A 144,179-nucleotide genomic window follows, 5' to 3' on the forward strand; every position below is an offset into this window, starting at 1 on the left:
TGAGGAGTAGCGGCCCCGGTGCCGGGGGCTGAAGCCCTGCTGCTGCTGCTGCTGCCCGGGAGACGGGCTGTTGTAACGGTGCTGGAAAGGCCCCGAGCCCGGACCTGGCTGTTGCTGCTGCTGCTGTTGCTGGGGGGATTTGCTGTAACGCCGGTGCCGGCCTCCGTAAGGCGGGGTGGCCGAGCTGCCCCAGGGGTACATGCCGCCGGCCTGCCCCACCCCGGGGAACGGGCCTGGGCCTGGGGGCGGCGGCGGGCTCCGGAACCCCGGCTGCGACGGACGGAAATTCGGGCGGAACATTTAAACCTCCACTGGAACTGTTATTAAAAACAAAGGGCCGGAGAGCGGGCTCCGCATCCAGCGCCTCCTTCGCTCTGGCGGTTCACTCCTCAAATCTCCGCGCCTCTATCCTGCGGCCTACTCCAGTCGAAGCTTCTCGAATCGTGCGCCACTGGCTATTCCTTCCCTCCCCCCCGATTTCCGGCCCTCCCTCATTTCCGCTCAGGCCGCAGCCCGTTTCTATGGCAGCGGCCTCTCCCGCCTCCATCACTTCCGCTCGCCGGCCGGTACGCCCCGTCGGAGCGGCCGTCACTTCCGCTCCCTTTTCCCGTGGTAACGGCGGCTTTTCTTGCGTCACATCCGCTGATGCGTCCCGGCTGGCAGCACAGTTATTGCCATGGTAACGGTTCCACTTGGTTTCCAGGGCCTCGGCTCCTTTTATTCTCTCGCTTTGCAAAACCTAGATTGGGAAACAAAACACAATGACCTTCCTGTCTACCTCACCGCCATCGTTTATGTTTTATTTCCAGGATCATCATCATTGAGTGGAAACAAATCTATGCACGAGCTGAACAGGCAAGTAAGGTTTCCTGTTACTCTGTGGGCATTGACTCCTGCATTTATATCCATCCAAGTTTACTACATCTTTACTCTGCGTCTAAACCAGGCCATACAACACCCCCAGGGATGAAATGTGATTTCCTAAAGCCTGGACATTCTTCACCAAATGTTAGTATTCGTGAACAAATACTTAACGGTCCTTGCAGGCTCTTCATGAATATCTCTTGTGGTATGCTGATATTATTCCAGCCACAGCCTGAAAAGAGGCACCTGGTATCGGTGGGATTTTCAGTAACTGGTAACCAGCAGTAAATTGAGATTGGTAATAGGGAAAACTACAACATTTAAGATCTGAAATGGCAGTAGAAAATTATGACGCATCTGATCTCAGCATCAGAAGGAGAATGATGGCTTTAGCATGAGAATGAGCTTTATTCATGACTAAGGTATTTAATTTCACACTGCTCACAGTGAGTCAGATAAATTCTATAATGGCAGGAGCTTCACATTATACAGAACAATATATTCGTACAATCAACATTACGTATGAAGTCTTACATCTTGTACTTTTGGTAGACAAAACTTTTCTTCCTGTTATCAGTCATTGTCACACTTCTGAGTCACCTTTTTCCATGCAAATTCCTCTATCATGAAGTGCTCCCATGTAAATCACTCACCTCCATTAATTGGCGCAATGAGCTTCTGTGCCTTTTAATTAACATTGAGACCATCCATTCAGCTGCACTCCTCTTCTCCCTCCCTGCCCTAGCCTTCAATCCACATCATTAATTTCTCTCCCATCTGCTCTAATGCCCTCTCAGAACTCATCTTGTCCATGAGGGTGACCTCTTGCTCCCTTGATCCAATTCACAATAGGTTGTATTTAGTGACACTAGCATTGTCAATAGCAGTCTCTAACCCTAATGCTAACCATTAACCCCTAACTGCTACTGTTAACCCAAACCCAAACCTAAATCCTAACCTTAATCCCTAAAGCACATGGAGCCAATAGCACAATGCAGCACTGGCTCAACCTTACTGTCCTTGCAGGTTACTCCCATGTCTTCAAGTTTCTTTTCCTCTTCAAACTATTGCTGCCTTGCCCATTTTTCCTGTAACTCCATGTTTGATCTCTCCCATCAAGTTCTGGCCCACCAAGTGGCTCTGATCCATTTCACAAATGATGTTGTATCTCAGACCATGGTGTACCATCCCTTCTTGCCCTCCTTGACCCCTCTGCTGTCTTTGACATGGTCAACCATACTAGCCTTCTTCAATGCCTTTCCTCTATTTACCAACTCAATGGGACTGCCTTAGTTCCACTTAGCTGTCTTATTTTGTCCAGAGCATCTCCAGCAATGGTTTCTCTTCCTGCTCTCACAACATTATCTCTAGCGTCCCTGTCAATACTTGGCCCCTTCGTTTACATGCTGAACCTTGGCAACTTCATTGCTTCCAAATGCATGCTGACAACAGCCAGTTCTACCTCTCCTCCAATCCTCTCAACCCCTCTGCCACCTCTGTGTTGCTAGGCATCTTATACAATAGCATCCTTGAATGAGTATCAAGTTCCTCCAATTAAACATTGGGAAAAGCAAAGCTTTCCTCTTTGGTTTCACTACAGGCTCCGAACCCTTGCCAAAGATTTCATGAACTCCCAAAACTACAACTAAGCACTCACCCTAATTCTTGTTTGGTTCCTGGGAATTTGACTTATGGCTTTTTGTTGTCGATGGTCACCACAGGCAAAACCATTTATAATTGCTCTCTCCTCTATTTCCTGTCTATCTCCATCTCCACTCCCTTGCCTCCCAGACCGTATGTGCTTACATAGAAGATGAACTAGCCAGACCTTGATCTTTTCTTGTCTAACAATTCCTATACACATGTATTAGCAGCTATCCTGTGGCATTGCCAATGCCAACTTAGTCAGATGATATATTGTTGTATGTAGACAGCATACTATACATTATGCATTACATAGTATTATTTGGCCAAACAGAGCTAACAGTGTATCTGTATATATTTGGTTTTGAAAATATTTGAATCTTTGATGGATGTGGTGCAGCCTCGTGATTTACATCATCCTATTCTGTATGATTGCAAACAAAAATGCTTACTGCTTTTGAAGGGGCATTCTCCTTTAAAAGTTGAGTAAATGATAGTAACTGCATGTGAAGCAACGTCACTAAATAGTAAATAGGATGTCTTATTTAATATTTAATGACTTTGCTTTAACTTGAATGTGCTAAGGCATTAACTGCAAGCTTCACTTCGTTCAACAGATAAATAATCTGGTGAAAACCATACTTGGAAAATGAAAGTCCAGGAGGGAGACATGGTTGGCTGTGAAAGAACATTTTCCAATACCCCCGAAAGTGACAATAAAGTGGCGATGAGTCCCACCCCTTTTATCCATTCCTGGGAATCAGAAAGAAAACTCATAGATGTTCTTATCAGAGTCAGTGAGGAAATCTATGAGGACGACCAAAAGCAAATGGATCAGTTCATCCTCTGTAATGGATGGGATGACGCAGTAAGTAGTTCAGCCTTTTCCCTTCAGAATTTTCTGTTAAATTTGACTAATTAGATTACATTTTAATTGTGAAGAAAGTATCTAAAATGGTGTTGACGTTTCGAGTCCTCATGACCCTTCAACAGAACTAGTCTGTTGAAGGGTCATGAGGACTCGAAACGTCAACTCTTTTCTCCTCCGCCGAGGCTGCCAGACCTGCTGAGTTTTTCCAGGTAATTCTGTTTTTGTTTTGGATTTCCAGCATCTGCAGTTTTTTTGTTTTTATCTAACATGGTTCCTGACTTCCCTTTGTTTGCCTTACTTATAAATGTTTATGGGACATTTTAAATGGAGATAAAGTAAAATGGGCCTATATTCTCCAGAGTTTAGAAGAATGAGGGGTGATTTCATTGAAATGCATAACATTCTTTTGATAGGATAGATGCGGAGTGGCTGATTCCCCTTGCTGGAGAGTCTAGCGCCAGGGGAGCATAGTCTCAAGATAATGGACCAATCATTTAGAACTGAGCTGAGGAGAAATTCCTTCATTCAGAGGGTTGTGAATCTCTGGAGTTCTCTACCACAGAGGGCTGTGCATGCTCAGTCATTGTGTACATTCACGGACGAGGTTGATAGATTTTTGGGCACTAAGGGAATTAAAGAATAGGGTGGGAAAGTGGAGTTGACGTAGAAGTTCAGCTGTGAGCTTATTAAATGGCAGAGCAGACCTGAGCCTACTTCTGTCCTTATTTCTTATTACTTTCTCCTTCCCATATTAACTGATGTTGGGCTGGAGTTCCATTGGCATTGGCACTCTCCAGACCCTCTATTAACTGGCCATGCTCCATATCTAATGGCAGGAAAAGACCAGCTGATCTATAAAGCCTGCCTCAGACCATCATGTTGCATTGACCGCCATGTTGTTTGTGAATTGTAGTACATTTGAACTTTGATTAGCTTGTGATAAACTCTGATATCCAATGGTTCAACATTAATCCACGTTGGTGGCAGCAATCAAATTTTATTTGGCACGAGCGAGACTTGATCTGAGCAGTTTCTGTCACACAACTTGTCAAATTTCTTTACTCTGGCTTGCTGAACCTCTGTCAAGATTGTCATTCTCAGTATTCTATTACTAACACCACTGAGATTGTAGGGTCTGACACCCCTAAAGCTTCCCTTGATCCCTATCTGTCCTTTCCTTCACTGGCTACATCATGTTAACCACACCAGTCCCAAGACTTCATTTTCACTAAATAATTAAAAACAAAAGGAATCAACTGCCCATCAATGTCCCACCTGAGTCGCCAAAATGTTAGCTGTTGATAAACCCTCACATCCAATGATTCAGTGTGACCCATAATGGTGGCAGTGATTAAACTTTATTCAGCTCAAGCAAGACTTGGTACATTAAAATATCTGAGCAAAAGTTTACGGTATAACAGAGTTATATTACTCTGTGTATACCTTGGGTAAAAATCTCAATTATACGTGTCTATACCCTCTGAATCAACGCCTGGTTCGTCCTTGGAGTTTCTCCTGAACTCCTTTACACCTCTTATCCAAGCAGGGCACCACCTCCCCCCCCACCCACCACATTTTTACATCCTTTAATATAATTGATAATCACTGACTTTTGCAAGACTAATCATGCTATAGTCACATCTGTAAAATAATCATCATAAAGTCATTACAGCACAGAGGGAGGCCATCTGGCCCTTTGGTTCCATACAGGTTTTCTGTCAAGTGCCCAGTTAGTCCCAGTCCCCCTGCTCAGGTTTCAATCTTCTGACCCACCAACAACCCCCCCACCCCAGTGCCTCAACATCACTTATTTTGTCAGTTTGGGGCTGTTACCAGGGACTCTGGCAGCACGAAAGGAGTATGTTTTCAAGCTGGTGACATTTGGCTTCTTTTTGGTTGATGTTCCCTATGAAACACCCATTATTCCAGCCAACAGCTGAGAAACTGGTCTTCACTTTCTTTGACAGCAATCCAGTGACGTTGTGACTGACCTTGTTTCCCATACCCAGCTCAGTCTAACCTGTAATGGACTGAAGTATAAAATTACAAAAAAAAATCTTCTGAGCTCAATGGTCCTCATCAGCCAGGTTAGCTCCAGGTAGCGGCAAAAAAAAAGACTTCTTTAAAGAAAAAAACTTCTAAAAAAAAACCAAAAAGCCCAAATCAAGTCATGGTTAAAAGAGAAACAAATGTGGGAAATTCCTACCTGGTAACCAAAACAAATTTCAGGAGACTGGTGCCCCAGAAGTTGATCAAACAGTATCCCACCTACCTTTTTATACAGTGATATCAGCCATCGCCTGGAATACATCCAGATCCCATTTAGATACCTGCAGTGAATCTGCAATCTTCTTCCAAAGACTGCTGACCCTTTGCAAAAAGAACACTCCATGACATCTAAATTAATATAACTGACATATATACCCCTGGATTCTCCCGAACCTATCTGAATCAAATAGTCTACACGTGTGGGACATGACTTTAGTCCCCGCATGACTTTAAATACTTCAATCAGATCTCCAGAAACTGTACAGTTTTCTGTAGCTAACAGACCCAACTCTTTGAAACCAACAGGAGGAGGCCATTCAGCCCCTCAAGCCTGTTCTGCCGTTCAATTAGATCATGGCTGATTTACACCTCATCTCTGTCTACCCACCTTTTTCTACTGTATCCCTTATGAATCAAAACACTATTGATCTCAGTCTTGAAAATCTCTCTTGATCCAGAATTCACAGCCTCTTGGGAGAAAGTTTCAGATTTTCACTATCCTTCTTAAAAAAAAAGTTTCCTGTTTGCCCTCCCAAATGGCCCAGTTCTAACTTTGAGTCCCCTCGGCCTGGATTCCCCCACTAGAGGAATTACTTTGTAACAATCATTTCAAACACCTCAATGTAATCACTCCTCAGCCTTCTAAACTCAAGGGAATATGAACCACGTTTATGCAATCTGTCCTAATTTAACCTTGTAGTTCCTGATATCATTTTGGTGAAGCAGCAGCTGTGGAGGTGATCTTTCATTAAACATCATCAACCTGAAACATTAACTCTGTTTCTGTCGCTACAGATGCTGCCTGACTTGCTGAGTATTTCCAGCATTTTCTGTTTTTATTTCAGATTTCCAGCGTCTGCAGCATTTTGTTGTTGTATCATTCTGGTGAAACTGTGCTGCACCCCTTCCAAGGCCAGCATATCATTCCAAGGGTTGTGTGTTGAAAACAGAGCCCTGTACCCCAGGTGGGATCTCACTAAGGCCCTGTCTAACTGAAGCACAACCCCCCCGCCGTGAACCCGATTGTCCAGGTGCACAAACTTTTAGTGCGATTCGTGAACACGGTCAGCCAAATCCAGAATGGGAGCCATGCCAGGATGGGAGAGATTAGGAGGGATGACTGAGTATAAGATATGTGTCTGTGTGGCCTCAAACACTTGAAACTAAAGTGTAATAGTTGAAGTAAACTGAGGCTGGAGTCTCAGTTTAATGGCTGTTTGATCAGGGAATTGCAAAATTAGAATCTGCTCATCACTTTCAAGATGCAGTTTAGGAGCAAACAGCATTTTAAGTTTGTTTTGCATTCATAATAGAGTGATGTCTGCACACAAACACACAGATGTAGCGTTTTAAACATACTACTTACATTTCCCCCTTGGTGTTGCTCACAGCAAGATGAGCATTATACAGTGTTAATGTGAAACGTATTAATTGGTGCTAAAGTTGATAACCATAAAGTGGAAGTGTATGTCGAATTTTAAATAAAAATATCTTCAGGTCATTCAGTTGTTTGGTCAGAAAACTTTGGAGATTCAAAAATACTGATCAAAGCTTTTTGAAATGGTTTTGTAACAAGTGTAATGGCTTCATGTGCCCACACTGCTTTTCACAAAAATACTTTTAGGGAGGGCTTTAGTTTGCAAGTGGCCTATATGGGAATATGGTGTGTATTTTTAAAACAATGCTGGTTTGGACTAAGAATCATAGCATGGTTACAGCACAGACCACTCAGCCCATTGTGTCTATGCTGGCTGTCTGCAAGAACAACTCTGCTAGTCCCACTCCCCCACCCTTTCCCCGTAGCTCAGCACTTTTTTCTCTTTAGGTGTTTATCTAATTCCCTTTAGAAAGCCATAATTTCAGCTGTTGCCTGCTAACCGCTGCTTGAGTTATATTCATTCTTTGCTTTTATGTTTGTAGCAATGATATAAAAAGACACTTGATAAATTGCCCGTGCTGCACCTGGCCAGTCAAAAGAATCAATCTCTAATGAGAAATGTAAATCTCATTGCTGTGACTCCTTCTCCCAAATCGCTCGTTGTTATTCAACTGGTGGTAAAGCAGAACATAGGGACAAGAGTAGGCCGTTCAGTCCGTCAAGCATGTTCTCCTTATCTAGGAAAAGTCTACCAAAAGGAAATTACTTTTGCCATTACATTTAATGTTTTATCTTGGATAATATATGCTGTGTAGTAACAAAATCAACTATTTGATTTTTTAAAGGTCTGTTTTATTATCAAACAAATTTATTTCATCTTATAAATGTACAGCGACATGTTTTTGATAGACTAAGGGGGGAAAATTCTACCCTCTGTTTCAGTTTCACAAACAGTGCAGTGTAACTCTGACTCAGAGCAAACTTAAGCTTTAAAAATGTACCGAAAGTGAAATATCGCTGAGTGATATTAAAATTAAACCAATTGCAGCTTTGCATGTGCACATAGAATTCCTTTGTTGCTCAGCAGAGTGCAATGGATAGAAGGTATACCACATGCGTGCTTTGTACAGATCTGGTCTGAGATCTGCAGTGGAAGTGTATAGTCTATAATTTTTCTAATTCATTGTTTCATGGGAAGGCCAGCATTTGTGGTCCCAGAATTGCCCTTGAATTGAGTAATTTGCTAGGCTATTTCAGAGGGCAGTTAAGAGTCACCTACATTGCTGTGGATCCAGAGTCACATGTAGACCAGACTGGGTAAGGATGGCAGATTTTCTTCCCAAAAGGACATTAGTGAACCAGATGGGTTTTTATGACAATCAATGATGGATTCATAGTTACCATTACCGAGACTAGCTTTCAATTCCAGATTTTTATTAATTGAATTTGAACTCCATGTTTTCAGAGCATTAGCCTGGGCCACTGGATTACAAGCCCAATGAGATTATTATTATGCCACTGTCTCCCCCTATACTATAAATTTCTAACTGTTTAATAAATATTGAAAAAAGGGCTGTATTAGATATGAAGCAGTTTAAGTTAAAGTACTGGCGTTTATAGCTTGGTGTCAAAACATTTCTATTTTACATAATTTTGAGTGCATTGACATATTTGGCTGTGTGGCGCAGTTATTGTAGAATATTCATATAATGGAAGGGAATAAATTATTTTTCACTAATAATTACAGGGAAGTTAAGAGCCAATAATTGTGGGAAAACTCAGATAGAAATCTAAATTGCATAGTAGGATTAATTTTTTTTTAAAGTGCCTAATTTTATAGGATGTATAAATGACTAAGGAAGAGTAATTGTTTTAATGTCTTAGGGCTATTTTCAAATGGACTTTATATTGAAGCTTGCTTCTGCTGTGTTTAAGGTAATTGGCAAAAGAACCAGAGGGGAGAGAAGTTTTTTCACATATTTAGTTCTGACTTGAAATGCAGAACCTGAAAGGAAAATGGAAGCAGATTCAATAGTAACTTTCAAAAGGGAATAGGGAAAGAGCAGGGCAGTAGGGCCAATTACATAATTCTTTCATAAGCACGTTGGCTGAATGGTCTCCTTTCATGTTGTATGATTCCATGCTGCTACCAATGCCAAGAAAGCTTGTGGCGATCTGGGAACTAAGCTGAAAATCAAGTGTTTTTTTTAAACTCAATTTCACATTCATAAACAGCTGACTCAGGCTAAGGGGGTGCTTTCCCGGCCTGTGTGCGATATGTGACATTATTCTGCAGAGATTCACTAACTTTGTCCATGTAATTGGAAAAGGCATTAAACACTTTGTGATATTAAAATAGAAAGAATTGAGATCCACAATTCATCACAAATTGGTTCTAAATGGAAGAAGTTGGTCTTTAAATTCCATTATATAGCAGCTTGGAATAATGGTTACACATGATTAGACACTGATCAATATAGAAATGTTTAAAATTTCTCATTACTTGTTTACACATGTGAAAAATGAAATAAGGAATATTTCCATGTCGTAGGCTCTTTAGGCTATAGTCATTTATCACCTTGGAAAATGTACTTTTTAAAGGTTTTCTTTTTTATAGGTGCATGGCTGGAGAAAGGACAACTCCTACTCCTCCCTCTATACTCTGAAGAAGTCAAAGAAATCAAGAAAAGAGGAGAAGAATGGGAGCCACTGTGTGTTCTGTGCAGAAATGGTGCCCGTGTCAGAAAGGAAAACTGTCCAAGATGTTGACCAATCTGGCCCTTTGTCCAAATCATCCAACAGTACAACGATGCCTAATTTCACAGGGAAGAATACTAACCCCTCTGCAGAGAGAACAACTCCTACTGTTCCACAAACTAAGTTGCAGCCATACAATTCCACAGCTTCACAGAGGCAAACAAGCAAAGTGACTCAAGAAATCCACGTCCAAGACAACAAGACAGAGACTGAAATCAACCCATCTCAGGGAACAGAGTGCAAGATTATCATTGGCCCCGATCAACAGACCCCAGTAAAAAAACACTTCTCGGTGCTACCGCCTGTAAAAATGGCCAATTGCGATGAAATGTTTGTCTCAGGTTTCAAAACAAGGAGAACGTTTTGTTTGGGTATACAAAGTGGCAACCGAGATCTGCAAACTGTGAGTGTAGTGTCGAAGCACAATAACAACAAAGACAATATGTGCATTAGAGCCCGTGCTTGTAACATGGCCATATTACAGGTCAGCAAGATCCAAAAGGTTGGAACTTCTGCTCCTGTTAGATTGACAAGGATTCCCCTCCTGAACACCATGAATCATTGGTGCTGGCAATATTCTTTGCTGGAAGGCCACGAGAACCTGGTCATCAATGGTGCCCCAGCCTCCAAAGTAGTGGAGTGCCACAGCGTAAGGGTGCAGCCCTCGAAAATAACAAAACAGCACACAAAGAACTTTAAGCAAGACGACTTCAGTAAATCTACTTTCAGTCACAGTGCCCCAAGCAATAAACATTCAAGCAGAATAAGACAAAGGAATGTCGCAGGGAGAGATATTCTCCCTGTGATCCCACAGCCAGGGCCACCACTGTTATCAGGAACCAGTATACCAATCTCTGTATTGCCACATAAATTTCTATAGACTTATCAAGTTTTCTCCTCTTTGCCCTCCCTGCTCCCAGAGTATTGGCTGTCAAGACCGATTATTTTGCCCGTCCTGCCACCCTGGCTGAGATCAGCTAGGTACAGACCACCGATTGAACCCATGGCCACATGGAAGATTTATTGTGGTGTCACAGGGAAGGGGAAGTAGCAATCTAGAAATAATGACACGCATGATTTATTAGATGATGATTATTAGAGAACAGCAAAGGTGTATTTGGATAGCTATATTCATACCTCATACAGTGATGAATGATTCTGTAATGTAAAAAATGAATCTAATATCGCAGGATCGTAAATGTTGTTAAAGCTCAATGCACCTACCAGGTCTTAAAATTATAAAATCCATAATGCGTATTGTCTCGTGTCAATGATTTCATTTCATCTTCGGACGAGAACAAAAAAAAAATCTTAAAAACTTCATTTAATATAAGCCTGATGTAAGACTTATTACAACAAAATAATTGCCCTTTTGGAAAAACGATCGACAATTTGGGATAGAATTTACATCAATTCTCCAGGGTTTCTGCTAAATTACAGCAGGAAATTTCATCTCAACACTGAGATGAAACTATTTATCCTCCTTCTGCCCATGAAGATGCTGAATTATCCTTGAATAGTTTCATAAGCACTACCGTACCCAAATACCACACACCCAAAACAGCCACTATTCTTTTGTGAACCTACATAGTGGGCAGGATTTTATGTGCCAGTCGGGAGTAAAATAGTGTATGATGACGTCGGGCAAGTGTCCCAATGTCATCACGCACTCGTACAATATTTCGGTTGGCAGGTACACGTGGAATCAGCAGCATGCCCGCTGACAATTAAGAGGCCTATTTAAGGCCATTAATCAATTAATTTAAACCCATTTTTCACTACCTGTCCAACCTTACGGTTGGTGGGAGAGTGAATCGGCCAGGCAGCCTTTGGATTTTTTAGGAAACATCCACAAGCGGAATGAGGTTTCCAACAGTAATTATAAAAAAAACATTTTTTGACAATGTTTTATAACATTTATGTTCAGTGAGTCCTATGTGGGGACATGTTTTGCACATTTTCATAATCTTTATTTTTGATTTTAGTATTCTTCATCTTCCTGAGGCAGCTCCCTAGGAATATCTGTGCATGATGTTAATATGCATAGATATTTTAACTCAGAAATTATACAGTCACTGGTAGCCTCCCGGACTTTCATCTGTAAGTGTTACTGAGAAAGGAGACTATGCTTTTTTTAAATGTGTAAAGGAAATTTTAAGGGAACAATCCAATTTTGGAGTTCAACACAAACTGCTTGAGATCATCTGAATGGCACAATTGAGTGACTGGTTTTTGGCTTGAGGACTTCCACTATCCTGTTTTTATGACTAAAGTTGAGATAATCTGGAGTCAACACACACCAATGGAATATGGATTGTATTACATACAAAACATCTAAAATGTATGACAGAAGAAAACATTGAAGTCCAAAGCACATAGTGGTACATTTCACAAGTGTTGATATAAACAATAACCACAATTGTTCTCTTCTAGAAGAATCATACACCTTTGGATAAACAATACAGAACACAGAACCATGGAACATTCAAAATGATATCTTGGACTAAATTGAAGGAGACAAAAGCAAGAAACTTACCCCTGCATGTGCTCTACATTTTTATTTTTCTTAGCTACAAAAATGTTATTTATTATTCTTTTCCACTTTGTTAAGTGCCTCATCATACCCACTGATCAGTTCTTGAGCATCAGTTAATTGTAAAATCAGAATATAGGGACTCCCTAAGAATAGGCACCTCTCCATATTAATAAGGCTGGAATTTGAGAGGTAGCCACAGAAGATCATAGGCACGAACTTGCACTCTATCACATTGGATTCTGTGCATTGCACCGTACTGAAATGGAGCTACAACTTGAAGGTTTTTCTTCTAAGACATTTCAGGAGAACATGAAAGCTTGATGAAACACCAAAAAATTGCAAGGATGAAATTGGTTCTGCATATCGGGGCTGGTCGGGGGGGTGCAGGGGAGAGAATAGTCTGGGTAGGCAACCCTGGAAAATTTAGAAGTTTTGCATTTAAAAAAATCTGGTTAATTTTAAGCATTTTTAATATATCAATTTATTTCAACAGTGCAAACATATCATTTGCCTCAAAATTCTCTTGACAGTCATTCTCCCACGTACAACTTTCCTATTCACCACATAGGCATTGAGCACCCCCAGACCAGGCATTGCACCCCATTTAACACTCCACCCCTTCAGAGATACATTCGGTATTGATCCAGCCTTTTCCTCAAGGGGGCTGGAGTCCATAGGAAATAGAGGCAAGAGTAGGCCATTCAGCCCATCGACCCTGTTCCACCAATCAAACAGATCTATCTCAATGCCATTTTTCCCACTATCCCCATGTTCCTTGATGTTATTAGTATTCAAAAATCTATCAATTTCTGTCTTGAACATGCTCAATGATTGAGCTTCCACAGCCTTCTAGGGTAGGGAATTCCAAAGATTCACCACCCGCTGCGTAAAGAAATTCCTCCTCCTCTCAGCCCTAAAAGACCTGCCTCTTATTCTGAAACGATATCCCCATGTTCTAGCCTCACCAGCCAGGGGAGATATCCTATCCACATCCACCCTATCAGAATTTTGTAAGCTTCAATGAGATCACCTCTCATTCTTCAAAACTCTAGAGAATACAGGCCTGGTATCCTCCATCTCTCCTCATAAAACAATCCTGCCATCCCAGGGATTAGCCTGGTGAATCTCTGTTACACTCCCTCTATAAGGATAAGGAGACCAAAACTGTATACAATACTCCAGGTGCAATCTCATCAAGGCTCTATACAATTGCAGCCAGACATTTTTACTCCTGTACTCAAATCCTCTTGCAATAAAGGCCAACATGCCATTTGCCTTCCCAACTGCTTGCTGCACCTGCCTGCTAGTTTTTAGTGACTCATAAGCAAGGACACCCAGGTCCCTTTGGACACTAACACTTCCCAATCTCTCACCATTTAAGAAACACTCTGGCTTTCTTTTTTTTTCTACCAAAGTGGATAACCTCATCGTATTCCATCTGCCATGTTTTTGCCCATTCACTTAGCCTGTCTAAATCCCCTTGAAGCCTCTTTGCAGCCTCCTCACAACTCACATTCCCACCTAGTTTTGTTTCATCAGCAAATATCAACATCCTGGGGTCACCACTGACCAGAAATTGAACTGGACCAGTCACATAAATACGTTGGCTACAAGGGCAGGTCAGACACTGGAAATCTTGCAGTGAGTAACTCACGTCCTGACTTCCCAAAGCCTGTCCATCTATAAAGCACAAGTCAGGTGTGATGGAATATTCTCCACTTGCCTGGATGACCCTTAAGCAGCTCAAAACCATCTAGGACAACACAGCCCCTTTGGCACCCCATCCACCACCGATGCACAGTGGGACAGCAGTGTGAGCCATCTCCAAGGTGCATTGCAGCAACTCACCAAGGCTTCTTCGGCAGCACCTTCCAAACCCGTGAGCTCTACCACCTAGAAGGACAAAGGCAGCAGATGTATGGGAACAGCAGCACCTGCAAGTTCCTCTCCGAGGCTCTCACCATCCTGACTTGGAACTATATCGACGTTCCTTCACTGTCGCTGGGTCAAAGTCCTGGAACTCCCTCCCTAACAGCATGGTGGGTCTAACTACGCCACATGGACTGCAACAGGTCAAGAAGGCAGCTCACTGCCACCTTCCCAAGGGCAATTAGGGTCGGGCAATAAATGCTGGCCTTGCCAGTGATGCCTACAGCCCATAAATGAATAAAAAACTTGTTACTCCCTTGGCTCCTCACTATTTCTGATATACTTTTTATGTCTTATGTGAAAACAGATACAAATTATTTGTTTACCATCTCTGCCACTTCCTTATTCCCCAATATAATTTCTCCTGTCTCACCTTCTATTGGAGGGATGCTTACTTTTGCTACTTTTTAAAAAATACATACTTGTAAAAGCTTACAATTTTAAAAATATTTCTTGCTCCTTTATGTTCATTCTATATTTTACCTTTTCATCAATTTCTTCGCTCATTCCCAAGTTTTACAAGCCCAAGTCCGTACAACCTAACCTCATAATTCAAGCCTTTTAGCCCAGGATGTTGATAGTGGGGGATTCAGCAATGGCAATAGTTAGACTGTCTCTTGTTGGAGATGGTCATTGGCACTTGTGTGGTACGAATGTTACTTGCCACTTGCCAGCCCAAGTCTGGATATTGTCCAGGTCTTGCTGCATTTGGAAATGGACTGCTTCAGTATCTGAGGAGTTGCGAATGGTGAACATTGCGCAATGACCATCCCCACTTCCGACCTCAAGATTGAAGGAAGGTCATTGATAGAACATACGAATTAGGAACAGGAATAGGCCACTCGGCCTCTCGAGCCCTGCTCCGCCATTCAATAAGATCATAGCTGATCTGAATTTAACCTCAACCCCATGTTCCTGCCTACCCTGATAGCCCGTCATCCCCCTTGTTAATCAAGAATCTATCTAGATCTGCCTTAAAAATATTCAAAGGTTCTGCTTCCACAGCCTTTTGAGGAAGTGTTCCAAAAGCTCACAACCCTCAGAAAAAAATTCTCCTCATCTGTCTTAAAGGAGCGACTAATTTTTAAACACTGACCCCTAGTTCTAGATTCCCCCACAAAAGGAAGCAGCCTCTCCACATCCACCCTGTCAGGACTCCTCAGGGTCTGAAAGGTTTCAATTAAGTCGCCTCTTACTCTTCTAAATTCCAGTGGTTACAAGCCTAACCTGTCCAGCCTTTCCTCATAAGACAACCCACCCATTCCTGGTATTGTTCCTCTCCGCAGATGCTGTCAGATCTGAGTTTTTCCATTTTTATTTTTGTTTTGGATTTCCAACATCTGCAGTTTTTTACTTTTATATTCCTGGTATTAGTCTAGTAAACCTTCTCTGAACTGCTTCTAACACATTTACATCTTTTTTTAAATAAGGAAACTAGTACTGTACACAATACTCCAGATGTGGTCTCACCAATGCCCTGTACGCTGAAGCTACTTCTGTAATCAATTCCCTTCACAATAAATGATAACATTCGATTAGCTTTCTATTTGGTAAATCTCTCTCGAGGACAGACTATTTCATTCACTCTAGAGTCTCTAGCACATGACTGCTGATGCCGTTACATCACAATACCCATCACTAACTCATTACCATAAATATTACCCCATTATATTACAAACAGTAGGTGAAAATACAGAAGAATACAATCCTGACCCAAGGACCCTGACTATCATTAATGCCATATGTAATGTATTACATTTTCTACTTATACCCCACACGCAATTTGTGCATCATAAATTTAAGGTGATTGGTAGGATGAGGGGACATGAGGAAAATTTTTTTCACCCAGAGGATGGTGGGTGTCTGGAATTCACAGCCTAAGTTGATGGCTGAGACTGAAATGCTCAACTCATTTAAAAGGTACCTGGATCTGCACCTGAAGTGCTGTAACCTATGGACTGGGTGCTGGAAAGTGGGATTAAAATGAGCAGCTGGTTCCATTTTTTCTCTGCACAGACATGATGGGCTGAATGGCCTCTTTCTGCACTGTAAATTTTCTTTGGTTCTATCATTGTTCTGAGTTATGTCTGAAGCTGTATTCTTCTACCACTAGATGGAGCCTCAAACTGAAAGTGCACAGAGGAACATAGGAGCAGCAGTAGGCGATGCATCCCTTTCAGTCTGCTCTGCCATTCAATGGCTGATCTGGTTTTGACCCAAACTCCACTTCCTGCCTGCCTCTGCCATCCCCCCTACCCGTCCCATCACATAACACTCAACTCCCTTGTCTGTCAAAAATCTAACGCTGCCTTGACTAAATTCAATGACCCAACCTCCATTGCTCTCTGGAGAGGAGGATTTCACATACGAACAACCCTCAAAGAGAACATTTCATTGCATCTCAATCTTAAAAGCTAGAAGACCTCTTGTTCTGAAACTGTTACCTAATTCTAGTCTTCCCCACAAGAGGAAATGTCCTCCAAATATCCACCCCGTCAAGTCCCCTCAGGATCTTATATGTTTCAATAAGATCACCTCTCATTTTCCTAAACTCCACAAACTTTCTTCATAGGATAAGCCTTTAATTCCAGGAATGAATCGAGAACTTTTTATGTACTGCGTTTAACGCAATTATATTTTTTCCAAATAAGCCAACCAAAACTGTACACAGTAATTCAGATGTGGTCTCACCAATACCCTATACTTTTATATTCCATTCCCCTTGCAATCAACAGCAACATTTGCCTTCTTAATCACTTGCTCTACCTGCATGCTAACTTTTTATGTACCAGGACATCCCTCTATGCTCATGAATGTTGCCATCTCCCTCCATTTAAACACTATAATGCTTTTCCATTCTTCCTGCCAAAGTGAACAAGTTCACATTTTCCCACATTATACTCCATCTGCCAAAATTTTGACCACTCACTTCTATATCCCTTTGCAGATTTGCTACCTCCGCTTGACAATTTACTTTCCTACATCTTGGTGTTATTGGCAAATTTAGCTACCATACTTTTGGTCCCTTCATTCAAATCATTAAACGTAGATTATAAATAGTTGAGGCCTCAGCATTGATCCCTGTGACACTCCACTAGTTACAGCTTGCCAACCTGAAAAAGACTTGTTTATCCCTACTCTCTGCTTCCTAGTAGCTAACCAATCCTTTATTCATGCTAATATGTTACCCTCTACACCATGTGCTCTTACCTTGTGTAGGAACCTTTGATGCCAAAAGCCTTTTGGAAATCCAAGCACACATCTCCATCCATTTATCCATTTTGTTATTTCCTCAAAAATTTCTAATAAAATTAAATACTATTTTCCATTCACAAAGTCATGTTGACTCTGACTGATTACATTATGATTTAAATATCCTGCTATAATATCCTTAATAATGGATTCTAGCAATTTCCCTATGACGGATGTTAGGCTAACTGACCTGTAATTTCCTGCTGTCTCCCTTCTTTCTTGAATAAAGATGTTACATTAGCTATTTTGGATCCACTGTTACCCTTCCAGAATCTTAAGGAATTTTGGAAGATTATAAGCAACGCATCTACTTTCTCTGCAGCCACTGCTTTTAAGACTCCATGATGCAGGCCATCTGCTCCTGGGGCCTTGTCAGCCTTTTCCCTCAGTTCCTCCCTCCTGTTCACCTTTTCACTTTCAGGTATTTTAGGGAAGTTTTTTTTTGTCTTCCAGTGAAGACAGACACAAATTACTTGTTCAAAGCCTCTGTCATTTGCTGGTTTTCCATTATCAATTCCCTAGACTCTCCCTCTCTAGAGAACCAAAACCAGTTTTATATAAAAGCAAAAAATCAACACTAGCTTTACTCTTTTCCTATTTAAATACTTGTAGAAACTCTTACTCTTATATTACTAGTTAGCTTCCTCTCAACTTTCTCCCTTTAAGTCATTCTTTGCAGGTTCTTAAAATTTGACCAATATTCTGCCCTACCACTAATATCTTGCAGATTTGCAGTGTTTCTTTCAATTTGATACAATCATTGACTGCTTTACTCAGAATGATGCATACTTCTCAGAGGGAACCTTTGCTGAGGTATTAAATATACCTACTTTGCTGCTGATGTACTCCGAGGGAAATCTCCTTTGACATGTGTTTTAGGTCCACTACTATTAAGGTAATTGCAGTAGGTTTCGCAAGAATGGTACATGTCTGGTCTTCAGCTGAGACACTGTAGAAGAGTGAATATACATGATGGGAACATCATACAAATCTCAAAGGTTTGCTGTCTCAAATCAGAATGCAACTGGAATCATACTCTTCCAAAGGTTTGAATTTGTCAGTGGAATAGCTGGATAGGCTATCAGGTTTGAACCAACTTAGCTGATGAGTCAGTAAGAGTGCTACAATTGATCTCTCAGTCCCTGGGTTAAGAAAATATGAAATTGGCTAGAGTTTTCACATTTGGAATAGTTTAGAGGCCCCTACTGAAGTATGCACATGATGTTAAACAAGCCCAAGTTTGGGCCCACCTGCAATAAGCCACAGCTATTGGATAGCCTGGCAATGCAACTTCAAGACTTCTGTGAATAATGACTCTGGCAAGATTAACTGAAAGCAATTGTTATCTAATGAAACCATACTCCAGGAAGAGATCAACATCTTCAGGAAGAATATTGCTGAGATGGGGCAGAGGAAGAAACACAACTTGGAATCATACTGCAAAATCTTCAGGCAAAGCTGACATTAAGATTTCACAAACATTCAACCCAACTTCTAACAAACTTGACCTAATCATTTTATACAACTATGGGCCAAGACAAGAGGTCAGGTTCACCATGAACAAAAGATTTTTCCAAGTCAAGCTAGAAAATTGGACTAAAAATCTTAGAATCTAGAAATAATTTATACAGCACTTTTCACAATCACTGGTTATTTCAAAGCCAATTGAACACTTGCTTTTTGAAGTATAGTCACTGTTGTAATGTAGGAAATGTGGCAGGCAATTTGCACATAGCAAACTGCCATGAACAGCAGTATGATCATGACCAGCCAATCTATTTCTTTTTGATATTATGGGATAGATATTGGCCAGGTCTGTTCTACAGTTAAAAGGTTTTGAAAATGTATTTACAGGTCTTTAAAAACATGCATGCCTACCCACACAACTAGATTTCCAAAGCCATTCCAGATAAAGGAATGAAAGTATTATTCTAACTGCAGAATACATTGTAGGAAAATTTATTCAGGTGCCACAATTCAACTTGCCAGTAACCATGGGTAACACACACAAAATTATACTTTTTTTGCGCATTTTAGAAATCACTGAGGCTGTCTTTGTAACGGAATTCAGTTAATGCAACTCAAAACCACGCCACCCAGTAAATTGAGCCTGCAGCAACAAAAATAATCCAGATGTACTTTCATGGGAGGAGGAACTGATCTTTATTGTGTAACTTTGCATAATTTTGACCAGCATCCTAGTGCTTTACACAAAACATTCACTGACACTATACACAGGGAAAATAATTTAACGTACAAGATTCCAGCTAACTGGAGTACAATGAAATAAATCTCATGTTATAGCATCAACTTAAAGAAATGCTTACTCACATGACAAAATATTTTAACAAAAAAACACTTCTGGCACAATAGCTTACATGCATTAAAAAGGGATGCATAATTCGTCGCGTACTGCCAAAGGAGAAATGTTATCACAGAGGTGTGTAAAAGTACACTTGTCAAGGTCACATGGAGCAGTCATTTGTCAGTTAAACATATCTTAGTCACATTGACCCCTTTTTAATTGTGTGCAAATACGGCTGAAAATCATGAACCATGCAGTTTTTTTGGGGGTGTTAAGTGTCAAATTAATGAAGCAGAACAAAAAACAAAATACAACTCAAAACAGGAATTTTAGTAAAATCACGTCAGTAATCAAAAGCAAATTCAAGCTTGGTGGCGTTTTTTGCGCCAATTTTGTCCTTGCCCCTCCAGAAGGCCCCAACTCCCGCTCCACAAACATTAGCTGCCTTCCAAAACTGGAACCAGATGGCCATCCATCCATCCATATAAGAGTTTAAATATTTAGTGTTTCAGCAATGACCACCCGAGCCAGATCCTGTCCTTACCCAACAATGCCATTCCAAATCGAATGCCCGGGCAGCAATCAAGAGCATGAACAGTGGTTGGCTTCTCTCCTTCCTGATCCAAGAATGCTAAAACTAGTGTCACTTTCATACTGAAAGCCAAACCTGACCAGTTTGACAAGGTGGGTAAAAGTACTATGTGACATAATACAAAAGCATTTGAAGAGCAGTGAAGTTCATAAATTGAAGAAAAATTTTAAGTAACTTAAATCACCAACCAACCAAAAATGAAAGTCACAGCGCAACTTATTCCATCTCAAAAGGTTTGTGGACTTTGGTAATCTTCAGCCAAACAACTGACCCCCTAAGCAAACAATACAATAATACATCCCATGTAAGGAAATGGGAGAACACTTCATATGTACTGTATGTACTCACAGTAAAAGAGAAAAAGTGAACTACATCATGAAAATGTTACACAAAAAAACTGCAATTTACTTATCTAGTATAAAGTTTACTTCTGTAAGAGAATGGTGCAAAACATGGAAAATGAAGTATGTCAGCATTGCACTTCTCAAGAGCAATTAGGGATGGACAATAAATGCTGGCCTAGCCAGCGCCACCCACATCCCATGAATGAATAAAAAAAAATTAAGAATAAGGACCACAAGAGTACAAGGCAAATTACCTCGCTTCTTTCATTCATTAATCATCTCTTGGAAACAAGCATTTTAGAAATATGAGTGCACGTGGTGCATTAGTGAGGACAGAAGTCTAGTCTGTAATGCTTAGGTAAAAATGTGCAGGATACTCCTAAGTTATATAGGAGTCCTGAAAGTCTACACTGCAGTAATGAATCCAAAGTCATTCTGTACTGAAATGCTGCCATGTTTGCTGCAGCTGTTAACAAAGGCCAATAACTCTGATCAATGTGCAAAATGTTTATTTTGACTGTGTCAAACTCTATTCAAGGTTTGAAAATAGAGGGATTTAGTTCAGTGTTAATAATTTCAGTGTTAATAATACGAAGTGGGTACAAAATGCTAACAGCTGCACTGTTTGCCACAGTAGGATTTCAATAAATCATTGGTGACTATGATCAATTGAACTGGGGAAAAATTGCTGAGCAGTTTTAAATTTTAAGATGCAACCATGAAGTATAATGCAAAAAATGAATAGCGTCACAAAAGCTGTGTAGTGGAGCATTAAAAGTGTACGGACTGGAGTACTATTTTACCTGAAGCAATGTGGTAGGCTTAGTAACAGCAATATAACCAGAACACTAAAAAGAGTATGTGAAAACAATTAACTTCAGACACAGATATCAGAGCCTGCCATTTACTTTGGAATCAAACTGCTGGCAAGAACAAATTACACGCCAATTCAGCATATGGAAGAATGAAAGACATTTTACTGAAAATATTGCAGCACATCAAATGCAGGGCGAGCCTTGAAACACAAATGCCTACTCAAAAACTATGAGAGGTACGTGCAGGTGTACTTGTCAGTGCTGTGTGATTTCTATTTTTGGATTTTAAAAAATAGAAACTGCAATGTCAGAGACACAAATTTATACTTAACAATGAAAAGCAGCAGTGTAACACTAATAAAGGCAATGCCATTAAGTGTGCAGTTTAGTTTTTGGTCGAAAAAAATTAATGCTATATTTGTGAAATGAATTCAACACATATCAACCAGATACAGCTCTGGAAGCTGGCAAAATGTAGGAAATAAAAACAAAAATTCAGGAATAGTTGCATAACAAGACAGGACTTTGTGCAATAGAGAGTTGCTATATCATCACACCTCATTAATGAAGTAAAGAGTTAAAGAAGTTTCAGAAATTAAGCTGGTGCTCCAAATTGCGACATGCACTTTGAAACAGAGTGTAATCTAAGATACTGCCCTTGGTGATGTTTACAGATTCTTCCAACTGGGAAGACAAGTGCCCAAGTCTAGCAAAGTCATTAGCTTTAGTGCCATGAAAAGGGCTTTTCTTGCCTCATACCCAAAGACTGCACCAGACAGGAGGCAGTTAAAGCTCAAATAACTTTGGCCTTAAAAAGGACTCGTTCTTCCCCCTCTAACAGGTATCTTATGGTTTCCAAGCATCTCTGAAATGCAAGTCATTTTTGAATATTGTTTGCAAAAACAAAGGCTTAATCCCCACATTTCAGATAGGACAATCAAACAGAACAAGAGTGCAGACAGCAGTTTACACTTACAAATGGGGCTTTGACATTATGAGGCATAGTATTTACAAAATTCTTTGCAACTCTCCTCACTAGGTGGAACCAATTCTTGTTTTCCCAGCTTGTGATATACATTTAGTCCTATGGAATATAAAAACAATCAATGATGATTTATTTGCTTCTTAGAATCACCAATTCTGAAAACCTACTCAGACCAGTTCCCAGCAATTTAGCACTTTATCTCCCAATGTGGGCATTGAGGCTGGTTTCCAGATTCAGGTTTCTGGTTTCACTTGAACTCCATCAAACTTATGAGCAGGCCTAAGAAACCTCATCATTCATAAATGCAAGAGACTATAAATAAGAGCATCCACCGGGAGTCTGGGATACACAGAAAAGCCGAGGAACTGGAAGATTAAAATTAAACATTGTTACTGAGATTCAGGCAGAAAGATTCAGCCACTAGACGTAGCAAACAAGAAGGTCTCCCTTTTGTCTGGAGAATTCATTTAGGCTTATCTTCCAACAAGGTCTCAGAAATTATTCACTGATGTAGCAAGAGCATAGCTGGCATATTATTTTGACTAGGTCTGGATGGGACCCCATCACATTCATGGAAATACTCTCATGATATTGGCTACACGTCTGGATTTGAGACCCCAAGTTTCCAACAAACGTGATCTTTATTTCTCCAAACAGGTACTTGGGTGACAGTAGCTTGCATGGAAGGACCATCCTACTCATCAATATTGTAACCTGGTCAAGATAAAATCACAGCCAGTAGGTACAGAGCCCAATTTCAAGACCTGGGCCTGCAATAATGCAGAAACATCAGGAAGAAATAATTCACTGTAAGAACAAAGCATGGATGCTCAGATGAACCAGCACAGTCTTGTTCCAGATACTTATGCTCTGCACTGGGATCGTAGGTGGAGGAAGTGAAGTATTTCTTGACTAATTACAGCCTGCTTTAGCTCAGCTGATGGCAGCATTAAAGGTTGGGCTTTCAGAGCAGAGAATTCTTTGCTCTCGAAGCCCATGAGGATACCCACATATAGCTCAACAACATTCCTGATTGCTTTGTGAGAAGCTGTATTCATTGAGTGAGCTAGATAGTGTGCAAGGTCACAGAAATGGTGAAGCAATTTCTAAACACCCAGGGCACACAGCCCCAGCCAACAAAACAAGAAAATCAAATCAAATTAGTTGTACAAAATATATTTTACATGAAAAACTCAAAATTTATAACCAATGAAGGGGCCAAAAACATGTGCAAATTCAGCAACTAATGAGAGCAGGAAAACCAAGAATGGTCACTTCAGGAAGTTTAATGTTTGAGCCTTGGAAGGTCAGGAAAGCTTTGCACTAATTTGGTCAGGTTAAACAACTATAATCCAATTCATGTCACAAACATTTAGCATGAACTGCATCAAGCAATAAATCTGCTGGAGAAAAGTACACCAATGGGCATTCACTTTTGCTCAATGATTTCTCTCAGCATTGTGTTAAAAATATTCAGCTCTGCGATTGCTCAACATTAAGCAGCCGCGTAGCTGAATCTCACACACACACTAGTACGGGCCCAGTTTCAATCTGCAGTTTCTGCTCTCAGCTTTGGGCCAATGATTGGAGTGCTAAAATTAACCTCAATGCCATTAGGTTAGGTAGGGAGCAATCATCAGCAGCAACTCCTGTGCTCAACATATATCCAGCAAGCCATATTTGAAGTGCACGTGTGAACACTAACGAAGACCAGTTTTGGATTAGACTGTGATAGGGTTGCCAACCAAATTTATCCTGGAGTCGCACATACTCTCAGGGACATTAAAAACAAAGATTTTTAAAAAAATCTTTGAACAACTTCATTTATTGATTCCAGCAATACTGGTGTTGGTGAAAAAAAGTGCCATTAGACTGGACGGGTTGTTTGGAAGTAGAAGGTTGTGATGAAACCTCCAGGAATATGTCCAGAGTTAACAGCCGTAGCATGATGATGCTTTTTACTGAAGAGCCTGTCTACCCAAGCTAGCGAGGGACACATGTAAATAACTGCCCCTTGGACAAAGTACCAGATGAACTCTGGTGTCTAACTTTAACCCATAAAGAATCTGCATCCCTCCATCTTTAGAAGCTGCTGAGAAGAAAGAGAAAAGATCATGATACACCAACATGAAATAGTGGGCAATCAAGGTACATACTGCCTGACTTTTAAAATGTGGCACTGTAAAACTTCTATAGAATAAGCAATGCCAGAAGTGCGTTGGAGGAAGGTGCCACACAGAAAGCAGAAAAGTCAAACGAGAAAAGGGGAGGCGAACAGAGGGAAATTGAACAGCATTAGTAGAAGCCTAAACATATCAAGCTTAGTTGCTTTTTCATCCAAGACAAAAGAATGCAGAGACCCAAAGGGGGAGCCAGCCAAATGGGAAGACCCTTTAGGATAAGGTGAGATGGAGGGTTGGGAGGAAGCTCCTCTGGAGCACAAATAGCAGCATAGACCGGCTGAGCCAAATGGCTTGTTTGTGTGCTGTAAATTCTATGGCCTCAGTAGATCAGTTTAAATCTATGATTCCTTTGCCATTTTTGTCCCAACAAAATTTATACCCCCGCCTTGTACACTATGGCCAAACGAGATGAGCAGCATTGCAACTTGACATTAAATTTTGCCACCTTCCACAATATACCAATGCTGAAATTCATGCTCCTTTTTAGTCTGTGCACTTCAGTCACTGCTTTTACTGGTATTTCGAAATAAGGAAAAGATTTCATCGCATGTTTGTGTCTCAACTGAGCTGAAATGAGATTCCATTGTATTCCATGCCATATCTGCCAAGAGAAAGTCATCCATTACAGTCTGTGTTTCATTACTAGTGAAGAATAAACTGCCAAGGTTTTCAAAGGAGCTGCTGGTTGTCTGTGTTTCAGCGCAGTTTAATCGGACATGGTTTTCAGGGGCATTACTGAAATTATTTCTACAACACACATCATCAGTCTGGGTTTTGGTGCCAGAAGACTCTGCACTTAGAGGAAAACTGGACTGTTTCAAAATACTATCTAGAGGTAGATGTGGACTGCTGTCCATTAAGAAATTGAAGTCTGTTTGAGTCTGTGTGTCAAACATTTCTAGCCCTAAATAACTGGACTGTCCCCTGCCATTGTATGCTTGAACAGGATGGTCTGAAAACAAGAAGTCTGTCTGAGTCTCAATATCCAGAGATTCCAAGGCAGACTCTGTCTGTAAAGCACCAAATTCATTTTCTTCTGTCTGCGTTTGTATGTTGCTTGCAGATAAAAACTCTTCAATATCAAAGTCAATACCCGCACTTTGTGTCTGACTGCTCGTCATACTCTCACCAGAGGCATTGATGGCATCGGATAAAAGACCACGGTTTTCTAATGAATGACCAGCTATGCTTTCAGACAGGATATTTTCCAAGTCATTAAATAGGTTAATTGTCTGAGTTTGATTGTCAGTCGTAGGGTTCTGTTGAAGTAAAGTGGATTGAATGTGAAAATCAACAGCTGACTTAGAATTCTGTAAAAGATCATGTTGTTGGTCCATGTCCATTGCATCCAGGGCAAAAGTAGTTTGAGTCTGTCTACAAACACTGTAAGGGGGAACTAGAGAATGGTCAAAAATTTCTTCATGATTATTTGCATTAATTAGTGCTTGAACTGTAGAGCTTTTATCATGATTAGAATTTAACAAACTTGTTTGTGTTTTCCTGGAAACACCACACAATGGAAAACAAGACTGGCCAAAGGGATCCGTCTGAGCACTTATTGATGTGGTGATTTTAGTGTCTGGTTCAAACGTTTGTGTCTCAACACTTACGGGTAGCAACACTTGAGCACTGAAACTCAGATCAGTCTGCGTGCAAGCTGACACAGTGTTCTCTGTAGAGCAGCACACAGCTAGAGATTCTGGTACTGTGTTCTGTGCAAGGTATGATATGTCTGTCTGAACATTCATGGAGTTAAATTTGTTCTTTTGGCTCGGGTCTCCAAGTGATGGCAATTCTTGATTATTGGCAAAACCTGAATCCATGTTGACTTGAACTGCAGTACTGACTGGTTCGACCATCATGATGCTAGTCACCTTGGAGATGGGCAGATCACCTTTAAAGTTCAACCCTTTTGTCTCCATGGTTGGTGCCAGAGTTCCCAATGATGTCGGCAAAATATGCATTGTGCTCAGAATGGATCCTTGATTGTCAACAGCAACAACAATGGACTTCACAGAATTATCCATGGAGGTGCCTGAAGATAAAAGAACTGGTAAATGTGTGAGATGCATAACAGGAAGTTTAACAAGTGCAACTTTGGGCTTTGGTAACAACAATTTCTGAATTTGTTTTGCAGGAGCTGGAGTCTGATTAATACCGTCATCTCCGCAGGAGCTTTTGATGCAGTTTCTCTTGTTTGTCACTGTTGGATCTTGGGCCACCTGGACTTCATGCTTCTCTTTTGCTACCTGGTTCAAGTGATTTTGATTTAACCACTCACTTTTCCTCTTCTTGCGTGGTGGGTCCCTAAATAGCAGATAGGCAAATTAGGTCATTAGAATCCCAGTCATAGAAACATGAAATAGCTCACCTCTTTTACAAAACCCTTTTTACTTTTGAAAGAAAATTGGGAATGTTTCTATTATCCTCCAAAACTAGTTGGAGAAACTGAAGACTGGCTTAATGCCAAGACCCAATCTTGCATTTTAAAACTTGGAGTGTATGGAGAATAATTAAGCTTGTTAGTTTGACACCTATCATACAATGGTCTATCTCAAACACATTAGGAGCAAATAAAGCCAGTGAGAGCAGAAACCAATGAACAGCTGGAAACAGTGAGCATCACAACAAAACTACAGCAGTTGGCAACTAACAGTTCTTTGGATTTTTGTCAAATATTTTGCCTTACTTCTTACCATGTTACGACTGAAAGGGCAATTGCTTCCTATCCTTCAACCTCTGACTCAAATGCAAAAAATTTTGCTCAGAGTAGGCAGAGGGTGACTGCTCCCCTACCCCTGATTTTTCTGCCTTCCAGTGAGGAAGTGGCTGGCTTTCATACAGCCTCTAGCCACAATTGTATGGCTGAAACTAGGTTTACAGCAGCCCTGGCTGGGTAAACCACAAGTCTATGCCACATGCCTTGATGCTCCAAAATGCAGCATACGATCCTTGAATTTGTCCACTCTGATTTCAAATGATCAATTGTTAAGTTTAATCTATTCCTGCCTCAATGCTTCATAGTTAATTCTATTTTTGTGAACACTGAATATAGTCTAAAAATGTTGAGTATGCTGGTGCCTTGGCACAGCCAACAGTTGCAGCATATAAAGGCAATCAGCACCATACTAGTCCCCAGGACAGAAGGTTTACATATACCACAACACAACTGATATACAGACATTAAAAGCTACAATTTGTCCAAATTTCTTCCAAAACAATGGAGATCGAGCAGGCCACATACAGTTCTCGCAGTTAAGAGATATGTGAGGAGTCAGAGCCATTATGGCACAGGAGGATACCATTTGGCCCATCAAGGCCATATAGAGCTATTCAAATCAATCCCATTCCCTCACTCTATCCTCATTGACATGTAGATTTATTTCCCGCAAATGCCCATTGAATTTCCTTTTGAAATCAGCCCTTGTCTCTGTTTCCACCAACCTGATGGGCAGTGAGTTCAAGGTCATTGCCACTCGCTGCATAAAAAAGTTCTGCCTCACATCACCCATGCAGCTCAAGGAATAAAAAAAAATCAGATTTTAATGGATTTCTTCACCTTATTATATTTCCTGGGCGTTCTGTCAGTTTAAAATGCCAATAATGGTATCAGAGTAGCTCTTTCAAATTTATTACAAGTGTATTTACAGATTCCTTTGGTTAAAAATTATATTGTTAATCAAATTAGGACCATCAAGTTTCAGCAGTTGGCAGGATGCCCCAAGATAATTTTCGTGCTTTAGCAGTTTGGATAAATGCCCAAGCAGAATTACTTAGCAAGTGTCTGTCAGCAAAGCTAACAAACCACAGGATGACAAAGAAGTTGGAAAAAATACAAAACTGTGCAATCCAGTAATCAATGTCATAAAATATTCAGTCCTAAATCATTTTAAAATGGGGAAAAACCTGAAACTTCCAATTTTAAAGTTATAATCAACACCATAAATATTACCTAATAAGGACACAAGTCACTAGACTACAATGCATTATGGACAAGGGCTATCAGTAGACTAAACTATAGACAGAGGCGACAGCAATAGTTTTATTTTATATATCAGGTCTTGGGCTCATTCATATCTTGTACCTGAGATTAAGTAATTCAGCTCAGAAGAAGTAGAGATCATCATATTATCACCAACTACAGGAGGGGCATTTGGTCAGGAATCAGGACTCCCAGTTCCCGTTTAGCTCCCAGGCTATACATTACCTAAATAAAAGGCTTCTCCCAAAAAATATCTAAATCACACAGCGAGGATCGCCACATGTCAGTAATTAAAAATATGTACGTGACAGAGGCAACTGTGATAAGGGCATTCAGATTTCTTGGTTGTTGACCAGAGCAGAGCACGTACATTGTTGAAAGTCAAGGAATTGCCAGACTAGCCTGCGGAAAGAATTGCAAATTGGGATGTCATGTAATAAGTATAGGAGGGAGCTACTCAATCATATGCAATCTATGAATACTATACAAAAGTAAAATTCCCGTGTCAATATTCAAGCTAGCACGTACCGAGAAGGTGAACTTGCATTACTGACATCTTCACGAGAAGCAGACAATACTGAGGTTCAGGGTGATTAGGGTCAATTTGCCTAGCTTTAATTTCAAACATTCAGGGTAGCTATTGGTATTTGTCATTAATTTCGAATCTTTAACATCTTTAGGATTTACTTCTTTGATCTGTTACTACAGCTCCATCCAGGTAGAATCTAAGTCTCCCAATAACAGCTGTCAGTAAACAGTTTTCCCCAATTAAAAAAGGTTTGAAGTTGTTTGGTTCTTTCTGAAGTCTTTCTTACTCCGCTGACGAGCAGACAGCTGTCCAAGGTGATTAAACAGGTTTCTAGATGCGGCAATTTTTGCGCTGCAGTATCCTTGAACTTAGTTTTCCTGCAGCCGGCTGTGTATTCAACATGGCTCTATTTTCGTGCACCATCGTATCGCACAAGAGCACTTTTCCATAAAATATAACTTAATCCAAAAGCACCTAACACATCTTCCAAAATTGTAATTTACTAAGGAAATTGATCCTTTAATCCAGAAACATTAACACAAGGCCCATGGACCCAATGTGTCCCACAGGCCCTTTAATCCAGCACTCACTTTTTATATTAAGCGATTTGAACTATGGCTCAGATACAGCTATTTAAACCTCGCCAGGTCTGAAGGAGTAGAAAAGGTTAATCCCGACTGGTGGTAGCATTTCTTCTGCACATTAATCCAATTTTCAAATTGAGCAAGGAAGGAAAGAATGGGAGTGAGGAGTGCAGGTCAAAAGGATGGGAAGGAGAGGGAGTGAGATCTGAAGAAGGCGAAAGGAGAGTGTGAATTCTTTTTAAATGATTGAAGACTTGGAACTTTTATTATTAGGTTGTCTTATTTTGTGTATGGGACCTTACTGTGTGTATGTTCAAGCATTGTCACCTGTTTTGTGCATGGACTCTCACTTTTTGTGCCCACAAGGTTCAAGTTTTTGTGTATGATACTGTCTGGCTTTACACATAGAAGGAACTGCAACATTTGTTTGGGTGGAGCGGACTATTCTTTGTACAGATAACTTGGCTTTTTTGTCAAAGGAATTTCTCGGTGTGTGTGTCTGTGTTTTCGGGTGGGGGATGGGCTCAGGTTTCCATGTAATCATGCAACACCCTCAGTTAATTTAGCTAGCTTCAGAGGGTCTTTATCCATTTGCCACTTCCTCTCTCCACCCTGTTAGCCAGCTGGACCAGTAAACATACCACAGTCTGTTTATTTTACCAAAGTATTATTTGGAAAAGTACAGGCTGTAGTCTTCTCTGCATTTCTTTTTGGGGGGTGTGGTGGTGTGGCTTGGTGGGGGAAGGATACCAACAGTATGGTTGCACTATGCTGAAGTTGATATCAGAATCATATTAAAGTCACTTAATGATACATGCAAATTTACATTTAAAAATGTTACATTATTAAAGACCACATTGAAGTGCACAATATTATTGTAGGAGATTGCATTCTGCATCAGGAAAGCTCAATACATTTACATGTTTTCAATCGGTGAAGAGTTAATTAAGAGGAAACAAATTTTGAATGATTTCCATGAAGGTTCTCCCAAATATCTATGGTGTAGGGGGTATTGTGAAAGCATATTATTGGCATGTACAGGTGGATTGGAAGCACAGGCCACCTATATACAGTCAAGTGGCATCTAGAAATATTTGAACCAAGCTGCTCAGGAAGTTAATGCATTACATGACTCTCAGCGCACAAAGATGACACTGCAACAATATAAATGCCAGACAAGGCTCAGTAACTTGTTATAGGCAAGTGAAATACTTGCCACGAGATCTGGGTGTTTTTAATATGATGTATATTATTGAAAAATAAGGCTCAAGTAATTTGTCTTGATGTATGATACAGCAGAACAGATGACTTGTCACACAAAAAGCTTTATAAAGAAACACTCCAGCTTGTCTGGAGGGAGTTTAGCAGATCATTTACTCACCGATGCTCAGCAGGGATTTCATGTCCAGTTCTGTAAATGTGAGACAGCAGTGCTGGCCTGCTGGCATAAGGACACCCACAAGTGCACTGAAAGATCCTCCCACAATCCTCAGCATGTCGTTTCAAGTCCCATTCTGTGCCATACGAGTTACTACATTTGTCACACTTATGTTTCTTTTCAGCATGAATTTTCATAAAGTGCTGGGGAAAAAGAAAACGACGAAGAGCAGCTTAAGCCACAACAGTCTTTACTGCGTAAAACTCTCATCCAGACCTTCGTTACATTCAGACTTGACTGTTCTAATGTTCCCCTGGCTGGCCTCCCATTTTCCACCTTCCTCCATAAACCCGAGTTCATCCAAAACTCTGCTGCCATATCCTAACCTGCACCAAGTCCCATTCAGCCATCACCCCTGCGCTTGCTGATCTACATTGGCTTCTGATCCGGTCCAACAACTCAATTTTAAATTCTCATCCTTGTTCCTCAGTCTCTCCATGGCCTCCCCACTCTCAATCTCTAATGTAGCCTCCTTCAATCTTGCAATCCTCCAAGATCTCCAATCTCTTCACATTCTAGCCTCTTGTGCATTCCCCATTTTAATCTCGGCACTATTGGCGACTGTGCTTTCAGCTGCCTATGCCCTGAACTCTGAAATGTCCTCTCTAAACTGCTCTACTACTACACTCTCTCAAAATGCTCCTTAAAAACTCTTTCACCAAGTTTTTAACCATCTGTTTCAAAACATCCTTGTGGCTTATTTAATACCATCTCTCTGAAGTGCCTTGGCATGTTCTGCTACGTTAAAAGTGCTATATGAATGCAAGCTGTACAAGAACATATTCGCAAACAGATTCACAGGAAAGTTGAGTGCTGGTTCCAAGGCTTCAGCTAGCCGATTGATGTTAGAACCCTAACTTTCAAGAATTCTTTTCGGATCACACAGATACATGTTTCCCACCTCCCCACCCCATAATAGTCAAGGCAGCCAATGAGCAATCAAAAGATGGTTAAAGATTATAAACTGAAATAGTCTTTAAAAAAGTTGGTCTGAAGCTGGCAATATTTCTGGATCTCCAGACCAGCATTAAATTATTAACCAGCGTAAAGTTCCATAAGACCAACAGTGAATTTCCCAAAATAACATACAACCCTACCTAAGTTCTTAACACCCACCCGAACCAGAAAATTACAAAACAAGGTTCCAGGGTTATCGGCAGCTGGTACTGTTACATGTGGTACATGAAGTGCAAGTACACAGGAAGGTGGGAGCGATTCAGTAGCTGAAAGTACCTCATGAAATTGCATTCCCCCATTAGGACAAAGGTGACTATAAAACGTCAAAAGCTGGCATGATCCTCTGTGGCCTCAAATACTTCTGCCACGCCAAAGCTAACCTGGCTCATAAGCTTAGCCGTGAGTAGAAAATTGTCCACTGAAACTGCAACTAAGACCATAAAGAATCACTGGCAATTTTACAGCCAATGAAACAATTAATTGAAGTGAAGTCACTGTGGCAACGTAGGAAGGACACAGAGTAGCCAATTTGCATATAGCAGGCTCCCCGAATCAGCAACGTGACAACTACCAGGTAATACATTTTAATAGAGATAAAAGCAAAAAACTGCGGATGCTGGAAATCCAAAACAAAAACAGAAACAGAAATACCTGGAAAAACTCAGCAGGTCTGGGAGCATCGGCGGAGGAGAGCACAGTTGACGTTTCGAGTCCTCATGACCCTTCAGCAGAACTTCTGTTGAAGGGTCACGAGGACTTGAAACGTCAACCGTGCTCTCCTCCGCCGATGCTGCCAGACCTGCTGAGTTTTTCCAGGTATTTCTGTTTCTGTTTTGGTAATACATTTTATTTGTTTGAAGGATAAACATTGGTCAGGAGAGAACAGCTCTGTTCACTATCTAATCAAATGACCTAATTGCATTAAGAGCAATTGCCCATTCATAAATTCAACCCAAACATAACAAATCATGAATTAATTGTACAACGTGCTACATGAACAAGTGGGATTGTAAGTTAGCAGTGCTTACCTGCTTAACGAGGGCAAACTGGGAAAACGGTCTGTTCGGTCCTCTTGGACAACCTTCAATGGGGCAACAAAACAGTTTCTGAACAGACGTCTTCAGATCTTTCCTAACAGTTGGATTAATGCTGCAGTCCTGCAATTAGAATCAAACACTAAATAAATAAAATGCAATTACTGACCGAAATCTCTCTATACATTTTTATTGAGGGTCACAGACCACTGTAACACAAGCTACAATGTTCCTCTTCAGCCCTGTAACAATTATTATACATACATCTCTAATGATGTTAGGCATATGAAAAAGCAGCACTGGTGGAGCAAATTCAAGTACAATGAAGCTTCCAACAGATCACATTGCCCTGAATCAAAATGTATAGAGTTTTAACTTTAATCAATCTAAAAATATCTTATTCATACAAAAATTGTTTTGCATTATTGCATTCAATTATTATTAATTTTGATTGGAAATGCCTAGGGGGGCACTTGTCAAATTAGATCTGTTAGGTTCAGAATCCCACCTAGTCTTAGAGCAGCCAACAGACAAATTCAACCTCATCCAACAGGGCATCTTTAGTCATCCCCAAATCATGTTTCCTAGCGAAGTCAAGTATCCTCCACGACTTCAAAGAAAACCCATCACCTGGAGCTAGGCATCCTCCATGTATAAGGTATTCAAAACATATGTACACCAGACACTGCTCATTTCTTTATCAACAGATTCCATAGGGCAAGATCTAGGCCACCAAGCAACAAAATAATAGCATAAACTTTGGGATCAGACCTTCACAACCTGCGCTCCCCTCCCTCAACCTGCCTTCCCTACATAGGAAAGAGCAGGTTGTTGGAAAATGAAAGCACATCACAATCCTCTCCCATGTACAGCATAATGATCCAATCTAACAGTGATTCCCCTCTGCTCAAGCATATACCCTTTCACAGAACAGCAGCATAATGGTGATGTCACTGGACTAGAAATCCTGAGGCTCAGGCTATAAGCTGGGGACACAGGTTGGTGGAATTTAAATTAATTTAATAAATCTGGAATTGAAAGCTAGTCTCAGTAATGGTGACCATGAACCTATCATCGATTGTCATAAAAAGCCATCTGGTTCATTAATATCCTTTAGGGAAGAAAATCTGCCATCCTTACCTGGTCTGCCCTACATGCGATGTCAGATCCACAGTAATGTGGTTGACTCTTAACTGCCCTCTGAAGTGGCCTAGCAAGCCAATCAGTTCAAGGGCAATTAGGGATAGGCAACAATTGCCGGCCTTGCCAGTGATGCCCCCATCCGATGGAAGAATAATAAAATACAGCTCCCAGAACCCATCTGCACACTATCATAAATGCCATTTCTCACTGTGAAGACTACCATATAATCTAACTCAAGAATTCCCAAATGTGGCTGGTCAACAGTGAAACATTTGATTGCTTCCCTGTTTCAATTTATAGTGCTTTGTTTCACGAAACAAAATTGGACTTTAAACTAAAAACTGAAATAGGATTTTTTAAAACACAAAATAATGGCATAATTGATCAATTTTAATTATAATTACTATCAGATTGCAGCAATTTTAACGGTTTTCAATACTATGATGAGCACATTTAAGATGCCAGCTTTTTAAAAAATTGCTATCAGGCTGCTAAATTGAAGCATCTATAAATCATACACACAGGGAAAGCCTTTAAGGGCTTGAACACTTATCAGCTTTTAACTCGAGATTTTTCATCCTTTCTAGAAGCTATATTTCATTTATTTGACACTCATTCAACAATCTTACACCAAGCTCTCCAAGCTAAAATAAGCTTATAGTCTTTGATGAGGAAATTTCAAGAAATAACTCGGAATATTTAAGTCTCTTAGGAATGCGAGAAATGCCAGACTGTTGAATTGCTGTTGGCTACACATTAGAAATCCTGGAATTGCTGAACATTCCCTTGAAACTATCAGAAAATAAAGTAATATCCACTAAATTAGGTTAGTACACTCACTCAAGAAGCTTTCTTTTTTTAAAAAAGGCTAAGGAACTGATCTTCCTACCCAGTCAGTACAGTCTCCCTTTGAATCAGTTAAAATGGCAACAGCAACTCCATCATTCATTCATTTGCAGCCTTCTGTCTCATGAGACAATGGTTTGTGCCGTGGTGCTCCACTCTGTGTTAACCATCGCCTGGCGTGGTTCAAGAGCCCAACGCTGGCATAGCAATCTCTGCCGTGTTGGCTGTAGAGGAAGACAGCGGGCTGCAAAGGATTCATTGGCCTCTATTTTCTCTGGGCCCTCTTCTCGGCCAACTTCGCTTTTCGTTTCTGCTTGCCTCTTCCAATGCCTATCCAGTCAACCTCCAGAGGTCAAGGCTGTCAGTGACTGTCTCCCAGCTGTGTCAATGTCCGCCATCTTCATATCTCATCATAATCCCATCATATCAGTGTACAAAATAACATGAAATAAATGATTTATCAACTGGTTTATATGCAAAATGTCAGACAATTTGTTGTATGTGGTGAAGCACTTAAGAATTTTTCTGAAAGTAATGATAAGTATTTCCTTTGCCATTCAGCTTGTCAGTACTTTGAAGTTATATAAAACTTTATTACATAGCATTCATGTGTCAATAGCGTGGCAAACCTCTTCAGCCTACACCACAGGAACTCCAATTTAATCAGAAAGTAACAGAGATACAAGGATAAGGTTCCAACTTCAATGTGGAAGCTACAACTTGTATCAATTTCCCTGTATTAGGGTTGAGAAAATCAGCCAGGTCTCCAACCCCACCACTAGCAATGGATGTCTACCAGAAGTATTATTGGAGTCAGTTCAGAATGGTATAAAGTTTTAAGAATCTGCTAATATTCACTGCTTCAGCTCCCAGATAAACAATGACTTACTTGGGTGAAATACCAGATGGTGCTCAGCACCCACAAAGCCTCAACCCAGCAAAGGTTCTGCACCTTCAGCACTGCAGGGGAAGGGGGCTCAGCAGAAGAAAACAAGACTGCATGTATCAAACAGCCACATAGTCTGCTTAAATACAGTCAGAAGGAAACCCCCTTCCATTTTTAACAGTTATTCAACTTCTCCTCATTTTGAGAGGTCCAGTTCCACTGCTGGGAAGAACATTTCAAAAGTTCATGCAAAAGGTCATTCTTCAGTTTCAAACAGTGGGCATCAGCAGCTCCTTCCTTCAAGCAATTCGTGGATGGGGATTGTTCGGGCCTCTGTTCGAGGAAGAAGCTAAGGGCCCTCAGACCATCCTGGTGGGGGATGGAGGTGTAGAGGGATTGGACGTCCATGGTGAAGAGGAAGCGGTTGGGGCCAGGGAACTGGAAATTGTTGATGTGACGTAAGATGTCAGAGGAATCACGGATGTAGGTGGGAAGGGACTGGACAAGGGGAGAGAGAAGGGAGTCAAGATAACGAGAAATGAGTTCTGTGGGGCAGGAGCGAGCTGAGACGATCGGTCTACCGGGGCAGTTCTGTTTGTGGATTTTGGGTAGGAGATAGAAGCGGGCCGTCCGAGGTTGGGCGACTATGTTTCCAGGACTGTCACTGACCTCATCTCCTCTGGGGATCTCCCTCCCACAGCTTCCAACCTGATAGTCGCCCAACCTCGGATGGCCCGCTTCTATCTCCTACCCAAAATCCACAAACAGAACTGCCCCGGTAGACCGATCGTCTCAGCTTGCTCCTGCCCCACAGAACTCATTTCTCGTTATCTTGACTCCCTTTTCTCTCCCCTTGTCCAGTCCCTCCCCACCTTCATCCGTGATTCCTCTGACACCTTACGTCACATCAACAATTTCCAGTTCCCTGGCCCCAACCGCTTCCTCTTCACCATGGACGTCCAATCCCTCTACACCTCCATCCCCCACCAAGATGGTCTGAGGGCCCTTAGCTTCTTCCTCCAACAGAAGCCCGAACAATCCTCATCCACCACTACTCTCCTCCGTCTGGCTGAACTTGTTCTCACGCTGAACAATTTCTCCTTCAACTCCTCTCACTTCCTCCAAATAAAAGGTGTGGCTATGGGTACCCACATGGGCCCCAGCTATGCCTGTCTCTTTATGGGGTACGTGGAACATTCCTTGTTGCAGTCCTACTCCGGCCCCCTTCCACAACTCTTTCTCCGGTACATCGATGATTACATCGGTGCCGCTTCATGCTCTCGTCGGGACTTGGAAAAATTTATTAATTTTGCTTCCAATCTCCACCCCTCCATCATTTTCACATGGTCCATCTCTGACATTTCCCTTCCCTTCCTTGACCTCTCTGTCTCAATCTCTGGTAATAGACTGTCCACCAATATCCATTACAAACCCACCGACTCCCACAGCTATCTCGACTACAGCTCCTCACACCCCGCTTCCTGTAAGGACTCCATCCCATTCTCTCAGTTCCTTCGCCTCCGTCGCATCTGTTCCGATGATGCTACCTTCAAAAACAGTTCCTCTGACATGTCCTCCTTCTTCCTTAACCGAGGTTTTCCACCCACGGTCGTTGACAGGGCCCTCAACCGTGTCCGGCCCATCTCCCGCGCATCCGCCCTCACGCCTTCTCCTCCCTCCCAGAAACATGATAGGCTCCCCCTTGTCCTCACTTATCACCCCACCAGCCTCCGCATTCAAAGGATCATCCTCCGCCATTTCCACCAACTCCAGCATGATGCCATCACCAAACACATCTTCCCTTCACCCCCCTTATCGGCATTCCGTAGGGATCGCTCCCTCCGGGACACCCTGGTCCACTCCTCAACCCCCTCCTATGGCACCACCCCATGCCCACGCAAAAGATGCAACACCTGCCCCTTCACTTCCTCTCTCCTCACCGTCCAAGGACCCAAACAGTCCTTTCAAGTGAAGCAGCATTTCACTTGCATTTCCCCCAACTTAGTCTACTGCATTCGTTGCTCCCAATGTGTTCTTCTCTACACTGGAGAGACCAAATGTAAACTGGGCGACCGCTTTGCAGAACACCTGCGGTCTGTCCGCAAGAATGGCCCAAACCTCCCTGTCGCTTGCCATTTTAACACTCCACCCTGCTCTCTTGCCCAAATGTCTGTCCTTGGCTTGCTGCATTGTTCCAGTGAAGCCCAACGCAAACTGGAGGAACAACACCTCATCTTCCGACTAGGGACTTTACAGCCTTCCGGACTGAATACTGAATTCAACAACTTTAGGTCGTGAGCTCCCTCCCCCATTCCCACCCCCTTTCTGTTTCCCCCTTCCTTTTTTTTCCAATAAATTATAAAGATTTTCCTTTTCCCACCTATTTCCATTATTTAAAATAAATAAAAATATTAAAACCCCACTAGAGCTATACCTTGAGTGCCCTACCATCCATTCTTAATTAGCACATTCGTTTAGATAATATCACCAACTTTAACACCTATGTGTTCTATTGTACTATTGTCGTTGACATCTTTTGATGATCTGCTTCTATCACTGCTTGTTTGTCCCTACAACCACACCCCCCCCTCCACCTCTCTCTCTATCTCTCCGCCCCCCACACACACACACCTGAAACCAGCTTATATTTCAACTCTTTCTTGGACTCGAACTCAAGTTCTGTTGAAGGGTCATGAGGACTCGAAACGTCAACTCTTTTCTTCTCCGCCGATGCTGCCAGACCTGCTGAGTTTTTCCAGGTAATTCTGTTTTTGTTTTGGATTTCCAGCATCCGCAGTTTTTTTGTTTTTATTTTTATGACATCTGGGTTAACTGAAATTATAAGAATTTACAGCAAAGAAAACCGGTCACTCAGCCCAGCTGGTCCTATGCTGGTGTTTAGGTCCACGCCTCTATTTCACTTCACATGCATCCTTCCAATTCTGTCTCCCTCGTGTGGTTATCCAGCTGCTTTTTAAAAATGCATTTCAAAGAATAAAGACGTGTGAGCCGAACTACGGAGCTTGCACAAAAGTGTGACACTAAACCATAGGCGTAACGACAAAAAGGAGATGGAATCTTTCTGAGAAAGGGGTGAAAGAAATCCAGGGGAGGGGGAGGGGAAGGAGGCAGAGGAAAGGAAAGGAGGAGGGGGACGGGAGGACTTATTTGGGAGGGAGGGAGGCAGCGGGTGGTAGTGAGGAGAGGGGAGCGGGAGGAGGGGGTAATTGGGGGTTCTGGGAGGGGGGTTTGGTGTTGTACCTACCTGCACCCTGTGTGATTTGACCAGGTGCATGCCGAGGGCCGGCGGATTGGGCAGGATTTTGCCGCAACCCTTCACTGTGCACAGGATATTGGTCCTCACCTCCCGGCTCAGCTCACTGACCGACGGCCTAATGATCTGGCAGCTCGGGGCTTGGCCGGCGGTGGCTATCTGAGATGGCAGCTCCTGCAGCCTCTGGCCATTGTCCAGAGGCGGCAGCGGCCTCTCGCTCCCTCGCCCTCCCACAGCACCCGCCGCCATCTTGCTGCTCCCGCACAGGCCCCGAAGCTGTCAATCAAGCCTGGACCCGCCTCCCCATTGGCTCTATACAGCCAGCCGCCCTGCCCCACCCCCCCCAACCCAGCGCCCTCAGTAATTGGCTAATTGTCACGTCAATTACGTCTCGCTCATTGACCCACCCCCATCAGGTCCGCTTTATCTCTGACCTTATGTAATAATGTAATCTTTAAACATCATTCTTAGGTTGAACCCACTTTAATTCATAAATGTTTTAAAATGTGGTTGATGTTGACTAAAATACATCCATTCAAAGCCTCATTTGTATATATTTATAAATTGAATTTGAGAGAACCAATTTTTCCCCAAAGTTTATTAGTCCAACAAATTTTGCTTTGAATTTATCACTTGCTGCAAATCGTTTCTCTGTTCCTAGAACCCAACCACTACAGGATGGTGACAATATATCACTGCAGACATGCACAAAGGCTCACAGACATGTCAACTTTTAAAGAAAGAACTTTCATTTATATAGCACCTTTCAAAGCCTCATAATGTCCCAAAGTGCTTTTGGTCTAATGGAGCACTTTTGAAATGTAGTCACTGTTGTAACTGAGGAAATGCAGTCGCCAATTTACACAGAGCACTGTTCCACAAACTGCAAAGGAATAATCTGTTTTAGCTATGCTGGATCAGGGATAAATATTGGCCTGAGGATAACTCTTTTGCAGTTCGTCAAAATAGTGACATGGGATCATTTCAATTCGATTTTGTTTAATTTTTCATCCTAAAGACAGCACTCTAACAGTGCAGCATTCCCATCAGTACTGCACTGGTGTTAGCCTAGATTTTGTGCTCAAGTCTTTGCAGTGACATTTGAATCTACAACTTTCTGACTCAGAGGGGAGTGCTGTCACTGAGCCTAGGCTGATACCTGGTAGTTTATGCATATTTGTTCTGCAAAGTAATTGTACAACATGTTCCATTGGTACTCACCTGTAGACAACTTTTAAATCCCATTCCAGTCTATCTACAGATGAGCTTAATGATGTTTAATCTGTTATTTGTTTTTAAGTCAATGAATCTGGACTGCCTGACTCCAACTCCAGCTCCACTCCAATTACATCTCCCTGAACACCCAAAGCAGTTCAATGGTCATATCACAAAGCACAAGCCGCCCCAACCCAAATCAAGCCTCTGCTCTCTCCCTACATGGACACAAGCAACTCTGAAACATAATCACTTTAAAACATTTTAGAAAACAACTAAATTAGTTAATTTTCTGTGATTTTAGGTGAATCTGTGAGATGAACATCAAATTTGGGACTTACAGAAAATCTGAGTTGACTTGGCTACACAAACAGGAAGACTTTAAAACCTCATATTCAGTATTGCATCCTCCATTTGTCTTTATTTTAAACTTATAAGCTTCTTTAGAAACCCAATTGTAAAGAATATACTTAGCCTTATATTTAGATTCTTCCATTTTAGACCATTAAACACAAAATTCCGTCATTTTTGATAAGCAGGAAGAAAATATAAAGATAACTCACTGCAGAGCAGAGCTGTCAACATTAAGAGGAATGTAAGGGTCAATATTAACGAGACTGCTGGAAGACCCATATAAACATTTGGAACTGTGTTTACTGTTTTAAGAGTGAGCTGCATCATTCTGATAAACCAATATGAATAAATTCAAGTGAGTGAAACTTGACAGTAAAGTTCGTACCTTTTTTCCAAATTCAAAACCAGTCAGGGTAAAGAGCAGGTGAAAGAAACATGGGGTTGAATTTTATGGAGTTCCGTAGTTCCCACCCCCAGCTAGAGTTAGGAGGGAGCCCAACTACAATCCAAAAGGCGGCCCTGTAGCAATTTAACACTGGTACTGGTGGGCATTGCTGGGACTACAAGCAATTCACAATGCTGAGGAGCCCAGACTGACAGGTAAACCCAGGGTTCTCAACAAGAAATGGGGTGGTGACCCGCCAAAGGGCCTGGAAAGTAGGACTTCCCACCTTTTCCAACATCAGCCCACACAGCTAAAGCTGCCGGGCATTCCACATGGTGTGGGTCTCCCGCTGCTGCAGGTAAAATACTGGCAGAGAGTCCTTTAAGTGGCCATTAACTGGCCACTTAAGGGCCTCAGTAGGCCCAAGGATTGTCATCCTGCCCAACATCTCCCTCAGCCTCCATAAAATTTCAGTCAGTCAGGGCAGACAGGTAGGCAGCAGAAAGGCCACCCGCTGGATTTTATTTGCCTTCAAACCCACCAGTAGGGGAAGATAAAATACAGCTCATTGTTTCAGGCGAGCCCAATAGATGCCAACAATACTTTATGTCGACAAATTTGTTTCAGATGAGAATAATAAAAAGATCTATGAATAAATGTTCATTAACTGACAATACACTACAGTCACGTTTCCAAACTCTTTGCAATTTTCTTTTACACCTATTAAATCATTTACAATTATTTTTAAAACAATTCTTCTCCTGTCTCTTCCAAATTTCCACGATCTCAGCCGATGTTAATACTGGACCAGTTAGATTCCACAGTGAAACCTGGCTTGATAGATCATTATTTTTTTTTTAGAAACCGTGGTGGAAAGTTACTGAACAAATTCACAGGAGTCTGCTGAAGTTATAACACAATATAAATATAAAAAAAAGAACTATATCACACCCAGGCAAAAAGGTTTGCAAAACCTCACTACAAACACAAGATGATGATTTAAATATTCACTGTTCCTTTACCCCAGCAATATTTTTACACACATGTACAAATTTAGAAAGATAAAAAAAATGTACAATTTCTATCTTATACTCTAATATTCAGGGTAAATATGAGATACATGTGAATCAACAGACAAACTGTGCTTAGACACACCACACCCCAAAATAAATGACAGATGCGACCAAAGCAGATTCTATGGATTTCTCAACAACCCACCCAGACATTTGTCACATTGTGAGCCAACCAGTGTCACCTTAACTTTGTCTTTCTCACAAGGGTTTCCAATCTCCACATTTGAAGAAAGAGCCTCAAAATTCTCTCAAAACATTTCTCCCATTTGGATAACTGCAACAATGGCCCACCTCACAGGGTTTCAATCTTGACTATCGAGATTCTTTTTCCCTGGATCTCTGAGTAGACTTGAACTTCACCTTCCAAACACAATTTCAGATCCTCAGCCATACCAAGCAGCACACCACTGCTTCAAAAAGTCCTCAGTAAACAGTTACTAGCCTATGGCCTTCTCTTTGGATCTTCATGTCTTCTCTCAAGCCGACTTCACTTCAAGTCTGCTTCGCGCTGCTCTCTTTAACTTGGAGCCTATTGCACTGCCCCTTCCTTTTAACTTCATTTCTGGGTCCTCTTTCTGATCCCTGTCTTAGGCAGGGACTTTCTTCTGGGACCTCTTCCTATCTGCCTCCCATGTCCTATTCTCTGGGATACATTTAGCACAATGGCGTTCCTGCTTTTCACACCGTTCTACTTCTTTTCCTCTGCACAGGCATGCAGGGCTGGTTCCCTGCCTAAAGAATGTAAAAGACTTGAACTGTGCATGCGTGGAAGGCCAAAGTCTCGCCAGGAACTGGAGTCCCAAACCTCTGAAGGTAAGTATATGTTTCATCACAATATGAATTGATTCATACCATTGTATATTCCTCTGCAGAACAGGCATCAGGATATCGTGGAGGAAACAGCTCCTTTGGAATGCTGAGGTGGGGAGGACAGGGAGAAGAAAATGCAATTTAAAAGGAAGACTGCAACAGTTACACAACATGTCAGAGTTTCTGAAGACATATTGAAAACACTGGGGGTCTTTAATGCTATTCACATTTTTCTCAACAAGGCATCTGTTATATTTCAAAACGTTTACATAGATTACATAGAAGGTACAGCACAGAAGCACTCTATTCAGCTCAACTGCCCCATGCTCCACATACACCTCTTCCCACTCCTCATTATCAAATCCTATCAGCAGAATCTTCTATTTCTTTCTTCCTTATGTACTCAGCTTTCATCCCTTCAAATGCATCTGTGCTGTCTGCCTCAACTACACCATGCAGGAGTGAGTACCATATTCGAATCACTAGTTCTATCTTTATCGTACACCAAAAACAAATGATGCAAATTGTTGAAATATGCCAGCAAATTCCGGATATGGTTCCTTAAATCAGCATAAATCATGTATTACATCCAATTTTAACTATCATGTTGGGGTAAAAAATTTTTTAAAATTCATTCACCGGATGTGGGCATCGCTGGCTGGGCCAACATTTGTTGCCCATCCCAGGCTTCCCTTGAGAAAGTGGTGGTAAGCTGCCTTCTTGAACAGCTGCAATCCATGTGGTGTAGGTACACCCACAGGTCTGTTATGGGGGGAGTTCCAGGATTTTGACCCAGCTACAGTATTTCCAAGTCAGAATGGTGAGTGACTTGGAGAGGAACTTCCAGGTGGTGGTGTTCCCATCTATCTGCTGCCCTTGTCCTATAAAATGGTAGTGATCGTGGGTTTGAAAGGTGCTGTCCAAAGAGCCTTGGTGAATTCCTGCAGTGCATCTTGTAGCTGGTACACACTGCTGCCACTGTTTGTCGGTGGCAGAGCAAGTGAATGTTTGTGGATATGGTGCCAATCAAGCAGCTGCTTTGGCCTGGATGGTGTCAAGCTCATGTTGTGGGAGCTGCACTCAATCAGGCAAGTGGGGAGTATTCCATCACACTCCTGACTTGTGCCTTGTAGATGGTGGAGAGGCTTTGGGGAGTCAGGAGGTGAGTTTCATGTCACAGGATTCCTAGACTCTGATCTGCTCTTGTAGCCATAGTATTTATATGGCTAGTCCAGTTCAGTTTCTTGTCAATGGTAACCCCCAGGATGTTGATAGTGGGGATTTCAGTGATGGTAATGCCATTGAAAGTCAACGGGTGATGGTTAGATTCTCTCTTGTTGGAGATGGTCATTGCTTGGCACTTGTGTGATGTGAATGTTACTTGCCACTTGTCAGCCCAAGCCTAGACATTGTTCAGGTCTTGCTGCATTTGGATATGTACTGCAAATGGAGCTGAACATTGTGCAATCATCAGCAAGCATCCTCACTTCTGACCTTACGATGTAAGGAAGGTCATTGATGAAGCAGCTGAAGATGGCTGGGCCATGGACACTACCCTGAGGAACTCCTGCAGTGATGTCCTGGAGCTGAGATGACTGGCCTCCAACAACCACAATCATTTTCTTTTGTGCTAGGTATGACTCCAACCAGTGGAGACCTTTCCCCATTTACTCCAGTTTTGTTAGGGCTTCTTGATGCCACGCTTGAACCAAGGCTGTAATGAGGTCAGGAGCTGAGTGAACCTGGCGTTACCCAAAATAGGAGTCAGTGAGTGGGTTATTGCTAAGCAAATGCCATTTGATAGCACTGTTGAAGACTCCTTTCATCACTTTACTGATGATTGAGAGTAGACTGATGGGGTGGGTTGGATTTTTCGTGCTGTGCACAGGACATATCTGGGCAATTTTCCACATAGTGGCTAGATGCCAATGTTGTAGCTGTACTGGAACATGTTGGCTAGGGGTGCAGCAAGCTCTGGAGCACAAGTCTTAAATACTACTGCCGGAATATTGTCAGGGCCCATAGCCTTTGCACTATCCAGTGCCTTCAGCCGTTTCTTGATATCACGCTCGTGATCAAATTGGCTGAAGACTGGCTGGGGACACCTGGAGGAGGTGGAGATGGATTATCCACTTGGCACTTCTGGCTGAAGATTGTTGCAAATGCTTCAGCCTTATCTTTTGCACATATATGCTAGGCTTCCCCAACTTTGTTGTTTAATTGTCCACCACCATTCACGACTGGATGTGGCAGTACTGCAGAGCTTAGATCTGATCCATTGCCTGTGGGATCACTAAGCTCTAACACTTGCTGCTTGGCACGCAAGTAGTCCTGTGTTGTAGCTTCACCAGGTTGACGCCTCATTTTTAGGTATGCCTGGTGCTGCTCCTGGCACACCCTCCTGCACCCTTCATTGAACCAGGGTTAATCCCCTGGCTTGATGGTAATGTTAGAGTGGGGGATATGCCAGGCCATGAGATTACAGATTGTGGTCAAGTATAATTCTGCTGCTGATGGTCGACAGCGCCTCATGGATACCCAGTCTTGAGTTGCTAGATCTGTTCGAAACCTATCCCATTTAGCATGGTGGTAGTGCCACACAACACAATGGAGACGTGAAGATGGGACTTTGACTCCAGCGGTGGTCACTCCTACTGACACTGTCATGGATTGATGCATCTGCGGCAGGCAGATTGGTGAGGATGAGGTCAAGTATGTTTTTCCCTCTTGTTGGCTCTCTCACCACCTGCCGCAGACCCAGTCTAGCAGATATGTCCTTTAGGATTGGGACAGTAGTGGTGCTACTGGTGATGGACATGGGACTTCCCCATCCAGAGTATATTCTGCACCCTTGCCGCTCTCAGTGCCTCCTCCAAGTGGTGTTCAACAAGGAGGAGCGTAGATTCATCAGCTGAGTAAGTGGTTATCAGCAGGTTTCCTTGCCCACGTTTGACCTAATGAGACTTCATGGGGTCCAGAGTCGATGTTGAGAACTCCCAGGGCTACTCCCTCCCGACAATATACCACTGTGCCACCATTATCTGAGAGATATGATTCAGCGAGGACAACCATCAGGCTGACTATGCTTGACTAGTCTGTGAGACAGTTCTCCAAATTTTGGCACTAGCCCCCGGATGATATTAAGGATGTCTTTGCAGGGTTGACAGGAATGAGTTTGCTATCGTCATTTCCAGTGCTTCAGTCGATGCCAGATGGTCCGTCCGGGTTCATTCCTTTTTTTGAGACTTTGTAGAACTGAGTGGCTTGCTAGAGCACTTAAGAGTCAAACTGTCTGGAGTCACATCTACCATGTAAGGTAAGGCAGATTTCCATCCTTCACATTAGTAAACCAGATGGGTTTTTTTTTTTAAAAAAAAAAACGACAATGGTTTCATGGTTATCATTAGACTTTATGAATCCCATCTGCCAAGATGGGATTTGAATCCAGGTCCTCAGACCGTTACCCTGGTTAACTAGTCCAGTGACAATACCACTACGCCATCACCATCCCTTTGTTTGAATTGGAGGGAATGGTAATCATTTAGTGCAATTTGAGGATCACAAATCCTAGCGAAGGACCATATATCAACACTGTCATCACTGACATGTTCATGTATGCATTAGGGGTGTTTAATTTTTAAAATCCAAAATTGGGTTATGATAATCTTATGTTTCCAAACTTGTTGAATTTGCACAAGCTCTGGATGCCAGCAGTGTCATAGCCAGGAAGTGGCCATATCCAATTAATTGCATTGAATTGAATCTAGACTGCTGTATCTGGAGTTGCCCTGGTTTATTTTATCACCCACTTTGAACATGTGGAGCAAAATAGCCTGGTTCCAATCTATTGTCACCTCCAGTGTCCAATGACTCTTTCATAAGGATTTTGATGCCTCAAGATTTGCCTCTCCGCATTGTCTATAAACTGAGATAAAACATATGTCCCAAGGGATTTTGTTTTTTGAGCCCCATTAATGGGGATGTACAACTTAAATATAAATGAGATTGAAGTAATCAATTTAATTTAATTACGTTTGTTGTTTTCCACTGCAATATTGTTCTGGGTTATGCTAGAAAAATACAGGCCTGATGTCCATAGATAGACTGTACATGTATGTGTACTCTGTGGGTGCACCTACACCATAGTCTGCAGTGGTTCAAGGCAGTGGCTTACCACCATCTTCTCAAGGGCAATTAGGGATGGTCAATAAAGGCTGGCCTTACCAGTGACACACTCAACCCATGAACAAAAAAATGACAAGCACATGATCTTTAAATTTAAACACCAAAGGAAAGCAAGTAAAGATTCAAGTAACCACAAAAATTTATTACATTTACATAAATAAAACTATTAAACAACATTACACTGTGCAAATAAATGTCGATGGTTTTTAACAATACTTTAGAGAACAGTCAGGGCTTGATTCCTAATTTCACAAGCAAGACTGGACTTCAATTCAGCACCGTCGAAATTAGAAGGAAGCTGGAATGTCAGTCCTGCTGACAAATTTCCTTTGGACTATATGTAGAAAAGCCTTAATGAGATGCTGTATCATTTATTCATCTAGTTAAATCTTCATCATTAATGACTAGGTTTATCAAAGATCTGAACAAGCTTACACATCATTGAGACATGCAGACTTTTAAAACCAGGTTCAATTCCCCAGTCTGTGCAGTGTCAGTAACTTCAGTCAGGATAATACAATTAGTTTTCACACCCAGGGATTCAAAAGAAAAATTGGTTAAGAAATTTCATTGCTGATTGCTATCCATGGAAATGAATATATGTGGACTGTATTGAGCTCAGCTGTTGCACTCTTGGTACTGAATAGCCAAACATTCACTGCCGAGTCTCGCAACTATGGCACAGGGATAGCCACAGGATAAAAGTTCACAAACTCAAAGTATATGCTTGGTTCCAGTTTTAAACTGAGGTCAAGAATTGCAAGGCTGTGCAGCAAATAATTTCAGACAGAAAAAAACATCTTCACACAGCAGACTCGAACACCGATCACTGGATGTCAAAATCCAGTAGCTTGTGAAGAGAATTAGTCCTTGTGTGGAAATTCAGTTATTTTAAACTAGACCCAAAAATTAAGCCCAATGTAAGATCTTGGATAACTAATGGAAAGCAATAACCTAAGGGCCAAGTGCAAGTGCATATGAATAGAAAAAAAATCACATGCATGCAGTTTTATCATCACGAAATTCTAATCAAAGCCCAAGCTAATGGATTAAAAACTGAAGTGGAGTTGGACTATTTTAGCACCCCAATCTTCCCTCTCCCCAAAAGGAAATCTCTTATCTATAGGCTTCTCTTAGGTAGAAATGGAGAATAACCTTGTCTGCAGCAGTGTTGATTATGTCCAATGACCCATTAATTGGAGTTACAGTCAAGTTTGGTGGAGCAAGCCTGCTAAATTCTCATTACTTCCCTGCCCAAAACAGGAGTCAGCACTGACAACCCCCAACTTGGCAAATGCAAGTGAAACTTGTCTAAGTGAAATCAAGTCCAAATGTTCAAAGCAGAGGTTTTAACCAAAAGCCTCCCTTGACACATGGTTATGAAGTCATTTCTGAGATTCTGGCTTTCTTACCAAATAAAGAATAAGTGGATCTTGTTTCAAAAGATCTGCCACCGAATATTGAAAAAGTTATTGAAAATGTACCCTCCACTACCCTAAAGATAGCATAATAGGCTTTCTTGGGAGAAAACTATACATACAATCTTCAAAATATACAAGGTCAGCCATCTTCTTAAACCCTATGGCTGTCTGCATTTTCCCCAATTGCGTATTTGAAATAGATATTTATTAAGCATTAGATTACAACTCACTTGTTAAATACAAGTGGACAGTATGCAGATTAGAAATGTGATGATGCACATTAAACCATTTCTTCATCGAACCCACTAACTTGGGCTTACAATCAAAAAGGTAAAGTTCACTGCAATGAAGCTTTGGTTTGATGTCCCAAAATTTAACGCGTGACATTGTCCTATTATCTTGGAATTTTTAAGTTAAAAAACTGGACTGGTTGACACATTGGCAGAATTTGGAATTTCACCATTTTGTAGTATAAAAGGCACATGTTGGGGTAGAAATCAGATCATCATGAGAAACCTATGGGAAAATTAGCCTTTTGGTAATGCTAAAGACAAACAGCAGAAGCAGTAAAATCAGAGACAATTGCAGGAAGAAGAGGGTTAGAAGGAGAGGAAGAGAAGGAGAATATTTTAAAAGCAAAAAAGGGTAAAACCATAGCAGTTTAGAGACAACTTGTTAAATATCTAAAATAAAATCTCATGCATTTCTTTTTAAAAATGTGTGGTGAGCCTACAGACCAGCAAAATGTTTTTTTGAAGCTGGCTTCTGAAAGGGAATATCATGGGTTAAGATCTCACTTTCTTAGTACTTTTTAAAACAACTTGTAATAGCACAACATTTCCATCTTTTGCAAGCCAAGATTGCAGTGGATAGGGGAGTTTTAGTTTTTGCAGGGGGTCTCCCACACAGGAAAATTTTAAAGATTCATTTCAGAGCAGGGTCAAGCACTCAGATATCATGAGCTTGGAAGGGGGACAGGGGATGGCTGGGAAGGAAGAGCTTATAAACAGAGTAATTTAACCAAAGATTAGTGAACTCTTAACACCTTGGTGAGTTATGGTTCCAAGGATGCCAAACACTTTTGAATACCTAGACCGATGCCATTCAGCACATATGGATCTAGATAATTGGTGTCAACAAATTGAACACTGCAAGGGACATTAAGTACAGCTCGATTCACCCATTCTTGCACAAGGGGAACCTAAACGTTAGGAACAAATTACTTTTGTTGTGCAAAACATTGAGTCAGCAGGCATGGGGAAAATCCAAAGCTTCATTACAGAATGAAAGAGGCAAGAGAGTTTTCCACAGGAAACATAAAAGTATTTACAGAACGTCCTTGGACAATGAAGTTAAGGGCCTGGTGTATTTGGCTCAGCAGTCCTTTTGTCTGTTATTTTGAAATAATTCTTTCCCTTTTCTGGAATACTGCTGAACATGGTTGAAATGGGAACATCAGCAATTCCTTAAAAAAAAATTGTCACGGTTATAACAGAATTAATGCTACAAGTCTTCCAACATCAAGCTATGACTGCTTCTCCAGCCACACAGGCTTAAAAAAAAGTGGCTATTGTAACAATGACAGGAAAAAGAAAATAAGTAAACACAGGTGATGGAAATTAGCACAGAATATGCCTACCTAGTGCTGGAAGTGCTCTCAATGATTCAAGGATATTTGGACTGGAAAATTTTGCTACACATCGGAATGGTTTTCTTCTATCTGATAAAATCCCCATGTTGTGTTCATCCTTAAAGACAGTTTGTAACTGAAAGAATACATATAGTATTAGAATTTATGATATAACAACTGGCAAGTGAATGCAGTGGTAAAATGTCATAGGAACATAAGACCTCCCAGTATCTACCCTGTCAAATCCCTTCAGGATCTTATAAATTTCAAGATCACCTTTCATTCTTCTAAACCTATCCAACCTTTATCAGTAAGCCCCTCAAACCAGGAATGAGGGGAGTGAACCTTCTCTGAGCTGCTTCTAATACAATTTTACCTTTTTTCAAATAAGACCAAAACTGTACACAGTATTCCAGATGTGGTCTCACCAAGGCCCTGTACAGCTGCAGTAAAACATCCCTACTTTTATATTTCAACATATCTTATTAGAAAAAGCCTTTTCAGATTGAAATAAGGTGACGTATTTCTTCTTTTATAAAAGGCTTTTCACCAGGCTGAACTAGAGGAGGAAATATCAGTCAGGATTCCTGCTCTGTAATGCTCGTTGTCAAACCTAGCTGGAAATGCAAATGCAGGCAGAATTGTCTGTGATGCTTTGCTAAGGATTACACCTAAGCACTCAACTACACCCCAGGAAGAAGTAATTGTCATTACTGGAACAGGGGAAAGAGAATCATACAATGATACAGCACAAAAGGAGGCACTTCAACTCATCATGTTTATGAGTATGATGACTCTTTGAAAGAGCTATCCAATTAGCCCCATTCCCATGCCCTTGCCAAAAGCCATGCATTTTCCACCTTCAACTATTCATAAAACTCCCTTTTCAAAGTTACTATTGAATCCATTTCCATCAGCCTTAAGCAGTACTTTCTAAATCACAACAGCTTGCAGGGTAAAATGGGAGGCATTGGTAGAGGAATAAATGTCAGCCAAGACATTGGAAGACTTCCCTAGCCCTCTTCAAATTGCGCCACAAAATCCTATGTGCCGTCTGAACAGGTTCTGGTGAAGGGTCACTGAACTGAAAAGTTAATTCTCTCTCTCAACAGCATTTTCTGTTTATATTTCAGATTTCAAGCACCCGCAGCATTTTATTTTTGCTGCATTTAGATGAGAGGTCTCAATGTAATGTCTCGTTTGAAAGACAACATCACAAGCAATTCAGTGGACCCTCAATGTCCTGCATTGAAGCATCAGCCTAGATTATGGGTTTGAGCCCCCCAAGAGTGGGGCTTGAAACAAAAACCTTCAGACCAAATAGCCAGTTTTCGTGTCATAACTACAATGTAAAAGATGAGCTCTATCCCTGAACCAAGCTGACAATCTTTGGAAATTTCAGTCTATATACAGAGTAGATTATACAGCAGAAGGTTACATGGCTTTCCTATTGAGAAAGACAAACAGCCAAGCAACATACACTATATTGAAGATCATGGCATATCAAATCAGATAGATATTCAGTACACACCCTGTAATGAACCTCCTCCAGTTTTGGTAGTGACCCTTCTCCAAATGCTGCTGACGTTAATCTTTTGACATCTTCTTTCTCTCTAAGATTTTCTATGGTGATTCTCTGATCTTGTAATTGTGGGGAGGGAAGGAGAAAGAAAAGGAAATTAGATGAATCTATATAATCAGTGATCATTCTGTCTAGATTAGAGATCAAGTAAATAATTCCCAATATCCAGCAGAACACTATTCAGTTTGAATCAGAGAAGCAAGCAGATTAGCTAAAGGCTTCAGTCCAATCTTGCTCCAAGATATTTGTGAAGTCAACAGGAGAGCACTATGCAGGGCAGCTGCACTTCAAGATATGGGGCCACTGCAAAATTTTAAAAATCACCGCATTCTTGATCGATAACCACTGTGGATGAATATGTGGCATTCTACTGTTGTGTATCCTTGGTCTGCTTTAATCATTGACGTACACAAAACTAGCCCAAAACCCTAGCTCATCAGTTACAGCATTTAGTCATTCTACTACCAGATTAAAACTTATGTCCCACCACTGCCAAGAAACAGAGTCTGAATAAAGAAATCCATTGTTTACATTGTCTAAAGCTCTCTTTCTCCACCAGCACCATCCACAAATAAAGGTTATCCATAATACAATCACAGCACTTACTGCAATCAAGAAGGGTAAGGGCACCTACCGATACAGGAACATAAACACTCCTCCCTCCCTAAAGTAAATATATTTTATGAGCTGCTGCAAGACACTTCTCAAACAGCGAACAAGGGTGTTACCATTCTACTTCTATAAATCATTGGACTCCTGTCACAATATATATGAGATTGCAACTGCATCAAAATAATAAAATGAAACAATACCGGATTCTTGGCTGGTGTTTAGCTGTTGTATGGGTTTCCAGTGGTGCGTAGAACATGCCTGAAATGAAAATAAACAGAACAAAAATAAACTTCAACACTAATTTCATTTATATAGCAACTTTAACAAAGTAAAACTTTGCAAGGTGCTTCACATACAAAAGAAAGGCACATATGTAAACCCTTTGTGGGAGAGGTGACCAAAAGCTTGGGTCGATGAGCTGAGTTTTGAAAAATCTTTTAAGCCCAGAGAGGGCACTCTGGTGAAGAGGGACAGGACAGAGGGTATGTCAGTGATCGAGGGTGGGCGGTGGAGAGTAAAGGGAACTTGGCAGACCAATGTCATTTGGGCTGTTGGCTGGCGTGGAGAGTAAACAATAACACGGGCAGTGTCATGTAGGCAGCAGGTCTGTTGAATAGTGGCCCTAAATGCACCTAACATCCTCCCTAGTTTTGGACACTACTATCACTGTCCAGAGCAGAAATCAGTGAAACCCAGGACTACATTAGCAATCCTTGACTCACGTCTGACAATTGGGAATGGGATGATTAAAAAGCAGAACATTAATTTCAAAGTAATCAATTCAGCTCAGTGTCACAGGAACAATTTAGGTTTGCAATAAAATATTTTTGCTGATAGTCCTTTGTTACCGGATTAAATCTTTTCAGAGCAATGTCTCGGAGGGAGTCCAAACAATGTCCTCGTAGATCCATCTCTTTGAGCATATTATGCTCAGTAGCAACAACCAGTGCCTGGAAAACAAATTCAGTAAAGTTAGGAAAGTGCCGCAATTGGAAACTTCTGTTTTAAACACTGGTTCCGAATAATAAGCACCCAATTCTAAGCAGGGAGTGACAAACTCAAACTGTTTAATGCAGTCCAGCCAAATTCATGCCAAAGTTACCTGTCAAGTAGATGATTGGAGCTCAGTTGCTTGAAAAGATTGATTAAAAAAGCTAGGGTTGCTTCAACTTCAAAAAAGCAAAAATTCATAGCCAAGACAGCTGTGCACAAACCAGTTCAGCAAAAGAAAGGAACATTCACAGTAAGTCATTTGCTACAACTTCAATATGATCCAAGTGTTAGAGTTAAGCAATGCAGAGAGAATTAAGACAAAGTTTTTCAGTCAAGGGCCCTGGACGTCTAAAAGGGAGTGCAATTTTATTCTTTCCTCCACTGACTATTTGTATGTTATTCTGTTGTATGCCAATTAACATTTTCTGCAATTATAGCACTGCATTCCTGACAATGCCTGCCAGAATATTAATCATAGGCCCCAGGAGTGACAGTATTTATAGCAGATCTCACACCCAATTCCACCAAACTAGGGGATCAAATAACTAGAATCAGGACACAACTTATATTTAGATTTTATTTTTTGAAACAAGCAATCACCTTGTTCAGTGAAAGTAAAAATGATCCATAATGACTTAGCTAGAGCAGAAAGGCTGTTCTATCATTTCAACTTGTACTTTGGGCTTCTGATGAAAGGTTATACCACCCTGAAACATTAATGTTTCTCTCTGCACAGATGCTGCTTAACCTGCTGGGTATTTCCAGCATTTTCTGTTTTTAATTTGAGTTCCAGCATCCACAATATTTTGCTTTTGTTTGTTTTTGAGAAATGTGTTAATGAGCTGCGTGATCAGTTTGGTTCGCTGCCAGAAATATCCAAAGGAACAGGCTAAAATAGTGCACCGTATAGGAGTCTTTGAATATTTTAAAAAGGTGAGGTAAGAGGGAGAAGTGGAAACACATGACAGTCTTCCACCAACATAATCCAGATTACAGGTAAAATCCAAGTAGACAGAGCCTTTTTACCTGAGAAATATATACTCTGTACTGCACAGCAAGATTAGCCATGAAAACATAAGGAGTCTGCGGGTAGTATACGGCATACGAAGCTCTTTGCTGGTTAGGTGTGGAGTGGCGTTTGCCCCATGCGATTCGGATCCAAACTGCTTCCCCATGTTCCAAAATGTTGATCATGACCTGTGGGAGGAAAAATAAATCTGGAATTCAAATTAAAATAGGTAACAGAACTATTAAAATTCCACAGAAAATGTTCCAAAAACGACAACATGTACTAAGTCAGTTAGCATGACACAAACCAAAATAGATATGAGCCAATAGCTTGTTGGAGTGAAATAATACCCAAGTAGATTGATGGCAAAAGTAAAATGACAGTTTAAGATGTCTGTTATAGCTTCACCACATCAGCCATTTGTTCCAGGATCATGGGTTACTCAGAACATCTGCAAACAACCCAGAACATTAGGCAGAGGTTTGATTTGAGAATAATTCCAAAAAAGGAAATTTAAAAAGAAAATCCTGGAATTACATATTGAATCTGACAAAGTTTTGATGCGCCCCACGGCTTCTTTTAGATACTGACCAACTTGCTACGCGCCTCAATGTTTCCTCTTTATAACTTTTAAGATCACCAATGTTTATGTCTTCCAACCATTGTGTAAGTTACAATTTCATCATGCTAGTTATGCACTGGCTTTTTCCAGCTGGATCAGAAAGTTGGGGTTGAAACCCAGTCTCGAATTTAACAAAATCTAGAAACCTCCATACAATTCCTATCCCTGGTGTTCAGGTGAATGCTTTTAAGAATTGATACCACAATTGAAATGCAGGGATTAGTATCCAAACTCAACCAACAATATTAAAAACAGAAGTGCTGGAAAATCTCAGCAGGTCTGGCAGCAACTGTGGAGAGAAACAGAGCAAAAGTTTCGAGTCCGTATGACTCTTCTTCGAAACCAATATTAAAAACATTGATCATTCATTCGCCTCTTTGCTGTCTGTTGCTGGTAAATAATGAATGCAGAGTTTATCTGTATAAGTCACCACACCTCAAAAACAAAGGTGAAGTACTTTGAAAAAGCGAAAAAAAGATCGTGTGTGGTCACTGTTGTATTGTAGCGAAACTTGGCTGCAATTTTGCATACAGTAAGTTCCCACAAACAGCAATGTGATAATGACTAGGTAATCTGTTTTTTAGTGATGTTGATTAAATATTAAATATCGGCTGGGACACTGGACACAAGTATGGAAGAATACAGTACAAAAGGATGCTGTTCAGTTCATTGTGCAAAAACCAATCCAACTAGTCCCACTCCTCTGCTCTTTCCCCACAGCCCTTCAAATGTCAATAGCACTGGGCTAAGTATTCCCATTTGTGAGATGATGAAAACGCATCTGTGGCTTTGAGATCCCCAATTATCCCATCAGCTTCACATTGGAAGATATTTATTATAGTTGACCACAACATGCCTTCTCGATTCATTAATATAATAAATATCACACTGCTCCCCGTATTTAGAACTGATCTCCTGATGTTCTCGATTTGAAACTTTATTTAACAGTTTAATTCATATCACTAAAACAAAAATAATCCTTCTTTTATTGCAGCTAAAATATCAGCACCGTAGCCAATCAACTCCTAAAAATTTCATCAGATGGGACTTCAGTGCCCATGTATAGAATATCTCTAGTTTCTTTAACAACTTGGGCTTTGACTCTGCACTAAGTTTAGAAGAATACGTGGGAACACTGCAACAATTTCAGACCAGAATTAAAAGCATTTTGTACTGCTGTCAGAATTTATAGAAGACAAGATCCCAGAACAAAAAAAGTGGCAATCTTTAAAGGGAGCCTTTGCCCAAATACAATCTTTTGTTCCTGTTGTTCTTCTGCTTTAATGTCTCATCTAAAAGATTCTCTGACGGTGCAGTACTGGAACGTCAATCTAGATTTCTGTGCTTAAAGTCACTGAATTGGGACTTGAACCCACAACCTTCTGACTCAGAGACAGTTTTACCCACTGTTCCACAGCTGACAAGTTTTGACAGCATAATATATTTGCACTTTCACGGGGCTGCATTTTCCCAGTCCCACAGAAAAGGGGCTGCTGGTGAAGGGGAGGGGGTTGGTGTCATGGAGGTTGCTGGTAAAATATGGAGGGGTGGGGGAGCAGCTTTGGGATACAGACCCACCTCTAGGGATGGGCTGGGAACTGAGTACATTCCACGGACGCGGGCAGCCAATTAGTCCGATTAAGTCCCCACTTTGCGCTGGCATTTTACTGAGATTGGAGGAATCCCCTCCATCACGGAGGTTGATGAAGCCAGAGGCTACATGTGCCAATGATGGGGCAATGAGGATGAAAGACTGCAGCCCCATCCATTAAGCTTGTGGAAGGATTTCCCTTTCAACTCTATGTCACTAACAGCTTCAGGTCTTTTTAATTTATAATTTGTATACAGGCAACTGAAGGCTCACCTGCCTACTGTGGTAGTGTCCACTTCTCCCAGTAGGGCTGCCAGCCTGAAATTGCTGCGGGCCCTCTAACTGGGCCTGCAGCATTGTAAATCTGCCCGTCATGCTTAATTGGACAGTGAGCATGGAGGTGGGCAGTTATGAGGCCACCTTTCATAAGGTTGCACCAAAGAGCACATTGCAGGCATGGGTGAGCTTGGGGCCTCCATATGGGCCCAGATGCCCACTGGAAAATGCATTCCAAGTGTCTCAATATTGCACTTGGAAATACATAACAAAAATTGTGTCCTGGCTGATTGTGTACTAGCTAAAGGCAGTTTGGCATTCATCAAGTGATGCAACTTACATTTCTAATGAGCATTTTGAGATTTCTTTCAAAACAATTTCTGAAGTCTCCAAAATCAAATAACTTTGCTTCTTCACCACCTGAAAAGGAAATATGCAATTGTGAATCAGTATATTGCAACAGATAAGAAGCAGCTGCTAAATGCTGTGATAAGAAACAGGCATGGAAAAGTGAAAGACAATGTACGCACCTTTTGGCCTAAACATTTGATATGAATTCCATCTTTTCTTCTGCGGGTATGCACAATTATCTGCAGACATATACAATTAAAAAAAAACAAAAGTTAAGCATCTCAGGAACAGAATCAGAAGTTGAAAGTGTGGGTTGTAATATTATCCTCTTCAGTTGCTCAACCCTGTAAGTCCAAAATTTTCCATTCCATTTTAAGATTTCTAGCGTCCTCAGTTTTCTTGCATCCTCTGATCATACTGACTAAAGTCACCAGCTGTATGCAGATGAATATTCTCACTCTACCAACAAGTTTCACAAACAGGTGCGCCACCTTGTCTATTAGCGGTATTCAGTCATTCTACTAAATAAAAAAACATTTATTGGCCTCTGACATTCCCTCCTTTCATAACCTGCAAGTCATACAAAAAAGTCCCAACAAGCCTAATTTTGAACATAAATCTAATGGTCACTAGCACTTCTACCTAACTACAGGCTTGGCTGATAATTTTGCACATAACTAAGCGTTAAGTTCAACACCAATTTCTATTAAGTTCTTGCAAATGAATCCCTTCGCTTCCCCCCCAATCATATAGAGCAAGAATAGCAATCATTATTTAAGCTAACTGCTACTTGTATACAATTTAAAAAGGTCACCAAAGACATAACCTCAAAATTGCAACCTTCATTTTACAAACGTTTTAACATGAACAAACAGCAGCTTCCATATATTTTTCTTTAACATGGAATACAACCCCCTCTCATATTTCCATGCCAGCATCAACTCATCCCACCAAAAGTGGAATCTTCTTGCAAGAGTGAAGCTCCATGGGGAACGTCAATTGCCCTGTAAGCGCTAATCACATCCTCATTTGTGAAACTAAACAGTGAGTGTTGACAGGCTATTTAACATCAATCCCAATATATACTAGCTACCGGCAGGGCTTACTGCACAGAAATCATCATTGAACCCCCCGCTTTACATTTAGATGAACTAGCAACATCAAAACTATAAATGCACTTGGAGTGCTGATCAAGGTCCTTCTGAAAACAACAATTCTTCACCTGTTGGATTCTGTGTGCTTTCCTCTATTTCCATCTTTTAAACATTAAATAACAGTGGGATGAATGGCCTCTTTCTGCGCCTTAACTTTTCTATGTTTTATTAAGACAAACATTTCTTTTGATAATACTTCAAAGAGAATGCACATTAGAATGTTAGCATCTTGCATGAGCGCCAACTGAAAACAGATAGCAGATTGCTGGGTTTTAATAAGAAAAAGGTTAGTCTGAGAGTGTTAACAATAAATATTCTGCTCTAAGTTGTTTACAAAATGTGCCATTCCTAACATGCAATGAAAATGAAGTTAATACTTACAAATAATGTCCAAATCTGCTACATGTTTTAAGGTTACTCCATTATCCTAGAATAAATTTCAAGAAACATATTAAAAATATTTTATACAGCTATAAAATTTCAAAGCCATCAAAAAACATTCAAATTTTCTGTTCTCCAACCAATCCAGTCAGCATGAAACATTGTGCCAGCATAAAACATACATGGCCTTGTTTTAAAAGGAATGGCACATTTTAATATTCATAAATGGGCAATTTGAAAGTGGTAGTTCTAAAGCATTGAAATTTATTTTCCATCATGAGGGCAGGAGAAAAATCAGTCACCCATCAGCTATTACATACTTACAGTACATTACCTCACAAAGCGCGGCTAACTTCAATATCAGGTCTTTTCGTGCAGTTTCCTTGAAATTCACTTCCTGCAGTTGCCTTGCTGACAGAAAATCCCAGGATTTCAGTAACTTGGGGAAGTCAACTATTCGAAACCTTGTCAGCACCTTAATGAGGTATTCTGTTGAATCCATCTCCAGGTACCTTCATAATAACAGACAAAAACCTGCTGTAAATGTACGGGCCAGCTGGGGGGTGCGGGAGCAGACAACAGTGGGTGGGCTTGAATACAATGATCAAAGTGTCAGCTGTGGCTCTGTGGTAATAGACTCACCCGAGGCAAAAGATTGTTTCCCCAAACTCCAATAAAATTTCAGCACTCAATCCAGGCTCGCACTTTAGTGCAGTGCTAAAGGAGTGCTGCACTGCCAGAGGCATCATCTTTCCATTGAGATGTTAAACTGAGGTCTGGTCTATATTCTCAGATAGCCATAAAATATCAGACTGTACTATTTCAGGAGCAGCAGGGCAGTTCTCAGTGTCTTTTATTTATTTTCATCTATCAATCAACATCCAAAAATGATCTAATCAATCATTTATTTATTTATTGTTGTGGGAACTTGCGATCCACAAACTGACTGTCGTATTTCCTGAAAAGTGTTCTTCAAACTGGAGCCCGTGGAGACCTGGGGATTTGTAGAGACTTTCCAGGAGGTCTGCAAAAACGTCAAAGAAGAGGTGCGAGTGGGAGTGGAGTGCTGAATGGATTGGCCATCTCACTCAAGGGGGAACATACAAGGAAAGGCAAATTTTGCATAAAGCAAGCATACTTACTTTGTTATCTGTAAGTAAATAGCCCTTTTCTTAAGCACATTATTACAACACCTTACATACAGGAATTTGATATTCTGAGTGATACATGGCATTATAACTTGGATGGGTGGGGTGGTCAGTGATTAATCCATTTGGAAAGGGGACCTTCATTCAAAAAGGTTGAGAACTGCTTTCCGGCATTATAGTAACCACCCTTCAAAAGTAAGTACTAACTTAAAGCACTTTAAAATGTCTTGATACTATGAAAGGTGCTATATTTCTCAAATTTCTATTTTCACAGACAAAGTTTATAATATGTTTGGGTCTGTGTTGGATGCTATTCTATTAAACTATTGAAAGTTAAAATTAAATATTTAAACCATATAAACAGTAAGAGGGACACGGATGGACGCCAGTTTAATTACGTACCACTGACAATTGGCTAAACCATGAATGAATGGTCTCTATGGAGTTGCCTTTTTGACAAGATAGTGGAAGCAGAGTTCTAATCCATTCAAATGCAAATTAGGCAGATCTCTTTCAGAAAATAATACTTTGGGATCCAGTGCACAGGTGGTTTGACGCACAAGTGTAACATGTTTGGAGGAACAGGTAACTTTGGACCTATGGCCTCCAATGTTCTCCATCATTGGGATTTTCTCATGTTTTGTTTGGGTTTGTACTAGACTAATTGATAGATTGATTGCTATTAATCATCAACCGCATTATCATTTTATCATGCCACTACTTGGATGGTAGAATAGGGATCCTGACTAAAGAGCCTCACCTTAAAATGAGAGCCAGGCTGCCAGGTGTGCAGCAATCGGGTAGGTGCAAAATCCAATAAACCAACTACAGGTTGGGATTCCACCAGAGCAGAAACTTCGGTCTATTTTAACTGCAGAGAGGTAAATCTATATTCAAATTCACAGCCAAGATACTTTTGTTATAATTATATTTTCTAAAGCATGTATAGTGGAACTTCTTGTCCACTCAGTGCTGGAAAACACTTTTCTTCTCTATACACAAAGAATTAACATCCAGCTTCTATGAATAAAGTAGGTATAGCTACAGAAGTTAACTGAACACGAGGCCATTCAGCTCATCATGTATACCACCCAGTGCTTTCTGGCTTCAAATATTTATTCAAATTTCCCTTTACAAAAGTCATACCCTTCGCTTCAAACACTCCAAGGAATGAGGTATCATGGAAGCATTTCAACATCAGCTGAGATATGGGAAAGCCTCGCACAGGAGCGCCCTGTATGGCACTGACTCATAGTCAAATGAACTATTTCCAACCAACAGGACAGAGTCAAAGTGGGCAACTGGTAGCACGAGCTTCCCAAGTCCAGAACTGTGGCACCTCTTCTGCACCAACAATACGTGTGTCCAGCATGCAACATATATTTCTGTGCTCAAATTGGATTGATTGCTCATCTCTGAACATACCACACCTGAAACTTAACTCATTGAATTCTTGCTGGTGTCTTGGTCACAAAGAACAAACAATCTCTGTGGCAAAGCTTCCCATGTTCAAATCGTCTGCGTAAAGAAATTTAATCAAATTCTCGCCTTACTCAATGAGATTAAATTAAAGATCCTTCATCACTGACTCCCCAAAGGAAATAGCTTTTACCCTATTACTCATCAAAACACCAACTCAAAATCTCCTTTAAAATCTTCCCTTAACCTTTACCTCTCATGTAGTATTTGTTTTATTATCTCAAGTTTCACCTCATAACTAGTTCCCCTTCCTTATCATCATTCTGGCGAATCTACAATGTATACTCTGATTTCAATACTCTTTCTATAATGGGACAGCTCGAAAAGCAGTGCTCCAATTGTGACATAACCAAAGTTTTTGCACACATTTATCAGTCCTGAATTCAATTTCCAAATTTATAACACAGAAAATGTCACTGTACCTTAAAAAAAAACGTCTAAATAGTGCCCCTTCAGATCCAGTTCTTCTCAGAAATAGTGGCATGGGATCTTAGAGGTCAGACAGGGCCAGGGTTCATCTGGAAAAGAGCAACTCCAATTGTGCAGTATTCCTCCAGTGCTGTCCTGCAATATCAGAATGAATTTTTGTGCTCAAGTTTCTGGAGTGGGGCTTGAACCTGGAACTTTGTGATTCAGAGGTGCGAGTGCTACCAACTGAGCCAAACTGACACCTGATATAGGACAGAAAACAGAATCAGTTCGATGCACAATGTGCACTAATATTAAGCAACATCTTAAATAAAAACAGAAAGTGCTGGAAATATTCAGCAGGTCTGGCAGCCTTCAGAGAGAGAGAAACACTTGATGTTTTGATTTGTATATGGCGGTTCTTCGGAACCAAAGAAAGGTTCATGGGTTTTACGCCGTTGGGGGGTGGGGAGGGAGAGGAAGAACAAAAGGAAAGGCATGCAATAAGGTAGAGGGCAGGACAGATTAGATAACAAAGATGTCATGGAACAAAAGGGAGCAACGATGGTTGTAATAAAGAAGCAAAGCATTTGTCCAGAGTGAGCGTGAAGGCAGAACAATGAACAGCTGTGTCTGAAAGCCAAACAATATTCAGACTGAGTCAAGGGTTATTGTGTGTGTGTTGGGGGGGGGGTGGGGGGGAGCAGGCAGGAAAGTGGAGTCAAGGCCAGACTCAGATCAGCCGTGATCTGATTGAATAGTAGAGCAGGCACAATGGGCCGAACGGCCTGCTCCTGCACCCACTTCTTTCGATCTTAGACAGGCACACGGCAAAAGAAAAAAGGGCAGAGACAAAACCGGGGCCAGAGGCTCTGAAACTGCTGAACTCAAGGGCTGAGCCCACGAGGGCGGGTGGTGGAAACAAAAACAGTCAACATCTCCGAAGGGAAACTGGGGAGGAAATAAACCTGCAGGGCCACAGGGAACGGATTCAGTTTCTGCGTGGGGGGAAGCTGGCCTGGGCTCGATGGGCTGAATGGCCCCCTCTTCCGGCTCACGGTGACTCCAGAAAGCTTGCAAAGCGGCTGACTGGAAGCTCCTCGACACCTTGATGTTACGGAGCGAGGGTCACTCAGCCTGTGCCCCCACAGAAACCGGGGCCGGCATCGTGTTCAATACCGAACAGCGGGGGAAGAGAGAGAGAAATAAACTGTTGATAAACAGAGGCTCCGAATGGGCCGGGGGGACATCGCCCCATCCCCGGTATCTACTGTCGCCGGGAGCCGGCTCCTCCGCCACCCCCAGCCCGGCCTGTATTTACTATCGCCGGCGCCCACGCTGCCTCAGGTCCCAAGACGTCGCTCCATCCAGGTGGAGTCCCCCCGTCCGTCCGGCCTTACCTCCGTCTCTCCAATCACCTCCCCGCAGGCCCCGCCTCCAAGCCCGGCCCCGCCAAAACCTCTTTTTTCAAAAGCAGCCAATCAGCGGCGCGACCGTTAAGCTAAAGCTAGACGCCACGCAAACAACATCACCCACCCCCCCCCCCCTCTCGTCTCTGCCGCTGCTCCTCCCAGCACCGCGCCACCCGCACTGGCGACGAGGTACTGCAGCCCTAGCTGCCTGGCCCATAACTTGGGATGCCAGAAGTAGAACAACTGTGGATGCTGGAGATCTGAAATAAAAAACAGAAAGTGCTGGAAGCACTCAGCAGGTCTGGCAGCATCTGCGGAGAGAGAAACAGTTACTGTTTCGAGTCCAATATAACTCATCATTGAAACATCTTCCGAAGAAAAGTCATATTAGACTTGAAACTTTAACTCTGCCTCTCTCTCTCTCTCTCTCCACAGATGCTGTCAGACCTGCTGAGTTTTTCCAGCGCTTTCTGTTTTTATTCCAGGAATTGAAGATCAGGATTGCTGTGAGCAGCCCTGCAGAAAGCTCACAGGGACAACTTTTAACATTTCACGTTACCAGATTTAAAAATATTGAAAATGGAGAAAACGGCTGTTTGAGTAATGAGTATCTTTGGGTAATGAGGCTTTTTGCTTTCAAATTGGCATAGGAAGGCAATGCATCTCAAGGATGGATGTGTTGGCCAACCAATGGCTGGTGCGTGGGGGCAAGTCATCTGGTGAAACTTCCAGCAATACATTTAAGCACAGTTGACAACCCTAAATGTTCTCCACAGATGCTGCCTGACCTGCTGAATATTTCCAGCACTTTTTCATTTTGGTCCAAAAATTTGGTGGGCAGCAGAGCTCAATGCTGGGTATCAATGAATAGTGAAAGGGGAAAAAAAAGTTGTTATTCTTCTTAGCTAACAGAAAATAAAGAAATTAACTAGTTACCTCAGTTAAAAATCCAGTAAGGTTTAAGTAAAGTCTCCTTATGTGATTTGTCAAATTTAATCCCATATATATAAATAAAGGTAAAATATCATTTATATAGCTACTTCACAACCTGTTGACGTCTCAAAGTCATTTACAGCCAATGAAGTGGGTTTTGAAGTGTAGCCACTATTGTAAATGAGAAAATTCAGCAGCAAATCATCCCAAGGTGCTTTACAAGAAAATAATTCAATTAAATTTGACTTTGAATCACATAAGGGTACTAGTGGCAGTCTTCCATCTCGTAAAATGATTGTGGGTTTTGATCTATGGATATTCATGGCTGCTGGGCAGACTAAGGTCTGGAGTGCATAGTGCATACAGGAAATTAAGTTCGAATTTCCTAAGTGTTTCCATTAGTTTTATTATATTCTGAAGTTAATTATTTGTGCCCTTTTTCTAAAAAGGGGCATTTATCACTTAATTGATTCCAATTAAGGATTTAATAAATGAAGAAATTGGAGCAAGATTAGGCCATATAGGTTCCTTTAAACTTTGTCCTTGGTTTTACAGCTGACCTGAATTAGGGGCTGTGCCTGATTTATCCCAATTTTGTTGATTTGGTTTTCATTTAAAAGATTATTAGGCCATATAGTCCCTCGGCTCTGCTGTTCCATTCAATATTACAGCTAATTGATCATCCTAATTGGTAGCCATAAAGAACACAAATGTTCCCTCAGAACTAAATTTTCTTTGTACAAAAACAGAATTACCTGGAAAAACTCAGCAGGTCTGGCAGCATCGGCGGAGAAGAAAAGAGTTTACGCTTCGATTCCTCATGACCCTTCCACAGAACTGAGTTTTTCCAGGTAATTCTGTTTTTGTTTGGGATTTCCAGCATCCGCAGTTTTTTTGTTTTTATCTCTTTCAATTTTCTTTGTGTTTGATGTGTCTGGCCCTTTAAACTCTCACTCTTTGCCCATTGACAGCTGTCAGTTCCTGCTCCACAGCTCCCGCCTCCCCTATTCGCTTATTGGTTTAGTTCGGAGGCACCCGCCCGCTTATTGGAGGTTTCTATTTGACTGGCGCTGGAATGGGATTATCTGAATGGTCCGTTCCCTTGTCAATCACAAACAAATCGTTACTTCCTGCCATGCAGTTACACAAGGTTCTGAGAACAGCTGGAGAAAGAAGGTGAGTGCTGTAGCGATAATACATTAGACCTTGGGAGTTATAAGTAAACTCGTCTTAAAATGACTAGAAGTTATAAATAAAATTAGACGCTGAGATCCTAAGGCACCAGGAATTATAGGTGTAAATGCAGAAATTAATGTATTCCTATCTGTATGACCTGAGTTTTGTCTAGTGCCCCAGAAAGATTTTATACAAAATTAACTGCTAATTTATCACATTGTTATGTACGGGTGGTGTATCGCGTATCGCGGCTGCTCCATTGACTTATGTAACAATGATAACTACATTTAGCTGTAGCTAGGTGCTAGTACTTATTGCCTCTTGAGTCAGAAGGTCATGGGGTTGTAATTTCAAACACATTCCAGTTGGATAGGGTTTCTGCTTTGGGTGCAGTCGGGAAACTGGATGTAAATTATGCTGATTTTATCTAGTAAATCTTATGGTTCAAGTTTCTGCCCAAGCCCATATATGCAAAATTACAAATATGAGTTTTTCCATGAACTGATGCTATCAGTTGGTGTGATAGAATAACAGTTTGTTTAAGTATTTAAGAATGGTAACCTCATGCAATTTTTTTTTGTTCTCAGGATGTGGGTGTCGCTGGCTAGGCCAGCTTTGAAACCCATCCCTAATTGCCTTTGAGAAGGTGGTGGTGATCTGCCTTCTTGAACTGCTGAAGTCTGTGGTGTAGGTTCATGCACAGTGCTGTTAAGAAGGGAGTTCCAGGATTTTGACCCAGTGACAGTGGAGGAACAGTGATATTCTAGTTCCATGTCAGAACGGTGTGTGACTTGAAGGGAAGCTTCCAGTTGGTGGTGTTCTCATGTGCCTTCTGCCCTTGTCCTTCCAGTGGTAGAGGTTGTAGGTTTGGAAAGTGCAAAGTAGTCTTGGTGAGTTGCTGCAGTGCATCTTGCAGATGGTACTGTGTGGTGGATGGAGTACTAATCAAATGGGAGATCTTGGATGGTGTCAAGCTTTTTGAATGTTGGAGCTGCACTCATCCAGGTATTCCATCACACTCCTGACTTGTGCTTTGTAGATGGTCGACAGGCTTTGGGAGTCAGGAGGTTAGTTACATTTCACAGAATTCCCAGCCTCTGACCTACTCTTGTAGCCACAGTATTTCTATGGCTGGTCCAGTTCAGTTTCTGGTCTTGGGGTAACACCCAAGATGTTGATTGTGGGAGATTCAGTGATGGTAATGCCATTGAATGTTAAGGGGAGATGGTCATTGTTGGCACTTGCGTGACTTGGATGTTCCTTGCCATTTATCAGCCCAAACCTGAATGTTGTCCAGGTCTTGTTGCACGTGCGCATGACTGCTTCAGTATCTGAGGAGTTGCAGATGGTGCTGAATACTGTTCAATAAGCAGTGAACATCCCCACTTTTGACCTCTTACGATGGAGGGAAACTTGTTGATGAGCAGCTGAAGATGATTGAGTAGTGTCTGCAGTGATGCCCTTGAACTGAGTTGTTGGCCTCCAACAACCACACCTATCTTCCTTGTGCTCGGAATGACTCCAACCAGTGGAGAGTTTTCCCCTGATTCCCATTCACTTCATTTTTGCTCCTCAATGCCACACTCGATCAAATGCTGCCTTTATGTCAAGGGCAGTTACTCTTGCCTCACCTCTGGAATTCCACTCCTTTGTCCATGTTTGGACCGGGGCTATAATGAGGGGCGGTGGTGGTATGGCCCTGACCGAACTCAGAGTGCACATCGGTGAGCATGTTACTGCTGAGTAAGTGAAAGGGAGTTCAAGCACCCTCTGATCTCGCAGTGACCACATGACACAAGTTTCTTTCAGCGGTTTTATTCAAGCATGCAGGGGAAAATGTATCCATACGAGATCGGTACAAGCTCCCCGAATGATTACATTCCCTTGCAGTTATACTTTTCCCTTATCTTCCTCTATTTGCATGCACCAATGATCAATGTCTACATGTTTTAACCTCGTTACAGGACCCAATCATTTACACATACACAATTAGTTTGTTAGTTCTATCCTATTATCTTTGAGACACTCATACATGATTATATTATCCACTGCTGTTCAATGTATACACACAGACTTGACTCTTATCTGGTCCAGACGATGACTTGTGGTTTATCAAAAGCTAACTCTTTGTCCATAAGGCCATAAGACATAGGAGCAGAAATTATGCCATTCGGCCCGTCGAGTCTGCTCCGCCATTCAATCATGGCTGATAAGTTTCTCAACCCCATTCTCCCGCCTTCTCCCCGTAGCCTTTGATCCCCTTACCAATCAAGAACCTGTCTATCTCGGTCTTAAATGCACTCAATGACCTGACCTCCACAGCCTACTGTGGCAATGAATTCCATAGATTCACCACTCTCTGGCTAAAGAAGTTTCTCCTCATCTCTGTTCTAAAAGGTCTTCCCTTTACTCTGAGGTTATGCCCTCGGGTCCTAGTGTCTCCTACTAATGGAAACATCTTCCCCACGTCCACTCTATCCAGGCCTTTCAGTATTGTCAATCAGATCCCCCCTCATCCTTCTAAACTCCATCGAGTATAGACCCAGAGTCCTCAAATGTTCCTCGTATGTTAAGCCTTTCATTCCTGGGATCATTCTTGTGAAACTCCACTGGACCCTCTCCAGGGTCAGAACATCCTTCCTGAGATATGGTGCCCAAAATTACTCACAATATTCTAAATGTGGTCTGACCAGAGCCTTATAAAGCCTCAGCAGCACATCCCTGCTTTTATGTAAAAAGATTGTATTTGGTTTTTAATCCTTTCACCTCCCCCTTCAGTCCCCCCTTTTGGCCCTTGGCAAGGCCCAAGGTGGCCAATTACCGGCATTGAGAGTTCCTTCTTTGTCCTTCGGATGGCCAGTCATCCAAACTTCTGGAGGAATCCTAAACTGCCGAGCTATACAAACTGACCTCTCCTCTAGTCCCTTTAACTCCTTTCCCCACGCGTGCGGTGGACACTGGAACATATCTTTGGATATTACGCGGTTACCCTTTAAGATTCACTGTTGACAGTAACACGCAGGCAAATGATCCAAACCAATACTGCTAGGCTGAAGATCGTCATTGCTATTTGGAGGATTTCCCACCAATTGATCAAGCGCAATGAGGTAGCACAGGCTGAGGCAGACCCAGCTAACTTAGTTGCAGATTTAACAGCCAGGTCCACCTGGACGTGTCCCCTCCTAACTTGGTCCTTGGATGTGCGAGTGTATTGATGTGCTAGGTTTGTGGCCTGTACCATGGCCAGTTGTGCTATCTTGTCTGGGGTCTCATCGGTAAATTCTGCATCATCCCACCAGGGCCTAAATGCGTATCCTGTTTGTCCTGGTAGGTGGAAATCTCCTAATGTTAGGGAGTCAGTGATTTGTATACAAAAACTGGAGTTCACTGAACACCTTAGACCTCCAAAAACCATTTTGTCTTCACTGGTCATAAAACACCATTGTGTCGGGACATTTGGACTGCCTTGAAGGCTTCCTGGATGGGAGACATCTCGAGGATAATTCTGTTGTTGTTAGTCAGGGGCTCTAGGGTACAGCAAGGACACACAATGTAACTTTGATTCCGTAAAAACAGTCCTTGGTACTCATACAAATTGAGGAGTTGACGTAGGCAAGGTACCCATGGGATCCTGCTCGGTAAACCCACCCAACTCTCTCTACACCCCAGGGATTCAAATCGATAGCTATCGTGGAAGGAGGTTTTTGGGTAGTATTCTTGGGGCATTGTCATTAGAAATTTAATCACCCCGTCCTCTCCTCCACTCTGGGGTTGGGTGACTACAAGCTCTTGTCGTTCTGGGTGCAGGTTTATTAGATTCAATTGGGATATTGACTCAAACACATGTCTGGGGACAGTCCCAAACCTGGTGTCTTCTATATCTGATTTTAACCCTTCAATTAAATCTCGGGCCAACATGTCGCACGCCCTTCCCTGACTTTGAATCGGCAACGCCAATGAGCCCCTGGAGATGTCCAGGGTTTCCAATAGCCCCTCCACTTATATACTAAGCTGTTAAAGCATATTCTGTCCCATATGCGTTATACCGCAGTCCTTTAGCTGCTTCAGTAGCTATTTGTGACGAATAATTATTTAATTCATAGAACTAAGCAGAGTTTACCACTGAATTCGCACTTCCAAAGAGACTTCCTATATCCCCCAACAGGCTCCTATCCGTCTTCCCTGCTTTCTTGCCCTGGGGTAATTCAAGCCTTGTAATCCCCAATGATCTGTTCTAACCAATATTTAGCCCATTTAATCGAGTTTCGGTGATTTCTACATGGTCCCTGTAAGGCTGTTGCTAAACCTGTGAGGTTGTACATCACCTCCAATGATGTCATGCAACAGGGGCTTGGCCTTTCCGATCCTAACTACTCTGTCTGGAGGGGGGTTTGTCATCTCAGGGCAACTAGTTGGCTTTTGATATCTACAAGTACTCGGTTTAAAACAATGTGTATCATAACAATCATGTAAACTATGACATGTTTACATGTTTCTTGACAGTATTGTCCCTCGAGACCAGGTTCCCAAATGAAGGGAGGTAGGTTTGTCCATCCGGCGATTGTATTAATCTCTTGATACACCCAAATGTTTGTTGGTGAAAAACTGGTAGGGGGCACAGGCATTCCATATCCGCCATATCACTAGCCCAGTCCTGTCATTTTGTCATAAATCCCAGTTATTGTTCCTCCGCCACTTGTGTCTGTGCTTATGCTCTGAGATATTACTGGGCGAGATATTACTGGGCGAGATTATCCCGCTGGGTTGTTTCCTCGAGTGCATTTGCCATCTTATCATTGTTCTTGCCCTTGGGTAGGTATCACCACCCCATGAAGTTCCCTTTGGTACATTCGAGTGGTGTTGGCCAGACCGGCTGCCCTGGTGCTGATAAACGTAAATTACTCTTACAACCTTTTGTGTTGTTACGTGTGGGGTCCAGTTTCCAATTGTTATTTTGATGTGTTTGTGTAGTGACTTGATCTGTAATCCAGGTGTTGGTCTTCCTTATCCATTCCCCAATTTCTCCTCAGGGGAGTAGTATCTATTGTCCGGGGTGGAGGCAGATGTTGTTGTTGACGTTAACGGTCAGTACCCCCCATGCCAGCACTGACATGCCCAAGGCCGGGATCGTAGACCTGTGGGGACATTAACATTGGCTCCCGTTGTCCAGGTTACCGCTTGGTGATTCCTCATAAATCTTTCAACTATGTGTAATGCCTCCATTTACCTCTCATTTTCATATCTACAAATGTGCATGTATAACCTGTCATAATTACCTCGTATGGTCCATGCCACCTAGGGGCAAACCTGTTTGCTCTGGATTCACCTTGACCATAATCTTATTCCCCACTTGGGGGGGTCCGATGTTGCTCTTTGGATTTGCCTGTTTCCATATCCTTAATCACCTGTCAGTCTCTGACTTCCTTCCTTAACTCATGCAATTGCTTACTTATTTCTCTCACATAGTCTCACATCCTTCCTTTTAGTGGTCCTACATCCCTCTCTCCTACTATGATTCCCTCGGGTAACTGCATTGCCCTCCTTGTTATTAGTTCAAATGGGGTGAACCCAGTGGTCCTGCTTGGGGTTGTCCTAAGGCGCATCAGAATATTGCCCAACACTGTTGCCCAGCTGTTCCATGCCTCTTGAATTGCTTTTGCTATTGATGTTTTAAGTTTGGTTCATCCTTTCCAGCATCCCTGAGGCTCTGTGGGTGGTAGGGAATGTGGAATTTCTGTTTAATCTCCATAAGTTTACACGTTTCTTTAATGACTCTTCCTGTGAAATGAGTTCCCTGATCTGAATCCATCTGGGCAGACGCCCCAACTCCTTCCAGTCCACTATCTCCCGTTGCTGTCCCACATCGGACCTCAATTCCTTAAGCTGTCCACACAACTCACCATGCACCTTCTTATCCTATCTTTCAATGGCTCAGTATCTTCACTTCCAGTGGTGATTCTCTCTGGGAGCCTCTTAACTCTGCCTGTCATCATGGTGTTAATCCTGTGGTCTTACTTTTTGTAGTTCGCAGGCACATTATTATAGTCAGTAATACATCTATTTAGCCTTTTTCCAACTTTCCCTTTACCTGTATCCATCTTGTGGTAAATTGTTGTTCCCTTTACCTGTATCCATCTTGTGGTAAATTGTTGTTAAGTATTATTTCCCCTTACCCTTCAATTACCTCAACTACAGATTCTGCATAGTTTTACCTCTTTTTTTTTCCCCTGACCATGATCATCCTAAGATTCTCTTGACATCAGTTTCTCTATTGTCTTGAGTGTTTGAAATGTTTCCTTACTCTTTAGGCCATATTAACTATTCTATCTCTCTGGTCCCAGTCGTCCTTCCACATATTCCCTTTCTCTGTTGGTGGCCCATGAGAGGAAGTAGATCTGTCACGGTGACCGGCGCAACTGGACTGAGAGATTTCTGTATTAGTTTGGCTTGTTATAGACACAGACTCAGATTGAGTACTGTAGCTTTGTCGCATTTATTGTTTGTCTGAGCTTTCCACCGCTCCTTAGAGGGTGTGGTGAATCGCACGGCTGCCAACCTTGCTTTTTGAGGTAACTTTAAACCCGAGGCCCTGTCTTCCCTTTCAGGTGACGTAAAAGGTCCAATAGCACTGTATTTCGAAGAGCAGAGGAGTTCTCCCCATGTCTTGACCGACATCATCAGCTGCACTAAAACGGATTACCAGGTCATCAACATCATCGTCGCTCTGTGGTAGCATAAATGCCACATTTCTCGACAGTAGAGCAGGTGGCCATATTTCAGAAGTAGTTCTTTGGCTGTAAAGCACTTTAGAGCATCCAGAGGTTGTGAAAGATGCTGTATAAATTCTAGTTTTTCATTTAAGAATTAATGTCTGCATAAATTGTGGCCTCCTTCTGTGCTGTAACCATTCTATAATTCTATGTATAAATAATTGTTACTGACAGACCTCTCGTGCTCTTGCTCCCAGCAAGCTGGAGGAATATTTGAAGCTTGATAGGAAGTGTGTGCAGCATGTCTAAAGAATTTTAAAATATTGTGCGTTTATAATGAATGCCCAAAATTGAATCGGGGTAAGCGAGCATTCTGAATGGGATGATTTATTTTCTTAAAGAAATTGTTCCCGTTGGAAGGAGCATTTGTCTTTCTGTCACCAGCCTGTCTTGCCTCGCTTGAGTAGTATTTGCTTGAGATGGTGTAAACAGGAGCAGTTTTGCTGATAATTTACAAGTTAGTGATTATAGTAGCATGTGTGCTGATTTTGTACATTAAATCTGATTTTCAGATACCAGTTTTTACCCTGGCTGTCTGCATTAAGGATCCCCTTCCAAGTTAGCAAAGAATAAACCATAACCGAACATGCATCCGGATCTATCACCGCACTTACATACGGAGGAATGCAACATTATCATTCAGCGTCTCAAACAGTGTCATAGAGAAGTATGAATTTAAAAACTTTAATTTCTGAAATGTCCATTTTAATGACTTCCTAGGCACCACTGCTGATTCTTTTTTTTGGGGGGCAAGGTTAAATCCAAATATTTTACTACTGTCTATTTTCCTTAGTGGCTTTTCTAGCAATCAAATAGATCATTGCGGTTTTACACAGTTTAACACTGAGATAATCTGGAGAAAGTGGACTGACATCTTTTGTTTTGCCAAGTGAAGGTTTGTATAACTTTGTCTTAACAAATAACCATTTGGTAGTGCAGACCTTGAGTATTGCTTTTTTTTTTAAAAAAAAAGACATGCTGTCAAAGCTTAATGTCTTGCACTCAGCAGGACAGTTTGCAAGAAAAACCAACAGTAAAGAGAACAACAGTTTATATTGCATGAGAAGAGAGGGCTGGTTGGTTGGTTGGCAAGTGGACACTGGTAGCCATTCAATACATTCATGGCTGATCTTGGTCTTGAACTCCACTTCCTTGCCCATTCCTCATTTCCCTTGATTCCCTGAGATCAAAAATCTGTCTATTCCAGCCCTAAATGTATTCAATGATGGAGCATCCACAACCCTCTGGGGCAGAGAATTCCAAGGATTCACACCTTTTTGAATGAAGATATTTCTCCTCATCTCAGCCCTGAATGATTGGCCCCTGTTATGGCACAGATGAGCGTAAATGCTAAGTTGCTCAAATCCCAGAGGGAAACTTGAGACGACTGCCACAACTATTTTTACAATTTGTATGCTTCGAGATGGGGGGGGGAGGGCTTTGAATTCAGTAGTAATAAGACCACTGAGCCTTATAGGCTTTTACAAAACTAGATTATATGTTTATTAATAAGAAATAATTTTAAGCAAATAACATATGCCTACAAATTACTACTATAATAACTTCTAAATCCCCTAATTCATCTGACTCCCAGTTACATCTCTGTTAAGACAACAGTAAGACACATAGATTTTAAAAGACCCAGGTGAAGAAACATGATACCTGAATAATCCAATTCAAAATGAGTTTTCTTAACTTCACTTTGCTGTAGACAGCAGCTTGAGACAGATACTGAAGGCTTTTCACAATTGTTAGATCTTAAAAGCCTGCCTTTACACACAGCCTTCTCTCCTATATACATATTTTCCCCTTTGAATGCAAATTCCCATTGTTTCACTATGCCTTTGGACTTTACCTCCCTGATCATAATTTATCATAATACTAAATTTCCCAGCAATCTTGGGGAAAAACAAACAGTTTCTGAACTTCACTTGGCTAGGTGACTCATTTCATCCCTCCTTTAAAAAAACAATCTACTCTGGTTTATTTAAAAACGCAAATATTCTTTTACACCTTACACTCTAAACTTCCCCCATGTTTACCGACCAACTTAACATTTCAAACCTAGCTTATCTTCTAATATAGCAAAGCCTTCAGACCAGCCAACTTTAATCCAATTAAGTTACACATGCGCGCATGCACACTATTTTACAATAAATTCCGAAAACATTGTATATCTTCCTGACAATCCCTTACCATGAGACTGTGACCCTGTATTTTAGATTTCTCGACCAGCAGAAGCAATTCCTCAGCATCTTCCCAATCAAGCCCCTTCAGAATCTTCTATGTTTCAATAAAATCACCTCTCATTCTTCTAAACTCCAGAGAATATAGGCACAATTTACTCAGCTTCTTATCATAGGGCAAACCTGTCATCCCAGGTACCAGTCTAGTGAAGCATTGCTGTACTGCCTGCAATGCAAGAACGTCCTTTCTTAAATGTGGAGACCAAAATTGCACACCGTTTTCCAGACGTGATCTCACCAAAACCCTGTACAACTCGAGCAAGACTCCTGTACACCAAACCCCCTTGCAATAAAGGCCAACATGCCCTGTGCTTTCCCAATTGCTTGAGGCACCTGCATGCTAATTTTCTGCTTTCCTTGTACGAACACACCCAAGTCTCTTTGAAAATCAACACTTGCAAATTTCTTGCCTTTTAAAAAAATATATTCTGCTTTTCCATTCTTACAACCAAAGTGAATAACTTCACACTTCCCTACATTACACTCCGTCTACCACCTTGTTGCCCACTCACTTAACCTGCCTATATCTCTCTGCAGCCTCCACCCCACAGTTTACCTTTCCACCTATCTTTGTACCATCAGCAAACTTAAATACATTGCTCTGAAGAAGTGTCATACGGACTCGAAACACTAACGCTGTTTCTCTCTGCATAGATGCTGCTAGACCTGCAGAGTTTTTCCAGCATTTTCTGTTTTTTGTTTCAGATTTCCAGCATCTGCAGTATTTTGCTTTTAAATAAATTACTCCGTCTCTCTTCAGTTAAGTCATTAATGTAGATTGTAACCCAACCACCTCTTGGTTTTTACTATTAATTTCCAAGTGATGTTCATGTCACTTGACACTTGAGTGATGGATTTAGCTAAGGAGCCACCCACCCACATCTAACCTTTAACTACTCAGCCACTTGCTGCAGTGCTGAGGCATTAGGAAGGATCATTAAGATCTTAAATCTATTTCCTGTGTAGCATTAAATCCGTGTAACTGCTAGTACCTTTACCAGAACTGAGACACACAATTTTTGATTTAATAATTATTTTTGAAGAAAATAAAAGGCAAGGTTTTATCCCATTCAAGAGCATCCACTTAGATTTTGGGCCCTATTTTAACTTTTCAAATTAAATGCAGTGTAGGGGACCTTAATGTCACGTGACAGGTCATACGTGATGGCATTGGCTCGCTACGGTAGTCTTGTCAAAGTGAATTCCCTTGCCTCTGCTAACTAGGATGACCAATGTTGTGACTTGCTATGTATCTTTTCACTTCGACAGCACAACTTCCTGAAGTTTGTTGGAAAATGTAACGATATTGATCGAGAGATGAGACGGTGCTTAGAAGTGGAGGTAAGGTACTGTTAAAAGTTGCAGATTTTGCAGTTTTGGTTGTTATTGGTACAGTACCACTTTTTAAGCACTTTTACTTCCTCGAACACACTGGTCCTCTTCTAGGCTTCTCCCCTGAGGGCTGTAGCCTCTTGTTTCATGCCTATTGCTGGGAAACATTTTGCTCCAGCTTGTGCCTTGATCTGTGTCTGAAGATTGAAAGTTCCCTCTCTGACAGCACCAGTGAGCTGCAACTTCCTGGTGTTTTACTTGATACATGATGACCAGCACATCAGTTGTCCTGTCTGCTCTTCCATCTCGCAGAGCGATGCTGCTCATCCACATACAGCAGGGCTTCCCAGACTCTGGGAGATGAGGAAACTTTGGAGTTGTGAGCTCAGACAGCAATAAAACTGGACTGATCAGACGGCATTGACCTAGGTATTGGAAACGACATTGGCGATCTCAGCCCCATCGACCCTGCAAAGTCCTCCTCACTAACATCTGGGGGCCGGTGCCAAAATTGGGAGAGCTGTCTCACAGACTAGTCAAGCAACAGCCTGACATAGTCATCCTCATGGAATGTCCCAGACACCACCATCACCGTCCCTGGGTATGTCCTGTCCCACTGGCAGGACAGACCCGGCAGAGGTGGCAGCACAGTGGTATACAGTCGGGAAGGAGTTGCCCTGGGAGTCCTCAATGTCGACTCCAGACCCCATGAAGCATTGGGTCAAACATGGGTAAGGAAACCTCCTGCTGATTACCATGTATCGCCCTCCCTCAGCTGTTGAATCATGTTGAACACTGCTTGGAGAAAGCACTGAGGGTGGCAAGGGTGCAGATGTACTCTTGGTGGGGGATGTCCCTAGCCAAGCTGTTCCAGTACAGTGACAACACTGGCATCTACATGGAAAATTGCCCAGGTATGTCTTGTACACAAAAAGCAGGACAAATCTAACCCGGCCAATTACAGCCCCATCAGTTTGCTCTTGATCATCAGTAAAGTAATAGAAGCTGTCATCAACAGTGCTATCAAGCAGCACTTGCTTAGCAATAACCTGCTCACTGACTCACAGCTCCTGACCTCATTACAGCCTTGGTTCAAACATGAACAAAAGAGCTGAACTCCTGAGATGAGGTGAGAGTGACTGCCCTTGACATCAAGGCAGCATTTGACTGAGTGTGGCATCAAGGAGCCCTAGTAAAACTGGAGTCAATGGGAATCAGGGGAAAACTCTCTCCGCTGGTTGGAGTCATAACTAGCACAAAGGAAGATGGTTGTGGTTGTTGGGAGGTCAGTCATCTCAGCTCCAGGACATCACTGCAGGAGTTCCACGGTCAAACCATCTTCAGCTGCTTCATCAATAACCTTCCTTCCATCATAAGGTCAGAAGTGGGGATGTTCTCTGATTGTTCAGCACCATTCGTGACTCCTCAAGTACTGAAGCAGTCTATGTCCAAATGCAGCAAGACCTGGACAATATCCAGGCTTGGGCTGCCAAGTGACAAGTAACATTCATGCCACACAAGTGTCAAGCAATGACCATCATCAACAAGAGAGAATCTGACCTTTGCCCCTTGACATTCAATTGCATTACCATCACTGAATCCCCCACTATCAACATCTGGGGGTTGCCATTGACCAGACACTGATCTGCCCTAGCCGTATAAACACTGGCTACAAGAGCAGGTCAGAGGCCAGGAATTGTGCAATAGGTAACTCCCCTCCTGACTCCCCAAAACCTGTCCACTGTCTACAAGGCACAAGTCAGGAGTGTGATGGAATACTCCCCACTTGCCTGGATGAGTGCAGCTTCCACAATACCCAAGAAGCTCGACACTGTCCAGGACAAAGCAGGCACTTGATTGGCACCACATCCACAGACATTCACTCCCTCCACTATCGACGCACAGTAGCAACAGTATACCATATACAAGATTCACTGCAGGAATTCACCAAGGTTCCTTCGACAGCACCTTCCAAACCCATGATCACTACCATCTAGAAGGATGAGGGCAGCAAATAGGTGGGAATAACAGCACCTGGAAGTTCCCCTCCAAATCACTCACCATCCTGACTTGGAAATATATCACCGTTCCTTCACTGTTGCTGGGTCAAAATCCTGGAACTCCCTTCCTAACTTCATTGTGGGTATACCTACACCACATGGACTGCAGCAGTTCAAGAAGGCAGCTCACTATCACCACCTTCTCAAGGGCAACTAGGGATGGGCAATAAATGCTGGCCCAGCCAGCGAAGCCCACATCCCGTGAATGAATTTTAAAAAAAAAAAGCTGACTGTTTTCTGATTGCAAGGCCCCTTTAAATCTTTAGCACAGACCTTTAGTATTGCTGAAAAAAGAAAAATGCTATGATTGGTTGGCAAGTGGATTCTGATTCAAATTCATCTAAAGACAAACTGAAGAAACAATCATTCCCCAAGACAATGCCTTGGCTAATTAGTCGTCCTGGCCGGTTTGAATTTGAACAAAGCTGGGCAGTTAACTGCTCCATGACAACACCTCCGCCAATCAGAGTTCACTGGCCATCCAATTAGCACTCTTCTCATGTCATATAAATTGTTGTTTTAAAGCTTGGTAATTTCTTGAGCTATCTGAGTGTAAGACGAGAAGGTTAGTGTACTATGTCCCTTTTTAATACTTGGGCTTTTGCTGGGGAGCGTGACCTAATCAACAGCTCCTGAGGCCTGATTGTGCTGCTGCGTAAAAAGCCTGTGAATAGGTAGGTTTTAATTTTTTATTTTTTACTGCAGAGACTCATCAAATCCTCCCCTCCCACATGCAACTACTGTTTCCCCCCACCCCCAGTCAACAACTAAAGCCCTTTTCTTCCTCTCCCCTGCTACTCAACAGCCTGAAGCCTGCTACCCTCCCCCGCCCCACCCCAACCACCCCTCAACAACTCTCATACACTCGAGTTCTCACTCTGGGGTCATACGAAGTCTGAGCCATTGGTTTGGGAAGCATTGAACTACCTAACTCTGATTCCCTGCACCACCACCACCCCCCCACAGCCGCTGGCAGGGTAGCGGCCTGGCAGACGGTGAGCGCCAATCTCTGAGTTAGAATTCCAGAACAAAACCTGAATTCTGCTGGACTTGCTCGGTAACGTCTCCAGGGCTGTCCGTTCTCTGGCCGCTGGCACCTTTCATTTAACTGGAATTATAAGTTTTTCTCAAATTTACGGAAGGGAACGATGGGTGAGGTAGGGGGAGGGAAGAGAGAACCATTTTTGTTTTTGTACCAGTTTTAAGGGAACAATGGCATCTCATGGAGTTCTACAGACTTGGGAACATGGGAATTGCTACCCTGGTGTAAATGAAGTTCGTCTTCTAACATTGTCTTGTTATAAAACAAAAAGGCTTTTCCCTTGACAAGGCCTTAACAATTGTACAACAGACCCAGACATGACACAAGGAAAACCCTTGATTTAGGAACTTGAAAGAAAAAAAATAACCAATTAATTCAAGATTTCCCTTTTTAAAAGATTCAATTCTTGACGCTTGTTTTTGTTTATTTTGTTCTCCTCCCTTTTCTCCTGAAGGAGTCGATACCTTTCTTGGGTGTAGTTCACCTGGTACCTCTGGTAGTTCACCCCAAGTGCCCAATAAAAGCCACCAGGCTCTTTCGTATCACAATTCTTGCCTGACATCTGCGCTCTGCTCGCCAAGAGGTCGGGGGTGGGGGTGGAAGATGTTGGTCACAGGATCAGGAACCTTGGCTAATGTTCACCTCTGTAACTGAGGAGTTCAAAGGTTGGGGTTATAGTGAACCTTCCCCCACTCCCATCATTTGGGGCTATTGAATAAACCAGGAAGAGAACTTAGAACCTTCTTGCTCTGGATTTTTTAAATTTTTTTTTGCTTTCGTGGGATGTGGACATTGCTGGCAAGGCCAGCATTACATTTGTTGCCCGTCCCTAATCGCTCTTGAACTGAGTGGCTTACTTGGCCAACTCAGAAGGCACGTTGCTGTGGGTCCAAAGGTCAGGCCAGGATAGCAGATGCCCTTCTCTAAAGAGCATTAATGATGCCAGATGGGGTTTATTACAACAATTGATGATGATGATGGTGGTTGTCAACATTTACTGAGACCAGCTTTTATAATTCAAGATTTGTTAACTGGATTTAAACTCCATCAGCTGCTACTGTGGTGGGATTTGAACCCATGTCTCCAGTGTATTAGCCTGAGCTTCTAGGATGGCTAGCCCAGTGACATTACCACAACGCCACCATTCTCCCCTAAATAAGTATATCTCGGTTGCTGGATAAATCAGTTCTGTTTGTTCGGTTCCAAACTCTTACAGCTTGCTCTTGTTTCCTCTTGTCCGACAGTCAAATGCTAAGAGAGCCAAAAGTAGGGAACACGCAGCCAGGATGCAGCGCCGACTGAGTTCATCTTCCGAGTAACTTTTCTCTCAGGTGAAGCATCTGGACTTGCTGGGCTGTGAGCTCACCTCTCAAACCCGGCTGTGGCAGTCTGGGCATTTACAGAACCTGATGCCAGTTGTCGGTTTTTTTTCTCTCTCTCTCTGCTGGCAAATGTATTCATTCAATATTTATGCTCGACTATTTAGTTTGTCATCTATTAAATCTTCCATAATTGGATTGTTAGAAAACCTGTGATGTTTAAACCTCTGCCTACTTTGTTCCACCACAATGAAGCGTGTTGTCTTAAGCCAGAAATGAGTTCCGGCACCAGACTGACCCGCAGCCTAGTCATGGAGCATTCTTACACTGACACCTGCTGGACATCGAGTGTTTTGCAGTAGAAGTGAGATATTTAAATTTTAGCAACTCCTGAGATGACAGTGATCATCACGATTGTTTGAAGATTTGACAGTTTCAAAAGGTAACAATTTTGGAGGTTTCAACAAGAATAAATTCACATTTTATTGTTTAAAAAGAAATCAATTTGCCAGCTAAATCAGTACGATACCCACACCACAGAACAGACTATAGAAACAGCTGGTGCCCATCCAGTTCCTGAATGTTGTTCCAATAGGTAGGTTGTGATTGATCTATATTTCCTCTGGTAGTCCTACCCTCTTTGATTCCATCTCCCTTTAATACCCTTGCCTAACAAAAATCTATCAATTAATTTTGAAATTTTCTAATGAACTGTGGCCCCAACAGCTTTTTAAGGCAGTGTGTTGCAGGTTTCCATTACCATTCATATGAAGAAATTCATTGATGACATAAGTCCTGCACAGCCTACCTCCATTTGTGAGATTACTCTTCTCTCCCCCCCCTCCCCCCCACCGTTTTGAACGTTCCTACCAGAGGAAATAGTTTGTCCTGCCTTCATGTTGAGGATACCCTCCATCATGTCATATGGCACTACTCACTGTGCTAAATGGGATAGATTTCAAACAGATCGAGCAACTCAAGACTGGACGTTCATGAGGCTCTGTGGGCCATTGGCAGCAGCAGAATTGTACTCAACTACAACCTGTAACCTTATGACCCGGCATATTTCTACCCCCCCACCCCACCCCCAACTCTACTATTGCCATCAAGCCAGGGGATCAACCCTGGTTCAATGAAGAGTGCAGGAGAGCATGCCAGGAGCAGCACCAGGCATACCTAAAAATTAGGTATCAACCTGGTGAAACTATAAATACTTGCGTGCCAAACGGCATAAGCAGCAAGTGATGGACAGGGCTAAGGGATCCCACAAACAACAGATCAGATCTAAGCCCTGCAGTCCTGCCACATCCAGTCGTGAATGATGGGGTTGACAATTGAACAACTCACTGGAGGAGGAGGCTCCACAAATATCCCCATCCTCAATGATGGGGGAGCCCAGCATGAGAGTGCAAAAGATAAGGCTGAAGCATTTGCTACAATCTTCAGCCAGAAGTGCTGAGTGGATGATCCATCTTTTCCTCTGGAGGTCCCCAGCATCACAGATGCCAGTCTTCAGCCAATTCGATTCACTCCATATGACATCAAGAAACGGCTGAAGGCACTGGATACTGCTAAGGCTATGGGTCCTGACAGTGTTCTGCCAATAGTACTGAAAACCTGTGCTCCAGGACTTGCTGTGCCCTAGCCAAGCTGTTCCAGCTGCAACACTGGCATTTACCTGGCTATGTGGAAAATTGCCCAAGTATGTCCGGTACAAAAAGTGGGACAAATCCAACCTGGCCAGTTACCACCCCTTCAGTCAACACTCGATTATCAGTAAAGTAATGGAAGGTGTCATCAACAGTTCTTTCAAGTGGCACTTGCCTAGCAATAACTTGCTCACTGACGCCCAGTTTGGGTTCTGCCAGGGCCACTCAGCTCCTGACCTCATTACAGCCTTGGTTCAAATGTGGACAAAAGAGCTGAACTCCTGTGGTGAGGTAGGAGTGACTGCCCTTGACATCAAGGTAGCATTTGACCAAGTGTGGCATCAAGGAGCCCTAGCAAAACTGGAGTCAATGGGAATTGGGGAAAATTCTCCACTGATTAGAGTCATACCTAGCACAAAGGAAGATGGTTGCAGTCGTTGGTGGTCAATCATCTCAGCTGCAGGACTTCACTGCAGGAGCTCTTCAGGGTAGTGTCCTAGACCCAACCACCTTCAGTTGCTTCATCAATGACCTTCTTTCCATCATAAGGTCAGAAGTGGGGATCTTTGCTGATGATTGCATTATGCTCAGCACCATTCATGTCTCCTCACGCTGAAGCAGTCCATGTCCAAATGCAGCAAGACCTGGACAAAATGTAGGCTTGGGCAAGTAACATTCACACCACACAAGTGTCAGGCAATGACCATCTCCAACAAGAGAGAATCCAACCATTGCCCCTTTACGTTCAATGGCATCACTGAATTCCCCCTATTATCAACATCTTGGGGGTTACCATTGACCAGAAACTGAACTGGACTAGCTGTATGCATATTATAAATGGCTACAAGAGCAAGTCAGAGGCTGGAAATCCTGTGACGAATAACTCACCTGATTCCTCAAAGCTTGTCCACCATCTACAAGGCACAGGTCAGGAGTGTGATGGAATACTCCCCACTTGCCTGGGTGAGTGCAGCTCCCACAACGCTCAAGGAGCTTGACACTGACCATGACAAAGCAGCCCACTTGATTGGCACCACATCCACAAATATTCACTCACTCCACCACTGGCGCAGAATAACAGCAGTGTGTACCATCTACAAGATGCACTGCAGTGATTCATCAAGGCTCCTTAGGATCTTCCAAACCCAGGACCACTGCCATCTAGAAGGACAAGGGTAGCAGATGGATGGGAACACCACCAACTGGAAGTTCACCTCCAAGTCTCTCACCGTCCTGACTTGGAAATTTATCACGGTTCCTTCGCTGTCGCTGGGTCAAAATCCTGGAACTCCCTCTGTAACAGCACTGTGGATGTACCAGCACCACATGGACTGCAGCGGTTCAAGAAGGCAGCTCACCACCACCTTCTCAAGGGCAATTAGGGATGGGCAATAAATGCTGTCCCAGCCAGTGAAGCTCACATCCCATAAATGAATTAAAAAAAATTAGGTCACAGCTTAACTTTTTTTTACATTCAAGGGAGCCTGCACATCTAAAATTTACATCCTCATAATTAACCCCTTTTAGCCCTGGCAGCTAAAATGGTGGCACAGGTGCTTGGAAAGCACTAGCTCTGCAGGAGACCTTCTGGATCTTGATTGCATTAACTGGTGGAGGATACATGCTGTCCTCAGAAAGGATGTGATAACTCTTGTTACAACCAGGTGAGCAGGGGTGAACTGGCTCCTCTCTGTTCAACCTCCTCGGCTGGCCACAACAGGTTTAAGTTTCTTTTTCACGAGGATATGCCTATTCCAAATCAAAATATGATTTAACTATTTAAGCTGTGAGCAAAAAGGAGCCAATCGAACAAAGTTTTCTTCAGTCAAGGAAAGAGCAAATTTATTAACCACTAAAACCGAAAAATATAATAAATAATGCACCAGCAAGCATTTGGGTCTCATGGGTTCATTCGGGCCCGTGTTCCCGCTCGCTCACACAGACACACACGCACATACATACACACACGCACATACATACACACACGCACATACATACACACACGCACATACATACACACACACACATACATACACACATGCACATACATACACGCACGCACATACATTCGCGCACGCACATACACGCGCACACGCGCACGCACATACACGCGCACGCACATACACGCGCACGCACATACACGCGCACGCACATACACGCGCACGCACATACACACACGTATGTACGCACACGTATGTACGCACACACATGCACGCACATGCACACGCACACACATACACGCACACATACACGCACACATACACGCACACACATACACACACATGCACATACATACACGCGCACACGCATGCACATGCACACACACAAGTACACACGCACGTACACACACGCACGTACACACGTACACGCACGCACTTACACACATACGCACGCACACGCGCACGCACATACACATACATACACACGCGCACGCACATACACGCGCACGCACACGCACATACACACACGCACATACATACACACACACGCACACATACATACACACATGCACACGCACATACGCACACACACATACGCACACGCACATACGCACACGCACATACGCACACGCACATACGCACACGCACATACGCACACACACATACGCACACACACATACGCACACACACATACGCACACACACATACGCACACACACATACGCACACACACATACGCACACACACATACGCACACACACATACGCACACACACATACGCACACACACATACGCACATACACATACGCACACACACGCACATACACATATGCACACACACGCACATACACATACGCACACACACGCACATACACATACGCACACACAAACACACGCACATACACACGCACACACGCACACATATACACACGCATGCACATACACACACACGCACACACACAGGTATCAGATAAAAGGGGAGTTAGAATCCAATAAAAATAAGTGATGGAATATACGGGTAAAGGTTCTTTGTCCTTGAGGCATAGATTTTAAACGCTGCGGCTGATTTGGGTTAGTTGGTTTCTTGGATATGGTCAGATGTAGACGATGTTGCAATTAATATAAGATCTTGGTTCGCTGGTAGGTTTCTGCTAGAGAAGGCTTCTTGAACCAAGCGACATTTTTATTCCACAAGGGAGAGAAGGAGAGAGAGAGAGAGAGCAGTCCTCAGCCTGTTTCCTCTGCTGAAGACTTTCTTGACACCGCCTGTGTCATTTGCCATCTCTCTAGTGGCTGGGCGGCCTTGCCTTGAAATACTTCACCCATTGTGTATTTCCAGGAGGAGTGGGGTCTGTCTGTCTGTGGCAGCCATTGTTTCCATATCCAGTACTTTGAATTTTTAATGTATCCTCCTTAGGCAGCTACAAGTTTCGATGGGTGCCTGGATTATAGGAAATGTCTCTCTCTTCACATTCCCTTGAGGGTAATTGGTTGGTTTCTCACCTTCACCTTGCATTTTTAATCAGCTTGCTCTGTCTCAGTTCAAATTACAAAATTTCCAAGTCAGCTGAAAGCTGTAAAAAGATATTTTTAAAAATAAAGGGGCATAGCCACGTAACAGACCTTTTATGCTGAGCCTTGAACGTATTATTGTGGCGATCTGGCAAGCGGAATCCAGTGGCGCAGGCAACTGTATAAGAAAAATAAAAGAACTTATATTTACATAGCACCTTCAAAATCATGAAAGAATTTTAGAGCAAATGAGGAGAAACCGTTTCCAGTGGCAGAAAGGCCAGTAACCATGTACACAGATTTGAGGTGCTTGACAAAGTAAACAGAGGTTAGGCGGGGAGAACTGTTTTTCATGCGGTGAGTTGGCGCAAGCTGGAATGCGCTGTCTGAAAGGGTGGTGGAAGCGCTGATTCAACAAAAAACTTTCAGAAGGAAATTGGATGGATACTCAGGTGGGAGTGGGGTAAGAGCAGAGGCCAGTTGGATAGCTCTTTCAGGTGGCGCTCTACAGTCACCCTCTGCACCGCACAATTCGACGATTGCCCCAAAGCTCTTCATAGCTGGTAAATTAATTGTCAAGTGTAGACGCTGTCTTTAGGGAAATGCAGCAGCCAATTTGGGCGCAGCAAGGTTTCACAAACACCGCTCGAGCAGCACTAATCTGTGTCAATTGAGGGATGACCCTTGGCTAGGTCACCAGGAGCATCGCTTGCTCCAGGTTGAATAGTGCCATGGGCCCTTTTACATCCAGCTAAACAAGCAGACGGGGTTTGGATTTAACGTCTCATCCAGAAGGCGGCATCTCCAATGCACAGCGCCCTGGATATTTGAATGAAGTGAGCCAAGGGCCACAAGGGTGGGAGCAACAAAGGGAAGCAGATGAAAGCATGAAATAGACCTGAAATCTTGGCATGCTCATAAAATATAAAAACATCCCTTTCTAAATTGTCCAATTAAATGAATTGCATTAAAGGTTATAATGTTTAGATGAAAATGTTGCATTTTTTAACTTGTTAGTCTTTAATGCCTTCAGTTATTGATATGGCAACTTAGACAGGATTGTTTGATTGACTGCTACAATTGTCATGTTAGGTGACTTGATTAAGGTTTTGACTAGTGTTCAGAATAGGAATTCTAGCTAAACCCAGTGTGATTGATGTCAAGTAGAGCTCCTTTGACTGAGACCCGACAGCTCAGCAAGGGCCAAGAACCAAAATGTGGCTTGGTAGAGTTCAGCCACCCATCAAATGTTCGAGGTTTTGTGAATAATAAAAAAAGAGAATTAAAGTGGAAAAATGTCTCAGCATGTTTTAAAGAAGTTTACACATGCTGCACATGGTTTAGGATGGCATTTTTCAGGTCATTTAATACTTGTAGAATTAGGTCAATTTGCAGAGGTTTCAATTTTCCTTTATTTTTTATTTTCTTTTCATCTCCAGTATCAAAGAAGAACAGGCGGTCACCTGTCTTTTCAGACAGATGGCCGCCGCTGACCACTGACCATCTTCTTCAGCAGCCGCACGTCCTCCAGAAACTCCCCCACTTCAGAGTAAGTGGTTTCCCTTTTTCAGTTCCACGGTATTAGGGTGCTACAGTCTAAGGAGCCGATTAATCCCTCTCTTTATCCATTTCAACCTCCTTAAGGACATCAGTTTTTTTTAATCATGGGTTTGCTACATAATACAGGATCATAAGTTCCTTCGTCAATTTAACTTTACAAGTCCTTTCACACATCTGCCTCTTCCCAGCTAAAACATTAATGTTTAGTGTTCTGACATAAACAACAGAAAACAATTTCAGCGAACACATTGTCGAGTTTGCTAATGGGCATCTGGATCAGGCAGCAATGGGGACGTTGTGCTGCTCTACTTTGTATGTAGAAAGCAGACCAAGGTGAGATGCTAAGTGAAGGGAGTTGGGGAGTTAAAAAAAGTTCTGTCAAAGGGTCATGAGGACTCGAAACGTCAACTCTTTTCATCTCCGCCGATGCTGCCAGACCTGCTGAGTTTTTCCAGGTAATTCTGTTTTTGTTTTGGAGTTGGGGAGTTCTTGGTTGGGGTGCTCCAGGTTAATGTCCCTTGTGCTGCGTGTATTTCCAGAGCCTTTGGTGGGGGCTCAGGCTACCCCTCCCATAGCTGAATCTGTTGGATTATCCAGGAGGGAAGTGGTGAAGTGAGGTGGCCAAGGAAACACTCAATCAAAAAGCTGGAGCTCCTTTGACCACTCATGAATATGGTACTCTGGCATCGTTCCCACTTTGATTCCCGAGTCTGCCCAATGTCATAACACAAAAGGACACCATTCGGCACATCGAATCCATGCCAGCTCTCTGTACAGTAATCCACTCAACACCCCCTGCTCTATTTACATAGCGTTGTAAGTTTATTACCCTCAAGCGCCCACACAATTTTCTTTTGAAATCATTCATTGTCTCCGCTTCTACAACCCTAATAAGCAACAAGTTCCAGGTCATTACCACTCACTGTTTAAATAAGTTCTTCCTTATTTCCCTCTGCATCTTTTGCCAAAACCTCAAATCTATGTCCCCTAGACAATGGGAACAGACTTTGTTTGCCTACATTATCATTCCTAATGATGCTTTCATGGACAGATCCACATAGTAGGATGGAGCATAAAGGAAGAAGTAATGGGAGCTTGTCAGAAAGGTGCAGCGATCATCATGGGAGATTTTAATCTAAATATAGACTGGAAAAGTCAGATGGGCAAAAATAGCCTGGATGAGGAGTTCATACAATGTTTCTGGGATAGCCTTTTAGAACAGCATGTTCTGAAGCCAACCAGAGAGCAGGTATACTAGATCTAGTATTGTGCAACGAGATGGGATTAATTAATGATCTCTTGTGAAGACACCTCTATGTAGCAGCAACAATAATATGATTGAACTTTACTTCAGTTTGAGGGAGAGAGGATTGAGTCCAAGACTATGTCTTTAAACTTAAATAAGGGCAATTATGAGGGCATGAAAGCTGAGCTGGCTAAAGTGAATTGGCAAATTAGGTTAAAGGATAGGTCAATGGAAATGCAGTGACAAACATTTAAGGGGATATTTCAGAATACACAGAATAGATACATTCCAACAAGTAGAAAAAATTTCCAGGAGACAGACACACCATCTATGGTTAACTAGAAAGATTAAAGATAATATCAAACTTAAAGAAAAAGTATATAATTGTGCAAAGATAGGTGGAAGGCCAGAAGATTGGACAGAACAGCAAAGGATGACTAAAAGATTAATAAGGAGGCAAAAATTAGAGAAAGCTAGACATAAAGATAAAAACAGATAGTAAGAGTTTCAATAATTATTTATAGAAAGTGAGTCTGGAGAATTGATAATGGAAAACAAGGAAATGGCAGATGAATTGAACAGATATTTTGCTTCAGTTTTCACCATAGGGGATACAAGGAGCATCCCAGAAGCAGCTAGAAATCGGGAAATGGAAGGGAGGGAGGAACTCAGGAAAATTCACCGGAGAATCACCGGAGAAGTGGTACTGAGTAAATTGTTGGAGCTGCGGGCTGACAAATACTCATATCCTGACGGACTTCATCCTAGGTTCTTAAAAGAAATGGATAGTGAGATGGTCGAAGCATTGGTTTTAATTTTCCAAACCTCACTAGATTCGGGGAAGGCCCCAATAGATTTGAATAGAGCAAATGTAACTCCATTCTTCAAGAAGGGAGGGAGACAGAAAGCAGGAAACTACAGGCCAGTTAGCTTAACGTCTGTCATAGGGAAAATGTTAGAAGCTATTGTTAAAGTAGCTAATGCAGGGCACTTGGATAAGTTCAAGGTCATCAGGCAGAGTCAACATGATTCTGTGCAAAGGAAAATATGTTTATCTACTTATTGGAGTGCTTTGAGGAAGTAACATGCGTTGCGGATAAAGTGGAACCAGTGGATCTACTGTGCTTAGATTTCCAGAAGGCATTTCATAAAGTGCCATGTTAAAAGTTACTGGGGAAAATAAAAGCTCATGGTATAGGGGGTAACATACCGGCATGGATAGAAGATTGGCTGGCTAACAGGAAGCAGGGAATAGGCATAAATGTGTCATTTTCAGGTTGGCAAGATGTAATGAGTGGTGTGCCACAGGGATCAGCGCTGGGACCTCAACGGTTTACAACTTATATAAATGACTTGGATGAAGGGATGGATGGGATAGTTGCCGAATCTGCTGATGACACAAAGTTAGTTGTGAAGAGGACATAAGGAGTCTACAAAAAGATATAGACAGGTTAAGTGAGTGGACAAAGAATCGACAGATGGAGTATAATTTGGGAAAATGTGAAATTGTCCATTTTGGCAGGAAGAATAAAAGAGAAGCATATTATCTAAATGGTGAGAAATTGCAGAGCTCTGAGATGCAGAGGAACCTGGGTGTCTTAGTGCATGAATCGCAAAAGGCTAGTATGCAGATACAGCAAGTAATTAGGAAAGCTATTAGAATGTTACCATTTATTGCGAGGGGAATTGAATACAAAGGTAAGGGGGTTATGCTTCAGTTATACAGAGCACTAGTGAGACCACATCTGGAGTACTGTGTACAGCATTGGTCACCTTATTTAAGGAAGGATGTAAATGTGTTGGAAGCAGTTAGAACCATAGAACACTACAGCACAGAAAACAGGCCATTCGGCCCTTCTAGTCTGTGCTGAAATATTATTCCGCTAGTCCCATTGACCTGCACCTAGTCCACAACCCTCCAGACCTCTCCCATCTATGTATCTATCTAATTTATTCTTAAAACTTAAGAGTGAGCCCACATTTACCACGTCAGATGGTAGCTCGTTCCACACTCTCACCACTCTTTGAGTGAAGAAGTTCCCCCTAATGTTCCCCCTAAACCTTTCCCCTTTCACCCTAAAGCCATGTCCTCTTGTGTTTATTTCTTCTAATCTAAGTGAAAAGAGCCTACTCGCATTTACTCTGTCTATACCCCTCATAATTTTGTAAACTTCTATCATATCTCCCCTCATTCTTCTATACTCCAAGGAGTAAAGTCCTAACCTGTTTGATCTTTCCCTGTAACTCAACTCCTTAAGACCTGGCAACATCCTAGTAAATCTTATCTGCACTCTCTCAATCTTACTGATATCCTTCCTGTAGTTAGACGACCAGAACTGCACACAATACTCCAAAGTTGGCCTCACCAATGTCTTATACAACCTCACCATAACATCCCAACTCCTATACTCAATACTTTGATTTATGAAGGCCAGTATGCCAAAAGCTTTCTTTACAAACTTGTCTACCCGTGACGCCACTTTCAGGGAACTATGTATCTGAACTCCCAGATCTCTTTGTTCCTCCACACTCCTCAGTGCCCTACCATTTACTGTGTATGTCCTACCTTGGTTTGACCTTCCAAAATGTAACACCTCACACTTTTCCGCATTAAATTCCATCTGCCATTTTCTGGCCCATTTTTCCAGTTGGTCCAGATCTCTCTGCAAGCTTTGAAAGCCTTCCTCACTGTCCACACGCCTCCAATCCTAGTGTCATCAGCAAACTTGCTGATCCAATTCACCACATTATCATCCAAATCATTGATATAGACAACAAACAACAATGGTCCCAGCACAGATCCCTGAGGCACACCACTAGTCACAGGCCTCCAGTCTGAGAAGCAATCATCCACTACCACTCTCTGTCTTCTCCCACACAGCCAATTTCGAATCCAGTTTACAACCTCTCCATGGATACCAAGTGTCTGAACCTTCTGAACTAACCTCCCATGTGGAACCTTGTCAAAGGCTTTACTAAAGTCCATGTAGACAACATCCACAGCCTTTCCTTCATCTACTTTCTTGGTAACCTCCTCGAAAAACTCTACAAGGTTCATTAAACACGACCTACCACGCACAAAGCCATGCTGACTATTCTTAATCAGCCCTTGGCTGTCCAAATAATTGTATATCCAATTTCTCAGAACACCTTCCAATAATTTACCTACTACTGACGCCAGGCTCACTGGCCTGTAATTACCTGGTTTACTTTTGGAGCCTTTTTTAAACAACGGAACAACATGAGCTACCCTCCAATCCTCCGGCACCTCACCCGTGGCTAAGGACGTTTTAAATATTTCTGCCAAGGCCCCTGCAATTTCTACACTAGTCTCCCTCAAGGTCCGAGGGAATATCATGTCAGTCCCGGGGATTTATCTACCTTTATTCGCTCTAAGGCAGCAAGCACCTCCTCCTCTTTAATCTCTATATGTTCCATGGCACTACTGCTTGTTTCCCTTCCTTCCTTATACACTATGCCAGTTTCCTGAGTAAATACTGATGCAAAAAAACTGTTTAAGATCTCCCCCATCTCGTGAGGCTCCACACATAGACGACCACTCTGATCTTCAAGGGGACCAATTGTGTCCCTTACTATCCTTTTACTCTTAATATACTTGTAGAAACCCTTCGGATTTACCCTCACATTATCTGCCAAAGCAACCTCATGTCTTCTTAAGAGAAAGTTTACCAGACTAATACCTGGAATGGGCAGGTTGTCTTATGAGGAAAGCTTGGACAGGCTGGGCTTGTATCTGCTGGAATTTAGAAGAGTAAGAGGTGACTTGATTGAAGCACTTAAACTCTGAGGGACAGGATGGATATGGAAAGGATGTTTCCTCTTCTGGGAGAATCTAGAACTAGGAGTCACCGTTTAAAAATAAGAGGTCACCCATTTAAAACGGAGATGAGGCGAAATTTTTTCTCTCAGAGGGTCGTGAGTCTTTGGAACTCTCTTTCTGAAAAGGTGTTGGAAGCAGAATCTTTGAATATTTTTAAGGTAGAGATGGATAGATTCTTGGCAAGCAAGGGGCTGATAGGTTATTAGGGGTACGTGGGATGCAGATTTCAGGTTACTATCAGATCAGCCATGATCTTATTAAGTGGCAGAGCAGGCTGAAGGGGCTGAATGGTCTACTTCTGCTCCTTGCTTGTATGTATGTTTGTGTGCATCTGTAACAGATAGACTGTTGAGGACCTGGCCAAGTTGGCGTTTCCCTCATGTTTATTCTCACGCCGCCGACTGCAGGCCCAGTCTGGCAAATATGTCCTTCAGGACTCAGCCAGCTTGATCAGTAGTGGTGCTACCAAGCCACTTTCGTGATGCACATTGAAGTCTCCCACCAAGAGTGAATTCTGAGCCTTTGCCGCCCTCAGTGATCTTTCCAAGCGGTGTTCAACAGGGAGGAGCAATGGTTCATCAGCTGAGGGAGGGCAGCTAGTAATCAGCAGCAGATTTCCTTTGCTCATGTTTCACCTGGTGCCATGAGAATTCATATGGTTCAGAGTCAATGCTGAGGACTCCCAGGGCAACTCCCTCAATGGCCTGGTTTAGATTGTGTTGGAGACTCTGCCCCAACAAGCCATCTTGGAAAGCACCGTGCAAGGCCTGCACTCTGATTGGTTGGATGCCAGCCTAAATTGCAGCCCTCTTTGTAAATGGCCACTGATCTCATGGAGGGAATAATAGGACATTTTCAGTCAACTTATTTTCTGAAAATTATCCCCTTTATCGATGCAGCTTTAGGAATATTTGTACTTTGCTTCCTGGATTTTAACACAACATATTTAAAATTAAGGAACTTAATTCACTGACCACCTAGCAATAAATCATTTTACTAGCTAACTATATCTGAAGGGATTAGGCAGAGTTAATGTATTATCCAACTTGACATATGCAGCACTCCCACAGAAAATCATTTGGGCTTCAGACGAAGATTGGAATACAGTACCAAAGATGTTTTCTTTCCCCCTCTTCTTTTTAAATGGCTCCATTCTGCGTTTCACTCATTTCCAAAAACTTGGCCTGGCTTCTGCATATAAAGTAGACCAAGACAATGACTCCATTGCTGCTTGATCCAGATGCCCATTAGTAAACTCGACAGTGCATTCACCAAACTTGTTTTCTGTGGCCAATGCAAGGGCACAAGAATGTGTACTGTCATGATCAAGATTCCTTTCGTATTTTGGGAGAATTTTTTTTTTTGCACACTCATGCTTTAGGGCTTTACTTTATCTCTCTTGCTTTTTAACCCTCTGAGTACAGAGTTATATATGTCTTCTTTCTAGAATACACAAGTATCTCCTATCAGGTAATTCTTTTTTTCAAAAAAAATTTAATTTTTTTTTGCTCAGTTCCTATAAGTGGTGACTGAGAATTAGTGATTAGTGTGTGGTGGTTGGCATCTCACCTGAAGAATGACTCCTTGTGTGAATCACATCAGTGAGAATAAGCAGGAAGGCATCTTGACAAAAGCCAATTCTCACGTGATCTTTCCAAGTAGAAGCCCATTTCTTCTTGAGTTCTCAACCCAAAAACAGGTCCGACCCACAGCACCAGATGTTGGGCAAGGAAGCAGGTCCTGAATCCACCCCACCCAGAATGGGGATCAAACCCCATGCTGGTGGCACCAGTCTGATCCAAGCCAGCCATCCAACCAAACAGCCCTCCAAGGACTTCAAGTTGCTGTGGCTACATACATCTTGTCGCCAGAGCTAGGTGTAGCGATGGTAGAGGCCCCATCATGTGGCTGACTCGGAACCTCCTGCTCTTACCACCTACCATATGTTGATACGGGTTGATATTCAACTTGCTTTGGCACCAATTTTGAATGCATCTTCCTTAGCCATAAGGTCCTGGAGGGAGCCTTCAGCTCAGATCTTCTGGTCAGCGGCAGGGAAGCTACCCACTCCACCACAAGAACTCCCAGGATACCATTTAGGAGCAGGATATTGAGCTTCATAAATAGAGGCTTAGTGTACAAAAGTAAGGAAGGTATGTTGCACCCCTAGCCAAACTGTTCCAATACAGGTACAACACTGGAATCTACCTGGCTACCAGGTATGTCCTGTACATAAAATGAGGACAAATCAATTACCGCCCCATCAGTCTACTCTTGATCATCAGTAAAGTAATGAAAGGAGTCATCAGCAGTCCTGTCAAGTGCAATTGCTGAGCAATAACCTGCTCACTGATGCCCAGTTTGGGTTCCGCCAGGGCCACTCAGCTCCTGACCTCATTCCAGCCATGGTGCAAACATAGACAAAAAAGCTGAACTCCAAAAGTGAGTTGAGAGTGACTGCTCTTGACATCAAGGCCACATTTGACCAAGTGTGGCATCAAGGAGCCCTAGCAAAATTGGGGTCAATAAGAATCAGGGGGAAATCTCTCCATTGGTTGGAGTCATACCTAGCACAAAGGGAGATGGTTGTGGTTGTTGAAGGTCAGTCATCTCAGCTCCAGGACATCACTGCAGGAGTTCCTCAGGGTAGTGTCCGAGGCCCAACCATCTTCAGCTGCTTCATCAATGACCTTCCTTCCATCATAACGTCACATGTGGGGATGTTCTCTGATGATTGTACAATGTTCACCATTCGCGACTCCTCAGACACGGAAGCAGTCCATATCCAGATGCAACAACACCTGGACAATATCCAGGTTTGGGCTGACAAATTGCAAGTAACATTCATAAGAACATAAGGAATAGGAACAGGAGTAGACCATTTGGCCCCTCAAGCCTGCTCCAACATCCAATAAGATCATGGCTGATCTTCTTGTGTTTCGATTTCCACATCCCCATCTAACCCCGATAATCTTTGATTCCCTTGCCTAACAAGGATCTATGTACTTCTGCCTTAAAAATATTCAATGACCCCGCCTCCACCACTTTCTGAGGCAGAGAGTTCCAAGGTTGCAAAACCCTCTAAGAGAAAAAAATTCTCCTCATCTCTGTCCTAAAATTTTAAACTGTGCCCCCTGGTTCTGGATTCACCCACAAGAGGAAACATCTTTTCGACATCCACCTTGTCAAGGCCGTTCAGGATCTTGTGTACTTCAATCAAATCACCCCTCACTCTTCTAAACTCCAGTGGAAACAAGCCCAGTCTGTCTAATCTTTCCTCATAAGACAGCCCACTCATTCCAGGTATCAATCTAGTAAACCTCCTTTGAACCGCCTCCCATGCATTGACATCCTTCCTTAAATAAGGAGACCAAAGCTGCACATAGTATTCAAGGTGCGGTCTCACCAATGCCCTGCATAACTGAAGCATAACATCCTTAATTTTATGTTCAATCCCTCTTGTAATAAAGGATAGCATTCCATTAGCCTTCTTAATTACTTACTGTAACTGCATACTAACTTTTTGTGACTCATGTACTAGAACACCTAGATCCCTCTGCACCTCAGAATTATGCAGCTGTTCTCCATTGAAGTAATACTCTGCTTTTTTGTTCTTCCTGCCAAAGTGAACAACTTCACATTTTCCCACATTAAACTCTATATGCCAGATCTTTTCCCATTCAGTCAACCTATCAATCTATCCATCTGCAACCTCCTCGTGTCCTCTACTTATCCTTGTGTAATCTGCAAATTTACTACCATGTCTTCTTTCCCCTCATCTAATTCATTGATGTAAATTGTAAAAAGTTGAGGCCCCAGTACAGACCCCTGTGGGGCGCCACTTGTCACACCCTGCCAATCCAAAAAATACCTATTTATGCATACTCCCTGCTTTCTGCCAGCCAGCCAATCTTCTATCCATGCTAATATGCTACCCACTACACCATGCACTTTTATTTTCCATAATAATCTTTGATGTGGCATCTTATCAAATGCCTTCTGGAAATCCAATTACAGCACATCTACAGGCTCCCCTTAATCCACTGCGCACGTTACTCCTTCAAAAAACTCCAATAAATTGGTTAAACATGATTTTCCTTTCACAAAACTGTGCCGACTCTTCCCAATTGCCTTGAGCTCTTCTAAGTGCCCAGCTGTCACCTCCTTAATGATCGATTCTAATAACTTCCCAACGACGGACGTCAAGCTAACTGGCCTATAGTTTCCTGTTTTCTGCCTCCCTCCCTTCTTGAATATGGGGGTTATATTTGCTACTTTCCTATTTGATGGAATCTTTACAGAATCCAGCAAATTTTGGAAAATTAACACCAGCACACGGACTGCCTCATTAATCACCTCTTTTAAGATCCTAGGATGTAGTCCATCGGAACCCGGAGACTTGCCAGCCCACAACTCCATCAATTTGCTCAGTACCATTTCCCTAGTGATTTCAATTTCACCAAGTTCCTTTTTCCCATTTACCTCCTGATTTGCAGATAGTACTGGAATGTTTTTTGTATCATCTATATTGAACACAGAAGCAAAATATTTGTTCATTTCTTCCACCATTTCCTTTTTATCAACTATTAACTCCCTGCTGTCACTCTCTAGATGACCAACACTCACTTTACTTACTCTTTTCCTTTTTAAATACCTGTAGAAACTCTTGCTATCTGTCTTTACATTTCTAGCTAGCTTCCTCTCATCCTCTGATTTCTTTTTCCTGATTAACCTTTTAGCCATTCTCTGCCATTCTTTATATTCTGTCCAATCATCTGTCCTTCCATTCATCTTTGTGGAGTAGTGTGCTTTTTCCTTAAGTTTGATGCTTTCCTTAACATCTCTAATTAACCACAAATAGTGGGTCCTCCCCTTAGAATTTTTCTTTATAGTAGGAATGTACTTATTCTGAATACTCTGAAATATCCCCTTAAATGTCTGCCACTGCTTCTCTATCAATCTATCCTCTAGCCTAGCTTCCCAGTTCACTTCAGCTAGCTCAGCTTTAATCCCCACGTAGTTGCCCTTATTTAAGTTCAAGATACTAGTCTTAGACCCACTCTTCTCCCTTTCAAACTGGATGTAAAATTCAATTATATTGTGGTCGCTGCTACCTAGGGGTGCCTTTACTCTGAGGTCATTAATTAATCCTGTCACATTACACAATACCAAATCTAATATAACCTGCTCTCTGGTTGGTTCCAGAACATGATGTTCTAAGAAACTATCTCGAAAGCATTCTAAGAACTCCTCATGCAGGCTAATTCTGCCAATCTGATTTTTCCAGTTTATGTGTAGATTAACATCACCCTTGATAATTGCCATCCTTTTGTCACAAACACACAATATTTTCTCTTCAATACTTTGTATTGTACCTACTGTTAGTGGGTCTGTACACCACTTCCACTATGACTTTTTCCCTGACTATGCCTCACCTTCACCCAAAGCAATTCTACATCCTGATATCCTGAACCAAGGTCATCTCTAACTATTGCAACAATGCCCTCTTTGATTAGCAGTGCTACCCTTCCACCTTTACCTAGCTTCCTGTTCTTATTGAATGTCATGAACCCTCAATATTAAAGACCCAATCATTGTCGTCCTGTAGCCAAGTCGCTGTAATTGCTCTCAGGTCATATTTATTTACTTCAATGTGAGCCATCAATTCATTTACTTTGTTATCAATGCCATGTGCATTCAGATAGAGAGCCTTCAGTTTTGTCTTTTTGTGACCTTTGTAACATCTAGTTTTGACTGTTGATGTATTATTAGGTTTTTTCTCTCTTCCTGCCATTCTCTGACACTCATTTCTCATATTACTATTTTGATCTCCTGTCTTGATTCTACACCTTGAATTGCTACCTCTACCCAAGCTTCATCCCTCACCCCTCTTGTTTAGTTCAAAGCCCTCTCTACTTCCCTAGTTATGCAATTTGTGAGGACGCTCGTCCCAGCACGTTTCAGATGTAAACCGTCCCAACATTACAGCCCCCAATTTCCCCAGTACTGATGCCAGTGCCCAACAAACTGGTACCCACTTCTCCCACACCAGTCTTTGGGCCACGCATTCATCTCTCTAATCTTATTTGCCCTATGCCAATTTGCATGTGGCTCAGGTAATAATCCAGAGATTATTACCTTTGAGGTTCTGCTTCTTAATTTGGTACCTAGCTCCTCATACTGACTTTGCAGGATATCTTTCCTATTTCTACTTATGTCATTGGTACCTACGTGGATCACAAAAACTGGATCATCCCCCTCCAGTTCCTCTCCAGCCCTGAGCAGATTTCTCGAACCCTGGGCAGGAAACGTAGCCGCCTGAAACCCCCGCCGCTCTCCGCGACCTTTTCAATCTGAAGTCTCTCCCGCACTCTGCGATCCTTTAAAACTGAAGTCGCCGCTGCTCTCTGCGCCCTTTTCAATCTCACGCCACACAAGGGTCAGGCAATGAACATTTCCAACATGAGAGAATCCAACCATCGTCACTTGATGTTCAATGTTATTATCATTGCTGAATCCCTCACTTTCAACTTCCTGGGGGTTACCATTGACCAGAAACTGAACTGGACTAGCCATATAAATACTATGGCTACAAGAGCAGGTCAAAGACTAGGGATTCTGTGGCGAGTAACTCACCTCCTGTCCCCCCAAAGCCTGTCTATCATCTACAAGGCACAAGTCAGGAGTGTGATGGAATACTCCCCACTTGCCTGGATTGGTGCAGCTCCAACAACACTCAAGAAGCTTGATACAGTCCAGGACAAAGCAGCCCACTTGATTAGCATCCCATCCACAAACATTCACTCCCTCCACTACCGACGCACAGTAGCAGCAGTGTGTACCATCTACAAGATGCACCGCAGGAACCCACCAAGCCTCCTTAGATAGCACCTTCCACACCCATGACCACTACCATCTAGAAGGACAAGGGCAGCAGACAGATGGGAACAACAATACCTGGAAGTTCCTCTCCAAGCCACTCACCATCCTGACTTGGAAATATATCGCCGTTCCTTCACTGTGGCTGGTCAAAATCCTAGAACTCCCTTCCTAACAGCACAGTGGGTGTACCTACACTACAGGCACTGCAACAGTTTAAGAAGGCAGCTCACCTTCTCAAGGGCAATTAGGGGATGGGCAATTAATGCTGGTGTACCTAACAATGCGCACATCCCATGAACAAATTAAAAATGCTGAACCTGTATAAAGCTCTGGTTAGGTTATGCTAGTGTCACGTTCAGTTCTGATCGCCATACTTTAGGAAGGATGTGAGGACCTTTGAGGGGGTGCGGCTGGAGATTTACCAGAATTGTTCAAGGGATGAGGGATTTTAACTCCAAGATTAGGTTGGGGAACAAAAACAAAAATAGCTGGAAAAACTCAGCAGGTCTGATAGCATCTGCGGAGAGGAACACAGTTAATGATGCGCGTCCGTATGACTCTTCATCAGAACACATTTGGTTGGGGAAGCTGAGGCTGTTCTTCTTTGCATGCAGCTCTGGTTGCCATACTATAGGAAGGATGCGATTGCACTGGAGAGGGGTCAGAGGAGATTCACCAGGATGTTGTCTGGGCTGGAACATTTCAGCTATGAAGAGAGACTGGATAGGCTAGAGTTGTTTTCCTTGGAGCAGAGAAGACTGAGTGAGGACCTGATAGAGGTATACAAAATTTTGAAGGGCATAGATAGGGTAGATATGAAGTAACCTTTCCCCTTAGCAGAGGTGTCAATAACCAGGGGGCATAGATTTAATGTAAGGGCCAGGAGGTTTGGAGGGGATTTGAGGAAACATCTTTTCACCCAGAGGGTGGTTGGAATCTGGAACACACTGCCTAGGGGGTGGTAGAGGCAGGAACCCTCACAACATTTAAGAAGAATTTAGGTGAGCGCTTAAAACGCCATAGCATACAGGGGCTGGGAAATGGGATTAGAACAGATAGGTACTTGGTATACAGCATGGACATGATAGGCTGAAGGGCTGTTTCTGTTCTATGACTCCTTTGAGCAAAGAACATTGAGGGGAGATTTGACAGCGTGTACAAGATTATAACCGGTTTAGATAAGGCAGACAAAGAAGAGCTGTGCCCAGTAACTGATGGTGCAAGACTAAGGGGCACAGATTTAAGGTTCTGGGCAAGATATATAGGGGGGATATAAGGAAAAAGATTTTTATGCAATGAGAGGTAATGACCTGGAACTCACTGCCTATAAGGACGGTGGAAGTGTAGACGATGAATGATTTCAAATTGGATAGACACTTGAGGAAATAAAACTTACAGAGCAATAGGGTTTGGAACATTGGAATGGAGTTGAGTGGATCGAAGGAGAGCTGGCATGGACTCAAAGAACAAAGAACAAAGAAAAGTACAGCACAGGAACAGGCCCTTCGGCCCTCCAAGCCTGCGCTGATCATATTGCCTGTCAAACTAAAACATTTTACACTTCCAGGATCCGTATCCCTCTATTCCCATCCTATTCATGTATTTGTCAAGCTGCCTCTTAAACACCACTATCGTACCTGCTTCCACCACCTCCTCTGGCAGCAAATTCCAGACACTCATTACCCTCTGCGTAAAAAACTTTCCCCGCACATCTCCTCTAAAGTTTTCTCCTCTCACCTTAAATCTATGTCCCCTAGTAATTGACTCTTCCACCCTGGGAGAAAGCTTCTGACTATCTACTTTGTCCATGCCACACAATAATTTTGTAAACTTCTATCAAGTCGCCCTCAATCTCCGTTGCTCTAGTGAGAACAATCCGAGATTCTCCAACCTCTCCTCATAGCTAATAACCTCCAGAGCAGGCAGCATCCAGGTAAACCTCCTTTGCGCCCTCTCCAATGCCTCCATATCCTTCTGGTAATGTGGCGACCAGAATTGCACGCAATATTCCAAGTGTGGCCTAACCAAGGTTCTATACAGCTGCAGCATAACTTCCCAGCTTTTATACTCAATACCCCTGCCGATGAAGGCAAGAATGCCATATGCCTTCCTGACTATCTTATCTATCTGTGTTGCCACTTTCAGTGATCTGTGGACCTGTACACCCAGGTCCCTCTGCCTGTCGATGCACTTAAGGGTTTTGACATTTACTGTATAATTCCTGCCTGTATTAGACCTTCCAAAATGCATTACCTTGCATTTGTCCAGATTAAACTCCATCTGCCATTTCTCCGCCAAAGTCTCCAACCGATCTATATCCCGTTGTATCCTTTGACAATCCTCTTCACTATCTGCAACTCCTCCAATCTTAGTGTCGTCTGCAAACTTACTAATTAGCCCAGTTACATTTTCCTCCAAATCATTTATGTATACTACAAACAGCAAAGGTCCCAGCACTGATCCCTACGGAAAACCACTAGTCACAGCTCTCCATTCAGAAAAGCACCCTTCCACTGCTACCCTCTGTCTTCTATGACCAAGCCAATTCTGTATCCATCCTGCCAGCTCACCTCTGATCCTGTGCGACTTTACCTTCTGTACCAGTCTGCCATGAGGGACCTTGTCAAGGCCTCACTGATATCCATGTAGATAACATCCACTGCCCTTCCATTGTCAATCATCTTTGTCACTTCCTCGAAAAACTCGATCAAGTTAGTGAGACACGAACTCCCCTTCACAAACCATGCTGCCTCTCACTAATACACCCATTTGCTTCCAAATGGTAGTAAATCCTGTCTCGAAGAATCTTCTCCAATAATTTCCCTACCACTGACGTAAGGCTCACCAGCCTGTAATTTCCTGGATTATCCCTGCTACCCTTCTTAAACAATGGAACAACATTGGCCATTCTCCAGTCCCCTGGGACCTCACCCATAGCCAGTGAGGATACAAAGATTTCTGTCAAGGCCCCAGCAATCTCCTCCCTTGCCTCCCTCAGTACTCTGGGATATATCCCATCTGGCCCTGGGGACGTATCCACCTTAATATTCTTCAAGACGCCTAACATCTCCTCTTTTTTGATCTCAACATGATCCAGGCTATCTTCCCTAGACAAATTGACCGATAAGTCCTTCTCTTTGGTGAATACTGATGAGCAGTACTTATTTACTTACTTAGTATCTCTCCCATTTCTTCTTGATGAACTGAATGGCCTTTCTGTGCCATTATGACTCCACAGCTCTAGGAACTCTGCTTCATTTCTTTCCCCATGTCCTGCCCCCAAAAGGCACCAAATTCATTTGTAGTTTCCCCTTATTGCCACGCTGGACAAGATTAGTTAACTTAATACAGAACTGGTATTAATGTAACACTTTACCATGCCATTGGACTGACCCAAAGCACTTTATGCATGATGGGTTACTCTTTGCAACAAATGTCAAATGAAACAGCACAAACATCAGATGAAAGAGTGTGGCCAGGTAATCTGTTTAATGCTGAGGGAGGAATGTTGGCCAACCCACCAGGGGAAGTCTTTGTTCTTCAAATGGGACCTCTTACGTCAAAAGGAATGTGCAGGGTTAAAGGATGAAGGCAGGAGAATGGCACTAGGTGGATTACTCATTTGGAGAGCCGGTGCAGACATGATGGGCTGAGAGGCCTCCTTCTGCGCTGTAACAATTCTATGATTCTGTGAACTGAAGAAGCACCTTAACATTTCATCGAAACAGCAGCAGCCAATCTTCCCTCTACTTTTTCCTTGTTGCATAGCGTGGTCCCGGCTGTGCAGCTGTGCACACAGGTCTCTTAAAGGGAACATTGGTTGTGTGTGGCCTCCTTGTCACACTCTGTAGTATGTTCCAGTTTGCAGTGCAGCCATGCATACATGCAGCTTGGAGATAAAATTGGCAGCAGTGCCAACGATACAACAGCCCTTCAATACAGAGCAGAACTGATAAACATCTGAGTAGAGGTTGTTTCTTTGCTTTGCAGGCATGTGGATCAGAGGCAAGGAGGGGTTAAAGAAGAGGGGGCTTATCCAGTGAGTATTTAAATCGTGGCAGAAAGGCCCAAGGTTTGTACTATATTAGAATTTGTCAAGCTGGGAAGGAGAAATAAGGGCTACAATTGAATTCCACAATCACAACTCGCATTTATACAGCACCTTTAATTTTTTTTATTCATTCACGGGATGTAGGCTTTGCTGGCTGGGTCAGCATTTATTGCCCATCCCTAGTTGCCCTTGAGAAGGTGGTGGTGAGCTGCCTTCTTAAACCGCTGCAGTTCATGTGCTATAGGTACACCCACAGTGCTGTTAGGAAGGGGGTTCCAGGATTATGACCCAGCAACAGTGAAGGAACGGCGATATATTTCCAAGTCAGGATGGTGATTGGCTTGGAGGGGAACTTCCAGGTGGTGGTGTTCCCATCTATCTGCAGCCCTGGTCCTTCTAGGTGGTAGTGGTCGTGGGTTTGGAAGATGCTGTCTAAGGAGCCTTGCTAAATTCCTATAGTGCATCTTGTAGATGGTGCACATTGCTGCTACTGTGCATCAATGTTGGAGGGAGTGATGTTTGTGGATGTGGTTCCAATCAAGCCGACTGTTTTGGCCTGGACAGTGTCCAGCTTCTTCAGTGTTGTAGGAGCTACACTCATCCAGGCAAGTGTGGAGTATTCCATCACACTGCTGACTTGTGCCTTGAGTCACAAGTGGACAGGTTTTGGGGAGTCGGGAGGCGAGTTATTCGTCGCATGATTCCTAGCCTCTGACCTGCTCTTTTAGCCAACATATTTAAGTGGCTAGTCCAGTTCAGTTCAGTTTCGGGTCAATAGTAACCCCCAGGATGTATGTAGTGGGGGATTCAGTGATGGTAATGCCATTGAACATTAAGGGCCGATGGTTGGATTCTCCCTTGTTGGAGGTGGTCATTGCCTAACACTTGTGTGGTGCAAATGTTACTTGCCACTTGTCAGCCCAAGCCTGGATATTGTCCGGGTCTTTCTGCATTTGGACAAGGACTGCTTCAGTGTCTGAGGAGTCGCAAATGGTGCTGAACATTGTGCAATCATCAGCGAACATTCCCAGTTCTGATCTTATGTTGGAAGCAAGGTCATTGATGAAACAGCTGAAGATGGTTGGGCTTAGGACACTACCCTGAGGAACTCCTGCAGTGATGTCCTGGAGCTGAGATGACTGACCTCCAACAAACACAACCGTCTTCCTTTGTGCTAGGTATGACTCCAACCAGTGGAGAGTTTTCCCCTTGATTCCCATTGACTCCAGTTTTGCTGGGGCTCCTTGATGCCACACTTGGTCAAATGCTGCATTAATATCAAGAGCAGTCACTTTCACCTCATCTTGGGAGTTCAGCTCTTTTGTTCATGTTTGAACCAAGGCTGTAACAAGGTCAGGAGCTGAGTGGCCCTGGCAGATCCCAAACTGGGCATCAGTGACCAGTCCATTGCTGAGCAAGTGCCGCTTGATAGGACTGTTGATGACCCCTTCTATTACTTTACTGATGATGGAGAGTAGACTGAAGGGGCAGTAATTAGCTGGGTTGCTTTTTGTGTACAGGACATACCTGGGCAATTTTCCACATAGCCGGGTAGATGCCAGTGTTGTAGCTGTACTGGAACAGCTTAGCTAGGGGCGCAGCAAGTTCTGGAGCACAGGTCTTCAGTGTTATTGCCGGAATGTTGTCAGGGCCCATAGCCTTTGCAGTACGCAGTGTCTTCAGCCGTTTCTTGATATGACGTGGAGTGAATCGAATTGGATGAAGACTGGCATCTTTCTTGCTGGGGATCTCCGGTGGAGGCCGAAATGGATCATCCACTCAGCACTTCTGGCTAAAGATTGTTGCGAATGCTTCAGCCTTATCTTTTGCACTGATGTTCTGGGCTCCTCCATCATTGAGGATGGGGATATTTGTGGAGCCTCCTCCTCCAGTGAGTCGTTTGATTGTCCACCAGCATTCATGACTGGATGTGGCAGGACTGCAGAGCTTAGATTCGATCTATTGATTGTGGGATCGCTTAGCTCTGTCTATCACTTGCTGCTTATGCTGTTTGGTATGCAAGTAGTCCTGTGTTATAGCTTCACCAGGTTGACACCTCATTTTTAGGTATAGCTGGTTCTGCTCCTGGCAGGCCCTCCTGCACTCTTCATTGAACCAGGGTTGATCCCCTGGCTTGATGGTAATGGTAGACTGGGGGATATGCCAGACCATGAGGTTACAGATTGTGTTCGAGTACAATTCTGCTGCTGCTGATGGCCCACAGAGCCTTACGGGTGCCCAGTCTCGAGTTGCTAGATCTGTTTGAAATCTATCCCATTTAGCACGATGGTAGTGCCACACCACATGATGGAGGGTATCCTCAATGTGAAGGCGGGTCTTCGTCTCCACAAATCTCCACCTTTAATGCAGCAAAACATCCCAAAATGTTTCACAGAAGGCAGTGTCAGAGAAAATGTGACACCGGTCCACATAAGGACAGGTGACCAGGAGCCTGGGGCCGAGTTTCGAGGTCGTCGGGCGGGCATGGCAAACTCGATTAGCGGCCAGCCAATGTGAAACGTGTGCTGAGAGGCTCAGTGCTGCCTGGGTGGGGGCAGGAGGAGTGCGAGCGCTGAAGTCAGCGCGATTGCAGGGGTGCATGCAATGAAAGATCCCTGAAGGCAGAGAGCTGTCAAATTCCATCAAAACATTTAAAAAAAAATCTCGGAAACCTCGTCCCGTCCGTAGGTGAAGTTTCCCCAAAAATCCAAAGGCAGCCTGGCCAATCCACCCGCCCACCGACTGTAAGGTTCCATGGGCAGCAAAAAAATCGCTCTTATTTAACACATTAAAGGCCTTAATAGGCTTCTTAATTGTCGGCGGGCGTGCTGCCGTCTCTCGCACATGCCTGCTGACCGAACTATCGCGCTCGAGTGTGCGATGATGTCGGGACGCTTGCCCGAGGTCATCGCGCACTATTTTACACTCAGGCGTGTTGGGCGTGCGCCCACATGCCGAGCGAAAAATCCTGCCCCGGACCAAGAGTTTGGTTTTGGAACAAATTAAAGGGAGAGCACGAGACAGAGATGTGGAGAGGCTTATGAAGGGAATTCCAGATCTCAGAGATTAGGAGTCTAAAAGCACGGCCACCAGTGGTGAAATAGTGGGAAACCGGGAAGACCCAAGCCCAGAATTAGAGTAACATGGTGATCATGAAGGGCTGGAGGACGTTAAGTTGGAGAGGGGAGAGGGCATGGAGGGATTTGAATTTGGCATGAGGATTTTAAAATTGAGAAAAATGTACCCGATTGAGGATAGACCTCTGTAGAACAGCACTCACCATATCTTCCCTGTACAAGAAACCTCTTTGCTTTCTGCCTTTCTGCTGTGTATCCAAGTACCCACCTTGTGATCACCAACATTAGAGGTGAAGATTCTGCCTGTCCATTAGTTGCAGTGAAATCGGTGTACGCGCTTTTACAAAAAGAAATTAAGACTTTGCTGGACCAAATGCATCATGAAAATCTTCTCCCTGAATTTTCTTTTTAATTCATTCATGAGATGTAGGTGTCGCTGGCTAGGCCAGCATTTATTGCCCATCCCTAATTGCCCTTGAGAAGACGGTGGTGAGCTGCCTTCTTGAACCGCTGCAGTCCATGTGGTGTAGGTACACCCACAGTGCTGTTCGGGAGGGAGCTGAATGAACCATGGGCATTCTGGGGTTATCCTTTCACATTTTCCGATGCTAAAAGTGCATAAACAAATTACTGTAGTTGGGATAAATTGACCAAAAATAGCAATAGGTAGAGGAAAGAATGCAGAACAACAGGAGAAACGGCTAAGTGCCATGAAAAGGGCAACATAATGGAAGATAACCTATGACAACAAACAGAAAGATCAAACTGAAACATGCTCGCTGATTCACCCAATCACTACCTCTCCTTCCCCTCTGTGCTCACTGATCCACCAATGATAGCTTTCCCTTTCCCCACTCTACACCCAAGCCAGGTGCTCGCTGATCGTCCAATCACAGCCTTCCGTTTCCCCGGTGTGCTAGCTGACCGTCCAATCAAAGCTTTCCCTTTTCTTGCCCCCCCCTCTCCGGCATGTGCTCACTGATCCTCCAATCGCAATTTCTGCCCTTGCTCGCAATCCTGTTCTCTGCCGCTGCCCGTGATTTTCCTGCTAGTGTTGGTTTTGATGCTCAGCTGGAGGCCGCCCTTCAGCTGCCTTCACTTAGTCCGCAGTGGGACTTTGAATTCCTCTGCTCTGCAGCTCCACAGCCTTTGACAAGGGAGTGATCTGTGAATAAAAGGTGGAGCAGGGAAAGGGACAGCAGAGAGGGTTTCACCTGACAGACTGGGATAAGGATAGGTGAGGGTGAGCTTCCTCTCTCTGACCAAATCCAGGGAGCACTTGCAGATCATCTGGCGTCAAGGCAGATAGAGATAGAAAAAAATCATATGGGGCACAATATCGTAAATGGAAGGCTGAAAAGGAAAAAGAACGAAGAAGGTTCCTTTCTGAAGTATCTTTGTTCGCAACATTAGGATGAAGGTAGCTGAAAGCTTCAACCCGAGACTGAAGCTGAGATGACAGTTTCGCCTACAGCCTCACAAGTGAAGTAGAGTTTGAGGAAAGTAATCTGAATGTAGAAGATGAACCAAATGACGTCTGCCAGGATCAAGATGTGGGCCTGCCACCCGTTTGAACCATAGTGACCGGCTACTTGGCCCAAATATGGTGATTGTGTACAAAAGATCTTGCTGGAACATGAGTCAGGACAAGTTCAGCAGTTTATTTTCCCTAAAGATGGTAATCAAAGAAAATTCTCAAATCATTACAAAAGGATACTTGCCAATGGAGAAATGCACCGTCTGTGGCTACAGTCTGTCAAAGGACTTTGTGTTTTGCTTCTGTTGCAAGCTGTTTACCACTGACACAATTGGCACATCATCTCTTTTTTCTGATAAAGGTTCTAAAGATTGGAAAAACATGTCTGCAATTCTAGCAGTCCAGGAGAGAACACTTGGACAATTTTCAAATGTGGGAAGAACTTGAACTGCAGTGAAAAAACAAGAAGACCATTGATGAAGAAAATTTGCTCCTCATACGACAAGAAGAAAAGTATTGGCAGCAAATCTTAGAACAACTGATTGCTTTAGTGAGAGTTCTCAGTATGCAAAATCTGGCCCCTCAGGGAACATGTGAAAAAGTGCCCACCTCTCTTAATGGGAACTTCTTGAAATTTGTGGAGTACCTAGCTTTGCTTGACCCTGTAATGGGTGAGCATCTTGGTGAGATGAAAGACAATGCGACGCATGTGCACTACCTGGGGAAAGGTATGCGGAATGAACTGATTCAGCTCTTATCCAACACTATCAAAGAAAAATTCCTAATATCTGCTCATGCTGCCAAGTGCTTATCAATCATTCTAGATGGTACACCAGATGTGGGCCATGTTGAACAGATAACCATGATCATTTACTTTGTGGACATTGCTTTGGGCACTGATAATTGTGATCCTATAAGTATTTTCTTGGGATTTGTGCCACTAAAGGAGACAACTGATGCTGGTATGACAGACACCATCCTTCACCAGTTAGAAGAGATGTCATTGCCTATTGAAAACTTCCATGGGCAAGGCCAAGATAATGGGAGAAAAATGAAGGGGAAAGAAAATGGTGTGCAACAAAGAATTTTGAATGTTACTCCATGAGCCATGTTTGTTCCTTGCAACATATATTTTTTTGAATTTGGTTGTTAATGATCATGCCAAGTGTCACCTGGAGGCAATGGGTATCTTTTACTTAGTACAACATGTTTATGTGTAATTGTGAGCTCAACACGTTGTTGGGAAGTTCTAATGTGCCATGCGTCTAATCTTACAGTGAAACAATTGAATGAAACAAGATGGGAAAGTTGAATTAATGTTTTGAAATTTATTTGTTATCAAGCTATGTGATATCTATGATGCACTGATTAAAACGTCTGGTGACACTACTCTAGCAGGATTGTTTGGCAATTATTATTATTACTGGCTATCCCTCACTAGCGAAGGGATGAGTCCGAAGATGGTTGATGAAGCCAGTTTGGGATCTGCAGACTTTATGGCATTTAAGGCATTTGTTGTCATGTGGGATGTCTGTCATGTGTTATCAGTTTGGGTCTTGGCATGTTCTTTTCGCTGCTCTCATTTTTCCTTTTCATTTTATCATTGTTAGGTCTCAAAATGCTGGGATCCTTCCCACAGACTTTGCTGCCATCTGGCTCGGTCCAAGACAAAGATCTCCCAGGAGTTGATGTCAATGTTGCTTTTCTTCATGTTGGCTTTCAGCACATCCTTGAAGCGCTTCTTCTATTCTCCTCTGGTGTGTCTGCCCTGATTGAGCTGGGAGAAGAAGACATGCTTTGGGAGCCTGGCATATGACATCTGAACTATATGACCAACCCAACGAAGCTAAAGGTTTGATAGCTTTGATGCTTGTGGTGTGAGCTTGTGAGAGGACAATGATGTTGGAGCATCTGTCCTCTCACTTATTAAGTAAGATTTTATGCAGGCAGTGTTGATTTTATGACTCCAGTGCTTTGTGGCGCCTCTTATACATTGTCCATGTTTCAGCCCTGTAGAGTAAGACTGCACGGTAGACCATGAGCGTGGTTTCAGTTTTGATGTCGTAATTCTCAAACACTCGCTTCCTCAGGTAGCCATAAGCTGCATCAGCATATTTCAGGCGATGCTGGATTTCTTCACCGATGTCAGCCTTCTGTGAAAGATAAATTCCACATTCAACAAGTGTTCTACATTTTCCAGGCACTCTTCATGAATCCTAATCCATGGGGCTGGGGCGTGTGCAGTTGGAGCTTGCTGGTGGAGGATTTTGGACTCCTGAATGATTTACAGAATTGGAGGCCTTTGTCAAGTCAAAGAACACTATGTAGTGAGGTTGATGATGTTTGCAACATTTTTCTTGTAGTTGACGAGCTGTAGAAATCACTTTAGCCTAAACCCACATTGAGATTTGGCAAGTAGCTCTTCAGCAAGTGTGATAAATCAATTCAGAAGGGTTCTTGTAATGATCTTTACTGCAATGGAAAGTAGGGAGGTGCAACTGTAATTTGCACAGTTGGATTTGTCCCCTTTCTTGACGGCTGTCACAATCATGGCATCCTTGTTATCTTAAGACCTCATGGTTGGATGCACAAGCACGTACAAAAGGCATTTCTAATTTCAACTTTGTGGTTTCTCTAGTTGTGTGGTATAGATCAGTGTAACTAGCAAACAAATTCAGGCGAAGGAATTTGACAAACATGATGCCATTAAGAAAAATCAAGAAGTTTCTTGTAGACTGCAGGAATGATGAAGGGTTTGAGGAAACACTGGTAGATGCACGTAAACTTGCTGAGGATTTGGAGATATCAGCACACTTGGAACCAGACCCAGTCCACAATAGGAGAAAGAGGGAGCAGTGCACATATGAAGCAGACGATGAGCTTATTCAGAGCCCTAAGGAAAAATTCAAAGTGAACTTTTATTTTGCAGTTCTTGACACAGCAATACTATCAGTTGAAGAAAGATTCACACAGATGCATCAAATTCGTTCTGTGTTTGGCTTCCTTTATGATGTTCAGTTTGCAGAATGGAGCATCAAAGCAAATTATGGAACATTGATTGAAGCTAGAGCAAGCTTTAAAATATGGAGACTCCAAAGATGCCGACATTTCAGATTTGTGCAGTGAATTGCGAGCCATTGCAAGATGAGTTCCAAAGTGTGCATCACCACAAGATGTACTGAGCTTTTGTCCGCAAAAATAAGCTGAGAGATGGTGTCCCCAACACATTTATTGCTCTCTGCATCCTCTTGACCCTCCCTGTTTCTGTGACCAGTAATGAGTGAAGTTTTTCCAAGTTAAAGTTGATCAAAACATACATTCATTCCTCAATGATGCAAGAAAGACATGTTGGACTATCTGCCTTGTCAATAGAAACTGAAAGCGCACAAAACATTGACCTGAAGGAACATGTTTCTACATTTGCTAAACTGAGATCATGGAAGGTTAAATTCTAAACTCTAATAATCAAATTGGTTTCAGGAACACATAGGATTACATCATGTGAGCCATAATACACATGTGCATTTCTTCAAGTGCATCTCCTGTGAAAAGTGTAGAACCATGAGAATGTGCAAAAAGTAACGTAATATTCTCCTTTCCTCATGTAAAATAAATCTGTAACTTATTATAAATGCAGCATTTTTATTCATACTGCTGTTAGGAACTATAGATAGTTTAAGTAAGTTATATTTGTATTTGTGGGTGTTAGGAATGAATCCTGGCTTTAAGTTTAAGTTTCATTTGTGTTTCTGTATTGTCACTAAAAAAGGGGGGAAACTTGAGTTTTGGTTTCGTTTTAAATGTTGCCTGCATTTTAATGAGATCTTATGAACCTTGAAAGGAAATTAAAACAAACACAAGGTAGAAAAACTGTGCGGTTGCCTAGCAACAGGAGGCCCACACGGAAAGACAGAGAAACAGAAAACCAGTTTGAGTTCAGTTGGTCATTATGTTCTAAGGTGGAGGAAGCAGTTTAAGTCTCTCTCTGGCTGGACATGCTAGCAGATTGCTGAGGAGACTAAGCCTAAGAACCTTAGAGGGGTTGCCCTAAAGTTAAAGTAACAGTGAGTGTTGAGTGAGTTTTGGATCTCAAGGGAGGCACCTAGTTGTCAGCAGTTTACTGGGAGAGAAAGCTGCAGGGAGCAGGTCCTAAAGAATAAGGAGATATGTCCCAAGAAGCACTGTAAGTTGTCAAAGGACAAGGACAGGAATTTGGAACAAAATCCTGTTCAGTGGAAGTGAAAGCAAGGAGCAGAGGGAAAGGCTCCAAATTAAAGAGAAGAAAGCTGCAGGAAGCAGACCTAAAGCAACATAAGCTTTTTGAGAAGCCAGAAGATCCAAGGAGACAGCTGAAATTGTGTAACTCTTTACTATAGGCATGTGAGTGGTGTTCTGTTGGCACAGATAAGCATCTGAGAGAGAGTGCGTGGAAGGCATGTGGCGATCCAGGGGAGAGGAGCATCGGAAGGAGAGTTCGAAACCCTGGAGGTGGGCCATTGTGGGAGGTGTCCGAGAGAAAGTGTTGTTTGGGAGAAGATTCCAAAGCAGGTTCTTCGAGAGTGGAGATTGGAAATGCCCGTGTGAAAGACAGAGTTCAGTGAGACCGGTTGGCTCAAGGTGTGTCAAGTGTCTGGGGGGAGTTGATGAGTGATCCATAGCATTTGTTTGGGGTGGCATCTGTCACTTGGCTTCAGAGTGTGGTTTGCCTGACCAAAGGTCATCTATTGGTTTACATGGACTGTGTACTTACTGTGAACATGAGAGTATAAGATAGCTTTTGCACTCAAGGAACCTGACACCATCCAGGAAATAGCAGCCTGCTTGATTGGCACCACACCCACAAACATTCACTCCCTCCACCGCCGACGCACAGTAGCAGCAGTGTGTACCATCTACAAGATGCACTGCAGGAATTCACCAAGGGTCCTTCGACAGCACCTTCCAAGCCCAAGACCACCAGAAGGACAAGGGCAGCCGATAGATGGGAACACCACCAGGTGGAAGTTCCCCTCCAAGTCACTCACCATCTTGAAATATATATCACCATTCCTTCACTGTTACTGAGTCAAAATCCTGGAACTCCCTTCCTAACAGCACTGTGGTTGTACCTACACCACATGGTCTCCAGCGGTTGAAGAAGGCAGCTCACCACCACCTTCTCAAGGGCAACTAAGGATAGGCAATAAAAATGGCCCAGCCAGCGATGCCCACATTCCTTGAATGAAATAAAATCTTGTGTTATCCTTACGAATCTGTATATATTTAAAGTGTAAAGGTATATAGAACAAAGAACAAAGAAAATACAGCACAGGATCAGGCCCTTCGGCCCTCCAAGCCTGTGCCGATCATATTGCCTGTCAAACTAAAACATTTTGCACTTCCGGGGTTCGTATCCCTCTATTCCCATCCTATTCATGTATTTGTCAAGCTGCCTCTTAAACACTGCTATCGTACCTGCTTCCACCACCTCCTCTGGCAGCAAATTCCAGACACTCATTACCCTCTGCGTAAAAAACTTGCCCCACACATCTCTAAAGATTTTTCCTCTCACCTTAAATCTACGTCCCCTAGTAATTGACTCTTCCACCCTGGGAAAAAAGCTTCTGACTATCTTCTCTGTACATGTCACTCATAATTTTGTAAACTTCTATCAAGTCGCCCCTCAATCTCCGTCGCTCTAGTGAGAACAATCCAAGTTTCTCCAACCTCTCCTCATAGCTAATAACCTCCAGACCAGGCAGTATCCTGGTAAACCTCCTCTGCACCCTCTCCAACGCCTCCATATCCTTCTAGTAATGTGGTGACCAGAATTGCACGCAATATTCCAAGTGTGGCCTAACAAAGGTTCTATACAGCTGCAGCATGACTTCCCAGCTTTTATACTCAATACCCTACCAATGAAGGCAAGCATGCCATATGCCTTCCTCACTACATTATCCACTTGCGTTGCCACTTTCTGTGACCTATGGACCTGTATATCCAGATCCCTCTGCTTGTCGATGCACTTAAGGGTTCTGCCATTTACTGTATAATTCCTGCCTGTATTAGACCTTCCAAAATGCATTACCTCACATTTGTCTGGCTCAAACTCCACCTGCCATTTCTCCGCCAAAGTCTCCAACCAATCTATATCCCGTTGTATCCTTTGACAATCCTCTTCACTATCTGCAACTCCTCCAACCTTAGTGTCATCTGCAAACTTACTAATTAGCCCAGTTACATTTTCCTCCAAATCATTTATGTATACTACAAACAGCAAAGGTCCCAGCACTGATCCCTGCGGAACACCACTAGTCACAACTCTCCATTCAGAAAAGCACTGCTACCCTCTGTCTTCTATGACCAAGCCAATTCTGTATCCATCCTGCCAGCTCACCTCTGATCCCGTGCGACTTTACCTTCTGTACCAGTCTGCCATGAGGGACCTTGTCAAAGGCCTTACTGAAATCCATGTATATAACATCCACTGCCCTTCCATCATCGATCATCTTTATCACTTCCTCCAAAAACTCGATCAAGTTAGTGAGACACGACCTCCCCTTCACAAAACCATGCTGCCTCTCACTAATACGCCCATTTGCTTCCAAATGGTAGTAAATCCTGTCACGAAAATTCTTCTCCAGTAATTTCCCTACCACTGACGTAAGGCTCACCAGCCTGTAATTTCCTGGATTATCCCTGCTACCCTTCTTAAACAATGGAACAACATTAGCCATTCTCCAGTCCTCTGGAACCTCACCCATAGGCAGTGAAGATACAAAGATTTCTGTCAAGGCCCCAGCAATCTCCTCCCTTGCCTCCCTCAGTACTCTGGGGTAGATCCCATCTGGCCCTGGGGACTTATCCACCTTAATATTCTTCAAATATGGGTAGAGCTCTGGAATAGGAAGGATGCAGTCACAATGTTGGGGGTTTACTATAGGCCTCCCAATTGCCAGCGGGAGATTGAGGAACAGTTATGTAGACAGATTTTGGAAAGATGTTAAAGCAATAGGGTTGTTGTGGTGGGTGATTTTAACTTTCCCTATATTGACTGGGAATCACTTAGTGCTAGGGGTTTGGATGGTGCTGAATTTGTAAGGTGCATCCAGGAGGGCTTCCTGAGACAATATGTAGATAGTCCAACTAGGGAAGGGGCAATATTGGACCTGGTATTAGGGAATGAACCCAGCCAGGTGGTCAAAGTTTCAGTAGGGGAGTATTTCGGGAAAAGTGACCATAATTCAGTAAGTTTTAAGGCACTGGTGGATAAGGATAACAGGAGTCCTCGGGTTATGGTGCTTAATTAGTGGAAGGCTAATTATAACAATATTAGGCAGGAACTGAGGAATCTAGACTGGAAGCGGATGTTTGAGGGCAAATCAACAACTGACATGTGGGGCGCTTTCAAACATCAGTTGATAAGAATTCAGGACCGGCATGTTCCTGCTAAGATGAAGGATAAGCATGGCAAGTTTCAGGAACCTTGGATAACGAAGGATATTGTGAGATTAGTCAAAAAGAAAAGGGAAGCATTCGTGAGGGGTAGAAGGCTGGGAACAGATGAAGCCTGTGGAGAACATAAAGAAAGTAGGAAGAAACTTATGTGAGGAGTTCAGAGAGCTAAAAGGGGTCATGAAAAGTCAATGGCAACAGGATTAAGGAAAATCCCAAGGCCTTTTATACATATGTAAAATTCAAGAGGGTAGTCAGGGAAAGGGTAGGCCCACTCAGGGACAGAGATGGGAATCTGTGTGGAGCCAGAAGAAATGGGAGAGATACTAAATGAATACTTCACATCAGTATTCACCAAAGAGAAGGACTTGGTGGTCGATTTGTCGAGGGAAGAGTGTGTAGATAGCCTGGATTATGTTGAGATCAAAGATCATGTTCTAGATTTTCCCACAAGATGAAACATCCTTTCCACATCCACCCTGTCAAGAACCTTCAAGATCTTGAAGGTTTCAATCAAGTTACCTCTTATTATTCTAAATTCCAGTGGATACAAGTCCAACCTGTCCAACCTTTACTGACAAGGCAACTCACCCATTCCTGGCATTAGACTGGTAAACCTTCTCTGAACTGCTTCGTTTACATCCTTCCTTAAACAAGGAGGCCAATATTTTACATAGGACTCCAGGTGTGATCTCACCAGTGCCATGCATAACTGAAGCATAACCTCCCTAATTTTGTGATTAATTCTCCTCACAATAAAAAATAACATTCCCTTCGTTTTCCTAATTACTTGCTATAACTGCATTCTAGCCTTTTGTGATTCATGCACCAGGACTCCCAGATCCTTCTAAATTTCAGATCGCTGCAACCTCTCACCATTTAGATAATGTGTGTTTTTTTTATTCTTCCTGCCAAAGTGGTCAATTTCATATTTTCCCACATTATACTCCATTTGCCAGATCTTTGCCCACTCACTTAGCCTATCTATGACATTTTGTAGCCTCCTCATGTCAGCTTCACAACTTACTTTCCTATCTATCTTTGTGTCATCAGCAAATTTAGCAACCACCCCTTCTGCCCCTTCATCCAAGTCATGAATATAAATTGTGAAAAGTTGAGGTCCCAGCACTGATCCCTGTGGCACACCACTCATTACATCCCACCAACCAGAAAGAGACCTATTTATGGCCAGCCTCTGTTTCCTGTTAGCTAGCCAATCTTCAATCCATGTCAATATGATACCCCCTACACCATGAGTTTTTTTATTTTTCACAATAACCTTGACTTATCAAATAACTTCTGGAAAACTAAGTATAGTACATCCACAGGTTCTCCTTTATCCACATTACATGTGACTCCTTCAAAGAACTCCAATAAATTGGTTAAACATGATTTTCCTACACAAAACCATGTCGACTCTGTCTAATTACTCTGAAATGTTATAAGTGCCCTGCTATAACATCTTCAAAAGTAACTTCTAACGCTTTCCCTATGACAGATATTAAGCTAACTGGCCTGTAGTTTCCTGTTTTCTATCTCATTGTGAACATTGTGGTGCAGAACAGTGGGGGGCTGAGACCGGAGCGAGGGCAGGCCACTGATAACCATTATTTTTGACAATTTTTAGTGGGTGTGTGAGAGTGCGTTGGGGAACAAGTATTAACGCTATTTTACTGTATTCGTTTTCTAAAGTTAATTGTGGTGGGGCGGGGGGTTGTGCACAAAGTTGAAGGTTGACCTAGGGCACCTAATACTCTTGCACCAGCCCTGACCTTGTGGCATAACTCTTCAAGTTAATAACTGAAAGTTTGAATCCCTTTTTAACAGTAATGGTCTCCCTAGAGAGGATCAAAGATGCCTCGGCACAATTTCGAAGGGGAGGAGGGGAGTTATCCCTGGTATACTTGTCGATTCTATCCCTCAATTAACATCACAAAAAAACAGATTATTTGGGCCATTATCACATTGCTGCATATGGGAGTATTGTGTATACATACATAATGTGGTATGTTAACATTAAAATGTTATTCAACTTCTTTCTTTCACAATAATACATATTGAGTAAGCACAAGGCACTTGATGTTGGCGTATATGTGACATTATTCATACACAGCATAGGTGAGTGGCTTAATTATACCCAGATGATTTCTGCTTTTATATTTTGATCCCTCCAAAGAACTCTATTTTGCTTACATCAAAGTGACATGTCACAGTTAAGACCTCATGATGTATCTATTCCTAAATCCTTTGCAAACAGTCTTATTTACATAAATTTATAGTTGTTTATTTCATTGTTCCTCACTCTCAAACAAGTCTTCCTGACTTAACTGTCCTTGAATCCTTTGTAGGTTTACTAACAGTTCTCTTTCTAAAATATAGTTAATAGATTATTCTAACAAAGTTTATTACCTTAGCCACCAACATTACACTTTCACCATTCATGGCTCATATCATTACTGTCCTTTATTTCTTTGCACAAGAGTTCCTGTATATAACAATCAGATGCTAAAAGCAGAAAACAAGCCTCACTTTTTTGTCATGAAACTGTGAGGCCATCCTGTTTATATTGGAAAGCCTGTTGCTCCAGGATATAAAGAGGTTCAATTATTAACCCTTAACTGCCCAAGGTGCCCAATGCAGTACATACTGAGACAGTGCTGCACTGTCAGAGGTGCCTACTTTTGGAGGAGGTGTTAACCCAAGGCCCTATCTGCCCTCTCAAGTGAACGTAAAAGATTCCATGGCACTATCCGAAGAAGAACAGGGGAGTTACCCCCGGTGTCCGTGCCAATATTTATCTCTCAACCAACATGATCAAAAAAGATTATGTGGTTGCTGCTTGTGGGAGTGCTGCTGTACACTAATTAACTTCTGTGTTTCCTGCATTACAGCAGTGACTCTACTTCAATATTGTGAAGAACTCTGGGACATCCTGAAGTCACAAAAGGCACTATATAAATGGAAGCTCTCCTTTATATTTTCACAATCCAGGTGGCCTAAAAAGTGGGCAGAGAACAGATTGATCACAGGCATTAGGGGAAACATCTAAAATAATTAAATGGAGAGGAGAGTAAGTAATAAAATTAGACAGGTGGATTATACTCCCTTGCCAATATTGCTGTTGGAAGGATGTTACCAACTGTCTCCTTAATTTCCTCTCCTCTGCTCCCTCCACCCTCAACTCCAACAAGTGCAAGGAACTCACGAATGTCTTTGTCACTAAGACTGAAATCGTAATTTCAGTTGCCTCTGTCACTTTCCTCCCTTCCCCTTGTCCATCATGCCAAACTTCTCCCAAGGGCCCCTTCACCCCAGTGCTGAGCTCATATCTTTCTCAAGTTTCTCTTCCAGCTCCTCTCCCTTTCTGAGATGATCTTGTCCAGGAGATCCACCCCTTGCTGTCCTGAATCCCCCACCACCCCCCAACACACGACCCTCCCCACCAGCCCCCCTGCCCTCTTGATTTCAAATTGTGTTGGAAGAATTCTCAAGCCTCCAGCAGTGCTATCCATAATTAGAAATTATGTTTGCTTAATTTATTGGAGTTCTTTGAGGAAGTAACAAGCAACATGGATAAAGGGGAACATGTGAATGTGCTGCACTTAGATTTCCTCTACCACCACTATCCACAGCTCCAGACTACAAGATTTATGTAAAAAAGTGCACATTGTCACAGCAATTCTAGTGTACTGTAACACACCACCACCTTGCAATCTCCAACCTCCCTTCCAACTTTTAAGTTCTTGAATGTGTTGTCACCTCCCAAATCAATGTTCATCTTTCAAACAATTCCATATCTGAATATCTCTAGTCAAATTTCTGCCTCTTCCACATCACTGAAATGGCACCAATCAAAATGGCAAATGCCATCCTATGCCACTGTGACCACAATGTACTATCTCTCCTCATCCTTGCCTTTAACCTTTGAGATGATTAACAAAGTCTTGCTCAAAATCTTGCTCAATGTTGTTCAGCTGAGTGGGACTGTCCTCATCTGGATCCATTCTTATCTATCCAGTTATATCTGAAGAATCTCCTGAAATGACTTCTCTTCCCTTTCAATACTGTTACCTCTGGAGTTCCTCAGGCATTTATCCTTGGCCCCTTCTATTTCCTATTTGCCTCAGTAACACCATCTCTAGAAATGATGTCAGGTTTACATGTGGTAAACAGAGTCACAGGATTGTTACAGCTCAGAATGAGGCCATTTGGCCCCATTGTGTCTCCAAATGAGCAATTTACCTAGTGCCATTCACCTGCCCTCTTCCCATTGCCCTGCACATTCTTCCTTTTCAGGTAATGATCTAATTCCCTTTTGAATGCGGCAGTTAAGGCAGTGAGGGTAATACCAATTGACTGCAACGGGAGATAGATAGGCTAGCAGAATGGGCAGACAGGCAGCAGATAAAATTTAATACTGAGAAGAGTGAGGTGATGCATTTTGGCCAAAGGCATAGAGACAGGCAAAATATGATGAATGGCACAGTTGTAGAGAATATGCTGTGATAGAGGGACCTGGGGGTTCAAGGGCATAGATCTTTGAAGGTGACAGGACATACTGAGAAAGTACAAAGCCAAGATACCGTGGTTGCTGGAAATCTAAAATAAAAACAAGAATTGTTGGAAATACTCAACAGGTCAGGCAGCATCTGTGGAGAGAAGAGTTAACGTTTCAGGCTGATGAATGTTGGGAGGGTATTGGTTACAGAATGGTATCTCTCACAGAAATCTTCATAGTCTTCAGTGGGTTAACTGTGAATCTTTATTAACAAGTAGAAAAACTATCTACACATGTATGGTAAAGGGTACAGGCTAGGAGCTATCTCCATGCTTAGGTCTTAACCGTCTCTGCTCAACACCACAGTGACTCATGAGTCTGGGTCATATACCTTCTTACATCACTACATGGGTGGTACTCTACTCAGTCCCACATTAACCCTGCGTGTGCTAGACCCTTATATTACACCTACCCCTAAGTCTTTATCCAATGTATATAGATTTACATTAGTTTACTTCATGTCTTACATTATCAGTCTCATGCAGTTACATTGTCATTAACATATTATTGCTATCGCTACGATGTTACTGTTACTGTATTAGTATTATTACAATATTCTTACTACCTCATCTGCTCCCTTCAATTCCTTGAATTTACAGGTTTAGGTGGCTTGGAGGCCTTATAACCCTTCCATATCTCATTCATCATTCTGTTGAAGGAGTGGTAGGCTCTGTTGGTTCTGTTTCTTCCTATTGGCTTGGAGGTTGGACTTGCATTTTGGTTTGTTTTCATTCTTTTCTTCCATTCCTTCATGTTGAATTCTACTGGGTTGGTTCAGCTGTTGTATTGATCAGTGTTTGCTCTAAATCATTTCTTGCGGGGTGGGCGAGCATTGTGCTCATCTCCGTGTCACTTCTTTCTTTCCTTCTTTCTATGTGTAGGCAGTCTCAATGCCATCTATCACTGAGGAAGAGCATTCCTGCAGTGAGAAGTTTTAATGGTTCGTTCACCTTTGCTTTTTGTTGTCACTGATGGGATGCTTCTACCAGGTTCCAGCATCCCCTGTGGACATGTCATGCTGGCTGGGAGCTGCTGTGTGTGCATTGTAGATGCTGTGTTGACCAGCTATATCACATCATGGTGGAACATAGAGGCTCCTCAGACTGTTGATCACACTCTTGTGCCACATCCACTGGAGGCTTCATGGTTATCTCGTGGATGGTAGGCTGATCTGGCCACTGGAGGTTTTCTGGGACCTGCAGTTAGAATAGACAAACCTGTTCCGCAAAGGGGAAAGAGAGGTCAGAGCTGAAGTCCGAATCTGAATGCTCTTTAGTATTTGAGTGCTCGGGACCATGCAGTTCTGGTTGGGTAACAACAGTGGTTGTCTTGACATCCTCCGCCATCCGAAGGAGATCCAAGGCTATGCAGGCATCCCTGCTCAGGAGAGAGAAAGGCTGGTTACAGATGACGTACGTCAGCTGGAAGATTTGTTTTCCACCATATCTCAGTGGTTCCAGAATCATGCCAATGACTGGAATTCGGGTTCCTCCTGCCTTGTAAAGTGCAGAGTCCATCATTCGAAGCCAGAGGTCTCCTGGGGTTCCTTGTCTGACAAGACTGTCACATTGGCACCTGAATTTAACTGAAAATTTGTTAGATGGTTATTGACAAAGATGTCTACATTTCAGAATGAGAAACTACAATCTATGACCTCAACCAAGAAGCATGGCTGTGTCTCTTCTGGGTTTTCAGTCTCAGCCTCGTGGATTATCTTTGGGCTATCTGTGCATTTCTGAGATTTTGGTTTGCACAGTTTACCAAAGTGCCCCTGTCTGTTGCAGTGGAAGCACTGGGCTGTACTCACAGGACACTGATCTTTCCTGTGAGGGCTCTTCACTCCACAGCACTGTAAGGTCACTCAGCTGGGCGGTTCAGGAATTGCTCTCCCTGACTTGGATTGTCCCTGTGTCTTTGTGGTCTCATAAGCTAGACTGAAGGTTGGCTTCTGCCCCATGTTTTTTTCTCCCCCCTTAAGATTGTCCTGTGCTGCTCATGGAGTTCAAGCAGTCTAAGTATCTGGATTACCTTGTCCAGGATTAGATCTTTAGCTTGTAGGAAGTCAAAGAGTGTATAATCTATTACACCCACCACTATTCTATCTGATGAGTTCAGACTTTAAATCTCTGTATTCACACCCCTCAGCCATCCTATAGAGAATCAACATGGTCCCATGGCAGCTGGACTTTCTTATTGAATTTAGCTCTCTCCAGTATTTTATTGCTTCACAAGTTAAAATGAATGTCAAAAGATTTTATCATCGCTTTGAATTTGGCGGATGACTTATTAATACCCTGTCTTACAATGATGTTGTCTGTAATTGGGCCTATAGAGTAAAGCAGCATGTTCACCTGTTCTTCTTCTGACTTTTTATTCAAACCAGAGGTGATGCTGTATCTTAAAAATCTTTTCCTCCAGCTGACCCCAATTTTGTGCTGGACTGGGCCTGGGGTTAGTTGGAAGTGTTGAATTGTGATCCACGTTGAAATTTTTAAGTTGTATGTGCAGCTTTACGACTTTACAGTCTTTCCAGATGGGGTCACTGTTGACTCCGAGACAAAGGGATTTCCTATACTTGTTGGTTTCAGCGGGCTCCACAAAATGGCGATGATGTGTTTCTTGAAGGAGACTGTTAGCAATGGCTGCCTGGATGGGCAGCATGCTGGCTTCTTTTGCTCCACGGTTTGCTATGATGAGGAATGGAGCATTCAAATTTAAATTAATGCTTGCTGTTTTCTGAGTTGCAATGTCCCAACGTTTGGAGAGATTTAAATAATTAATTCTTTTTCTGATCTTTATGTATTCAGAGGCCACATGTTGGGGCTCCAACTGAGGAATTGGGTTTTAGCGATGGGCTTTCCTTCAACAGCGCCTCTGACACTGACTTAGGAAAAGAGTTCTCAGGACTAGCTATAGCCTGTAACTTTTAAAAGATTTAGCTCACGCTTGCAGGCCCTGTGGATTCTGTGCTCTAAAATTTGACTTCTAAGAGAGATCTCTGCCTTCAGCTTCCAGGCCTTTTCTCTGGAGTGTATGCTGGTGAAATTTTTTCTGCATCTTCAGCTTCTGTTGGGAGATTCTCCCAGGTCAGAAGTTTTGTTGAAGTTTTTCTTATCGTGGAGTTTTACGGCCCCTCCTGCTGGCGGGATTTTCAGTCATGCCAAGGTCAATGGAGTTTTGAATGGCTCACTGCATTTCTGGCCCTTTGGGCCGTTTGGACATAAAATTCCACCCTTAGTCTCCCAGCATCTCGGCTTGTTTCAGCATTTTAGTGAGTTTGCCGGTTTTTGATTCCCAGCTGCCACTGTGTTGGGAGGGTGTTGGTTGCAGAACAGTGTTTCTTAAAGAAGTCTTCATAGTCTTCAGTAGGTTAACTGTAAGTCTTCCTTAAAAAGTAGAGCTATTTACACATATTCAGTAAAGGGTACAGGCTTGGAGCTATCTCCATGCTCAGATCTTAACTGTCGCTGCTCAACGCCACACTGACCCCTGAGTCTGGGTCATGTGCTTTCTTATATCACAGTGTGTGGGTGGTACTGTGCTCAGTCCTACATTAACCCTGCATGTGCCAGGCCCCTATGCTACAATGACCTTTCATCAGAATGCTTTGTATTGACATAGTGAAAGAATGATCAGCAAAGCATATGGGGTCTTGGCTTCATAAATAGAGGTTGTGAGCACAACAATCCAAACACATTTGCAACAACATGAAGGATGAAATAAAACTGTTGAATTGTTAACTGGAATTGTGGTTATCATGTCATTCCCGTAAAGCTAATTGTCAAATGGACACCAGTCTTTTTTTAAAAGACAGCACAGAAGCCTGAAATATTGATACTATACCTTCGCAAAATGGATTCCGGAAAGTCAGGTGGCTTCAGTTGTAGTTTCTAGACAGGCAGAGACAACAGAGAGGATATTCCAGCCGGCGAGCGGGGGCTGGGCCCGCTCGCCAACGTGTAAAATGACATAGGATGACGTCGGGTGGAACTCCCGACGTCACCTCGTGTCATTTCCATTTTCAAGCCGGCGGGGGCACAGCCAAGTCAGTTGCACGTCCGCCAACCTGGCAATGGCCTATTGAGGCCATTGAAAAAGTAATTAACCTCATTAATGGACCTGTCTGTCCAACCTTAGGGTTGGTGGGCAAGCCGGGAGCCCTGGCGGGCTTAAGAAAAAGCATCAAAACCTCATCCATGGGCGGGATGAGGTTTCATGAGTGTTGTTAAATATTTAATAAAGGTTTCAGTAAAAGTGGTGGACATGTCCCAACTCATGTGACAGTGTTACATGAGGGGATATGTCAGGGAAATGTTGCTATCACTTGCTTTACATTTTTAAATTTGGAGCCAATCTCCCTAAGGCAGCACTTAGCCTCAGGGAGATCAGCGCGCTCTTTCACGCACATGGCCCACCTACATAAAATGGCGGTGCACCCCTAATTGGGAGCACCAATCGGATGCGCGCTTGCCTGTGCCCGCTCATGCACTTCCCTCCCAATGGGGGGAAAATTTTTCCCAATATGTCTGGTAAGTTACTTAAAATGTAAATGGCTTCGCCTGGTGCTAATTGACTAACCCTTCACCATTTCAATGGAAGAGCTTTAAAACAACAATGGCTGCTAGACTGGTCAGCCCCATGAGGATGAGATTTCAAATGAAGTCATTCAGTGAGATGATCATAAGTGGAATGTTTGATTGGTTCCAATCCAGTAAGTGGACAATGGAATATATGGATACTGCCATCGCATGGCTGAAATTGGCTAGCGAGGGAGCAGATACCTTATTAATCGATAAGGCAGCCCAAATCGGCGGTCTGGGACCTCAGAGAGAGAAATCAAACCCAGCAGAAGGTAAGAGTTTGAAAAGAAAATCATCTCAGGCAATGAAAAGGGGCTAATTTGTTTTACCAGCAAGATATTTGTTCACTAGAGGAGTCTGGCCACAATTTTGCTGAAACAGCCAACCTCAATTTGTCTTCAAGGAATTAAGAGAATCCTTCAGGCCTTCAACATTTTCAACCACCATCTTAAGGACTGCACACAAGTAACCTGTTTCTTGTTACTTTGTTAGTAATCTAAGTGCATGTTACATCTTTAGGAATCATCTTTTCTTGTGTGTGTGCATGTGTGCGTGTGTGCATGCGCACGCATGTTTGGGGAGTGGGAGTTTGTTGCATTTACATTTTGGGTATTGTGAAAATAAATGTGATTTATTTTGATTTAAACTTGCAAAGAAGCCTGTACATGTCTGTTCTTTAAAGTCACAGCACACAAAAGGGTTAAAGCACTTCTTCTCAAAAATACATATTGTTGTGGTCAGCTCAGAGATGAGAAAAGGGAAAAATTATCTAACACTTCCCCCTGTTCATAACAGAATGCACAAAAATATCTCACTGCAGTTTATTACTATGGCAGGACCTTTGACTTGAGAAACAGTCAGTCAAATGTAAATCCTCCCATCCATTCAACAGCTCTTCTGCTGAAATTAGAACAATTTTGGCAGATGTTGCATTAGAATAAGTAAGCTGTTGAAGAATATGAGAGTAAAATGGCAGGTCAGTAAATTAGCAAGTAGCTATGATTAGCAGCAATGCAAATAGACGCTTGCTGTCTGCTGATTTCAAACTGAAGATTAATTCTGCTGGGTGCTACATACACACACACCCCAGCTGTTTGTTAATGGTTGTAATATGTCTCATTCAATAATGACAAGATAGTGAAAAACTGATGAATGTCTTTTCTGAATTAAGCACATTCAGCTAAAAATTCAATAGCTCCCATTTTCAGGTGCAGAGGTTATGATTTGAGATCTGACTACACCTGCTCCAGCTGAGTGAGGCAGGAGGCATGCAAACTTTGTTCTACTTTCACAAACTTTGCAATAGCACACGTAAGTTAAAGTGCCTTAACTGCAAATCAGATGGCTGGTCCTCTTAATGGTGCTATTGAAGTGGGAGGGTGGGGGGGAGTGGTGGGTGGGTGGTGGGGGTGGGAAGCGGGGTTAGCGGGTGGGTGCGGCGATGTCTATCATGCCACTGAATGCATTTTCAGCTGTGAGCGATTAACACACGGCATTCACTGGACCTGCGCAGACCAGGTTTCCGCAACATGGATCACATTAGCTGGAAGTATGATTGATGTCATGACCACCACTGTGAAAGTTTCTGGCACAGGCATTGCATGCTTGTGCCAGAGCACTTGCCAACGTGGGGCACTGCATGTTAAGGCTGCTGAAGTGCCAGCAGCAATGGATACAGATCCCAATTTTGCTGTTTGGTCTTTTTGCATTGCACCTTCATCAAGTACAACTGTTAGCTTCGACTCAGAAATAACCATGTCTTTGTCTCCTTTTTTCCTAGGGAAGGATTCCTTTTTGGTGAACATTGTTCTCTCTAATTTTAAGTTTTAGGTTGGAAGCACACATTCAAACTCATATTTGGTTATGACATTGAAATTTCAGGATGATAACCAAATTCCTTATAGGATCAGACAAATATTTTAAATGCTGCAACTCATGTATATTTCTCCCCATTGATTAAGGTCAGCAGAAGCATAGAGACGAGTATAGAATAATGTCTCATATTAATTCACATTCACTTTTTCACTAAAATTAGGGCATGGAGGAAAGTATTCCCAGTATATGATGGATTAGCCTGCCCTTTATTTCACTTGTTGTTCTTATTTAATGAAAATTGGCTGCTCAGTTTGCCAACATAACAATTGGTGACTGTACTTCAAAAGTAATTCACTGGATGTGAAGCAATTTGGGGCATCGTGAGGACATGCTATAATAAAAACAGAAAATGCTGGAAAAACTCAGCAGGTCTGCCAGCATCTGTGGAGAGAGAAGAACAGAGGGCAGAATTGTCCCAGATTTGCACTAAGTGCGGTAGTGGGCTGGTAAAAGGATGTTTTACCCGCTGGCCACGATAGCGGCTCTTCACGCTGTATTGACCCAAACCCGCCATATTAATCACACATTCCTGGGATACACACCATTTCGATGGCGAGTGGGCCACGCCATCACCTTGCCACTTCATGCCAGGCACCACATTTAAAGTACAGCTGTTCTCAGTGCTTCCAGCCCAGGATTGTAGCAAGGAAGACATGGCCCCAAAAGGCAAGAAGACTGCAGCCCTCAAGCATCTTTTGGACGCCATGGAGGCCCGCTGTGATGTCCTCTACCACTCTCCCCCCCCTTTTGGCCGCAGGAGAGGCAGCAACATTACCACTCCAGCTGGGCCGGGTGATCTGTGCCAATGTCGCACAGAAGAGGTTGGCCATCTAATGCAGATAGAGGATGAATGATTTCATTTGTGCAGCCAGGGTACGGCAACCATTTCATCACTTTATACTCATACACCCAAGCCCATCAAAAATTCACTGGCATCCCACTCACTGCCAGCTCAAGGGACATCGCCACTTACTCTCTCACATACATACCTTCACATGTCCATCTGGCCTCATCTCCTATGGAGCTGCCTCCTTAGCCCTCATCACCTTGAGGCAACTTATACAGGTCAACATGTGCCCCCACACACACCCTGGGATACCTTTCTTCCCCAGTATAGCTTTTGTCCTGCAGTCTCTTCCTGTGTCCATTTCTCCCCCTTCCCCAAGCAAGCACTAGCTCTGCAGCCATTGAAAAGCCACCCACACATGGCTGATCTGGTAGGTACAGACCAGTCTGTGAGCCTCCTAAAAGTGATGTGGTGCTGTCTGTGAAGTCTAGCACTGATGACTGCGAGTGCTGCCTGAAGCAGGGTATGCAAACAAACCTTGAAATCCCGAGCAAAGTACAACCAGCTGTTGTGGTCACTTTGACAAATGGACCACAGGAGACTCAGGTACAGGTTACGATTGTTTATTCGAGCAATTGCAAGGAGGGCACCATCTCAATACAGCTTGAGACAGTACTCTGCTAAGCTACAAGTGTTCATCATATTTATACATTATTGGTCACATACAAGAACATCCTCCAGATTCCAATCTTGTCAACATATAGGTTTACATTAAACAGACAGGTCGCTGGTACAAAAGTACATACATCATCTGACCTTACTTTCACCCAGGCAGAGACCTGCCTTCCTATCTAAACTGGGACCATCTGTCCTTCCCCTATCTGTTGAAGGACACACTTAATCTATGTTATTGCCATTCTCTGACTCCAGTCTAACTCCCAGGACCTTGCTGGTGATTGCAAACTCTGAGGGTGTACAAAGTTTGAGAGTGTATAAAGTTCATCTGGTTTAACTGTTTAATTGTTGATTTACTGATTTGCGCTGGCCTGCCTATTGATTCTAATTTAAGTAATTCATTCCCTTATAATGAATTCTGCCTTATCATAAATTCTCATTTACTTTCTTCCCCCTAACAGTCCCCCCTCTTGGCCCTTGGCCTAGCCCAAGGTAGCCAAGAACAGTGGTACAGTCGGTCCCTTTACACACCCCTGCCCATTGATGTTGGCCAGTCATCCAGCTTTGGGTCGTAAAAGGTATCGTCAGACCACCTTTATCATCTGGCCGTTCAAGTCAGGCCTCAGGCTGACTAAATTCCTTCTCCATCTGTTAAAACTCCCCCAGCGCCATCTTTTTGTGACTTCTGGGTGCGATGAATCAAGTATGTTAGATATATAATCAATATCAGTTGAAGTATCACTAGGGCATGGGAGATAATCCGAATCCACAAGTGTATTTGTACATTTGAGCCCCCGCTTCCACCACCACCATGTGGAGGAACCTATTTGCTCGATATCTGCTCTTAAGGCTCTAACCTGTTGCTGCAGTTTATAGTAAGTTCTGTTTATCTGCTGAGCCTGTCCCTGAATCATGGTTAGATGCTCGGGTAATAAGGGAATTTCATAGGACAACTGATTCAAATACTGTGTCAGGTTATCCTTAAGGCTTTCCTTGACCTGAATAGTAGTCGTTCCTTTCTTGTATATTTAAACCAGTTCCACTTTCCCTACCCTTGCTGGCGCCTGTGGGTGTAGGCACACTGAATGATTATGAATGGGGCATATCCGGTTGTTCCCGTACTGGATTCTTTCCTGCCACGTGGTGATACAATATCTCCCATTCCCTGCATATGCAACATGGGTCGGTTCTTTTGCAGCCCATATAGTTTCCATTGTACAGTTTGCTTTAAATCCACTTAGCTTCATCTGTCTCATATATCGGATGTGCATACTACTGCGGTGGCCTCCATACTACACCCTTCTAATGTGGTGCTAACTATATTCCCTTCTATGTCTACTGCATATGGTGGAATGACATTATACCTAATATAATAATCCTCCCGTATAACCCCAATATTTTCTACTCTATATAATGCCCTGCCGGGTGTAGACATGGGTATAACAGGTATTACTAATACAATGCCTATTAGCATATTACTATTCACTATACATTCAACTTTAATTCTATATATGCGTGTTAAACCTTTGAGCTGGCAACCGGTCAAGTCATGATCCTTGTGTCGTGAAAGATTAAATAAATGCTCATTAGTTACCCATAAAGGAACTATCCATTAATCTGTCTTAAATTCGCTAGGGCTTGTTCCAGTGCCCAAAATGCTGCAAACATCATTTCTGCTCACTTTGAAATATTTTTCCTTATTTTGTTATGCATTCCCTGTCCCTGCTCTAGAATCTCCTTAAGATTAAGGTTCAGGGTATGGACCTTCTGGTCAACAGTTGCCAGGTTCTGAATTAACCACTGATGTCCCTATATTAAATATCGTAGCGGCATCATTTTTCAGGCTGCGCTTAACGTGCATCCCTGCCAAGCCTGGTCACATCTCGCCGTTGAACTGAGATGCTTCAGTCATCAGCTGGCCCATTCGAGCCGTATATAGTGCTCGAATATGGGTTGAGCACCACTGGGGCGGGGCAATTCCTGATATGTGCAAGACCACGGGTACCAGCTCGTGGTGTACATTATCATACAAAACTTCCAATTAACCAGTATCAAACCATTCGTCGGTCCTGGATGCATAGTCGGACAAGGTGGGTCAGTCGGTGTGGTTTGAGGGGCTTCAATTATCTCTTCTCGGACAGTGAAAGTAGAGGTGGGAGGTGGCTGGGTAGTGGCGGACCTCCCACGCCCGATCTGAAACAAACCCTTACTACAGTTCGAAAGTACTTGTTCTCCTACTGTTACATTTATCATTCCTGGTTGCGTGTCGCATTCGGCACTCTCCGTGCTGTACCAAAGTTCCTCCTGTTGCGCGGGATGAACAGTGATGATCCCTGACCTTGTTACCAGTACTGATACACCCATGACCAGGATTGTAGATCTGTGGAGACATTAACATCGGCTCCTGTTCTCCAGGTTACTTTAACTGTGTGTAATGCCTCCATTTACTTCCCGTTCTCATATCTACAAGTGCCAATGTATCACCTGTCATAATTGCCTTGTATGGTCCATGCCTGTTCGCGCCAGGCTCACCTTAACCATCACCTTATTCCCCAATTGGTCCATTGTTGCTCTTTGGATTTGCCTGTTGACCATATCCTTAATCACCTGTCGGTCTCTGACGTCCTTCCTTAACTCCTGCAATTGCTTACTTATTTCCCTCACATAGTCTCACATCCTTCCTTTTAGTGGTCCTACATCTCCCACTCCTACTATGATTCTCTCGGGTAACTGCATTGCTCTCCTTGTCACTATTTCAAATGGGGTGAACCTGGTGGTCCTGGGGTAGTCCTAAGGCACATTAGAATATTGGGCTATTTCCTGTCTCTTTTGTTATTGACGGTTCTTTAAGTTCAGTTCATCCTTTCCACCATCCCCGAGCTCTGTGGCTGGTAGGGAATGTGTAATTTCTGTTTAAATTTAAATTTATACATTTCTTTAATGACTCTTCCTGTGAAATGAGTTCCTTGATCTGAATCCATCTGGATAGGCCCCCTCCACTCCTTGCAGTCTACTGTCACCTGATGCTGTCCCATGTCGGACTCAATTCTTTTAAACTGCTGACACAATTCCACAATGCACCTTCTTATCCTATCTTTCAATGGCTCAGTATCTTCAATTCCAGTGATGCTTCTCGCTGGGAGCCGCTTAACTCTGTCTGTAATCATAGTGTTAATCCTGTGGTCTTACTTTTTGTAGCTTGCAGGCACATCAATATAAGTAATACATCTATTTAGCCTTTTTCCAGCTTTCCTTTTACCTGTATCCATCTTGTGGTAAATTGTTAAGTATTATTTCTCCTTACATTTCAATTCCTGAACTATAGTTTCCACATAGTTTTACCTCTATTTTTTTCCCTCACCATGATCATCCTAAGATTCGTTGATATCAGTTTCTCTTGTCTTGATCATTTATAATGTTTCCTTGCTCTTGAGGCCATATTAACTATTCCATGTCAACGAGGATCTCTGTCTCTAGATCCTTGCTTATCTCCCCCTGTGCATTTCCAATGTCTCAGTCGATGGCCAGATTATCAAATTCACTTCCCTTAAAAAAGTTTGTATATTGTGTCCTCTTTCCCTAACTCTTTCTCCTACTTGCCTCATGCCATTTTACACATGCAACAGCTTCCATCTTATCTTGTTCAGGTTGCCTGGAGAGACTTAAAATAAATAAAATATTCTCATAACAGTTTTAAAAACAGAAATCAGGCATTGACATGTTCCTTATCTTCTTCTCAAACAACATTTTATTGTCTAAATTGTGTCTGACCCGTTTCTTTTAGAATTATCCCAGATTCATTAACATGATCAAAAATTGGATTTCTGCCAAACTTTCTAAAGGTCTTGAGCTTAGCTTCATATCTTGGGAACATACTTACAAATACAAAAGCTTGCAGCATTTGAATTAGTGCCAATTGTTGTCAAACCTTTTAAAATGAAAATTCCCCTTTGAGAACTTTATCATGAACCAAACCTCAAATTTTAAACTTTGTAACAGATGTTATTTACACTATCAAAATTAAAACTACCTCTTTCTTATGTGTATTGATTTGTATCCAAGTTATACTTCCCGTATGTTTATTGACACATTCTTTATCTTAGGTAGCATCCTAGTGATTCAAAAGTAATCTTCTAAACTACACTGCGCTTTACACCTCAAGCCTTGTCCCAACTTCAAATAACAGTGCTGATGGGATGCAGATTTCCTTTCATATTTAATTAATCTCTTCATAAGAAACCCCTTTTTATCCATTGGAACCACCTAGACCTTGTGTTTATGCCTTTTGGTTTTCCTAGAATCCCTTGAACTTCAGGTAATTTTCCCCTCAGAATTACTAACTCATATGAGTTAATGTAACTCGTATGCATCAATCCCAATCAGCTTGGAAGCTGGTGATGCTAGTCTGCAAAGGGGGTGGTACAAATGTTGGTTCATCTAACCCTATCTAGCTTCATGATACCTTCAAATTGCAATCCTTTTTGCCAGAAAGCTCAACTCAAACCTTATACTCAAAACTTTGGAATGTTTTAATATACTTTTCCTTTAATCTAACAAGGGGCGTTCAACCCTAAAGTGCTGAACTGCACACACAAATAACAATTTACGGAAGAAAACACATTGAAGCTCACATACGAATGCTTCCTTGCACACAAACAAACATATATTTAAAGGTATGTATTTATATTCCTGTATCCTTAACTTAACGACTTAAAATTCTCATATTCTAAACAAAACTTCAAATAGCAGTGGGGGAAATAAAGGGATCTTGAAGGCTCCACCTATAGGGACAATCAAACTGACGGAAGCTCACATTTCCCCTGCTACTGCCTGTCAGTGCTTACTAACGCCCCTAGTGGTACCCCCCCTTTTCTCTCTCTCTCTTTCTCTCGCTCTCTCTTCAGCACAAGCAGCTCTTGTAACTTAGATCAATTCATTTTTTTAAGTTACAGAAAATTCAGTAGCGGACCTTTCGGGTACCCATCAGGTTTTCAGGAAAATCTCATCATCCCGCACGGGACATTATACACACCCCCAATTCATTTCTCCCTCCCCCAATGCTTCCTTGACTGCCCTCTCAAACTCCCTGTGCAGGGCTGTTGCCTTCTCCCGATCTGGGATGTCCCCCAGGTTTCGCCCAGTCTCCACTTCTAAACTGCAGGGGTAATCTTCCCCAGATATCCCCTGGGCATTTAGCCTTCACCAGTATATGGGTATCAAGGGGATGCATTGCATGGAAATCTTGCATTTCCCGCAATTTGGCCCAAAAATCTGGGTTATTATGCCGAGGCTTAAGTCTCGGCAGTTCTTTAAGCAAAACCCGCTTCTCCCCCGGGCTGAATGGTACAGGCTTAACTTTCTCCGTAATTTTCTCAATCTCCTCATCCTCCTCCTATTCTCCAGCCCCCTTTCTCCCTTAGGATTTTAGTTCGCCTCTCCTGACTTCACTTTTCCTAACAGTTAATGCCATAGGGGCCTTGGGGTACGGTGGGGTGGTCTCAGCTCCCTCATAAGTTTCTCCTTTGGAGCTCACCTCCTCTTGATCAGTATCAGTACAAACTGCCGCCACTGCTCTGACCTGTTCTGGATCTGACTTTGTTTCTCTCTCTCTAATCGGCTGGAATTTAGTATTAACCCGTCTGCACAACTGTAGGGACAGTGTGATAATAACCATCATCCCTTTCTTTTCCTTATTTTTTTTTGCTCTAACCACCACTGTTTTTGTTCCCCGCGGGTTCCCTGTAGATTCCACCCCTCCTTCTGCATTTTTGTGATTAGTTTTGACTGCTGTTCCGCTATAAACCTCGTAATGGAGTCCGCGGTTCCCCAGTCGAGTTCCATAGCACTATTCTGTTTCACTGACCGCACTCTGTTCTTATTTCCATCTATCTCTGCGCGGTGCGTTCGCACGGTCCTAACAACTTAGGTTTTTGCGGTATGTGCGGTTTCACTGGGATCTGGCCTCCCTGCGCGGCTTTGGCTAAGGTTATATTTCAAACCGTGACCCGCCAGCACAGCTCTGCCTCTTACCCCTGGCCCCTCCTATCTCCTGTCCTGAGTCCTCCTCCTGATTCTTTGATACTTGACCGCACCATTCTCGGGTAGGCTTACTGCACTAACTACAGGTGGTAAATGAATATGCTCGCCCATTTTGCAGAGCCGTCCCAAGGATCCGTTCCAAGTATCCTGCCGACTAGGCCAAATTGTTGTGGTCACTTTGACAAATGGACCACAGGAGACTCAGGTATAGGTTACGATTGTTTATTCGAGCAATTGAAAGAAGGGCACCATCTCAGTACAGCTTGAGACAGCACTCTGCTAAGCTACAAGTGTTCACTATATTTATACATTATTGGTCACATACAAGAACATCCTCCAGATTCCAATCTTGTCAACATCTAGGTTTACATTAAACAGACAAGTCTCTGGTACAAAGGTACATACATCATCTGACCCTACTTTCACCCAGGCAGAAACATGCCTTCCCATCTAAGCTGGGACCATCTGTCCTTCCCCTATCTGTTGAAGAACACACTTAATCTATGTTATTGCCAACCTCTGACTCCAGTCTAACTCCCAGGACCTTGCTGGTGATTGCAAACTCTGAGGGTGTAGAAAGTTTGAGAGTGTATAAGGTTCATCTGGTTTAACTGTTTAATTGTTGATTTACTGATTTGCGCTGGCCTGCCTATAGATTCTAATTTAAGTAATTCATTCCCTTATAATGAATTCTCCCTTACCATAAACTCTCATTTACTTTCTTCCCCCTAACACCGCCATGTGCCTTATGCTGTTGTGAAACACATCAGCGTGTTTTCCCGCCAACGTGGGCAGATGATCCAGTGGGGGGGGGGGGGGGGGGGGGGTGGGGGGGAGATGAGTCTGGCAGGCTGGCCTTATAATTATATGCAGATGTATTACAATGAGGCTCCCGATGTCCGATGTTGGGGAATGCGGCCTGCCATTGGTGAGCGGAGCGGACGATCGCAAACCGGTTTCACAATGTTGTGAAACCGACTTTTTGGCCTTCCCGCCATATTGTCTGCTCACGCCACCCAACATGTCCGACACCAGCTGGCACGGAAAATCCTGGCCAGAGTGTGTTACTCTATTTCTCACCCCACAGAGCATGTGCTGAGTTTTTACAGCATTTTCTATTTTTATTTCAGATTTCCAGCATCCGCAGTATTTTGCTCTTATCTTACTGAGGACATGCTATATAATTACAAGCTCCCTCTTCCTTTCTATTATAGGATGATTACACTACAAGTATACTTGGCATTTGGCTACATGACTTTGGTTTTGTCCTCTGGCTCCCTTTTAAGAATAAGAATAATTTAGAGGGCTCTTCTTTCAAGATGGAGATGAGGAGAATTTTTTTTCTCTCAGAAGGTTGTTACTTTGTGAAATTCTCTTTCCCAGAAAGCAGTGGAGGCTAGATCATTGAATTTGTACAAGACTAAGACAGATTTTTGATAGACAAGGGAGTCAAAGGTTATGGGGGCAGATAGGAAAGTGGAGTTGAGACCACAACCAAATCAGCCATGATCTTATGGAGTGGTGGACCAGGCTCGAAGGGCTGAAAGGCCTACTTCTGTTCCTATGTTCCCTTTAAGAAAAATTACAATATATTTCTCCCAAGTTTGTCACTCAATGCCCACTTATTCAATTTCCTGAAGGAAAGTTTGGCAGGTGTTTCCTGATTCTCCCAAAATAGGTCAGGCAAAATCACAGGGCCACCTAACCTCTCCAGTCCTCCAGCCTGATCAGACCTTTCCACAAGTAGATACGATGCAGTTTGCGAAGAGTCGAATCGGAAGGACACAGAAAAGAAGTGAATTTTCAAGGTTATGAAGCATTGGATAAATGTGTGTATGCATAGACTGAGAGAGCAATTGAAGAGGTTGATAGAGTCAAGGCCTCCCCCCAATACCGACCGCCAAGTCTATGGGCCTAGATTTTCAACTTGGCCATTAAGCCAGCAGGTTTCTCCCGCCTCAAAGACGTGCCCTTGATGTTGCCAGCCTTCCCCTTGCTATAATTTTGGTGGGCTGAGGTTTGGTTTGGTGCGGAGCACAAAATGGCTGTGTCAGGATTCTGAGAAAAGCCGCAGCAATGCATGATTGGCCCGTAAAAATTGATTTAAAAACTTTAAACATTCAAAAAACCTCCTTTAGCCCCATAAAGTTAAACACCTCTCTTATGCCATGCACAGGAACATAGGCCACCAGAGACAAATGGGCATCCATGTGCCCAGTGCTGTTCTGTTATTAATTCCATTTGCATACGAGGCACAGGTACATGTCACCCAACACTTCAGGTGGGAAATTGCACTGATGAAAGAAATGGGTGGGTGCTCAGGAAAACTAATTTCCTACCCCTACCCTGCTAATTTTAAGGCAAGATTATAATGGAGAATCAAAGCTAAGATTTAGAACAGAATAGGCATGTGCAATAATTGACAAAAAAATCGCAAACTATCCTTTCTAAGTATCTACTCCTAGCCTGTGAATATAAGCAGGCTATAAACCAAGTACAATGTTGACAGTATATATATTTTTAATTTGTTCTTGGGGTTTGGGCATCACTGGCAAGGCCAGAATTTATTGCCCATCTTTGAGAAGGTGGTGGTGAGGTACCTTCTTGCAACATTTTCCCAAAGGAGGCCACTGGTCAGGACAGGACATCCTTGGTAATTTTTTCTTCTCTGTACCATCACCCCATTGAGACCAATGATCTGAGTACAGCCCAGGGATCAAACCTAGGGATGCCCTTGTTTGTACAGCTGAGTCACACACCGAAATATATACATCCCAATTAAAAACAGACTAACTGGCAAAGTAGGGGGGGAGAAAATGGGTGTTTTAATGAAAAGCTCTTCATGCAATCTTTCGTATACAATCATTTCATCCAAGGTATCTTCGAATCATGAAAAGCCTCACTTGCTTCATGTAAATATCACAACATAACTCGGATAAGTGATTTTGTGCAACATGTTGTCTCATTATTTTGAATTGTTATTGTGAGCAACATGATTTGCTGTCTCCTTACTGCAATAAATATCCTGGAGGCAGTGAAAATGTCACTTTCTGAGATCTGAGCACAGCAAGTCAGTGGCTCTGATTACAGCATAGAAATCACAATTTCCACCCAAATTCTTTCCTCGCTATGAGATAAACTTTATTGGTACTGGCTTCTCCTGACTCTGCTCACATTTGTCACATTATTGCACTCCTGTTGTCTCCAATAGCTTAACCACCTCCAGCTAATTAGACACCATCGATAAATCCCAGGGCCCCATTGTTTGGTCCACTCTTCACATTTTATATGCTACCCATATGATGTAGGAGCTGAAGTGAGCCATTCAGCCCATCAAGTCTGCTCCGCCATTCAATGAGATCATGACTGATCTGATAATCCTTAACTCCGCTTTCCTGCCTTTTCCCCATAACCCTTGATTCCCTTACTGAATAAAAATCTTTCTCAGCCTTGAATATACTTAATGACCCAGACTCTCTAGCCCTCTGCAGTAGAGACGTCCACAGATTTAGTACCCTCTGAGCAAAGAAATTCCTCCTCATCTCTGTCGGCACAATCATCTGGAAGCACAGAATCATATTGCACAAGTCCGTCGACAAGCTGTGGCCATATTTCTTTCCCTCCTCCATTTCTTCAAAGGCCATTATTGACCTTTTAACTGTTTATATGGCATAGAGGAAAATGGCAAAGGATGGAGGAGAATGTAGGCATGGTCCTAGCGAGCGGTTTGTGGGATTTTATTTGTAGCAGGGAAGAAGTGGAGGCATCCAGGGAAGGAGTTACAGAGACCAGTAACATAGTGGCTTAAAGAGCTACCACCAATAATGCAAGAGAGGGGACAACAAAATGTTCACCAGTTTAATGTTAGTAAGGCCAAAACCAACCTCTTTAGCTCCTGTTAGCAGTTACATGTTCACTGCATCCACTTCATCCACTGCCATCTCGGGTTAAGTGAGAAGGTGCATAAAATGGCATACTGCTCAACCTGAGCTGCCTCCATAACATCTGTTAAAGTTTCTTATTCTTCAACTCACTCCCATCATTGCCAGAATCTTCAGCTATGCTTTTGAAACCTCAATGCCTCAAGTTTTCTCTCAGTTGATCACACCACCCGGGCAAATAATAACACATCCAAAATGTCACAGCCTGCATCATCATCCATATGTCCATACTAGACCCATTGGGTTTCCGTGCTCCAGAAAATTAACTTCGAGGCTCCCACCTTTGTTTTCAAATTCCTCTATGGATTAGCCCACCCTCCTTAATGATTAGTCGTTTGGTAGTATAGAACCAGAGCATTGCTGAAAAAAGAGACATGTTGAAGCTTTTTGTCATGCGTTCACCAGGACACTTCGCAAGAATACCAATATAAGAGGAAAACAACAATTTGTACTGTATGTGAAGAGAGTGCTGACTGGTTGGCAAGTGGACTCTGATTGGTAGAGGTACTGCCATGGAGAATATACCAGAGATGCTGACGCAGTCCTTAGGGCAATGCCTTGACCAATCAGGGTCAAGCTGCCTGTTAAAATTTCAAACAATGCTTGGCAGTTAACTGCCAGTCACCATCACTGGTATATTCTCCATGGCAATGTTCTACCAATCAGAGTCCACTTGCCAACCAATCAGCACTCTGCTCACATACAATACAAATTGTTGTTATCCCCCCACATTGGTATACTTGCAAAGTGCCCTGATGACTGCTAGATGAAAAGCTTCGACACGTCTCTTTTTTCAGGAGCACCTGAACGATCTTCTCCAACCATACATTCAGCGGCTCCTCTGACATCATGCTACTACTCTTTGTCTCTTGCTCTTTCAGCTGCTATGTTCCTGCCCACTGTAACTACTTCCTTGGAAGCCCCTACTTCTTCCCTGCTTCCAAAACATTCTCGTAAACCCCTCTCTAGGACCGTGGCTACACTCTCATCCAACCTTTGCCATTTCCCCTGGTGTTTGGTATCTATTGTTTCTCCTCCTCGGTGTGCAAAACTTTGAAGCATCTTTCTGCAAATCAGGAGCACTAAGATCATGGGTGAAGTATCAGAGGGAGCGTGACACACAGCCATGGAAGTAAACCCCAGTAGAAGGCAAAAAAGAGGGCTGATAAAGTGGTGGGGGTGTGATACACAATACTTTAAAAGTGGGAGGACAAGTTAATAAAGCTGTTGAAAAAAACTATATGGAGTCTTTGATTTAAAAAAAATGACTAAGTAATGCCTTTCACAACCTCATGATGTCCCAAAGCATTTAAAAGTCAATGGAATACTTTTGAAGTGTAATCATCATTGCAATTTAGGAATTTATGACACGGGGTATGCAGTGCTAAATCAAAGAGTTAATTGCTATACCTGTATGAATCACTGATTAGTCCACAATTCGAATATCGGGGTAGGATTTAGACTTTGGGCACAATGGGCAAAACAGGAGCAAATTGTACCCAAAATGGATCCTATTTTGAGAAGTGCTTTTTCTTTCTCAAATTTCCGTCCAAACTCATTGCACATTCCGAAATTCAAAATCTGCCCTGAACCAGTGCAATCTGGCAGCATATTAGAGTATAACTTCTAAAAAGTTGCAATGAAAAATATTGCTTGACATATTTAAGACTGGCAACTTGGTGCAGTTTGATTAATTCAGCTGAAAATGGATTTATCACTAAACGAAGAAGCATTTTTAATCATATCCATCACCGGAGAGTAACCCGATTTCAGATCACTTAAAATGATTTTTAAAAATCCATGCAGAGCATTTCCTCATTTTGTTGGGGTACAGTAGTCAGGTTTTTTTAAGGGTGTGTCCTTGAGTGCAAAAGAAACCAGCTTAGCTTGTGGAGCTTCCTTGAATACCTGTGAACAAATTCAGTTAGCAGGTACAGCGAATGGTGATTAATTCATCCTGAAGATCGGGCCACTTTTCTAGGTAGGACTAGATTTTAGCGTGAACTTATTTATTAAAAATTGCAAAAGGTCACAGAACCTCAAGTTGCACTGAACATAATTTCTGCTTAAAATTCCCTGATCTTTTGTACCAGTAATGCTGATTCTGGCCAAATATTCCTGAAAAGTCCAACACAGCCATTCAGAAACTACAAGTCATCGTGTCGAGCTTTGGGCACCCTACTTTAGGAGGATGCGGAGATGCAGAAGAGATATCAGGGTTAAGGGGGCTTTATTTAGGAAGATGAATTAGTGTCGATAAGGCCCTTTTCATTATACTGCGGGGAGATGGTAGCACACAGGGCTAGTAATCCAGAGGCCCAGGCCAATTCTCTGGTGAACCAAAAAAGAACCTGCTGGAAAAACTCAGCAGGTCTAGCAGCGTCTGTGGAGAGAGAAACAGAGTTAACGTTTCGAGTCCGCATGACCCTTCTTCAGAGCTCTGGTGACACAGGTTCAAATCCCACCATGGCAACTAGTGGTATTTAAATTCACTTGAGTATTGCTGAAAAAAGAGACGTGTCAAAGCTTTTTGTCTTGCATTCATCAGGACACTTCAGAAGAATACACGGTGAAGCATTCCTTCACATTTGTGAAGGCCATACAGGACTTGCATATCAATAAGCAATGCTGTGTCCGTGTGCTCATTTGACATTGCTAGCCTATTCACTAATTTCCACATAAGAAAACCATAGGTATTTGTGCTGCAGCACTATATCATGGCGATCCAGACCCACCACCATTGTGTGAATCTGTATTCATTGAACTTATGAACTCAGCAACTCATGCAATTGAGTTCAGTTTTCATGACACCATGTATGCCCAGATAGATAGTGTTGCCATGGGATCCTCTCTAGGCCTAGCTCTCTCAAACATTTTTTGTTGGGTTCCGTGAGAAATGTGTCTTCGATGGAATGTCACCCAACCTCCTACCTCTCGCATATGTCCAATACCTGGATGATGCATTTGCTATATTTAAATCCGCAGCAGCATGTAATAATTTCCTTACATGTCTTAATGGGGTCCATCCTGTACTCAAATTCACCTTTGAAATGGAGCAGTCAAATGAACTTACCATTCCTCGACATACTAGTTGAGAAATCTGCCAGGGGGGTCTCTACCACAGTCCACCGCAAGACTGCCTTCACTGGTCAATATACATGTTGGGATTCTTAAAGTTCCACACGCTATCAGATTGGTCTTATCGGTAATCTTGTAAACAGGGCCTGAGCCATTTGCTCACCATGCAAGCTTGATGCTGAAATAGGGCGCATCAAAGGCATTCTGCAGGTTAATGGCTAGCCTGATCAGATCATTTCACACTGTACATCGCGCAAACTCATGAATGGGCCTAAGGCCCTCACTTTCTGCCCAGAAAGTGCTCAGTCTATCTCAGATTACCCTGGAAGGGCAAAGTATCTCAAAATTTGAGCAATAGGTGAAGCTAGCTGTTTCACACTGCTATTATGCAGTAGCAGCACGAGTGGTATTCGCCACTAACAGGATTCTGCCATTAAGCCAAAAAGACATTCTGCCTATAACACAAATAAGTAATGTGGTATTTCATTTCAGTGCCAGTGTGATGCTAGGTATGTAAGCTGTATGTCCCAAAGACTGGTGGGTTGTATCAAACAGCATGTCCCAGCCATTGTTTGTAACAAGCAAGATATGGACCATACCCAACCAGGCCATGGTTGCAAAACTCAAAACACAGAGTCCAACATTAGATGTGATTCCATGATTGGACAACATTTGCTAAATAATCCTCAGTGTGCTAAATATTTTGCTGACGACCAATTTAAGATTGTTAGTTGGGCTCGCAGTGTGACGCATTTGTGTGTACTGGAAGCTACATATATTAATATACAGGGCCCTGTTCTTTGCAGACAGAAAGAACATGCACCTACATTATGTCTGTTTCAGCTAAGCAAAATAAGTGACAGCTATTCACTGACTCATTCCTCAGGGCAATGCCTTGACCATTCAGGATCCATGGTCTGGTTTAAATTTCAATCAATGCTTGGCAGTTAACTGTCAGTTACCATCACTGGTGCATTCTCCATGGCAACATAATCTACCAATCAGAGTCCACTTGCCAACCAATCAGCTCTCTCTTCACATGCGGTATAAATTGCTGATTTCCCCTTATATTTATATTCTTGTGAAGTGTCCTGATGAGTGCAAGGCAAAAAGCTTTGACATGTCTCTTTTTTCAGCAACACTCAAGTTTTGCACTACCATATGTCTATTTTTAAATTCACTTAATAAAAAAATCTGGAATTGAAAGCTTATTTCAGTAATGATAACCATGAAACTATCACTGATTGTTGTAAAAACCCATCTGATCATTAATGTCCTTCATTAATGATTCATTAATGTCCATCCACACAACCTGTGTGGATAAAAGCAAAGACTGCAAGGTAGATGAGCTGGCTGGCCATGGCACTGTGGTACAGGAAGCCAAGCAAGCAGCGGCAGAAAAAAGGAATGTAGTGGTAGTAGGGGATAGTGTAGTGAAAAGGGTTGATACTGTTCTCTGCAGCAAAGAGCGAGAGTCCATTCTGCTATGTTGCCTGCCTGGTGCCAGGCTTTGGGACATCTGCTCAGGGCTGGAGAGGAACTTGTAATGGGAAGGGGAGGATCCAGTTGTCGTGGTCCATGTAGGTACCAATGACATTGGCAGAACTACAGAACTAAGAAAGAGGTCCTGCAAAGTCAGTATGAGGAGCTAGGTACCAAATTAAGAAGCAGCACCTCTGGATTATTACCTAAGACATGTGCAAATTGGCATAGGACAAATAAGATTAGAGAGATGAATGCGTGGCTCAAAGACTGGTCTGGGAGAAGCGGGTTCCGGTTTGTGGGGCACTGGCATCAGTACTGGGGAAAGTAGGGGCTGTACTGTTGGGACAGTTTACATCTGAATCGTGCTGGGGCGAGTGTCCTCGCAAATTGCATAACTAGGGAAGTAGAGAGGACTTTAAACTAAACAATAGGGGTGAGGGATCAAGCTTGGGTAGAGGTAGAAATTCAAGGTGTAGAGTCAAGACAGGAGAGCAAAATAGTAATATAAGAAATGAGGGTCAGAGAATAGCAGGAAGGGACAGAGAGAAAAAGCCAAAGAATACATCAACATTCAAGACTAAATGTTACAAAGGTGGCAAAAAGACAAAACTGAAGGCTCTCTGTCTGAATGCACGTAGCGTTCATAACAAAGTAAATGAATTGGTGGCCCACATTGAAGTAAATAAATATGATCTTACAGCAATTACGGAGAAGTGGCTGCAGGACGACAATGACTGGGTCCTTAATATTGAGGGGTACATGACATTCAAGAAGAATAGGAAGCTAGATAAAAATGGAGGGGTAGCACTGTTAATCAAAGAGGGCATTGGTGCAATAGTTAGAGATAATCTTGCTTCAGGAGATCAGGATGTAGAATCAGTTTGGGTGGAGATGAGAAATAGCAGGGGAAAAATTCATTAGTGGGAGTGGTCTTCTAACAGTAGCCACAGTGTAGGACAAAATATTCAAGAGAAAAATATTGTGTGCTTGTGATAAAGGGACGGCAATAATCATGGGTGATTTTAACCTACACGTAAACTGGAAAAACCAGATTGGCAGAATTAGCCCGGATGAGGAGTTCTTAGAATGCTTTCGAGATAGTTTCTTAGAGCAGCTTGTTCTGGAACCAACCAGACAGCTGGTTATATTAGATAAAAACAAAAAACTGCGGATGCTGGAAATCCAAAACAAAAACAGAATTACCTGGAAAATCTCAGCAGGGCTGGCAGCATCGGCGGAGAAGAAAAGAGTTGACGTTTCGCGTCCTCATGACCCTTCGACAGAACTAGATGAACCCCCCTAGTTCACCTAGGATTCACCCAGTTCTGTCGAAGGGTCATGAGGACTCGAAACGTCAACTCTTTTCTTCTCCGCCGATGCTGCCAGACCTGCTGAGTTTTTCCAGGTAATTATGTTTTTGTTTTGAGCTGGTTATATTAGGCTTGGTACTGTGTAATGTTTCAGGATTAATTCATGACCTCAGAGTAAAGGCACCCGTAGGTAGCAGTGACTACAATGTGGTTGAATTTTATATCCAGTTTGAAAGGGAGAAGAGCGTGTCTAAGGGGATATAGAACCATAGAACCATAGAACACTACAGCACAGGAAAACAGGCCATTTGGCCCTTCTAGTCTGTGCCAAAATATTATTCCACTTGTCCCATTGACCTGCACCCAGTCCATAAACCTCCAGACCTCTCCCATCCATGTATCTATCCAATTTATTCTTAAAACTTAAGAGTGAGCCCGCAGTTACCACGTCAAATGGTAGCTTGTTCCACACTCCCACCACTCTCTGAGTGAAGAAGTTCCCCCTAATGTTCCCCTTAAACCTTTCCCCTTTCACCCTAAAGCCATGTCCTCTTGTGTGTGGAAAGAGTCTACTCACATTTACTCTGTCTATACCCCTCATAATTTTGTAAACTTCTCTCAAATCTCCCCTCATTCTTCTACGCTCAAAGGAATAATCTTTCCCTGTAACTCAACTCATGAAGACCCGGCAACATCCTAGTAAATCTTCTCTGCACTCTCTCAATCTTACTGATATCCTTCCTGTAGTCAGGCGACCAGAACTGCACACAATACTCCAAAGTTGGCCTCACCAATGTCTTATACAACCTCACCATAAC

The 144,179-nt window shown here is 42.6% G+C and overlaps 5 protein-coding genes across 16 annotated transcripts in view; 2 read left to right on the plus strand and 3 right to left on the minus strand.

Annotated features, from left to right (window-relative positions):
- Positions 1-504, minus strand: part of LOC121279740 (M-phase specific PLK1 interacting protein) — a 2,658-nt gene extending 2,154 nt beyond the window's left edge. The window contains exon 1 of the mRNA XM_041191001.1: positions 1-504. This exon is cut by the window's left edge and continues 2,154 nt beyond it. Coding sequence (XP_041046935.1) covers positions 1-300 — 300 coding nt within the window. The 5' untranslated portion in view covers positions 301-504.
- An 84-nt stretch (positions 505-588) lies between these two features.
- Positions 589-11,039, plus strand: si:ch73-103b9.2 (uncharacterized protein LOC100150067 homolog). Its single transcript, XM_041191000.1, has 4 exons — positions 589-679; positions 810-855; positions 3,126-3,376; positions 9,643-11,039. Exons 3-4 carry the CDS (start codon positions 3,158-3,160, stop codon positions 10,660-10,662), a joined length of 1,239 nt encoding a protein of 412 aa, XP_041046934.1. The 5' UTR covers positions 589-679; positions 810-855; positions 3,126-3,157; the 3' UTR covers positions 10,663-11,039.
- Positions 11,040-19,643: 8,604 nt separating this feature from the next.
- atmin (ATM interactor) lies at positions 19,644-39,655 on the minus strand. Of its 3 annotated transcripts, none has more exons than XM_041191773.1 (4): positions 39,388-39,655; positions 33,242-33,370; positions 31,200-31,399; positions 19,644-27,030 (listed from the first exon to the last, which is right to left on the minus strand). In XM_041191773.1, the coding sequence occupies exons 1-4, from the start codon at positions 39,643-39,645 to the stop codon at positions 25,221-25,223; spliced, it is 2,397 nt and encodes a 798-aa protein (XP_041047707.1). In that variant the 5' UTR covers positions 39,646-39,655; the 3' UTR covers positions 19,644-25,220. The 3 variants fall into 3 exon arrangements, with proteins under 3 accessions (XP_041047707.1, XP_041047709.1, XP_041047708.1); XM_041191775.1 differs by lacking the exon at positions 39,388-39,655 and adding an exon at positions 38,754-38,804; XM_041191774.1 differs by lacking the exon at positions 39,388-39,655 and adding an exon at positions 35,280-36,443.
- Positions 39,656-47,539: 7,884 nt separating this feature from the next.
- On the minus strand, positions 47,540-63,540 carry cenpn (centromere protein N). 4 transcript variants are annotated; one of them, XM_041192504.1, is made up of 11 exons: positions 63,476-63,540; positions 59,375-59,552; positions 59,041-59,086; positions 57,685-57,744; positions 57,495-57,574; positions 54,683-54,853; positions 53,512-53,613; positions 52,864-52,921; positions 52,001-52,110; positions 50,479-50,605; positions 47,540-50,304 (listed from the first exon to the last, which is right to left on the minus strand). In XM_041192504.1, the coding sequence occupies exons 2-11, from the start codon at positions 59,540-59,542 to the stop codon at positions 50,192-50,194; spliced, it is 1,035 nt and encodes a 344-aa protein (XP_041048438.1). In that variant the 5' UTR covers positions 59,543-59,552; positions 63,476-63,540; the 3' UTR covers positions 47,540-50,191. The 4 variants fall into 4 exon arrangements, with proteins under 4 accessions (XP_041048438.1, XP_041048437.1, XP_041048436.1 ...); XM_041192503.1 differs by having other exon boundaries at positions 63,397-63,481; XM_041192502.1 differs by lacking the exon at positions 63,476-63,540 and adding an exon at positions 62,090-62,338.
- A 1,964-nt stretch (positions 63,541-65,504) lies between these two features.
- cmc2 (C-x(9)-C motif containing 2) lies at positions 65,505-111,225 on the plus strand. Of its 7 annotated transcripts, XR_005943561.1 has the most exons (7): positions 65,560-65,596; positions 72,202-72,361; positions 72,879-73,033; positions 75,882-75,953; positions 86,905-87,014; positions 102,985-103,033; positions 109,210-111,225. XR_005943561.1 is itself a non-coding variant. In XM_041191942.1 (5 exons), the coding sequence occupies exons 3-5, from the start codon at positions 72,953-72,955 to the stop codon at positions 80,363-80,365; spliced, it is 228 nt and encodes a 75-aa protein (XP_041047876.1). In that variant the 5' UTR covers positions 65,560-65,596; positions 72,202-72,361; positions 72,879-72,952; the 3' UTR covers positions 80,366-80,563. The 7 variants fall into 7 exon arrangements, 6 of the variants coding, with proteins under 6 accessions (XP_041047879.1, XP_041047876.1, XP_041047880.1 ...); XM_041191942.1 differs by lacking the exons at positions 86,905-87,014; positions 102,985-103,033; positions 109,210-111,225 and adding an exon at positions 80,291-80,563; XM_041191946.1 differs by lacking the exons at positions 86,905-87,014; positions 102,985-103,033; positions 109,210-111,225 and adding an exon at positions 80,291-80,563 and having other exon boundaries at positions 72,202-72,299.
- Positions 111,226-144,179: the final 32,954 nt, after the last annotated feature.

This window comes from Carcharodon carcharias, chromosome 7 (assembly GCF_017639515.1).
Source record: "Carcharodon carcharias isolate sCarCar2 chromosome 7, sCarCar2.pri, whole genome shotgun sequence".
In the NCBI taxonomy this organism is placed as follows: Eukaryota; Metazoa; Chordata; class Chondrichthyes; order Lamniformes; family Lamnidae; genus Carcharodon; species Carcharodon carcharias.

Bases quoted from the DNA above. Each gene is read 5' to 3' on its own strand.
- si:ch73-103b9.2 (XM_041191000.1), top strand. From the start codon at position 3,158: ATGAAAGTCCAGGAGGGAGACATGGTTGGCTGTGAAAGAACATTTTCC. The intron at 3,377-9,642 runs GTAAGTAGTTCA...TCTTTTTTATAG, and splicing joins GTAATGGATGGGATGACGCA to GTGCATGGCTGGAGAAAGGA.
- atmin (XM_041191773.1), bottom strand. From the start codon at position 39,645: ATGGCGGCGGGTGCTGTGGGAGGGCGAGGGAGCGAGAGGCCGCTGCCG. The intron at 33,371-39,387 runs GTAGGTACAACA...TTCTAATTGCAG, and splicing joins TCAAATCACACAGGGTGCAG to GACTGCAGCATTAATCCAAC. The intron at 27,031-31,199 runs GTGAGTAAATGA...TCTGCTATTTAG, and splicing joins GAAATCCCTGCTGAGCATCG to GGACCCACCACGCAAGAAGA.
- cenpn (XM_041192502.1), bottom strand. From the start codon at position 62,151: ATGCCACTATTTCTGAGAAGAACTGGATCTGAAGGGGCACTATTTAGA. The intron at 57,745-59,040 runs GTAAGTATTAAC...ATATGTCTGCAG, and splicing joins AGCAGATTTGGACATTATTT to ATAATTGTGCATACCCGCAG. The intron at 52,922-53,511 runs GTAACAAAGGAC...TTTTCATTTCAG, and splicing joins CTCTGAAAAGATTTAATCCG to GCATGTTCTACGCACCACTG.
- cmc2 (XM_041191945.1), top strand. From the start codon at position 72,953: ATGCATCCGGATCTATCACCGCACTTACATACGGAGGAATGCAACATT. The intron at 73,034-75,881 runs GTATGAATTTAA...TCACTTCGACAG, and splicing joins TCAAACAGTGTCATAGAGAA to CACAACTTCCTGAAGTTTGT. The intron at 75,954-80,290 runs GTAAGGTACTGT...CTTGTCCGACAG, and splicing joins GACGGTGCTTAGAAGTGGAG to TCAAATGCTAAGAGAGCCAA.